General features: G+C 42.7%; 4 protein-coding genes and 1 pseudogene across 12 annotated transcripts in view; 2 read left to right on the forward strand and 3 right to left on the reverse strand.

Annotated features, from left to right (window-relative positions):
* Positions 1–3,787: 3,787 nt before the first annotated feature.
* Positions 3,788–37,378, forward strand: RAB11FIP1 (RAB11 family interacting protein 1). Of its 2 annotated transcripts, XM_072635200.1 has the most exons (6): positions 3,788–4,432; positions 24,029–24,468; positions 26,178–27,063; positions 28,462–30,444; positions 31,267–31,375; positions 36,358–37,378. In XM_072635200.1, exons 1-6 carry the CDS (start codon positions 4,062–4,064, stop codon positions 36,574–36,576), a joined length of 4,008 nt encoding a protein of 1,335 aa, XP_072491301.1. In that variant the 5' UTR covers positions 3,788–4,061; the 3' UTR covers positions 36,577–37,378. The 2 variants fall into 2 exon arrangements, with proteins under 2 accessions (XP_072491301.1, XP_072491302.1); XM_072635201.1 differs by lacking the exon at positions 28,462–30,444 and having other exon boundaries at positions 3,968–4,432.
* Positions 37,379–48,205: 10,827 nt separating this feature from the next.
* BRF2 (BRF2 general transcription factor IIIB subunit) lies at positions 48,206–53,203 on the forward strand. Of its 2 annotated transcripts, none has more exons than XM_072635202.1 (4): positions 48,206–50,196; positions 50,579–50,638; positions 51,134–51,455; positions 51,782–53,203. In XM_072635202.1, the coding sequence occupies exons 1-4, from the start codon at positions 49,824–49,826 to the stop codon at positions 52,500–52,502; spliced, it is 1,476 nt and encodes a 491-aa protein (XP_072491303.1). In that variant the 5' UTR covers positions 48,206–49,823; the 3' UTR covers positions 52,503–53,203. The 2 variants fall into 2 exon arrangements, with proteins under 2 accessions (XP_072491303.1, XP_072491304.1); XM_072635203.1 differs by having other exon boundaries at positions 51,134–51,266.
* ADGRA2 (adhesion G protein-coupled receptor A2) lies at positions 53,109–112,807 on the reverse strand. Of its 6 annotated transcripts, XM_072635199.1 has the most exons (20): positions 112,168–112,292; positions 105,170–105,273; positions 86,622–86,693; positions 72,711–72,782; positions 72,191–72,262; positions 71,712–71,783; positions 70,594–70,757; positions 69,096–69,309; positions 68,600–68,764; positions 66,015–66,213; positions 65,274–65,423; positions 64,949–65,110; positions 64,161–64,385; positions 63,642–63,897; positions 60,024–60,232; positions 57,937–58,064; positions 57,551–57,674; positions 56,781–56,926; positions 56,289–56,378; positions 53,109–56,028 (listed from the first exon to the last, which is right to left on the reverse strand). In XM_072635199.1, exons 3-20 carry the CDS (start codon positions 86,633–86,635, stop codon positions 54,753–54,755), a joined length of 3,738 nt encoding a protein of 1,245 aa, XP_072491300.1. In that variant the 5' UTR covers positions 86,636–86,693; positions 105,170–105,273; positions 112,168–112,292; the 3' UTR covers positions 53,109–54,752. The 6 variants fall into 6 exon arrangements, with proteins under 6 accessions (XP_072491300.1, XP_072491295.1, XP_072491294.1 ...); XM_072635194.1 differs by lacking the exon at positions 105,170–105,273 and having other exon boundaries at positions 63,681–63,897; positions 112,168–112,807; XM_072635193.1 differs by lacking the exon at positions 105,170–105,273 and having other exon boundaries at positions 112,168–112,807.
* A 7,164-nt stretch (positions 112,808–119,971) lies between these two features.
* Positions 119,972–120,504, reverse strand: LOC140527965 (DNA replication complex GINS protein PSF2 pseudogene; annotated as a pseudogene).
* Positions 120,505–139,299: 18,795 nt separating this feature from the next.
* Positions 139,300–143,725, reverse strand: part of PLPBP (pyridoxal phosphate binding protein) — a 15,660-nt gene continuing 11,234 nt past the window's right edge. For both annotated transcript variants that reach the window (XM_072635204.1, XM_072635206.1), the window contains exons 6-8: positions 142,432–142,574; positions 141,717–141,815; positions 139,300–141,490 (exon numbers count right to left, since the gene is read on the reverse strand). In XM_072635204.1, coding sequence (XP_072491305.1) covers positions 141,359–141,490; positions 141,717–141,815; positions 142,432–142,574 — 374 coding nt within the window. In that variant the 3' untranslated portion in view covers positions 139,300–141,358. The remainder of the gene's footprint in view (positions 141,491–141,716; positions 141,816–142,431; positions 142,575–143,725) is intronic.

Here is a 143,725-nt window from a genome sequence, read left to right on the forward strand (position 1 = left end):
GATTAGGCAGGAGAAAATAAGGACTTGGGTAGCCTTGGTAACAAAAGTGAAGGGTTGAAAGGGGAAGTAAGGATAGTAACTTAGAAATGGCTACTTCTTGTTTTTCTATCAACTTCATTTCTGAGTATCTCCTTGCACTCTCTTTAACATTATTGAGTCATCCTTTGTGACAAAGTTTTTAAACTGTTTCAGCAAAATCAACCAACATATCAACCGTATCTTATAGGAGAGTGCACTCACTTTCCGGTTTTTAGCTGCCACTAAAATGTGCTGCTATGACTATTTTGGAAATGCCATTCATACCAAAATTGTCATAATAGCACTTCTGTGGTAGCAAAAATGAACTATTCTTGACAGACAGGAAATAACTGGTTATTGATGTGGGGGCTCATGACAATCAGCTGTGTGCTACCAGACTATCAACTAATTAGATCAAAAGTGGAAATCCACATCAAATTTGAAGAAAAAATAAAGATAAGATGACTGAGAACAAATGCAACAGCTTTAACTAGACCTATTCAAATGAGTAGTTGATATCAAGCCAAAGTATTGACCTGAATCATCATCATTTCCTTGAAAAGTGTAACTGATATAAAGCAGTCACCACAAGGAGGAAAAAAGAACCTGGAAATCACCTTAGTCAGAAAACACTTGATCTTTCTGCAAGTAGAGATATAGCAACCAAAATATCACAGAACAGAATCACAGAAGATTATGATCACTATCACTTTACAAAATAGCAAAACATAAGGGTAGGAAAAATAAGTCTTTGGTTTTAGTATGAGCACTGACTGGGTTACATAGTATCAAGATAAATAGATAAAAGTCACAATAGATGGAAAATGGAATTAATTTGTTTGTATTTTTATAATAAACTCTTTTCATCACCCATGATTTAGACTCTATCATCTTAGTACTGGATGCACTTAGCATATGACTACACTGAAGACCATTCCAAGAACTGTAAGGGAACTTTGGTCATATGTGACTCAAGAATATAGGGCTTTGCTTTGAGATGATAAAATCTTGTAATTGACTGCAGAACCAGAAAAATGGATAACTTAATAGATGTATAAAAGGGAGAAGCTTCTTTCTTCTTTTCCTGCTTTGACTAGACAGTTTTGAGTTGCTTCCTGTATTGACCATAGTCATCATTTCTTATAGCAGAGTAATATTTTTTATATGCAAGTACCACAATTTGTTTATCCTAATTGATGGACATTTATTGTTTCCACTTCTTTTCTACTACAAAAAAAATGCTCTTATAAATGATTTTGTACATATGAGCCTTTTTGTCATTGAATGTCCGGTATGTGATTAACAGTGGAATCTCTGGGTTAAAGATTATGGGGTTTTTTTTGTTGTTGTTTTGTTTTTTGCTTATTTTCTTAGTATAATTCCAAATTGCTTTCCTGAACGATTGGATCAATTCACAGCTCCACCAACAATGCATTACTGTGCCTATCTTTCCACAATTCCTCTAAAACTGAGTGAACTATCTTTTATCACCTTTGCCAATTTGCAGGATTTAAAATCCACCTCTTTCACAGAATGTTCTCCCAGTGATGCTGTATGGTATAAATTCTGGAAAAATACAATCTCTGAAGAATCAGAATAGGTATCCCAAAGTTCAACGGAGAAAAAAATAGTAGGTACAAGTAGGCTGCTGTGTATTTCCAGAATGATTTATTTACAAAACATAGCATGAAGAATCAGACGTAGACAAGTGGGGTAGTTTTGTTACTATTATGTTAAATATATATTAAAAGCCACAAAATATAAATAAGTTCAAAGTTTCATATACATATATTTTCTGTGTATTTCACAAATATTTGTATGTATATTTCATATACATATTCACATATTTTCTGTTCTTTGTATAAATTCACAATTAAAAAATTTAGAAACCATAAAAAAGGATACTTCTCATATATGCAATAGGGAACTAATTTCATTGATGTGGACATTCCCTTTAGTGGTATAGGTTACAACTCATCCATTCCTTCTTATTCTCTTCAACTCTTGCTCCTGAGCCCCTATAAATTCCTTGCAAGAACACATTCAAAATACTGGGGGTCTTCCTTTACATTATATAGATAACAGAGCAACACGGGAACTGTTCCATTTCTTATTCCTTCCTCTTGCTACATGACCAGCAGTGTGGTATGCCAGAAAGAGCAAAAAATTTGGAGTCAAAAGGATCTAGGCTCCTGACTCTGACTGTTATTTACTATTCATGTGACCTTGGGCAAGTTATTGCATCACTCTAGGCCTTGGTTTTCTCCCTGTAAAATGAAAGCACTGGACTTCATAACCTTTAAGGTACTTTCCAACTCTGTTCTTGACTTACAAATACCTTTTCAGACATACATTTAATACCTTTTGTATAATTCATTACAAGTGATATCCTGATACGTTCAGGTACTTTATGTATAAATAATAGAAGAAATGTGCAATTGAAAAGGATGTGGGCAGGTCACGTCATTGGAACAAGAGACATAATGGACAGCGTTGGGGCACCAATGAAATGTAAAAAAAAAGAAAAAAAACTTTGGAAAAAGCCTCTAGAATATTGAGTTGATTCTCCATGGACAAGAATGATATATGATAAAATATGGACTGATTTTGATCTGTACTGATGGAAGGAATTACAGATCCATGAAAACACTAAGCTATATAGCATCTTCTGTGTGTCATTGAAAGCTCAGAATCTTGTCTTCAGTTACATACAAAGGGGACAAATTTGTAACCTCATCTAGGTTGCAAAAATCAATGGTTCTTCCTTCGCCACTGTATGATGGAGGAATGGAAGCAGTCAAAGATCCTAACCTTTCAAGCCTGGTAAATTAGATCGTATCAGACAAGAGATTTAAACCCAACACCTCTGACTCTAGAGACAACTTTACCCACCTCCCTCCCACAATGAACACTGCTTTCCAATTGATTACCCCTGGGGCTTCTTAGTTTATCAAAATGGGTCTGGATTATTTCAGACATCCCTCAAGTTATAATTTGCTGGGTTCTCAAGCCCCTTCCAACCTTAAACCTTATGAGTCTGTGACTGTCTCCCAGAGACCCCAAGTCTGTCACTGTCACACAAAGAAGCAACACATCCTTCCAGACAGTCCTGTGGCTTTAAAAATACCAGGCACACTCCCAGTCTTCCTAGAGATCGTGGGAGATTCTCCAGGCATGACTTCTTCTCCCACTCCCATGCGGTTCTGTAAGATCTTCCTCCTGGGGAATCGATCCCGGAGTGAGGGGTCCAGAGTCGTGGCCCGCCTCCAGCGTGCCTCCGGACTCCCGGGCTGGGAGCGGGGGCATTTCCCTGCGGGCTGCGGCGGTGACAAGCTCGTGGTCACCGAGAGCCACGGGCAGCGGGCTCGGGGAAGCCCCGGTAATGCCGCCCCGGCGGGGGGTCGGCCGAGCGGAAGGCAGGGAAGGCGCGAGGAGACCGGAGCCTGGCCGCGTCTGACTACGGCTGTCAGGGCAAGAGGCTGGCCGAGAACGCCAGAAGCTGAGAACTCCCCACGCGTGTCTACTTCCCTAACTTTACGGTCTGAGTTCCCGGACGGCAGGGCCCGTTTCTTCTATTTCCTTCGTGCGCCCTCCACGAATGAAAACCGCCAACACCGGCACCCGGCAGGCCCCGAATGGAGGTTCTAACTCGCGCTGCCTAGTCCGGGAGAAGTGCCGGACCCGGTGCGCAGGCGGCCCGGGTTCAAATCCTTCCCAATCCAGGGTCTCCCCTCTCAGGAGCCGGGTCGGCCCCTCGGACACTCCGGGCTTGCCGGGGCGAGCCAGCCTCCCTCTTTCCTTCCGCGGACGTGCCCCTCACTCAGCCCGGCCTCCGCCAGCCGGGAGGGGCGTGGTCACTCGGGGCCAAAACAAGTTCCCGGAGGTGCCGCGGCGGGCGCGAGGACAGGTGGGGGGCGGGGCCGCGCGCGGGGGCGGGGCCGGAAGCTTTAAAGAGGCCGCGGGCCGTGACCCCAGAGCCAGAGTCACCGGGAGGCTGCGGTAGGGGCGGCGGCGCCGACATCGCCAGCCACAGCGTCGGCATCATGTCCCTGTCGGCTGGCGGCCGGGGCCTGGGGGCCGCGTGGTCCCCGACGCACGTGCAGGTGACGGTGCTCCAGGCCCGGGGGCTGCGGGCCAAGGGCCCCGGCGGCACGAGCGACGCGTACGCGCTGATCCAGGTGGGCAAGGAGAAGTACGCGACCTCGGTGTCGGAGCGCAGCCTGGGCGCGCCGGTGTGGCGGGAGGAGGCCACCTTCGAGCTGCCGCCGCTGGGGCTGCCCGCCGGGCCCGGCAACGCCGCCACCTTGCAGCTCACCGTGCTGCACCGCGCCCTGCTCGGCCTCGACAAGTTCCTCGGCCGGGCCGAAGTGGACCTCCGCGAGCTGCACCGCGACCAGGGCCGACGGAAAACCCAGTGCGTGCGCGCCGCGCGTCCGGGGGAGGGGCTGCTGCAGGGGGAGGGGCTGGGGGCCGGGAGGCGGGGGAGGGACTGTTGGGGGTGGGGAGGGTCCGCCGAGAAGGCGGGGGCGCCGGGGGAGATGGATGGAGAGGTCATTTAGGGTTGGGAAGGGGGAGGGAAAAGGTGTGGCTGGGGGGGGAGGGAAGGGGCCCCTGAGGGGGAAGGGAAGACATGAAAGTTGGAGGAGGGTTTGGGGAGAATGCGAATTATGGGGGCAGGGGGTAAAGAAATTTTGAAAGGAGAATGAGGTTGGTTTATAGATGGTTATTTCTATCCTTTGGGGTGTTTCTGCAAAAAAGGGGGAAAATCATTTGCGAAAATTGCTGTAGAACAAACTGTATTTTTATTCTTTGTGAAAAAGAGAAACAGAATTGCCTGTTATGACTCGATGGCCAAGTAACATTATAATAACATATTCTATAAATGGTATGGAGGTGACATTTACGCATCATGTTCTCTTCCCTCCATCCCAGCGACAGAATGAGTTGTTGGAGTTCTTATTTATAAAGGGTATCACGTATAGGCTATATCAGTGATTGATTAGTAATTGTGTTGTGGCTTCTGGGTATATGATGCTGAAACTAGGAACTTTGAACTAAGGATGGGCAGAAGTGAATCAGAACTTGTCTTTCCATGGATGAGATAAGGGAACTTGAATCCAGAAACTAGAAATGACTAAAAGGTTAAAGAGCACACATGTCTAGGCAATGCCCTAGATAGGCTGAGTGGGTGGAAAACTGAAGGCAAAGGAAATGGATCTGAAGTAAAAAATACCTGTTGTGGCTAGCAGGATACAGGATAATAAGGGGAGAAAAAAGAACAAATAGATTTAGAAGAAAAATTAGAAATGGTGTGGTGCCTATTAAAGAGACCTTAGCTTCTAGTTATCTTAGATGCAATGTTTTTGGAGAAAAGGCCAGCCATCCCCAAAATTCTCAAATAGGTGATTGTTTGCTTTTGACACTTATCTCTCTCTGGGCTTTTTCTTACTCCCATATCAGAAGTCTAGTAGTGTACTGATATGGGCAGATCTCATCTCCTAGGAAAAAGGTGAAAAATTAGTCAGCATTAAGGTGTGAGGGACAGAATTGGTCACTATTTGGGCTGAATTCATAGTAGGATCAAGCTAGTTGGGGAAGGTATTTTGAAGGAAAGGACAGGATCCTCTGGGTGTTATATAAATGTCATCTAAAGCAGAGGTCAAATAGGCAGCTAGATCTAGTTGCTAGGGTATGGCCAGGACCCGATTAAAATGTAACTGGGAAATATTCACCAAGATAAATACTAATACAGTAAAACAGATATTACATTTTAAGTCAATATGTGACCCACAAGGAAAGAATCCTTGTTATTTATTTATATTTAGGTATTGTTTAGTGGCCTCTGTTTCTATTTGTATTTCATACCACCCATCTTAAGAAGGAATCAAGAGAGCATAGCCTGAATCCCAGGACTTTAGTTCAAATATTGCTTACTATGTGTATGACTTTGGGCAAGTCGTTTTTGTTGTCGTTTTCAGTCCTGACTCTCTGTGCCGTCAATTGGATTTTTTTTCACAAAGATACTGGAGTGATTTGCTTTTTTTTCCCCCTAGCTCATTTTACAATGAGGAAACTGAAGCAAGCAGGGTTAAGTGATTTGTCCAGGATCAGGAAGCTAGTGTCTGAGGCTGGATTTGAACTCAGGAAGATGAGTCTTCTTGACTCCAGCATTTCCTCATTTGTGAAATGAGAGGGTTGGATTAGGTAGCTACCAAGGGCCCTCCCACCTTTAAGTGTTATCATTCAGTTGGATCCTCTAAAGGTCCAGCCTTAGCAAAGAAAGGTGTCAGCTAAAAGGATTAATTCTAAGTTGGGTCTCAAATGATCTTGCATTTCTGATGGGCACAGTATGTAATAGCACTACCCCGGCTGTGTCTGTTCACCCATACTAACAAATTGTACAGACATTACTGAACCCAAGTAAGCCAACGAGTATAGAAGGCTTCTTATAACTAAGCACCACTGATCCTGGCTGCCAGGTCCCTGTGGCAGCTGGTATTTTCAATTCAGCCTTACTTGAAACTACAGAGGGTTGCTTTGTTCTTTGAATTCCTATATACCTGTTTTAGTGTTCTGATAAGAAGTTTTCTCAAATACATAACCTCACCCGGCAGAAAATGCCACAGGTTATGGGCAGCTATGGCGCTACTCTTTCAGACATTCCAGGGGTGGGAATGGACTGCTGGCCAGAAGCACCTGTGCAGTCCGTTTACTTAAGAAATATCCTGGCCAAGTGGATGAAGATCCTTATTTCAGACTTTCCAGAGGCTCATTTAGGGACTGATGCTACTTCCCTCTTGTTTCTCCTTTTTTTAAGTTCTTTGAAAGATAAAAAAATTAAAGAAGAAAAAGGCTTTTTTAGCCTTTTCTAATGTGAAGATTTTTGAAGGAGTGTCTTGCGGGATCAGCTTTTATAAGGTAGATGATGAGCTCTGTCTTTCATTAAAGAAGAGGTGGGGAAATAGTTCTTTCTATCTCTGATAAAACTTTTCAGGCAGGCCCACGTTTTGACCTTCTCTTCAGTATGTTTTCTTCCGGGGATAAGGGAATGCTGGCTTTATACCGGCTGTATGTTACTTAGATGAATTTTTTATACCTTTGAAAGATAAAGTGCTTCTCTGGCTTGGGCAGAGGCCTGGAATCTAAGCTTCCCAGGTCTGGTTACAGTTTTGGCACTGACTCATTCTGGGGTTTTAGACAACTCAGTTTCTGGGTGCCCAGGTTTCCCTGATTATAAATTGGGATGTGGTCGGGCTTAATTGATGTTTATAAGACACTATTAGGTCCTTGGCTTAATGGAACAATTGTATAGATCAGCAAGGTACTGTAGCTGTTTTGTACGTCAGAAATTTCTCTTTTAAAGAGAAATACTTAGTATCTTTTTTTAGTCAAGGTTTGTTTTGCTAACTTTCAGTTTTCCTGGCTCTCTTGGTTATTTGGCTTGATTCTGTGACAACCTAATGCACCAAATTGGACTGAAGGATGGATAATGCTCCTGTATAAATTGATGAAACTGCCAATTTCTCGTCTGTTGGGTGAAACTTTGCACATGTCTGGAACTTTCCAAGTGTCTGTGACAACACACCACTTCTCTGCTACATGTTAATTTTTTGGAATGCATCCTTCCAAAAACCTTTGCAATACTAACAAACACAGATCGGGAGATCTGATAAGCAGTATTTCACTAAGGAACAGCCCAAAGACAGAAGTTGAAGAGAGCAAAAATAGATTGGTTTAGGAAAAGTTTTTTGAACTAATTATATAAGCACTTAGAAGAGCAAAGAAACTCAGATTCCAGTCTATAAAATCTTTTTGTCTTAAACTCCAGGAAAATTACTTTAAAAGTGAGAGCAGTAAGTTGTTATTGGAGACTGACTTAGCATTCATTCAGAAAGGATTTGTTTTATAGATGAATACTTGAAAAAAACCTGTGATGTCATCAGGATGGGCACTCTACCTCTGTCCTTGCCTTCACTTTAATAATGGTTTCATTTGCAATTGTAGCCAAAAATTTGATCACTTGGTAGACAACCTTTTAGTGATGAACCTCTGGGAGTTATACAGACTGGTTCTCCATTGATCAATATTCACGTTCTCTCTGTTGCTTAAGTGAGAACACTTTGCAAACCTTAAAGTGTTATATAAATAAATGCCAGCTGCTATTTTCATCTTTGTATTGAACATAGCAGAGATTGTGCCATGCTGGCATGACTTTTGAGGACTTGAGGATTAATGGAAGTTTTAGAAAAGTTTACTGAAAAAAGGGGAAGAAAAATAAATTTAGGTTCAAACGTTGCAAACTCAGGGTGTCACTTTTATAAATGTGCTAATGTTCCAAATAACTCTTTTCAATCGGTTTTTTTTTTTTAAGCATCGTAAGAAATAGAACTAGCTGGTACCTTTATTGCCTTTATTTATGATAGGGAATTGGTCAAGTTTATAGTAAAAGCTGACATTTAAAAGACAAAGTGAAATTGGCATGCATACTCATATGTTGACATTCAGCATTGAAAAAAGACTTCATTTTAGGGATAGAGCAACTTTCATTTTGGGGCCAGATATTAGGTGGAATTTGACTTGCAGATAGAGCCAGTAAAGACATAAGTTTTTACTGGACCTCTAGATTAAGATGAGTTTTCATAGCAGCCTAGATGCTGGAATATGCTGTCATGGAGACTAATCTATGAAATTTGGTTATTTTTAATGTCACAGAGGCATGTATGTTTAATTTTTGTATCCTATGTCTTTGTGTGGTGTAAAATGACTCAAAGTCCATAAGAAGGGAGGTCAAGTGAAAACCACCAGGTTCATTTTGCCAAAGGAAATTTGTTAGGGAATTAAGTGAATGATGGTGAGCAGTTTTTCTGTTTCTGAGGACAAAACTAATGGAAATGAATTTAAATTGTAACTGAAGGGATTTAAACATTAATCCTAGGGGCTAGACATTAGGAATAATTCACACTGTCAGCGTTTGATAGGATTTAGAACTAGAAGGAAATTTAGGGCTTGTTTAGTCCAATCCCTTCCTGCCTACCCCCCAACTGAAATATTTGTTTGGGAAGCCTGAAATTTGTATCTCTGCCTTTGGTACAGAGTTTCGAGAATCATTTTACTGTGACTCATTTTAAATTTGTTATTTTGGCTGTTTCCCAGGGTGAGTATCATAGATTTAGAGCTCTGAAGTGCTTTAGAGGTCATCTAGTCAGACTATCTCATTAAAAAAAGATTATTGATAGTTTTTGCTTTTATAGCATCTGTATTTCTCAGTATATTTCTCCCCCTCTCCCTCCCAGGGAGTTATCCATTATAGCAAATAATGTACTACATTATATATAATATTCCACACCCATAATTCCTCAACATTGCAAAAATGGGAGGAAGGGGCCTTCCCATTTCTTCTCTGGGTTCAGGCTTGGCCATTATAATTTCAGAGCATTGTTTAGTTTGTTTTGTTGACCTTTCCACTTGGATTGTCATCATGTATATTTTCTTGGTTCCGCATACTTCACTTTATCAGTCCTTACTGTATGAAGTCTTCTCCTGCTTCTCTGTATTCATTACATTTATTACTTCTTATTCAGCAGTAACATCCCATCCCATCCCATCCAAATATCACAACTTGTTTAGCCAGTCTCTAGTTAATAGACCTTTTATTTTCCAAACACCTTTATTTTACAGATGTGGGAATAGGTCCCTTGAGGGGAAATAACTTGTCTAGGGTCACACAGATGGTAGTAGATATTGAGGCCTAGTCCTCAGTTTATGAATGCGGCACTTCCTCCCATACCTCCCACTCTGCTCCTCCTACCTTACCTTTCACTCTGGGAAACAGGAGTTGACTCTGGGTAGTTAAAAAAAAGTTAGGTAGTTATCTGAGTTAGTTCTGCCTGGAGGCACAAAATTAGTTGACCCAAAGAATCTGATTAAAAATGTTAACAATCAGTACATGCTTAACAGGCTTTGTTTGTATGTAATTACTGCATGTCAGCAAATTGGAGTTAATGTTATTGTTTTAAAATTAGGTTCTCTTTTCTCTGCCTACCTTTTTTTCTCTCTAGATCTCCCCTGATAACTCTGAACCTTACTGGAAACCTTACTCTTCTCACTCTTCCAGAGAACCTCCCCTTTCTGTGTTCCAAGGGTAGAGTTCTGAGAGTAGATATGTGACAAACAGCAGAGTGAAATGATTGAGAAGGCCAAATATGCCTGAGAGCAGTTGCTTTGAAAATGAAAGACATTTCTTCACATTTTTTAATGTACTGGCTTACTTGCTTATAATGAATTGATTCATTGTTAAGGTATCCAATCCCTATTGGGAGAGTTGCTACTGCTTCCTTCCCTGCCCCCTTTTTCTCACTTTACAGAGAGGTAAAGAATGACATAATGAAAGCTTGGTATTGAAAGTGAACCAGGTTCCAGCTTTCTTTTCCCAAAATAGCCACAGGAATAATAAAGGGAGCTGCCTATCGCAAAAGTAAACTTTGTCACAGTCACACCTTTGAGTCTGTTGTTGGAATGAATCAGTAGGTGGATACCATCGAAACCATTTTAAAAAGTCTTTGGTGTATTGGTGTAAGTCATTTCTTTGTTTTGTAATAGCATACTGGTGTTTCCGCACTGGTCAGATTCCTGCTGCAGCTCATGAAAATGCTTGGTTTTAAGTGAACCCTGCATTAATAGTATATAACCAAGTATACTTAAGTGTTAATAAAAATAAAGTTTGAGAGGCAAATAGCAATTCATTTGATGGATTTTTTTGGCCAATTTACAAAAGACTTTTATTGTCTTAAAGACTTGAATGTCCATGTTTACAGTTTTTATTTATTTCACTTTGCTTTAGTTTTATGTCCAGATCATTTGCAAAGATTGGTGAAATAATGAACTTTAAAGGAAAGAGAGTTTTATAAGTGTGAACTTTCTTTGTAATTATTTAACTACCACAAAGATCTTTGCAGATAGATTAAAAACAGTGTGTCTGCTAGCCCATACTTAGGATCATAAGATCATCCAGATTCAGAGCTGGAAAGATCACCTAGTTCAACCACTCATTTTAGAAGTGAAGACACAGATCTCAAAAGAGGGGAAGTGATTTGCCCAAGGTCACACAGGTGTGATAACAAGTGTGATTCAAACCCAAGTCCTTTGACTCTGAATCTGTCTACTCCTCTTTTTACTGTTCTTTGCCTTAATTGATAGCACTCCTCTGTTCCTACATCACCAAACTAAACTATAACCAAACTGTGGGCGTTCTGAATTTCAGTCTTACTGTATTGTGGGAAGTGTAATACTTTACCCCCTAATAATTCTTACCTTTCCTATCTCCAGAGACCAATCTGATTCTAGCTCAACGCTGGGAGTGTTAGGAAGTCCTTGCAGTGGTTCTATTCTGGGACCTACCCATGATCACCAAAACTTATATAAATTTCTGGAGCTGAATGTGCTTCCCTTGCTGGACAGTCTTAAAACATTAGGTTGGCCTTTCCTTTCCAGACTTCTGGACACCCAGACTTTCAGATTGAGCCTTGAAGGAACCATCTAGGTCTCTAAGAGATCTGACAGACTGGGAAAGACTAAGAAGGTGGCATCAGGTACCCTGGATATGTCTTGTGTGTGTATGTGTGTGGCAGTGTTCTTCCTTTATTGTGGGCACAGGAGAGATGATAGCTTCCTTGATTGAATTTTTACAAGGATACTTTGTTTTATTTCAGTTCTTTCCAGAGGCTTTATAGCTAAAACTTTTGCTAGCTATCAACTTTCTAGGTCTCTGTGTGGTTTTTGCTATCTATGCTTTTACCTTACATCAAAGGAACAAGTGAAGCCCAGCCTCTAGCTATTGAGAGTAAAGAATTCCTTTCCTGCAGAGTGGAAGCCTGTTGGTAATCTCTTTGGGAGCAGTATGGGGATTTAAGTCTCCTGGGAGTCCCAGTGGGACACACTAAGGAATGAGCCTGTTTTGGCAAATAAAAGAACTTTGGTAATTAAATATGGAGTTATCTTTTCCTGAGGTGGTGGTTTGAAAAGGAAAGCTTTGTTTTTTGAATAATTCTTTTATAAGGCATATGCCTTTTAAAACATGCCATGTTCCCTTAGGAGAACAATGAAAATCTTCTGGCAAGACTGTCTAAGAAGACCTCTCCTTGTTATCATGAAGTTTGGGAGAACCTGAATGATAAAAGCCTTCTTGTTCCCCATGTTACCAAAGGAATTCATCTTAAAATATCAAATTGAGCAGGGTTTTATATCAGTTTTTGATTAAATTTGTCATGCAAGTCACCAATATGACTTCTATGACTTGACTGCTTATTCAGCCCTATATTTTTCCCCTCGATCTGGACCTATAATTTAAGAGATATGGGGAACTTGAAGATTTGGAACCCTCTACTGATGCAGGTCATTGGTAACATAGTCCTAGAGAATTCCCTGAAACACTGAAAAGGTTAAATAATCCTTATTCAGGTTCACATAACCACTATGGCAATAGGCAGGGCTTGACTTTAGGTCTTCCAAACTCACAGGCTGACCCTATATCCACTGTGGAATGCTGCCCCTCTCTGAGTGCTGACATTTTGGGATTTTAAGACCAGCACCCTTAGCAGTCATCTTGTCCTCGTTGTACAGTTTGGGAGATGAAGTCCCAGAGAGGTTAAATAATGTGGGAGAGGCTCATAGATGGTAAGTGGTAGAGCCAGGTCTTCTGTTTTTTTGTGTAACAATTTAATTTTAGAGTAAGTCATTGACTATGTCTGTGCCCTCATTCATCAGACTTTCTTACACATTCCAAATAAAATAAGGTTTAATGCCTCTGGTGTGGGCCAGCATTGGTGTCTGTGGCACAGAGAGGAAATTTTTCTTTAGGATGAGTGCATTCCCTGTCTCTCTACCCTTAGTTGCTGTTTGATTTAAATTGAGGATAAACATTTTATTTCCCCCATTTAAAATTTTCCCAACATTGTAGACTGTCCCACTGGACCCCAGAGTCTCCTTAAGACTGCCTTGAGTGAGTAAACATTCATTCAGTTAGAACCCAATGCATTTAAGGTTGCTGTGCAAGATCTGACTATCCAGTATTAGCATCAGCAATCTCTGGATTTGGAATTGAGTTTCCGTATGCACATCAAGTAAATGTTGACAGGAGCAGTGTGGGCATCCATTGCTGCCACTTGAGACCATGGGTTAAGTAGTTGAGTCTTCCCTTCCCCACATTAGTCTGCTGCCAGAATCTCTCATGAAATGAGGGTCAACATGCCTGTTCTACCTACCTCCTTGGATTGTTGTAAAAGGTCTTTGAAAATAAGTACTATATGAAAATGTACTCAATAGGAAAGTATATGTAGAACCTATAGAGAATTGTATGCGGTCTTGGGGAGGGAGGGGGGTAGTGGGGGGTAGGTGTGGGGGGAATAAAATCTTAATTTTATGGCAGTGATTGTTAAACATTAAAAAATAATAATAAAATAAAATTAAAAAAAAGAAAATAAGTACTATACAAATTTAAGGGGACATTGTTATTGTTATGTGTCTTCATTTAATGGATATTCAGGAAAATCTTAAAGTTTGGAGAGTTTCATTAACTTTAACTTGGGAGGGGCCTTCATTTTACACTCGAGTATGAAAACACTGGCCCGATGTATAGGCTTGACTTCTCTGTTAAATTATGAAGCTTGGAAAGAGCTGCAATCCAAGTATTTTTAAAGCTTCTGGTCTCCAACCTCTTTCCCCATTTAAGTAAACAGTAACACCTGACACCCAGTATTTGTAGAGAATCATGAGCAAACACTGCCTGGTACTGGTAGGTTTTTTTCTTCTTTTTTTTTTGGAGGTACTTTCATGGCAATGTTTATTCTTCATTTCAGAAAAGATCATCTTTTTGTTCCCTGTCAGTCATCTGGAAGCAGTAGAGTAGAGCAGAATACCCCTTCAGTGGTGCTCAGTTGTCCCATTTTGTACCAAGGTCCTTCTATGCTCTGTTCCGAGACAAGATATTACCAAGGAGGCCTGGGTTTGCTCCAATGTACTTGAAATCTAAGGCTCTTAACAAGGCTAGAGATGATGGCCTTCCTTTAGATTGGTGAAGGAAAATACCCTGAAACTCTCTTAAAGCAGACAACACTCCACCTTGCTGTCCTGGTTTCCCCCCCACCCCGGAATGCGGAAAGTGAAACATTCTATGTGCCAAGTAACCATTCACCTTTAAAATAGCATTTTTGAGGGCACCACTAGTTTGGGTCCATATTTAGGAGTTTGACAAGCAGAAGCGCACACTGACTTCCCTGTTGAAGAGTTTAAACCCGTCACCAGGGATTAGTCATTACCTCCTTGAGCAGCCCAGCCCAGTGATTGCTTGGTCTTCTGCGGGCTGATCTTCTCTAAACTGACTGCTAGACCTTTAATGGGCTCTTTGTAAAGCTTCAGCTGGGTTGCCTTGAATCTTTTTGCAGTCTCCTTTTCTCCTCCCTCAGAGCTATACTGCTTTGTCTCCCTCTTCTTTCCCAAGCACCTACAAAGCCTCTGATACTTTTAAAATTAACTTTCATTTTATTTCCCTTTTTTAAAATTAACAAACATTTATATTTTGTCTGTCTCTCTCCCCATTAAGAGAAAAAAGAGGAAAATTCTTCCATTGAAGGGGTTGGCTACTTCCTAATTCCTTGGAAGGTTTCTTGATCAATTTCTTATGGTACCAATTAGTTTGCTCTGCATCTTTCAAAAAATCCCAAATCTGTAAGGAGTTGTAGTGTTTTCAGAACCAAATGACAGTGGTAAATTAAAACAAATTAATATTGTGCTTGAATCCTATTCTCCATGCTCACCATGTGCTTAACACAGTTCCTGGCATATAGTAGATGCTTGATAAATACTTACTGACTAATTGACATCTATTGCTATCGTTTAAATTTTGGAATTTTTTCAGTCAGCTAAAATTCTGCTTTTCTTTTTTCCCTCCTATTGAGAAATCCTGTTACAAATATATATTGTCAAGCAAAACAAATTTTTGCATTGGGAATGTCTGAAAGGATTCACTCATTGCCTTTTTTGTTGTTATCACATATTTAGGTGGCATGAGATTAGATAGGGAGTTAGTTTTAGGAAATGATTACCCTTCCTAAACATCATTAATGAATTTTGTGAAAACACAACTTCAAAATAAATTACCTTAGAAGAAACTGTTGGTCCGCACGGACAGTTTTTTTGGAGTGGGGGGTGTGTAGGGGTGTGAGGAGGGTTTGGAGTCTGAGCTTGTTATTTATTCCCTGTAAGGAATTTACAGTGAAGAAACTTCCTCTGTCCAGTGCAGATCTGTAATTGTTCTGCTATTTACAGTTTGAAGCAGGACTTCTTAGCCTTTTTGTTGATGTTATGAACCCCTTTGGTAATCATTTGTAGCACAGAGAGACACCCCTTCTCAGAACGTTTTTATGTATGTAAAATACATAAGATTATAAAGGAAATAAATTATATTGAAATGTAGTTATCAAAATAATTTTTTAAAAATGTTCACAGATCCTAAATTAAGAACCCTTGTTTTAAAATGTTGCCTGGGACACTGGGCTTACTTGCTCAGGATCATACAAGCAGTATATATATTGGGTGGAATTGGAGCCTAGACCCTTCAGCATCTGAAGGCAGCTCTTTATCCACTTGAAGACGTTGCTTCCCAGAGGCAGTGATAGAAATGAGAAATATGTTTCGTAGCAGCTAGAATTAGATCATAAAACATTAAGAGAGGAGGTGAGGGGACAGACAGATGAAATAAGATGTTCCTGGCTTAGTTTTCAGCTACTAGTGCCCTTTTTCTCAAACTAGCTTGAATACCTTATACTTATTTGCATTTATTCTCCTTAAATTTATGCAGTATGTATTTTTATATCCTTATCTCCCCCATTAGAATGTAAGGTCCTTGAGAACAGGGGTTATGTCATTCATTCTGTTTAAGTTGTTCATCCTGTTTGTTAGTATAGTGCCTGGCATATAGTGTAGTATTCATGCTAGTTGATTATTGATTGATTGCCTGGGCTAGGAACTCTTAGGAGGGGTACCATCCTTGGGCCTGCCTAACAACCATTTTGTGATTGGTTGAATTTACCACTTTTTAACCAATTAAAGGACAGATAGGCCCTTTGGGAAAAAGTGAAGGGGGACAGCCACAGAATGAGGTTACAGTTCATTTCAGCAGGTACCTCTGAATTGCCTACTGTGGGCAATGCACTCTGTTAAATTCTTCTGGTAATAGAAAGACAAACAGTCCTGCTCCCAAGGACCTGTGTTCTACTGGGGGAATAAAATATGTAAGCAGATAAGTAAATACAATATAATTTGAGGAAGGAGTAAGAACTAATAAGTAGAGTGTTCAGGGAAAGCTTCCAAGTGCATATAAATGAGGCTTTGAAGTTAGGGATTCTGCGAGGAAGATGGGAGGAGGGAGTGAATTCTAGGTATGAGGGACTTGAAAGAATCTAGAGTTGTGATTATGTTTGTTGATATGATTATCACAAGATGACATTGGGTGTTAAGTGGTATATGCTTTTATTGACATTTTAAATTTCCTTTCAAGGGAGCTGTAGTAGACCTGCTAAGTCAGTTCCAAAACACTCAGACATGTCATTGTAGCTCTTAGTTTTCTGTGTTCTGCCTTTGTCTTAACCAGATCAGAGAGTACTAGATTTGCTGGCTGTAAATAGATTGTAGTCCCACAAGTGGGGTGGTTTTTAGGGATTAGTGTGTCAGAAATTTATACTTCTTTATTTAATAATGACTTTACAAGTAGTTGACAGTTTTAAGGGGTAACCTATATACACAATGAGTTCATGGGTAAGTAGGGTCCAGATCAGTTGACCAAACATATAAAGCACCTACTTTGTACGAAGTGTTGTCTCAATTTGGGTTGATGGTCTAGGTGCAGGTTGAGGAACTGGCTGGTACATATGATACATCCATAAATGGTGTCATGTGCTCAACACCAAAAAAGTGTATGTACTCTGTATGATCTGAGAAATTTTATTATTGACTTCAAGTCAGGGGAGACTTAACAGATCAGAGGGCGTTTGAGTTGGACTTGAAAGAATCCAGAGATTGAGGAGGAAGCACATTCTAATGAAAGGAATGTAATGGGCTAAGGCTTTAAGGTGGGATCATGGTACATATATTTTGGGGACAGAGTGCAATCAAATTTGGAATAAAGGGTGCATGAGATAAGACTAGAAAGGCAAAGGTACTGCCATGTTGTGGAGGGCTTTGAATGCCAGGCAAAAGAGTTTGAACTTGATTCAGTAGACAGTAGGGAAGATTTTTGAGCATAGAAGGGGTATTATCTTCAGATTCCCTGCTTTAGGAAGATTAATCTGGTGGCATGAAGAGGGAGATCATGGAGTTAGAAAAACATATTAGGAAACTATTGCAAGAGTCCAAGTGGGTGGTAACGAAGGCCTGTACTGGGGTGGTGGCAGGATGATAGAACACGTACAGCTTCGGATTGGTTAGTGCAATCTGCGTTCCAGGTCACAGGTAATGATGGCCAGTAACAAAACTTGTTAAGCTACATATCTTTTTATAGGTTTTTTAATCACACTTTTAATAGATTATAAAATTTCCACTTTGTGTTTCTTCTTAGAATCTGTCAAAAAGCATTTATTAAGTAAGCACCTACTAAGCCCAGCACTAACTAAACACAGGTGAGAACAGTAAAAGACAAAAATGACTCTGCACTTGAGTGTGCATTCTGAGTAGGGGTGGGGATATGTAAATAACTAGGAACATAGGAGATATATCCAGAGTAGATGGGAGGTAATCTAAGAGGAGAATATACTTTTTAATTCTTTTTGTCCGTTAAGGTTAAAACAGTGATTCAGTGTTTCATCATTTTGTCCAGGTGGAATGAATCTTTTTCAGAGCCTGCCTCTCTCTTATCTGTCTAGCTCTTCTGAACTTAACAAACGCTCCCCCAAAAGAACATTTCCATATACAAAGTAGGAGAGAAAAATAAGATTATATGTGGTAATTGTGGATCCCTATTATGTACAGCTTTAAAAAATGGCAAATTTAATGTTACTTTCAAAGCCATCCTGCTTGTCTGTTTTTTCCAGAATGCCTGTGCATTTTAAAAATGCTCCAAGAGGCACTCCCTTATCCTTTCCAACCCACCCCTCCCCTCCAACTGAAAAATAAAAATAAAATAAGTAAAAGCAAAACCTTTATAACCAGTAAGTAGAATTAAGCAAAACAAATTCACAGGCTATGTCTAAAAATGTGTGTGTCTTATTCTGCACCTATGTCCATCACTGCAGTGTTAGCAAGTATGGATAGCATGTTTCATTTTTGGTCCTTTAGAGTCTTGGCTAGTCATTGCATTGATCAGAATTTTTAAATCTTTCAGTGTTTTTCTTTACAATGATGTCAAATTTTGTGCCTGCTTCTGCCCATTTCAGTCTTCATCAGCCCCTCCAGGTCTTTCCAAGTAGCATTCAGAACCCTTTCAAATGTACAGTGCTTACAACTAAATGCCTTGTCACTTTTTTTTCCTGGACAAATGAAATTCTTAACAGACTGATTTCTTCATTTCTCCCCACTTGCCACGTCAGATCGTAAGCTTTTGTGACACAGAAGTTGATTACTATGGAGGTGATTGGTGCTGCAAACAGGGGTATTAAGATTTCAAATGGAGGAAGCAGGCATAAATGAAAGCAAAATAGAGATATGAATATCCCTTTTGAAGGAACAAGGAAAATCCTTAAAGTTTTTAAGCAAAACCAATGGGGCTGCTTTTTCCTTCATTTCAGGGAGTCTCTCACTTGTTGAACAGCACCAGATTTAGTGGGTCCTGCAAGCCCCTCAGTCCTGGGAGAGGGCGGGGAGAGGAGGGAGGAAATGAGTAATCTAAAGCATTTGTGTATTCTAGCAGTTAGTCTAGAACACAAGGTGTTTCTTTAGTTTCACAGAACTATTTTACCTTCGTTGTCAGAAAATGGAAGTAATTATTGTAAATGTCACTCTGATTGTGGTGTCTGAAACCTAGAGACTGCCTGCTTTATTTTCCCAAATTTCCTTTGGAGTGGTTTAAAAAGAAAAAGTGTTTCATCTGCCTAAATGAATTTGAGGCATCCTAGCCAGCCCCTTACAGGAATGATTCCTATTGTCTAATAGACTGGGGCTCTGAGAATTTGTATTTCCCAATAGCTGAAACCACACTGCCCTTGCTCGGCTGCATTTTGACATTTGGCTAGACTGCACAGAGGAAGGATATCTGGTATGCGTTTCGGGAAATTTTGAGAAGCTCCACATCCTAAAGGAAAAATGACAGTCTTTATGTTGCAAATGGACTCATTGCCTGGGAAAAAATGTGAGGTTTCAGTGATACCCCAGGGTGATTGAAGTCTTCCCAGATTGCTAGGCTGTGTCTACAAACATGGTTAGACAACTGGGCAGAAAGGGTCCATACTTCATTTATTCAGTTACCAGTTTCTTCTTATCATAGATTCAGAGTTGGAAAGGATTTAGAGGCCCCACTCATTTTACAGATGGGGGACACTGAGGCTGAGAGCCACTCATCTAGTCCTTTCTAAGGCAGGATGGGAGCTCTGGTCTTCCTGGATCCAAATCCAGGGCTCTGTCTACTGTGCCACCTTTACTGCCTGTACCTTTTGTATGCCCACTTGTCTTCATTCTTCTTCAAGCAGGACAATTTTATGGAGACATGTTTCTGTTTTTAAAGCTGGTGTTTTAGGCTAATTAATTGAAAAAAATTGATTTTTAGCCTCATTTTTTCTCCTACTTTCCAGGCCTTCAAAGATTCTCTCATTAGTCTAAGGAATCTTCTATATGTATTTACATATCTGTTTTTCTGACTATAACTTAAAATATAGGTTGGATTTAATTCTAGATAAAGCAATCGTATTTTGATAAACTAACAAACAACAACAGCCAAACTTGTTTTTACTCTAAGCAGTGGTTTTACTATTCATAAGAGTGTAGTGAATACTTTTTCTTAAATATTTGAAATTGATTGGAATTATTCATGTCTTTTAAAGTCATGGCAAAGATTGTTCTAGTTTCTGGGATTGTTCTGGCATAAGACATTTGAACTACTATGACTGTTGATTTTTTCCCCCTGCCTTTTCATCTTTGTGGACCTGAGACTTAACACTCATAATGTCTTTGTGTAGGTTGTAAGGAGCAAGTTAGTTTCCTTGTGAAGCTGAAGGTTTTTCTAACTTGCGTGATTTTTATCAAGGAAGAAAGAAAGAAAAAGACCTGTGGAAAGAAATTGGCATGGAGGCACTGCCTTGTCCTTTGGACCAGGGAAACAGACCCAACCCTGTTTTCTGAGATAATGGAAGCTTTCTGAATTTACCTGAAAGGATGTAGGAGCACTGACATACACCCACACTCTGTCACCACACTGTTGTTTAGTGTATGCTGAATCTTTCTTATGCATGGAGGAGGGAAGGGATAAGTAGTTTAGTAAATGTAAAAAAACCCCAACTAACCACTTGAGATGGAATAAAATTATTTGTGCAGTTGAAGTCATATCAAAGATTGTTCAGGGGTTGTTCCAGTTTGAGACATTTAGCAAGCATTGCTGCTTGCTGACCTTTGCAAAATTGTGTCTGTGACTAGTGTCATTTATTTGTTTAGTCTTCCCGAAGGATAGTGTGTTAGCTGTTGTTTCAGACTTGTGTTTTATTCAGTCAGAGGGTATATGCCTAATAAAGGTTAGTGATGAGGATAATATCAGTACTAAAAAAATTGTATTCCCACTACCTGTTCTTCTTTCCTGTTTGAAAAACAGTATGCATAGCCTCTTTAAAGGACTGGGCTTTTTGCAGGATTAACTTCCCTATTTGGTTAAGGGTAGCTTTTCACATCCTCAAACTGACTACCTTCTTAGTTGCTCTTGGCAACTTGGGGTCTGGTCCTTAACTGGCACAGGAGTCTGTGAAAGTAAATTAACAAAAACAAGTGATGAGTTTCTCTTCACACTTTGAGAACAGTGATGAAGTTTTTGAAACAAATCTCATCTTGGCACTAAGGAATCATACCAGGGATCTGACCCATCTGGCATTAAGTAATTTTCCCCTGGGGAAGATTCCCAAGTGGGTTGTAAGATGTAAACCAACTTCACTGGTATTGTTACCTTTGGAAAGAAGGCCTGTCCCTTATAGCTGATGAGTGGCATTCTTGGAATGCCTGAAGCAACCCTGCCTCACTGTTGAAACCTTTGAAAAGGCAGGCCTCAGTGGGAGAGAGATGACCTGGGATAGCTCCCTGTGTACTTCAGAAACAGGCTTAGCAGATAGGAATTTGGAATATGTGAGGACTGTATGAGGATGCATGGTTAAGAGACTCCTTCTCAGGAAAGGCAGCACCCTTCCTGTCTCAGACTGCCTGAGTTTCTCTAGCAGGAGCTTGGGTGCTAAGGGAGAAATTGTTTTGTCAGACCTGTTCAGTCATGGGAATATCTCCTTCATTCATAGGTAGCTTCCCTTCGCAGGGAAGCTTGCAGTTGCTATTTAAAAACAAAATCCAAACCACTAATTCATCATTACCAAAGCTACCATTAGGCACAGGATGCTTTGGAGAGAAGAGTTTAAATAGTTCAGCTTGTAACTGAAAGAGATGCAGACTCCCTGGCAGGTGTTGTAGAAATGTGTGAAGAAGATATGAGCTACAAGGTCTGAATCTGGTATAAAGTGTGAAACCCTTAGTGAAAAATCATCGTAATCATAACATTTCAATAGCTTTAAGTATGCATTGTTTGGTGCAGCGGGTAGAAGAGCTCTGAAGTCTAGGAGAGTTGTATTCACATCCTACCTCTGATCCAAATTGGCTATGTGGGGAGAGGCCCCTAACGTGCATTGGAAACAAACACATCTGAAGATTGATGAACCTGCACATTCATGCCATCAGTGGACAATGCGTCTATCTATGCAAGGTGCTTTCCACTACTTGCACATTGATACCATCAGTGGACAATGGGTCTATGTAAGGTGCTCTCCATCGATGAATTTAGACATTTGGATGGGAAACTTTTTAACCAAGGCTCTTTTCAATACATCATCTCATTGTACTCTCAAACCTTCTGTGAAGCAGGCAGAACAGACATTTCTATCCCCATTTTATAGGTGAGGAAACTTAAGCCTCTGAGAGATTGACTTGCTCCAAGTCACACTCCTAATTGGCAGACCCAGTACTTGAACTCCAGATATTTTGACTCTAGGCCAGGGTGCTTTTTGCCAAATTGCACTGTTTCCTGAAGACAACAGCATAATGAAAACGAAGGCTGTGGTGTAAAACCACAGGTTTCCTAAGTGTCCACATGGGTAGCCTACCCCATTTTAAGAAGAACCACAGAAAGATTTCATTTAACTGAACTTAATTATAGACTTATAGAACTTCCCTCCATAAAACACCTTAGAGTTTATTTTATCTAGGGCTTTCCATGAGACTGAGAAGAGTAATTGATTTTGCCCAAGGCAATATTAATTAGAACCCTAGTGTCCTAATATCCAGGCTAAGATTCCCTCTACCTCTTTTAGGTTTTACCTTAAAAAAAAAATCTGGGTCCACATTTTTTTATCCGTCATGAAATGCTTAAATCTGATTCCACCTTTAACCTGAAAAATTTGACAAATTAATAGGTTTTAGCCTTGAGTAGAGAGGATTAGCATTAAAAAAAAATAACTTAGACATAAGGGATAAGACTATTCTGTCTCTAAGGTCTCTTTCAGTTCTAAAATCCTTATAAAATCAAATTTATAATCTGAAGATCATGTAATTCAGCTCCTTCCTTTTTAAATTATGGATACAGCAATCCAGAGGACCCAAGTTACCTTTCCAACATTTTACACAGAGAAGTTTGAGGGCAGAGCCCCAATTAATCCTGCTTTATTGACTCTTAGGCCAGGGCCCCTTCCACTCCACCATGATTGTTTCCTTACAGTTACTTCAAAGAAATTTTATTTTGTGTTCTTATCTCCTCCATTTTGGGTACCATTTTGCCAGAAATGATGGAGGAAAAATATTGTGGGAGATAGTTTAGGGAAGTATCATGGCTTTATTTCCTTCTGGGTCATTGACTACCTCATTAATAATTAAATAAATAAATTTCCATGACAGGTGATAATGCCACTGGCTATATTATCAGTCTAACATGACTTTAGTTTATCTAGTAGTGGGGAAGAAGTGCACTTCCATTGGTGCAGTCTTTCAAAGATAGAAGGTCCCCAGTTGAGGTAGAACCTTAAGGAAAAGTTCTTCCATGCCGAGTTCACTGTGTGGTCAAGGAAGTACGATTGTCTTTAGTGCTGTTTGACAGATAAAATATCGCCTGTATATCTTCAAGTGGTTGTGCATAACATATCAGGTGAAATACTTGTAAAATTAGGTAACATTTGAAATGTGGTCATACTGTTCAGGTTTACTGAGCCAACAGCATTAGGCTAGTAGTGAAATGTAATGAATGTCTTCTGTTGCTGTTCTTTTTATAAATCACTTAGCCTTTTTAAAAAAAATAAATAAACCTTGTTTCAAAACATTCCAAAGCTTCCCTGCAGGGACTATTCTTTCTTCCAACCTCTTCATTTTCCTCTGTGATTTGCATGTAGGTTGTGGCATATCATTTATCAAACAGCTTTTGTTTGACCTCTATGCTCTTCCCTTTACCCTGGCTACATCACAGAACATGAGGATAGATTGGCCAGACTGGTTACTGTTTTTTGTTGATTATGAAGAACAAATATTTATTGAATGCCAGCAGTATAGTTGGTGATTTATTAAACACAGACTTAAACATGTTCTTTGCCCAGTGGATTTCTCAAAATAGAATCCTGCATTCCAGATAATTGGGAACTAGGGGTAAGGGTTGGATGCCAGTACATTTGTAAAAGAGATGGGTGATAACAAGAAGGAGAAGGATGGATGTAGTTCACTTTTGGAAACTGTAAAGTGCTTTGCAAACCATTGAGAGAGTTTAATGTCTTTGGCTCTAAGGGTCACTTCTAATTTTCTTTTATTGTAGGTGGTATACTCTAAAGTCAAAACCAGGGAAGAAAGAGAAAGAGCGAGGGGAGATTGAAGTGGACATCCAGTTTATGAGAAACAACATGACTGCCAGCATGTTTGACCTGTCCGTGAAGGATAAGTCCCGGAATCCATTTGGGAAACTGAGAGACAAAATCAAAGGGAAGCGGCACGAGGAGCCTTCTGACACTGCCTCAGCCATCGTCCCCAGCACGATGCATGGAATAGACAGTGATGATGACTCTCCTACAAAAGACAGGAAGAAGAAATCAAAGATCAAAACGTTGTTTTCTAAGTCTGGTTTGCAGAAAACACCACTTTCCCAGTCCATGTCTGTCCTCCCTACAGCTAAGCCTGAGAGATTGACACTCCACCCAGGAGACTTCCAGTCCCAATGGGAAGATGATATGGAGAATGAATCTTCTCCGCCCTCCAACAGTGAGTCCCATTTCCCCTCTCACAGTGCTTCTTCCCTGTCCATCTCCTTACAAAGGAAGTTTACTCGTAGTAAACTACTAGTTGAGCTAGTATAGAGTAGAGCTAGCCCTGTTCTCTGGAGAGAAGACATCTTCCTTTTACATGTTTTTCTCTAGGGATATTGTTGCTGAGGATGCCTTCTATATTTATTTCTGAGTTTTCTTAGTCATCGTCTGGCTCAGTAATTGGTGGTGTAGTAACATGAGTTCTTGGTACCTTGAGGCTGATAGACGATTGTGATTTTTGTCTCTCTGGGAATGCCCAACATGCATACAGCTCTCAGGCTTTTCACCCCTTTACAAGGTCTTACAAGTTGCTATGACCAGGGGACATTGGTTCTCTGGTGACTAATCCTCTGTTGCTCTGAAGTAGTTGGCTGTTCCTTTGTCAATAGCACAATCTCACCTTGGCCCATCCTTTTTAGTCTGGTAGGACCCAGCAAAACTTTTACTCCACTGATATAAAAGTTTTATGAAACCTCTGGGTCCACATTTTTTATTTATCATGAAATGCATAAATCTGACTTCCCTTAACCTGAAAAATTTGTCAGATTAGCCTTGAGTAGAGCATTCGCATTAAAAAACAACAACTTAGACATAAGGGATCAAACTATTCTATCTGTAAGGTCCCTTTCAGTTCTAAAATCCTATAATTTATAATCTGAAGATCCATGTAGCCTAGCTCCTACCTTTTTCAATTATGGATACAGAAATCTAGAGGCCCATGTGACCTGCCACTTCTTCTGAGTCACCTCTGCCAAGTGAAGACTCACAGGAGGAGGATTTTTACCAGGGGATCAGGTAGAAATTGTGCCAGTTACACAAAGGGTCGTTTTTCTGTCATTCAGTCAATAAACATATATTGTGTGCCTACCATGTACCAAGCATCGATCTAAGCCTTCACTGAAGATACAAAGAGAGGCAAAAAACAGAATCAATTAGAGATAATCAGCAGAGGAAAGGTACTTGAATGAAGGGGGATTAAAATATTACATATATATCTATACACACACACACATATATTTAAAGGTATTTAATAACCACCTGGAACATGGACAGAATAGAAGTTTTTAAAAGTATACCCAACGGACAAAGAGCATTGGCCTCAAACTCGGAAAGGAGGGCTACTGAACCTTAAATAAGAATCCCTGAAGGTCACACAATGATTTAGAAAACCACACATTAATGTTATTTAGATTCTATTGTCTTTTTATTGTGCTAAATATTTCCCAACTACATTTTAATCTGATTTTGGCTTAGAATATAATTTATATACTTTAGGATAGAGACTCAGCCTTTTCTTTGTCATAGACTTCTCCCAAGAATAATGTTTTTAAATGTAGAAAAAATCTAAAGGATTACAGAGGAAAACAATTATATTGAAATACAATGTTCAAAACACATATGTATGCATGTATATATATTGTACATACACACACAAGTTCATGAAACCCTGGGTTGTTAAGAGCCTCATCTTTAGAAGGATAAGAAGTTCAGTTCACTTCTTGCATTCATGTTTTTGAATCCTAGACTTAGATTATTGGTCCTATCCTACTGAAGGACCCATCTGCTATTGCCCATTGATATAACATGATGTAACATGCACTTTCTTTACTTGATTGAGATTTCTGTATTTGTGACATCAAGGCTTCCTTGTTCTTCTTCCCATAGGCATGTCTCACAGGAGAACAGCAAGTGCAGATATCAAGCAGTTAAGTCACCTAAACTTGACCCTTCCTAAGAAAGAAGGATTGTCCTTTTTTGGTGGCCTTCGGTCTAAGAATGACCAGCTCTCCCGATCTAATGTGTGTATCAATGGGAATCACATTTATCTAGAGCAACCGGAGCCCAAACATGAGGCTGTGACAAAGGACAGCACTCCATCTTCCTCCCCATCTCCTCAAGGCTTTAGGAAGAAGCATTTATTTTCATCTACAGAAAATCTGTCTTCCAGACCTTCTAAGGAATTGGGGGAGGCAGGGAGGATGTCTCCGGACTGGCAACTCTCTGGGTCTCTCCCAAAAGATTCTTTGAAATCTCTGACTCTGCCATCCTACAGACCAGTTGTTAGTGGTGATGTGAATATGATCCCTGTGAGTATGGAAACTGAGAAGGAAAGTAAGGAGAACAAGAAGCAGGAGAACAAGAAGTCTTTGCTGTCTTTGGTCACAGGAAAGAAGGATGCTCTGAAGAACAGTGAAGCTGAAAGCAGCACTCCTAGTATCTTGGTAAAGGAGAAGGAAATCATTCCTAAGGAAGCCACAGTAAAGGAAAAAGAGGCAGGACTTGTTGAAATTCCAGTGAAAGACCTTCATGAAAAGCCTGAAGAAGATTTGTCAGCCTCTGTCTCCAGACAGAGCAAATCCCTAAGCCCCACTGAGGAGGTGCCCAGGATGCAGTCTGGAGCAGAGCCTGAACCCGAGCTCAAGCCTGAACCCGAGCTCAAGCCTGAACCCGAGCTCAAGCCCGAGCCCAAGCCCGAGCCCAAGCCTGAGCCTAAGCCCAGGCCACCCGCTCTTTCTGCAAGGGGGCCCCAGACCAAAGCTGTCAAACCCAGGTGAGTCTTGGCTCTGTTCATCCATTCATTGCCTTTACACCTTGCTCTAGTGGCACCAGATTCTTGGTCCCCATTCTCATGACTGTGGTTGCACAAAATCTTATAACTGGCACATCAAGAAAACACTGTTGACTTTGGCTTTTAACTGGACCTGATGCTGGTAAATTTGTGCAACCTACAAATTTAAATAAATGAGTGCCAGCCCCAGTTACCAGACCAGGAGTTGTGTTGTGCCAAGTAAACCTTGGTTAGCAAAGTTAAAACCATCCAAGTGAAGTTTAAACCATAATTTGTGAAATACTAAAAAATATTCCTATATGGGAAAAAAACTCAGAAATCTGGCAGGGTTGGCAATCAGTAGAAAGAGACATTAATAAAAAGATCATTAAGAATGAGGCTGCCTCAATAGAGTTCTTTCTGTTGCTTTTTTGCCTTGTCTTTTCCCCAAGATTTTTTTTTAACCATTAATTTTTATGGACACTAGGAAGGTACGCGGCTAACCTGTATTTGCAGTTCTTGATGCCTAGTCAAAATTTGGGTTGACTTGCCTCATATGAAAGAGAAGAGAATATGGGATCAATCATAACTTGTGTTGTTGCTGTTGTGTGTATAGACCTGTGCTAATTGTGGTCTTTCGCAAACTGGGCATTTTTCTTGAACACTAACACTATTTCTTCCTTGCACTTGGATATAAGAAGGACAAGACCTCAGAAATTCTAGTTTGTTCTGGAGTGTGCCTTGGACTACTTCCTTCCATGTTTGCTTGGTGTTTTGTTCCAAGAAGACGAATCTTGGGACATTTCTGCTTCCTGGCATGACTCACATTCACAGCAAAAGTATTTCTGTATTTTGGGCTATGCATTACTTTTTTTGGGGAGACTCTGCTCACTTTTCTCACACACACACACACACACACACACAGACACACACACACAGACACACACACACACAGACACACACACACCATACTTCTTTTCAGACTCTGTCCTTTTCCCTGTAATCTACCAGCTTTAATGCTTTGAGAATTTTAAATATCTTTTTACTGCTATAATAATTAAGTGACATGACTCTGGATTTATCTTCTTAATGAAACTCTTAAGACGTCTTTTACTCTCTGTCCCACGTCATAGCTGACAAACCCAAGTGTGGTAGGCATGCTTGATAACAAAATATTCCTTTTGTGTTTCAAGCATTGGCGTCAATTCTCCTAGGATGTTTAGATTCTTTTGACTTCTAATATAATCATGATACCAAAAGTATAAAAAATTCCTCTTTGGTACATCGTGTGTGTGTGTGTGTGTGTGTGTGTGTGTGTGTGTGTGTGTGTACGTGTGTATGTGTGTATGTGTATGATCGCATCTGCAACTGACCTGCAGATTTTATTTGTCCTTTTCACAGACTGGGAGTGTCTCCAGAGGCTCAATCCAAAACCAAGCTTCCTCCTTCTCTTTGTGATTCTTCTCTTTTCTTTTCTGCCACCACTTCTGGTTCTAGCCTTGATTCCCTACCTTCTAAAATGGGGCAAGACACAGAGACAGAATCCCCCAAAAGCCTTTCTGTCCTTTCTTCTTTCTCACCTCCCACCATAGATCCTGTTTCTACCTCTACTCCAATTGAAAATTGGCCTTTTTCTCAGGGGAGCCAGGTCAGTTCTGAAGGACCTTCTTTCCTTCTTGCAGTGAAATCTCAAAAAGAGGGTTCAATTCAAGTTTCAAATGCTTCTTTTGGTTCCCCAGAATCACTTGATAAGCATTCTCCATTGCCTGAAGGAAATATAGTTTCTGTAGAAGAGACGGGGGAGATAGATGTAGGAAAGAGTAAGGGGAACAGGGAATCCTCAAGACACTCCCTGGACATACTGGAAGATAAAAATGATAAGCATGTCACAAAAGAACAAAAAGAAAAGATCCCAACATTTCCCCAGATTAGCCAACCAGAGTATCTCTGTCCATCTAAAGAAACCCAACAAAATAGTACTCTCAGTCAAGATAGAAGTGGGAGTGGAAAGCGTTTGATGAAAGGAAGTAAAGAATTTACATCTTCATGTGGGTCATCTTTGGAAGACCAAATCAGTGATAATGGAATGGTTTCTGCGGATGAAAGAGCTGAGTTGCCTCATAAAATGGAAGATTTGGCCACAACATTTGACTCTAAAGTTGGAAAAAGCAACTTAACTGGCCTGCATGATAGAGAGGGCTGCAAGAAGATCAAGAAGCGTGTGTCCTTTTCTGAGGAGCTTTTTCTAGAAGAGGAGGTAGAAAAGGAGAAAAACAAACCTCTAGAGTTGAAGTCTAAAGGTATAGTGGAGGATACATTATCTGACAGAGAACCAGAGGAAATTAAGAAGAAAAAGATGGCAACTGAACCAAACAGTCTTTCTTCACCTCTAAATTCAGGATCGAGGACTATTTTTGGACTCAGTCATGATGAACCAGCTTCCGTGCCTGACATCTTTCTCTCCTCTGTTCCACTTGTCAGTAGTATATTGATGCCTGAGTCTCATGGGAAGCATTCTTCAGAAGATCTAGTGATGGAATCTAGTTCAGAAAAGTCCACTCCATCATTCAGGATTGAGCGATATGAAAATTATAGTGAGAATTATCAGAGCAAAGCCAGTGATCATGAAGGCCTGCTGTCTGACCCCTTGAGAAGTCTTGACTCGGTTTCAGATCTCAGATCTCCAGTTATGGGGGATCTGAACCTGACACTTCCTTCTATTCCAGAAGTAACATCAGATGATGAGACAATAGAACAGTTGGAAGATGTCAGAATGACTCCAAACACAAAGAATTATCTGGAAAAGGAAACACCATTTTTTGGTTCATCAGCTACGTCTTCTGAGGAGGAAAACCTGAGCCTATCAGTGGGACAGAACCCTGATGCAGGGGTATCCTCATTGTTTCAAGAGGAAGAAAATGCCCTCCAAGTGGAAAAACAGGAAGATTTTGTGAACTCTTCCATATTGTCTTCAAAGAAGACCACAGCCCTGGGTGTTTGTGAACTACACCATAGGGAAGGCTTAGGTTTAGATAAAGACATCCCAGTCCTTGAGAGTTTGGAGAAGCAGGAATGGAGGGAAGAGGATAACCATACTGAGGAAAGTAGCAGTCAGAGGTCATCTTCCCAGGGCTCTCCTATTTCGGGTCACTCCCTTTCTGAGAACTTTAATGCAACACACTCTTTCCCTGGCTCTCTACACTCTGACACTTATCACACAAATAGAGCAGAATCTCCCCAAAAAACATCAGCAGAGAGCTTGGCTGCTAAAGTTGAAAATTCCGACACGAGGAAGCAGCTTCTACGGGCGTGGGTTTCGCCCTCAGAGCCGCATCCATTCCCAGCTCAGCCAACTGGTGGAACAACTGTGTCTGCCAAGCACAGGTGAGAGACTGGGAAGATTATCTACATAAGTGTGGGTTACATGATTTTTTCCAGAGACTGAGAGGCCCCCAAACACCAACCTTTTAGAAGACTGACCTATCTTTTGGAGATACCTAGAGGTTTACCTAATAAATGGCAAATATGTGAGCCAGTACAAGGTGTTCTTTTCTTTTTTGGCTTTAGTTGTAATAGTTGTAGGGACCAATTTGTAAAGCTAGGTAGGGTCTGACACCTAAAAGAAGGGTCTTTAAGAATGTACTATGAGCAGGTTCTGAACTATCCCCAGGAACTGCTTCAGATATTTACAAGAATCCTTATTTTTAATAAACATTTTAAATTTCCTTTTTTCTTATTTTTCTGGCCCTTGCTCCAGAGTTTGGATTTTGTTTTTTAAGTATTGGCTGAAGGAGATACTAGTATGGCTGTGATTTTCCTTGCCTAACTGTTGAGGTTCAAGATGCAGAGGGTTTGCATGGTGTTCAGATGATTCCATTGCCTTTGTTTGTAGAAATGTCTCTGTTGAGAGAGGAGAGTCTGTCTCTAACTGACTTCTAGTGTGCATTATTAGAGAAGTGGTCAGTGTGTTTTGGAAAAGTCAAAACACCTGACTTGGATAGCACTTGACTGTGCTTCTACATGATTAGTTTTGATCTGTTTTGCTTCTTCAGGAGCTCTAAGATTGAACCATGTGGGGACTGGAGATAAGGGATCATTGTTTTATGACTTCTTTTATGTGATCTAAGGCCTTTCTGGGTGATGTATCCCTTGTCTGAATAGTCTAAATAAATAAATCCACTTTCCTGCTCCTTCCCTCTTTTTCAGAACTCATCCTGTGAAACCAATGAATACCACAGCAACAAAGACCCCTCCCACCAGTTTGGGAACTGCTACCATCATCAGTGAGAACTTGCTTAATGAGGCCATTGTAAAGGTATGTGTCCCCTAGAGTTCCATAATAGCATGTTAGCTGCTCATATTTCGGGGGTTTCTTATTTTTAGTATAAATGTGCTACTATAGCTCAGCCTTTGTGAACCTTGGCCTATTTTCTGGCTTTTTAAATCTCCCTTCCCCGTTGGAATGATAAGCTCTTTGAGGGCAGGGATCTTTTATTTTTGTTTTTTTGTAGCACCACTGCTTGGCAGAATGCTTGTGTTCAGTGTGTGTGTAGTTTTTATAAGCTGACGGTGTTGTATCCCTTAACCCCTCCAAAGTTACTATTTTGGGGTCCAGTTCTTCTTGCACTTCAATAATGTAGGAAAACAAACCAAAACAATTCTTTTGATGTTTGTAAACAATCAGTTGCTCATCTGCATTTGATAGTTCCTCCTTTAGGTGTTAGGTCCTGTCCTTTTCTGCAGAAAAATATCTTGTCTTGTAACAAAACAAGCATGCTCATTGATTTATTATCACATGAATGAGAAAGACTAATTGTTCATAAAGGATCAGGATTCCCTAAAATAAGCAAAATAACAATTCATGTTTACATAGCATTTTATAGCTTGCAAGATATTTTCCTTACAAAAAAAACCACATTGAGATTGTAGGTATTTCCTATTATTTTGTTTGGAAGGTTGAAACTTAGAGCAGTTAAGTGCTGTGCCCAGAGCCAGGAGTCTCGTAAATGGCAGCTAGGTCATTTGAACCCAGATCTTCTGACTCCAGGTGGATCATTCCTTCCACTGTGGCAGATGTTCTGATAATCTGTAAAGGAGGAAAGGTGGTGGGTATCATAGGTAAATCTACCCTGGAAATGTTTGTAGGTATGTTGGGATTGCTAACTGACATCAGTGCCAACACAAAAAGCTTTGTGGCTAGAAGCTATTTTAAAGGTTTCCTGAGAGCTCATTCATTCTTTCAGCAAACCGTAGAGCTTGTACCATGCAAGGCACTCGGGGAATATATAAACTTGAGACAAGACAAAGTTCTTGACCCCATGTAAACTTCCTTATTTTGGGCATCATGAGTCACTGCCAAAGAGGCTAAATTATCAATATGTATAATTAAAAGTGAGTTAGCACCTTTTTGCCCCTTGTCCTGTTTTCCTTTTCCTTCAAGTCTTGACATAGCTGGTAATCATTGTTCCCCATATCATTCTCCTCAGTTAACATTTACTCTGCATTGATGTGTGTGCTAAGCTGGGCTTAACAAGAACTGGAAGGCAGCCATCACATGTCTGTCCACTGACCTTTGTGGAGGAAAGAACCCTGGACATGGAGTCAGAAGACTTGGGTTTAAATACCAGCTCTTTTCTTTAGTAATGATGTGACTTGGGACAAATTACTGACCCAAGGCTGGGATACATATTATATTCAGTATGGTGGAAGGGGCAGTGGTTTGGGGGTCAAAGGTTCTGCTCCATGTACTGTCTCTGTCACTGTCACCTTGAGCAAGCCATTTTACCTCTGGACTTTAGTGTCCTTATCTGTAAAAGAAGGGACTTGATGACCCTTAAGGTCCCTTTCAGCTCTGGGGCCTGAGATGTGTAAAATGAGGGATTGGATCATTTCTCTTAGGGTTTTTTTCGATTTAAATGCTGTGACTTCCCATATCTCTGCAGCACAAAAAAACCCCAACCCCAAATCAACAACTCTACACAACTAAAAAAACTGCCTTTCCTCTAGGAGAAATATAGTTGAGAATAGAAATAAAATGAGCTTTTTTTAAAAAAAATTGCTCTTGACTTAAATTATGACTGAGCAAGGGCCTGCTGGAAGTCTGTGCTAGACATTCAACAGAACAAAGACATTTCTTACTCCCTAAGATGTGACGCCAGCAACTGGTAAACTGGAGAAGAGACCAGGCGTGAAGGAAGGATTCAGTAATAGAAACTAGGAGAATTCTGTAGCTGCCATTCCTCTTACTGGCTCTTTACTTTGGAATGGAATGCAGTTGGATTCCAGAGTGGAGCACCCAGCTCTCCATCAGTTGGAGATGTTGTTTTAGCCTCTCTTCAATGTGTACTTAATTAGAGTAATGTGCTTTGATGGGTGGAATACTATTAATAATTATAGGCCCTTCTCTCTCTTCCCCCCAGTCTCATCTGCAGAAGAAGATGTAGTAAATGCTATTTCTTCATATCACCACGGGGGATGCTGCTTTTATTTTCTTTCTAAGCTCTGACTTCTTTTTGTTTTAAAAATACTTATTGTATTATACTATATTGTTCATATTCCAAATTAATACAGTATTAATGCTTCCTGGAACCATCCAGTAACTGGTCCGAATTTATAATAAGTGCTTTGTACTTCAGTTCCAAACAATATTTATGTTAATGCCTCTCTTTGGAATGTTGCCATAGCAAGGGGGAGGTTAAGCAAAGGAATTGCATAGCTGGAGTTATTAAGACCTTCTCAACTAAACAAGAAACAGTGGGGTCAGGACAGGGGTTCTTTTCTCTCTGCTAATGTGTTAATGCTTTAGCTCTTTATGATTGAGTATTGGGAGCCCTAACCAGACTGAAAATGCACTTGGTACAAAAAGTGACTTAAAACTTCAATTTGAAAGTAGTAAAACTAAATGAATTCCAAAGCCCTGGAGCATTGGACCCCTGCAGGGTTTGTGTGATGCACTACTTTCTCCCTATACCCTGATTGCTTGCAGAAAAGGGTCTGTTTGGGGAAGCAGGTTTTGGGCTATACATGCCATTAAGGCCTGTATTGTTAGACATGGCAAGTGTGTTCATTTGTTTTACATCACTGCAATTCTTTGTTGCAAAAGAGTCTTCTATCTACTGGGGATGAGGCCCCGGACTTCATTGGGGAAAAGAAGATAGATAAAGCATAGGTCTGTTGTAACAGGAGTTTCTGTCTGCAAGAGATGTGTAAGTGACTTGGGCAGCTAGGTGATACAGTGGATTGAGCACCAGTGCAGGAGTCAGGAGGACCTGAGTTCAAATCTCACCTCAGACACTTGACACTCACTAGCTGTGTGACCTTGGGCAAGTCACTTAACCCCAATTGCCTCATCCTGGGTCATCTCCAGTCATCCTGATGAATATCTGGTCACTGGATTCAGATGGCTCTGGAGGGGAAGTGAGGTTGGTGACCTGCACAGCCCTCCCTCACTCAAAACAAAGTCAAGTGCAAGTCATGTCATTATTTCTCTGATGGCATGGTCTTCTTTGGCAACAAAGGATGAACACACACACATAAGTGACTTAATACCCCAAATTGTCATTGAGCTTTCTTTGCATTCTTTGTTAAGCAGTAAAAGGAGAGAAGTGATTTTGTTCCAGTTTTGAGAGTGTAAATTCTAAGAATCACTTCCCAGCGTCTCTTAATTAACTAATAATTGCTTCATTTGGGGTGATGTGGAAAACCCCTGATGCCTCACTGGCTCTCAACTGCTAATGACTTCACTTCCTACACATCTGAATGGAACTTCCTACTTTCATCACACCCACCTCTGCTCATCCTGTCTTCTGGAGGAGGTAGGGGGTTATAATAGCTACAGTGAGGAAAATGTGGATTCAGATCTCACCTCCAGCTCTTGCTAGCTGTGAGCCCTTATCTATAAACTGGGTATAATAATATCTATTATATGTAGTGAAGATCAAAATGAATAAAGCACTTTGGAAATGTAAATGGACTGTTTAAATGTCAGTTCTTATTTTCTTCCTCCAGTCTAATAAAAGCTGTGCTTTTTTCATTCAAGGATAACCCCTTTCTTGTAGTCTCCCCACCAGGATTTGGAAATCCAGCCTTATTTCCATTTCTTTACCTTACCTAACTACTAAATCCAATCACTTTTTCTCTGATCTCATCTATTCTTTCCAAAGTTACCGATGGCATGATCCTCTTCTCAATGCTCATCCTTCTTTAGCCCTCTGCAGTCTTGATATTGTGTTCTTACCCATTAATGTGGGTGTCCTCTAAGGCTCTGTCCTGGGCAGTCTTCTTCCTCTACGCAGTGTTGTTTCTTTTGGTGATCTCATCAGCTCCCATGGATTTTCATCTCTACGTGGATGAGTCTCAAATCTATTTATCCATCTCCAGTGTCTTTCCTTACCTTCATTCTTACATCATCAACTTCCTGTTGAATATCTCAGATTGTCTCATGGACATCTCAAACTCAGCATATCCAAAACGGAATTCATTATCTTTCCTCCCAAGTACTCTCTTTCCCAGCTCCCCTCACTCAAGTCACCAGTCACTCAAGCCCTAGCCCCAGATATCTTACTGCGCTAACTTTTGTTGTTCCTACTTTTACACTATCTCTTGCATACATCCACTTGTCTCCACTGTTGCCATGCTGGTTCTGTCCCTCAACACCTCATGTCTAGGCTACTGTAATCACCTTCTGGTTTGTTCCTTCGCCTCAAGTTTCTCCTCATTCCAGTCCCTTCTCTGCTCAGTTGTCCAGGTGATCTTCCTAAAGCTCAGGTGTGATCATTTCACCCCTTTACTCTCTCAATAATTACAACCTCTGGTATCAGATTACAGAATTCTTTGTCTTACTTCACAGCCTGGCCCCCTCCTGACTGTCTCGTCTTCTTTCACTTTACCACCTCTGAGTTCCAGTGATACTGGCCCCCCTATTGTTCTTGCACAAGACACTCCACCTTCAAATTCTGTTCTCTTTTTTCCCTTCCCTGTAATGCCCCCTCTTCTTTCCTCTGCCTCTTGGCATCTTTCAAGGTTCAGCACAAATCTTAACCTTGTGTAAAGTCCTTTACCAGTTGCTTTTCCTCTGAGATTAACTCCTATTTGTACTGTATATATACATGTTTATTTACATGTTTTCTCCCCCTTTGGAGGGTGAGCTCCTTGAGGGCTGGGACCTTGTTTTTTGCCCTTCTTTGTAACCTCATAACTAAGTACAGTAGGTGAAACATGGTAAGCACTTCATAAATGATTATTGACTGATAATGCCTTTCCAGTTTGACTTCCTTTTTTTACTTTTCAATTCTAAAGAAATACAAGCCATCTGATCCTGAATTCGCCTATACTCAGTTAACCCATGATGAACTGATCCAGCTGGTCCTGAAGCAGAAGGAAACTATAAACAAGAAGGAGTTTCAGGTTCGTGAACTGGAGGACTACATTGATAACTTGCTCGTCCGCGTCATGGAAGAGACCCCCAACATCCTCCGCTCTCCAGCGCAATTAAAGAATAAGGCAGGGCAGATGTGAGTCATGGCCATAAAGGAATGAAATGGTGGTTTTGTGAGTTTGTTTACACCTCCTTTTGAGGTCATGAACTTTCTGTATGACAACCGGCAAGTAGGATCTGAATCTGAATCCCCAGCTAACTCCTTTGTAAGTACCTGACTGAAGGCAGGTTAATTATGACAGTGAATCTCTTAATGTACATTCCCAGAATTTTATTCAAGACACTCTCCTTTTAAGTGCATCATAAATATTTTATTCATACTAAGGGTGTAGTTACAAGATCTAATCTAGGAGCCAGAGATTCAGAAGGCACAGAAACCATTCATGCATTTTTAGCTCTAGGGTTTTCTAACTTTGATGTTTGGATTTCTTTCCTTCCTTTCACGATGTTGATCTGTGAGCCTTTATGGCATAGAGTGGACTCATTTTCTTGACTTTTATTAGCTTAGGTGTAGCTCCCCTGGCCTTAGATGTTAAATTTCGATACTTTAACATTTTTGATACTGTTTCTTGGGTTTGACTGTAATTGTTCATTTAACCTTGGTAAGGATCATTTAGGGACTACTTTTTTAAAGTGCCTTTTGGATATTCTAAATGAGCTGTTTTTTTTTCTGAACACAAACTCGTGGTCTCACATACTGTGCTTTCACTAGACCTATATGATCTTCTCATTGCAGGCCATGAAATTAAGAGAGAAAATGGAGGAATCTGGTAACACAGCTGTCCTTTTACCCTCTTGCATATGGTCAGGGAGACTCAGTAAAAATTACTGGTATCTTGATAGCAGGTTCCCCCTGGGGAGGAAGATTATAGAATTATAGAAGGGAGATTGAGACAGGTTAAACCCTGAGGAGACACTGACAGGTTAATCCTAGCCCTAAAGTCACATAACGATTAAGAACCAGGATTAAAGTCTAGGTCTTAAATCAAAATCCAGCATTCTTTCTATAACACCACATTGCATACTAAGAGTATATTGATGATTTGGGTGGCCTGTGTATCTTCTGTAAGGTTGTGCTTCTTTAATTCCCACAGTGGCTGCACCCAATTCTTCAATTTCCTCAGTAGTCTTATCTTAAGAAAACAGGGTTTATGGTGGAGCATGCCATACAGGTCCTAGAGGATAGGAAATATAGCTCAGTCTGAGAGGCTTCTCAGAGTAAGAGTACTTCTTGGCCCCACTTCTAGTGAAATCTGACTCGTTTCTAAGGGGTTGAGTAAGTTATGGGCTTAACATATTTAGTAATAATTTTACAAAGGCAAGAGAAATGACCCAGATGGTTGATGCAACATAATCTGCCCATCTGCTTTAGTTTGCTGCCACTCCTTTCTCTTGGTTCCATACCATGGGGATAAAAGGAGGAAAAGTACAACAGGAATTCCTGGTGGGAATTGGAAAAAGCAAGACGGGCATTCATTTCTGCATTTGTAGTTGTTTTGTTACTTTAAAAACATTATTTTTTTATAACTCAAGCACAAAACTAGGTCATTTGGGCTCTTGTGAATAGTGATGCCATTGGGATATTTCTATATTGCGCATCTCAGCTCTAAGGTGTTTCTGTGGCAAGCCGTTTGTGGGCCTTTAGTGTGTCAAGGTAGAGAGACCAAGATAGTCGCTGACTGTAGTAAAGGTTATTCAGTTGGACGTAGATTGAGTGTAAAGCTGCTCCTATTTCAAAGTTCAAAGAGTCCATAGTGCTTGGATTGGTGAACAAGAAGGAAATCTCTACTTTTTATAAGGATTGCTTTTGCTGCAGTATTTGTTGTATCAGAGCACTTTAATCTGAAGGGTGGTACTGTAATTCCATTTCGTGAAATAGATTTTTTTTAAAAGTATGAGTGGGTTTGCCTCTAAAACTATAATTATTTAATGTTCTACAACACCAGAGACCACTAGAGGCTTCTTTTCAGATAACTTGTATTTTGTAGTGATACAAAATATATTTATATACACACACATAAGAACCTGTATCTTCTCTTGATTTATGGAAATGTTTATGTATATAATTTGCTCCTTATTTTGTTTCTTACTTTATATAAAACTCATTTTTTACCATGATGACCCAAGTGTGCTGTAAAACTTGGGAGGCAAGTTTATTTTGCAGGGTTTTTCTTTTTTTTTTTTTCTTTTTTTAAGAAGAAGCTGGTATGGAGACATTCAGTACTCCTCATGATAGATGATTGGTCTGATAAACTTTCTGCTAGGACCTCAAGTGTGTAATGGCAATTAGTATTTGAGTGGGACAACTTCAGAGGAGGGAAATGGACCCAGCTGCTACTTGGGGGATTGAGAAGGAGAAGGAGAATGAAGGTGTTTTTGGTTCAAGTGCCTCTAACTCCCCAACCCTGCTGGAAAAAAACTCATTGTCTAGCATTACCTCACTAAGCAGTAGTTTGGAGATTATCCAGTGGATCTCCTCTCATTTAATTTACATACTGGAAAAGCCTTAACTTTTTTTGAGCCATTAGCAGAGTTTGGCAAGTATATAAAAATTGATTGTAGCCACTTTCAGTGCAGGTCTCAGGGGCTTTTTAAATAAACCAGTAGAAGAATGGGGCCTTGCCTCCAAGCTGTGTTTTAAATGACCACCTAATTGGTATCTGGACAGGGATGTGTTCTACATATCTCAGTGGCAGGAGCTGCTATGTTTGACAGTGCCCTGACTACCTCCTGAAAGGAATCAGTGCCTTCATAAACCCCAAATTCATTTATAGTCAGACTCCTACAGTATCAAACCTCTATCCAGAATATTTCTTATACCGTGTGCTTTTTTAAAATTGGACTTTCCCCTTTTGTTTACTGTTTTATTTTGGTACCCTTTCAGGACACAGTAGAAGGGAGGAAGAGAAAAAAATCTTCCCAGGCTGATGGTGAGAGAGAGAATGATAAAATATGAAAGACAGAAAGGGATGGTAGGAAGAGGGGGGAGAGAGAGAAAGAGAGTCCCAACAGTGGGACTATCCAAAAACTCCGGAACTGTGAAGGAAGGTCCTTGATGCTTCTTAGCCAGTAGGAAGATGCATATTAAAGTTATGGAGGATCTAACTCATTTTCTCAGTCACTGATTAAGTTGATGCTGCCTCCAGGGCTGAAGGATTCCTGGCACTGAACTGAGAAGCTAATCTAGATTATGTGGGATTTATTACTTTGGGTATGGTTTCTCATAGTCTGCTTTAGAGATTGGTGAAATGAAAACAAAATGTTGAAGGATCACCTGGTGTCTTTGGATTATATGTTTATGTTTGATGTTTCCTACATTGTTACTTTGGGAATTTTGGATTTCTTTGACTTTGTTTTAAAGAAGTGAACCTAAAATCTCTGAGAACACTAAATAAAATGATCCTGTTGTAAGACCTGTGTCAGTGGCTTATTGGTGCACCTGCGCTAAAGACGACTTCACACAAAAAATAGCTTCTTGTAGGAATGAATCACCTGTATAGGGAATGAAACCTACCTATCCCTTAGTCTTTTCCTACTCATGATCTCGTAATCTGGCCCTTGGTGAGCTTAGAATTCACAGGAAGAACAAATTTTTTTCTCTCCTCCAGCTATAAGCACTACTATCGTGACTAAAGGCACAGACCTTATTTGATGTGACATGATGGTAGATTCAGATCTGGGAGATAGATCTGTTCCATACCCTTTTTGGGATGAGGAAATTGGGGCCCAGGTCACACGAATAGTAAGCAGAAGTGCAAAGATTTGAATGTAGGCTCTAAGATGCTGAATGAAGTCCTCTGCAGTGGAAAGAGCACTGGATTGAAGGTAAGAGAGACCTGTGTCAGAATCCTGCTTCTGACCTTTACTAGTTGTGTGACCACAGGCAAATCCTTGTACCTCTCTGAGGCCTCAGTTTCCTAATCTGTAAATAGGGACTATATCTGTACTAGTTAACTCACTTGGTCTTTGTGAGGGTCAGCCGAAATACTGTATGTATAAAGTACTTTAGAAACCTTGAATTATTATGTCAATGTCAGCTACTGATTGTTAATGATAATTACCTCAGATATTCCACACTGCTGTGCCTTGGGTTATCTATATAAGCTTGTAGACCTTCTTGACCTCCTTCCCCATCCAAAGGGAGCGTTTTATTTACATCTGTAGCCAAAGGCTAATTCCATTTGATTTTAAAACAATTCGTGTTTCTAGGATTATGAGGACTGCTGATTTTGTTTTTACCAGCCAGAATGAAAGTTGTCTTAGGGACTGTTTAAGCAGCAACCCTGTGCTCAACAGTTGAGAATTCCCAACAAATCTAACGAAAAGGAATCACAGTCTCTCATTGGGGGTAAGCAAACCAGGGAAGGGACTGCTGCTACCAACTGTTGACTTCTTTCTTGGTTGACTTTTTTTTTTTTTTTTGGTAGAGCGTTTCACCTTATTTGTAACTATTCCCAACTAACTTGGGAAACATCCAGGTAAGACTTTCAGATCTACTGGTTGGGGACCCCTGCTATGTATATGATGCCAGAAATTCTTTCCCTTCCTTTGGCAGACAAAAGGGATTAGTGACATACAAAGGGGGATATTCCAAACATTCCCCATTATTATTTTTTCTATAAAAAATATAAAGTAATGTAAAGTAGTTTTTTGGTAGTTTGATTGGAATGGCACTGAATAAGTAAATTAAGCTAGAATTGTTATTTTTATTATATTAGCTCAGCCTCCCTATGAGCAACTGATATTTTTCCAATTATTTAGAGCTGACTTTATGCGTGTGAAAAGTGTTTGGTAATTCGTTCATGTAGTTTCCGGGTTTGTGGCAGGTAGACTCCCAAAGATTTTATATTGTCTACAGTTACTTTAAGTGGAATTTCTCTTTCTGTCTCTTGCTGCTGGACTTTGTTTAGTAATATACATAAATGCTGATGACTTACGTGGGTGTGTCTTATATCCTGCAACTTGCTAAAGGAGGTGTTGAGGGAAAAATAACACAGGATTCAATTACTAACTAAACATACAAATATATATTTATATACAATAAAATATAAATGTATATATTTGTATCGATATGTGCACACATATATAAGATGTGTCTGTACAATGGTAATATAGCTATTGGACTCTCCTGGGAGATGGCTGCTTAAATATCGTAAGAACATAAGCTGTTTGGGGGGCTATTTCCTGAATAGATAAGCCACCTTTCCCTCCTGTGCTTTCCCCTTCATGGGAGATTTCTTCTAGTAAGCCAGGTCAGGAATTCATCATTCATTCTTTTGCCAGTGTTCATTTCCAGGAAGTACCAGAGTTATCCAAAGGACTGAGGATCTCTAGATATCTCAGACTTGCCTCTGAAACTCAGATATTTCTGTCTCAGGAGCAGTGCTTGCTCATCTAATACTGAGAAAGAATAAATACAGAAGAGGCAGCCCCAAATCCAGGATAGGCTTTGGAATGGGCTTTAGCTGCCATGTGCTTTTGTCCACTGGGCAGCCTGGGTGGGGAATCAGGGAAATTGCCCTCTCACCCCTCCTAAGGAGTGACACAAGAAGAGAGTGGGAAACATGGATCTCAAAGATCCACCAAGTCAGAATTCTTCCTGGTTGATGCCCAGTAAAGGGATTATGTCTCCCTCTCAAGGATCTGAGTCAGTAAGGGTAGTTTTGCACATTCAAATTGTAGAGATTGAAATTGTTTGCCATTATCATACAACAAATCAGCTTGTCAGAAGTGGAATTTGAACTCTCAAGTTTAAGGCTCTTGAGACCTGAAGTCTCTCTTGATTTCAAGTCCAGCATTCTTGCCATTACACCAGACTGCCTCTCAATGATTATCCTCAGCCTGAAGAGAGGGGAATAGTTTGTACATACAAAAAAATTGAGTTTTATAGATTGGGAAATACCAGAAAACAGAATTCGGTCAGAATTTAATTTGTCCTGAATCTTGACTATACTAGCTTCACCCTGTCCAGGAATGTGCTGGAGCTAGCTCTTACTAGCACAGCAAGCCAATTGTCAAATTTTCAGTGTGAGCGTGTACACTTTGGGAATTGGCAAACACTACAAATCAGGGCTTGATTTATTGTGTTGGTTGTCTAGATTTAGGAAAGTGATGAGAAAATGTTAATAATGCAAATTAAACTTTAAAGTATGTTGCATTACATTTTTGAAGAGCCAGTTGTTAAACATTTACCAGCACACTCTTGCCCTGTACCCTGACTTCATCATGAGTCTTCAAAGAATCCTTAAGGTGGGGAGGAGTTTGGAGAGTTGGTTTGCTTTGTGTACTGGTGGATTAAGTACTGAACTGGGAGACAGAATACTTGGATTTGAACCCCAGCTCAGACATCTATCTCTCTTATTTAATCTATTTATATTTATTATTTAATCGCTTTATATTTATTAGAAAACCAATAGCTAGCTTATAGGCTTATTGAGGAGAGAGGGCTTTGTGAACTTAAAGTCCTATTTTAGTGAGCTCTTGTTGGTAGTAATGAACAGGGTCTGAAGTACCTTCTCCAGAAGCACATTGTGCTATATAAACCCAGCAGGAATATAGCTGGGTATTCAGTTGTTCATACCTGCCATTTAAGTAGGAGATAAGAATTGGGATGAAGGACTTGACCTTGTTTATTTGCAGCTCCCTTTACTTTTTTGGGAGGAGAAAATCAGGATTAAGTGATTTGACCAGGGTCACACAGTAAGTGTCTGAGGTCAAATTTGACTGACTCCAGGGCCAGTACCCTAATCATTGCCCCACCACCCTTTGCTTTTTAAAAGCATTTCATAGAATGCTACAATTTAGGGACTTTAAAGATTGCCTGATCCAATTCTCTCCTTTTATTTAGATGGGAAAGCTGAAGCCCAGACCAAAGAGAAGTGACTTTGGAGATGTACTCTTTTCTTGGGAGCTTCCAAGATTTTTGATGAATGCTTCTTTGATTAACCTCATGGTCTCTTTCAGCTCTTAGCACTCTTCTCCATACTCTCCATTCCTATCACTAGAATCCTGGCCTTTGGCAATGATGACTTGACTGTCTTTTTATTAGCTATGCTTCATCTAGTCTTTCTCTATTCTACTTCAAAACATCTGTGATTTTTTCAGTGTATTTATGCCCACTATCATCTCAGACTGTCATCATCCCTCCAAATGATGGTGTCATCACAGATAAAACAAAACAACAAGAAACTTCCAGGTGCTACTGATGACCCTCTTGACATTTTGCAAAGCTATTTTTCAAAAGACTGCCATGATCACCCTGATTTTCTATTTCAGTAGAATGTTTCAGGATTTCAAAGTTAGCTCCATTAAACATCGAGGCACTGGGAGAAAACAGGTTACCTACTGTAATGCTGCCCATTTCAGCCAGCCAAAATCATCTCCTTCCTTTTGATCATACCTTCTTCCCCATCACCCACCTTTTATAGGTCATTTTTAAACTATAGATAATTCAGTGGAATTGAATGAAATCTAAAAGCCTTAGTCAAGGGCGCCATCTGCTGCCTCAATCATGTCTCCTCACATAAACACTCCACACTGGGTGACATAGGTTTATAGCCTTCCATTCTATTGGGGGCATGGATATGAAAAGCTGAATATGTGTGATTATGTAGGAGAGAACTGTGAGTTCTCACAGAAGGAGGACAGCTTTCATCAGATGAGATTTCCTTTTCACCAATGCAGACAACAACAACCCATCTGTGACTAGGCAGATATGTCCTAGGAAATTTACTGAGACATACTAACTTGTGCAGGGTCATACAGTTAGTGTTAGTCAAAAAGTACTAAATGTTTGTTAATCAGGCAACAGATACTTAAATAGAAGCAGAATTTGAATCCACATCTTCTTGACTACAAGCCCAGGCTCTACCCACTATACTGTGCTGCCTATATGTATGCCTGTATATGTTCACACAGATATAACCTGGGACATATTTGTCTCTTGGCATCTCTTTTCTGACATTTTCCCAAAAACCTGAGGGAAAAAAGATCTCTTTTCTGCGCAGTCCTGTCACTTGGCACAAATTTGACTGGCAAGGGGATGAGGAAAGGAATAAGACTTTGTATAGTGCCTATCGTGTACCCACCACTTTACAAATATTATGTCATTACAGCAACCCAGAGAGGGAAGTGCTATTATCATTCCCCATTTTACAGTTGAGGAAATGGAGGCAAACAGAAGTTAAGTGAGTTGTTGTCCAGGCTCGCACAGATATTAAGTGTCTGAGGTAAGATTTGAATTCAGGTCTTCCTGACTCCAGGCCCAAAGTCCTACCTGCTGTTCCACCTAACTGCAAGCATGTAGAACATCAAGTACTAGAAGGAAGCTATATTAAAAAGAAAAGGAACCTGCAAAAAAAGTTCAGGTAAAATCTGGTAGCTTCAAGTCCCATAAAACATTTTTTGTAATTCAACAAACATTAAGGACGTATTCTATGCAGAGCACTGTGTTCTGCTCTGGGAGAGATATAGATCATGAACGTATTTCTGTCCTCATGTTGCTTAGTGTAGTAGGTAGATACTACACACAAATAACTAACAGTACAAGTGCTATTTGGAGGAATGAATTAAATATTTTAATGAACACTTATTAAACTCCTACTGTGTACACTGAGAATTCAAAGACAAAAATGAAAACCACCCTTGTCCTCCAGGAGCTCACATTAAGTTGCGCAGGATATAAAATGTATTCAAATTCAAAAGAAAGAAAAAGAGAATTCAGTGACATCTATCTAAAGTTGTGTTGATGCCTTTAATTTTTATAGTTCCAAGCCCTTGAACCCTCCCTTTACAAAGAAAACTAAGCAAAATCAGTTGAGACAATAATGGCATCTGAACACATACATGCCCTTTGCTACGAGTTGTCATTGCCATTTCTGGAAGAGGGGAAACCTCCTTCCCTGACTTCATGAAAACTGAGAGATAGAAAACATTGAAAAAGAATCCCAAGGCAAAAGAACATAAAAGAGAGTGTGTACTCTTATAGACTACAGTGGTGGAAGGGTGTGAGGGTAGATTCCTTCAACAGGAACCTGGATGCTTGGCTGCTAATCATCTTTGAAGTAGACCTTCAGTCATCGAAGATCAATTAGGAGTCCTCTGTGTCACTCCAGCAGGGTTCTAGGGCACACATCTCTTAACAAGGCCTTTCAACCTCAGTTTCCTCATCTGTAAAATGAGGATAATAATACCTATTTCAAGTTGTATCAGGTGAGTTAACATTTAAATAGATAAGTATTATTACTGTTACCATTGTATTGAACATGCCCACTTCTACTAGAGGTAGTCAATTCTGACAAAGGTGCAAATCTGTAATCTCATCCAATTGATTAGGGGTTCCCAGATCACCCCTAATGTATGTAAACCCAAGAGCCATTCCCCCTTCCCAAAATAATTGGTGAATGGATACGAATACACAGTTTTCAAAAGATTAAGTACAAATGATCAAGCATCTGAATGGTAAAAATTTAAGTAATGAGAAATACAAATGAAAATAATTGATATTTTTACATTATACTCAGCCAATGCTCAACTTGGAGTCAGAGCACTTGGGTTTGAGTCCACAATACCTGTGGGCAAGTCAATTAACCTGTCTAGGCCCTGGTTTGGGGTTGGATTGGATGATCTCTAAGGACTTTTAGACCTCTAAATCTATGATTCTATGGAAAAAAGATCAAAATGGTCAATGTCAGAGGGGCAATGGAAGGACAGGCATACTAACACATAACTGGTGGAGATATGAAGGTCCAACTGCTCTGGAAAACAGGAATTATTTGAGAAAAGGTTTGTTTTGCCTGTTTCTCTTTGTTCCAAAGGAGAGTTTTATGTGTGTGTGTGGGGGGGGGGGGGGGGAGTATTGGGAACTGACTAATTTTTTTTAAAGCATTTAAAATATTATTTCAGGCAGAGGAGGTTTTAATTATCAAGGCTGAATCAATATCCAGGATAAGATTATCCTGGAGGAGGTCTGACGTTCTTGGAGAGGAGAACAAGCAGCAGCTTATGGAAAATATAAGGAATGATGAAATTTTAGAACCTCAAGAACAATGAACACAATGGCTAGTCAATCATATAGAAAGTGGAGATAACCAGCAGAGGTTCAGCACTAGCATTAAGGGGGATCAGGAAAGGTTTCTTGTAAGACATAGAACCATAATAACGTAAAAATGATAACTATCCTAAATGGCAGCCAAGCTCAACATTGCTCCATCTTAGGCTAGCACAGTAGATGATTTCCTTTTTTGACAGAAGGGTGGGGTACTATGGTTGCTGGATGGTGCAAAGCTGCCAGATGCAGCCCCTTTGTAGGTGGCTTTTCTTCACTCTTCTTTTTAGTTACAAGGGTTTAGTGGGGTTTGGGGATGAGGAAATGGTAGGAATAATCAGGAAATGGTTATAGTGTTTAAAAAAAGGCATCAATAAAACTTTATTTTCCTTTTGCCCTCATCATTCCCTAGCTTGTATTGTATATTTATTTGTGTATATCTAAGTGGCTTTCCCCCCAGTAACATACACACATACATATAAATACACATAAATACATATTTCCCTCTACACACACACATACATACAACCTACATGTCTAATGTTACTTAAGGGAAGATACTTTGTATTCCTTGAGTTTTTTTGCTTCTCCAGTGCTTAGCACAGAATAGTAGGTTCTTAATAAGTGATCCTTGACTGATATTAACACATAGCGGACATTGAATCCATTATTTGCAGAATTGAATGAACAAGGTAAGTGCATGAGAAAGGTAAAAGTAGTGTTGAGGAAGGGCTGGGAATTTGGCTGGGTCTTGAAAGGCAGAGCAAAATATTTTCTTGGTAGGAAACATGGGAATTCTCTTGAATTCATAGCTTTAGTGCTGACTTGCCTAGTGATTACAGTTTGTATAGGTGGGATTGAAACTTACAAGTTGATAACTCATGATGCCAAGTGGCAGATTAGTCCCATTGCATTCAACCCCCACTTTTTTGAAGCTCACTTGCTTCTATGTGTTGGGACACGTTTTTTTCCTTTGCCTTTGTCCTTGGCTTGCCTCAAAGTCACTAGCACTGGTTCCATTTTTAGGTAGAAATGTTAAAACCTTATTTCAGCACTGGTGTCCTACCTATCTCCTTAAAATATGGTACTCTCTCTAGTTGTCAGGAGTTACATAGGCACTCTAGTTTCCTCCTAATTGACTTTTCAGTTACTGGGCAGGACCCTCAGTGACAAATACTGGTCAACCCCACATAGAGCCCAGCTTCCCCAACTGTAGTTAAGGGCATAATCACTATGAATAATGGATTTGCCTTCCTCAATATCTCTAAAACAACTACTGACCAATTGTCACAGATGGGGAGGGAAGCCCAAGAGCCCTGGGAGTGTGGCAGCACCTCTGGGGTCCTGTGTCCAGCCCAACCCCAGAAGCTATTACCTTGGGGAATGACTCTGGAATTGCTTCTTTGGTTATTGAAACTACAACTATTAAAGACCCAGAAAAGATACCAGTATCACAGCCCTTGGCACTGTCAGATGGTTTAACATCAAAAACTCATGATTTTGTCAATGGAAAGGACATTAAAGAAGATGCATTGCCTTACCTTTGACCCTGCCCCCTAATGACTACTGACCTTTCCCATTTGACTTGTAACTGTGACTTAAATTCATTGTTTCCTCTGTGAAATTGTGAACTCCTTGAGAGAAGGGACTATTCCTAATTTTTTCTTTGTATTCCTAGAGTTTAGCAGTGGGCTGTGCACATAGTACGTGCTGGATAAATGTCTTTTTCATTCATTCATTCATTCATTCATTCAATATATTCATTGGAAACCTGCTTTCAATTTTCCTGTAAAGAAGGGTAGAATCTTTGCTCTGATAAAGCTACCAATCTATCCTGATTCATGTAATCAGAGTAAGAAGGGGCTTCTGGTATCCACTGGTATTCAACAGAGAGGGGATCTTATCTATTGTAGGTATTTTATCCATTGCCTTCTGTGATGACATTCCTAACTATGTCCTTCCAGTCATTCTCATTTCACTTCCCAAAAAAGCCTTTAATTTGCTGACTTTATGTGAGATTTGTTATTATTTCACTGGTTTAAAACTGTACCAACAAACAATCTCTCTTCCTAGGCTCAGATTTAGAGGGGGAAGGGACCTTAGAGGCCAATGAGCCCAGCCCCTTCGTTTTAGGGATGAGAATACTGAAGCAAAGAAAGGTTAAGGCACTTGCCAGTGTCAAACAGCTAGGGAAACGTCTGAGGCAGGATTTGAACAAGTTCTTTCTGACTCCAAGTCCAGTGCCCTGTATAATGTGATGTCACACACACACACACACACACACACACACACACACACACACAGTAAAACGGTGATAAAATACTGCCTAGCTCCAAGGGCTGTAACTATCCCAGCGAGATCAGATATCGCATGCTAAATGCTTTCTATATTATATCCGTGTCAGTTATTACTTTATAAGTTTAACTTTAAAAACCTTTTATAAATGTGGTCTGTAATCATTAGCCTCTTGGTGAACATAACCATAGGCGGCCAGTTACCCAAGTTGCCATCTCTCAACCTAACTGCCTCGGGAGTCTCAGTTACACACCCGGCCCGGTGCAAAGGCAGCTTTTAGATCCGGACAGAGCCCAGAAGCAGACCCTGGTGCTGGGTAAACCTTCGGTGCCTAGCCTGGGCGTCATGGAAGTGCACGGAATTGAAACGAGGACAGTTACTGGAGCATCCACGGATGGTTACAGTTTGCAGGCGGACACAAAGTTTCCTTTGCGGACCGCGCCTTTCCTAAGGATTCACGGCGGGGTTCTCACGGTGAGACTGAAGTGGGGGAGGGGGGACGGTCCAAAGGGAATAAACAATGTAGCAAAATCTCATCTGACCCTCGAAACAAGCCGGTGAATTGCAGCGGAGGTAGGCGAGGTGAGCGCTACAAAGTGACCCCGCTGCTGACTGTCCGGGGCAGGGCTTCCTGACTGCGGCTCCGGCGCTCTTCCCGCCGCATCACCTCACTGGCTCGGAGATGGAACCTGCGCGCCTCGTGACATTTTTGCCGGCACCCATACCTTTAAAGCAGGGGCCCTTCTCCTCCTCCAACCAGGATGTGTTGAGAGAAGTCTCCGCCCTCCCCAATCACTAACCCAAGAAGTTTCTAAGGCTGAAGGGCAGGGCCAGGCTCTTCACCTTCCAGCCACCCCAAGGTCGGCCTGCCCGGCACAGGCAGGAGGAAGTAGGTTTACGCCAACTCTAGCTACAGGCAGCCGGCGATGCTGGCGGAACCCCCTCCTCCTGGCTCCCGTTTCCTTCGGAGGCAGCGCGAGAACGGGCATGCGGGGCGGAAGTGACGTCAGGCCGGGCGGGGAAAGAGGCGGGGCCACGATTGGGAGCGGGAAGGTGCGACGCCTAGAAGCGTCCCCCCAACTGCGGAAGATAGGCGTGGGGAGGCGGTGGGAGAAGGTTTCAAGCCGACGCCAACAGCTCGAGCAGCTGCACCCCGAGCTCGGGTCCTGCTCTCGGAGTGAGGCCGAGCCCGCACCCAAGATGTCGGGTGGGGGCCCCGGCCGCTGCCCCGACTGCGGCTGCGCGGAGCTGGTGGAGGACTCTCACTACGCGCAGAGCCAGCTGGTGTGCGCCGAGTGCGGCTGCGTGGTGTCGGAGGGGCTGCTCACCACCACCTTTGCGGACGAGGGCAACCTCCGAGGTGCCTGCGCCCCGGGACGCCCCCTCCTCTCCGGTCCGGCCCAGCCTTCGGGCGCCTTCTCGGACGAGGCTTCGCAGCCTGGCGCTTCCCCCCCTTCCGGAGCGTTCGCTCCTTAGGTTCCCACCTCGATTCCTCGCCCCTCGCTCGGCCTGGGAGGTGTGCCCGGGAAGCCGGCTTTGTCTTGTCCATCCCCCCTGCAGCGCAGGACTTTTTTAGTGGTTCTTTAGGTGGGGAGGTGGTGGCTTAAGGTGACACCCTTTCCATTAGGTGCATGCAATAAATGCTTGTTAAGAGGACTGAATTGACTTTCCCCTGGCCCTTCTGGGTGGTTCCGCTGAGCAGAGGGTGACTAAACGGCCTCTTCCTGACCCTTGTCTTGCAGAAGTGACATATTCCAGGAGTACAGGGGAGAATGAACGGGTCAGCCGTAGCCAGCAAAGAGGTAAGACCCAACCCTTTACCAGAGATGGGGCTTAAGGTAATAGGATGGCCAGAAAATTTATTTTCATTGGTTCGATCTCTCTGAGAAGGGTAGCGGATAATTGGGAGTGAAAAATAAGAGTGACTTTGGTTCAGCATCAGGGAGGACTCCTGATGTGAGGTAGTTGATTAGCCAGGTTGTGCTGGACATTTAGGTCTCATCCAGGATGGGTTTGAGGTGACCCAAGAGCCCTGAATAGAATCTGACTTAGTTCTGGATCAAAGCACATTGTCTTTTGAGTGTGAGGGGGATGTGATCAATGATCCTTACACCCTAGGAAAAACCTCAATTAAGTCTTTCCCCAGCCTTTAGTGTCTGGGGAGGAAGTAATATGAATTGATAACTGAGTTTTGAAGTTCCATTAACAGGACTTAGACTTTGTAGAAACTACGCATAAGCTCTCCTGATACCCAGCCTTTTAAGCTAGTGTTAACATAGAACTCTGAATTTTCCTAGGGCTTCGACGAGTTCGAGATCTCTGCCGAGTTCTGCAGCTACCTTCAACCTTTGAGGATACTGCGGTGTCCTACTACCAACGAGCATTCCAGCACCCTGGCCTCCATGCTGCTAGACTCCAAAAGAAAGAGGTGTTGGTGGGCTGCTGTGTGCTGGTCACCTGCCGACAACATAATTGGCCCCTGACTATGGGCACTATTTGCACCTTGTTGTATGCCAACTTAGAACTGTTCTCTGGCACATACCTACAGATAGTGAAGGTCCTAGGATTGGATGTTCCTGCCTTGAGCTTAGCAGACCTAGTGAAGACTTACTGTAGCAGGTAGCTGGGGGAGGTGGGGAAGGGGGCCCTCTCCTCACCCCTGCAGAGGGATTGGAAGGAAGGGAACATGGGACACATTTCCTAGAACTAAATCTTGACACTTCTGCTTTTTTTAAACTTTTGACCAAAGCCTGCCAGACAAGGTTTTGTTTGTATTTATTCTTATCTTGCCAGTCTTATTGGTATGTATTGTATCCAATATTGCTGAGGAATGGTGATATTATTCCCTCCTGCCTAGAGCTGGCTTGTTTTCCTTACCTAGGTTATACTAGGAGAAACAGCACCCTCTAGTCACTGAATAAGGCCTTTCTTTTTGGTTCTTACAGCTTCAAACTGTTCCAGACTTCCCCCTCTGTGCCAGTCAAGTTCGTGGAGGACAAAGAGAAGATGGTATCCCGCACATTACAGCTGGTAGAGCTGGCAAGTGAGACATGGCTGGTGACAGGAAGGCACCCAGTGCCTGTCATAACTGCTGCTGCTTACCTAGCCTGGAGATCGCTGCAGCCTGGGGGCCGCTCGACCTGTTCCCTTTCCCGATTCTGCAAGTTGGCAGGTGTTGACCTGCCCCATCCCGCATACCTCCGAGTTCAGGAACTGCTGGCCATACTTCTGCGGATGGCTGGGCAGTTGGCCTGGCTTCGGATATTGAACTTAGATAAGCAGACAGTAGTGAAGCATATTGGGGACTTGCTCCAGCACCGGTGCATTCTCCTCCGCCAGGCTTTTCGGGATGAAGCTGAAGAGGAGGGAGAAGATGAGCAGCAACATGAGGAGGGGGAGGAGGCGAGGAGCAGTGCCTTAGAGACCCTCGAAAAGAAGAGGCCGGCTGGCTCACCCCCGCCTCTGCTCCCTCCCTGCATGCTGAGGCCTCCAAAGCGGCCCTGTCCCCCTCCCACTGATCCCAGCATTACTGGGGATGAGGAGATATCTGACAGTGAGATTGAACAGTATTTGCGTACACCTCGAGAAATCAAAGACTTCCAGAGAGCCCAGGCTTTGAGTCAAGCTGCCCCTGGTGCCCCTGCCCCTTCCAGACTAACTTCTTAACTTGAGGACTTTGAATGCATCCTGGGATCTGGTGGAACTTACACTGTTCCCCTCTAGAGTGGTGTGGCAGGAAGAGTGCAAGATTTAGAAGACTTGTGATTTGAGTTCTGCCCCTGCTTGCAGTGTAACCTCGGGCAAGTTATGTCAAATCAGGTGGTGGAACAAATGATCTCAAGGCCCTCTCTAGCTCTAACATGCTGTGATTTAGCAGTCCTACAACAGAGACCAGTCATGTCCAGGGAAGAGTGTATCATTTACCATAACATGATACAAGCCAGAGAGGCGCTTTGTGTGACTGGCACCATGGCCTCCAAGAGTAGGGATGAATGCGTGGAGGACAGCATTGGAGGCAGTTGGTTGCATTCCTCTGTCGACAGCAGGGTGACTTAGTAGAAATATTCTGACTGTGAGTAGATGTGGCAGATTCTCCTTCTCTTTCTTTGAGATCATACCATTTCATCCTGTCCACAGGTTAAAACATTTTTTGCTAAATGATTAAATGGTCTAACATATTACAGATGAAACCAATGGATCTGAGGGTGAGACAGGACAATTTTACATTTCCCCTTACTCCAAGACACAAAAAGATTGAGGGTGAACTAGAGCTAAGCTCATGGGACTTTGCAAATCTTTAATATATTAAAACAAGAGGCATCTGCTAGAAAACATTCTATCGTATAAAACCCGAGTTTTTAAAAAGACACGTTTTCTTTGGCACTTTTCATTCCCTCCCCTCAATTCCCCTTTTCCCAGCATATTGCAAAAGCTCTCCAGTGCTAAGGCATTGGCAGGGTATGTAAACAGCAGCCAGCGTACGTGGGAGAATAATACAAAGCTTTTTTTCTTTCTTTCTCTAATATAGTCTCTGTGCAGCAAGCGTAAATACCAGAACTCAACCTTAGGGAATAGGATCTCCCTCTTTCGTATGCCCTCCTTATGGACCTTGGGTGACACATACAAGGACAAGAACAGAGAAGCATGAACAGAGTTGGTCTCTTTGCTTCTCAGATCTAAACACTATATCCCTCCCTCCAAAAAATCCTAAAGGACTGAGGGTCAGTTTCTTTAGGAGAAAGCTAACAGCCTAAGGGGTAGAAGAATGAAGGCAAAGAACCAAGCTGTGCAGCATGGGTGGGGGAGGATCTCCACTAAATGCTCTGGGGCCCCAGTGAGAACAGGAAGCTGGTTTGACCTCTGAGGGGCATCTTATAGCCATAGAGCTGGGGTCTGGTAGTTATGACTCCCTGGAGCTCTATCATATGCTTTTATTCAAAAAAAGGAAATTCTTTCACTAGGGCCCTCTGGGGCCAAAGTCCGAGAGTGAGAATTAGCCTTCAAAAAGTGTTTCCAACATTGAACACCCAGCATGGCTCCTCCAGGAGTGTTGCTCTTTGAGTTACAACAGCCAGTTCCTGTTCCTTAGCTTTGGTTCTTTTTGCTTTTTATTCACGTCCTTCCTTCAAATCAGATGGTATGATCAACTTTCCAGTCTAGGGATGGTTTATCTGTAACCCCAGTTGTGTAGTGAAATATTAAGCTTGAATTAGGCACTCTTGGTCAAGGGTAGCACCCCGCTCTTTGGTTGTATTTGGACAAAACAGCCTTCTTGCCCTTTTCCCACTTTCCCTCTTGAAGACCACCCTCCCCATTTACCTTTGCATAGTTGTCTTCCAAAGCAGCAGCCTAGCTGGCAAACCAGTGCCCATTATCTGGCTAATCCCTGGGACTCAGGCTCTGGTCCTAAGAAATGAGGCTTTAGGCCTTTACAGAGAGCTGGGGTGGCCAGATAGCTCACCCTAGACCCTATTCCTCTAACCAGTTAACAGGAAAGACAGTTTGGGTAAGAACAGTGGAACCTTCATCAGCCCACACAAGTTGCCCGGCTTCTGCAGGGGGAGGGTTGCTCCTTGGACTAGGTGGCAAATGGTCTTTTCCTCCTGGACGGTATCAAGGCTCCTGGACAGACACACAAAAGGAGGGTAAGGCTGGGTAGAAGTGAAGCTCCAAAGATTGTCATCCTTTCCAGAATCTTCCTCCAGAAAGGGACAGAAGCCTTTCCCATAAGTAAATTGCCTTTCCCCTACTGGGGAGTAGTGTTTGTGGATTGGCATCTGCCTTACCAGCAAGGGGAGGTAATGCCTTGGGCTGCTACCAGTATGGGGAACCTTTTGAGGTTCAGCCAGAGGACCCCAGCGAGTAGGGTGTGCGTGTGACCATGTTCCCTACTGCTCCCACAGGCCCTTCGCGCTTTTAGACGGTGGTCTCGCTCTTCCAGAGACCCGTCTTCATACCGCCGCCACCTCCAGTCTCGGCGCTCCCCAGGTTGATGTCATATTTCCCGGCCTTCAAGGTTCCGTTCTGGCTAGCGGTGTTGAGCGGGTAGGAGCGGCGCTTGCCCTCCTCCAGCAGCCCCCCGCCGCCCTTGAGGTTGTCCCGGCTGGCACAGCGTCGCTGGCCCGCGCGCCCGGCCTCAGGCCCGGGGGCCCCGCTGGTGTCGCTGCCCTCGGAGGGGCTGAGCGTAGGCTCTCCTTCCCGCGGGTCCAGGCCCGGGCCGGCACCGGGGCTGTTGCGGCTGCTGCCGGGGTAGCTGTCGGATGGGCTGTTGTGCAGACTGCCGCTCTCGCTGGACTGCAGCTCCGACGCCGCCGTCAGCGCCGCCGATCCCCCCCGAAGCGCCTTCAGGCGATGCTTGCCTCCCCCGTCCCCGGCACGGTGGCCCTTGGCTCGGCTCTTGTGCCCCCGGCGCCCGTGATGCACGTTGTTGGGGTGTCGGGGGGCCGGGCCTCGAGGGCCAGTAGCTTCTGGCTCTTCCCCGAGGGCACCCACGCCCACGTCGCAGGTCTGGCTCTGAGCCAGCTGCAGGTTGGTCAGCTTGCAGGGACTAGCATGTTGGACGTGGCCGCTGCTGCCACTGGGGGAGGATTTGAGGGAGGAATGCCCCTCGGCAAAGACTGGAGAGCCGTCCTCTATGATGGTGGACAGGGGCCTGGGCAGTGCCCTAGCGGAAGGAGGGGAAGAGGGACAGCACGCTTGCCAGGAAGCCCGAACATCCCTTCTTCTGGCACAGTGGTGGGAGAAAACAAAGAGACCCAGGGCTACAGCTACCACCCCGTACAAACAGCTGCACACCACTCTGGGCAGCCACTGCTGGGATACTGCCAGAGCACCACAGGCCCACAGTGCCAGATACAAGAAGTGAGTGGTCACCAGTGCCCCGAGCTGGGCCCCTGGGGAATAAATGCCATCTCCATCACTTGGGTTCCCTGGGGAAATCACTGCTCCACCCCCAGCAGACAAGAGGGAACCAGAGTCACTCAGTAGGGGGCCACTGCCTTGAAGCCTGGCGGGACATCGGAGGTCCTCCCCTGGCTCCAGTGAGGCCCTGCTGTGGCTCCCTTTGGGGCCTTGCCCCTGGGGGGCCCGTAAGCTCAGCCCAGCACACAGAAAGTAGATCCAGGTGATCAGCAAGATCAGGGCCACGGGCACGTAGAAAGCTCCCAGACTGGGACGCCACACCAGCCAACAGCTGTGGAAAGATGGGGGATAGTTAGGAGGGTAGGAAGGAGAACAATTTCTGGAGGAAACCTGAATGAACGACTGGGGTTGTTCAAAGAGGAAAGGTGCATGTGCAGGGAGAGGGGTAAGCAAGGAGGGGTCCATAGTCATGGGATCAGGTCAAGTTGCTGAGCGGACCTTGCTGGAAGGCTCTGTCAGTGTGGAAAGAGCGGTAAAGCATTTGACTTTACCACTGGGGCAGGGGAGGGTTGGAACTGGGCGTATACTCACTAGGGATTATGATCCCTGTAATTATGGATATTGACAGCTGCAGTAATGCCACAGATGATGAGTGGGATGCCTCCAGCAATAAGATAGAACCTGATGAAAAGAGATCCAGGTTAAGAAGTGAAGAGGGTGAGAAGCCTCATGGTCAAGGACCTTTGTGGAAATTACTTTTTCTGCCCTGTCCTATTCTCTCCTTAGGTTTCTGGTAGGGTTTCACCTGTAGGTTGAGAGACCTTCACAAACTAAGGCAAAGTTGGTTCTCGACATTCATTTTGCCGAACCAAACGGAAGGTGTACTCCTTGCTGTCTGTTCTTATATCAAGACCTAAGCTCCTCCTGCTTCATCTTTCTCCTGGACTGATCATCCCTGTAAGCGTGTGCTCGATAAATCTGGTTTCTATGTGTTGAATGAACCCTGTCCTCTGTCAACTGACTGCAATGTTGCTTTTTTCATGCCTTGGTTCTCCCAAGCTCTGAAGAATATTTAGGGTTTACCTGAGCATTGGACGTGGAGTGGGTGGGGCTGGCTCCCCTTCCTGGGGGGGTGGAGCCCTCCAAGTCAGCTCCTTGTAGAGAACACGAGCCTTCACACCCATCCAGAGCAGTGTGGACAGTGAAGAGTAGTGCAGGGTGATGCCTACCTACAGTGGGGGAGGAGGGAAGATATTACAACTGGGAAGGAAGTCTGGATGGCTGCTGGCAGAATTGTCCCAGAAGTTCAGCGGCTGCCTGGGAAAATTCCTTTCATTTTGCCTTGATTTCCCTGACTCATTACTTATGGTTCTTCATCTTCCCACAGCAATTTGTCTTTCTCCTCCTCCAGGGTCTCTGAGGTAATATCCTAGCTCTATCCTACCCCATGATTCCTTGGAGGTTCCCACAGTATCCATCCCCTTTCCCCACCATGTTCCCTATGGTTCTCATGCATCTTCTCCCTCCTGGGTTTTCTTCTTACTGGGTCACCCTCACCCTTCAGTTCCCTGTGCCATCCCTCTGTGCCCTGCATAACCCTATATTCCCCATTGCAGTTGCACGTGGTACTGTGACTTCCCACTTGTCATTGCCCTAACCTTCACCTATGTTTTCATTCCTCCTTCCCATAAAGCTGGCAGAGGATCTGGCATCAGGTTCATTAGTATAAGCATCCTCTCTCCTTGGGCAGTCCCCAATACTGTGCATAGACTATCACATTCCTCCCTGAGGGCACCTCTCCCCCAATCCTTCTCCCCGACCCTGAGCACTCCCTTCCCCAATCACAGCCTTACCGCCTGACAAACAATTAGGTAGTTGGTGAGGGTGATGCCGCCTGCAAAGACAGCCGAAGTCATAGCCATGTGGAAGCACAGGTTCAGCAGCATATGCCAGCCCTTTCTCGAGACATGGATGGAGCTGCCATAGATATAGGGCATGCTGCTGGCACCGGCGCTCAGCTGGTGGCATCCCCTAGCCCACCTACTCTGCACTTTGGGGACAGCAGGTCAGGAGGTGGTGGGAAAGGAATGGGAAGCCTCTACCCTTAACCCTCAAAATGATGCCCTCACCATGTTGGAAAGGTCCCCAACCCCTTTCCTTCATTCCCCAGAACTAAGGACATCCCCAGCTTAGGGTAATTCCTTTTCCTGTTTTCCATTTTCCCTCTAAGCACTCCCACCTGTGGTTGAGGATATAGGTGATGATGGTGGAGAAGAGGCAGAGCAGCAGCAGGGCAGTGCAGGGATAGACAACAGGATGCAAAACTGCTCCTGGGCCTCCTGCTTCCCGGGGAAAAGTGCTCAGCTCCTGGGGAGGAGGAGATGGGGAAAAGCAAGGAAGCGAGAGCCCAGGGCTCAGAGGAAGGGGCAGACCCATCTACAGCTTCAGTCAGTCAGTACCCATCTAGGAAGCACCCACTGTGTGCCGGGCACTGTGCTCAGTCAGTACCCATCTAGAAAGCTCCTACTGTGTGCCAGTCACTGTGCTCAGGCAGTACCACCTAGGAAGCACCCACTGTGTGCCAGGCACTGTGCTCAGTGATAGGGACCTAAAGAAAGGCAAAAGGGTAGTTCCTATCCTTGAGTAGTAGCTCATGGCCTAATGTGCGTGTATACCCCCCCAGCTGCCTAAGCCTATCTTCTCAAAACTTCCATCATACTCACTCACCCTCTGATTCTCTCTACCTTTCCTACCTCTAGTAAGCCAGCCTTCCAGCCACAGCTGATCTAGGAGCCTGCTTTATGGTTTTCCAGCAGCCTACCCCTTCTCCTGGTCTTCTGAGAAAACTTCCTCCCCATATGAATAGGATCCACTGCCTGTTCAGCACCTGGTGAAGTGAGGCTGGGAGGTGGGGCTGACAAGCTGTGCTGTCCCTAACTCGGGAGCTGTGCATTGTGTGTTTCACTGTTTTGGCCAAAATACAGACACACCCACAATCATATTCTCCCAGATCTATGCATCTAGGCTTTTCTCCTAAACTCCACTCATGCCTCATCAGCTCTGCCTGCTGGATATTTCTTCTGGGATGTTCTCCAGGCATCTCAAATTGGATATATCTAAAACAGAACTGGGGCAGTGAAGTGGTGCAGTGGATAGAATGCCAGGCCTGAAGTCAGGAAGACCTGAGTTCCACTACAGCCTCAGATATTTCCTAGCTATGTGACTCTGGGCAAATCACCTAATCCTATGTGCCTTAGTTTCCTTATCCGTAAAATGAGCTGGAGAAGGAAATGGCAAACCACTCCAGTGTCTTTGCCAAGAAAACCTCAAATGGAGGTGAATACAACTGATGAAATGATTGAACAAGAGCGATGACAACAAAAAACAACTCCTTTGTCTTCCCTCTTAAGTTTGTCTCTCCTTCAAACTTCTGTTTCTGTCCTCTCAGGCATTTGGGCTTGTAATTTCAGGGTCACATTTTTGGCATTTCACTCTCTCTCAGTCCCTATATCTAATCAGTTGCCTCTACTCATTCCCATCTGTCCCCTTCTCTCTACTCATACAACCTCCTTGAAGCCCTTACCTGGACTACTGTATTAGCTTCTTAATTGATCTCACCAAAGTCCTGGAAGGTAGATGCTATTATGATCCCATTTTACAATTGAGGAAACTGAGGTAGACTGACATTAGATGACTTGCCCCAAATCATGGCTAGTAAGGATCTGAGGCTGGATTTGAACTCAGATCTTCCTGACTCTAGGTCCACTGCTCTTTCCACTGGGTCACAGAGTTGCCCAATCTCATTTTATAGAAAAGGAAACTGAGGTTCACAGAGAGAAAGTGAATTACCCAAAGTCACATAGGTAAAATGTGTCAGAACCAAGACTCTAACCAAAGTCTTCTGACTCCTAAGTCCAGGGGTCTTTTTCACTGCTCCATCACTCCTTCCCAGACATCAGGTATGCATATAACATCTCTCACACCTCGTTTTTGCTCAAGGAGAGGAGAAAGGAAGTGGGACAGTTTTGTTTGAGTTGGAGAAAATGAAAGCAAGGATTTGAAAAAACCTGTCTGTATTGTTGCTGATTCATTATCTCTGGGGATAAGAGCTAAAGTTCTGAGAAAAGTTGGCCATGGGTTTGTCCCATGAAAGATGGAGCCACATGGGGGCAGCTGGAGAGATGAGCCTTAGGTCTATCCAATTCTTTTCCTCTGCCTCTGTTTTCTTGTGGGATCAGGTTTCTTTCCCAGCCCTCCTTCCTTTCTCTCTCTTCTACCTGTCCATCAGTTAGTCTATGTCTCTAACACATAGACATATAGACATACCATGAGCACGGCAATGTTGCCAAGGTGCTGGCAGTACAGGGAGCTGACATTGGACTGGCTAGTGTGGAGCTGGCAGCCCTCAGAACTCCAGCCTCCTGGTCCTCCGGTTCCTTCCATGCTCCATGAAGCTGCCACAGGATCCACCCCTTCAGCCCAGTGCCTTAGGGAGACAGCCACTGGCTCTGTGAGGTTCCCAACACCACAGCCACCTAGGAAGAGAGAGACAGATTGACTGGGGAGGCTAGCATCTTCTACACATAGCTCCTGAGTACCTACTATGTGCAGGGGCTCTGTGCTAGAAAATGGGGAAATGCAAAGAAGTATAAGACACAACCCTTCCCCTTGACAGGCTTATGCTAGTTAAGGGAGAGGTGACACTTCTCCTTCAAAAAGTATTGGTCCAAATCTAGGCCACACTCCTAAAATGTAGTCTCTTTGAAAACAAAATATAGAGATCTCTAGGCATAGATTGAAAAATAATTCTATATAGGTGTCTTTTTTTTTTTTTACATAGATACCTTACTCCATAGATACAAATTGTAGACCCTCTTTATCTGCTGCTGTGAAAAACTCCAGCCCCCTGCGTGATGAGTCTCTTGACCTTTATTTAGCTAAGCTGGTCCTCAGGACCTGCGCACACACTGTAGCCCTGGGCCTGTGCTTGAAGCCTTTTCAGTTTTGCAAGTTCGTGGGCCTGCTAGAACCTGTAAGCTGGCAAGTCTTTCAAAACATCAGTCCCATCTATAACTTGGTGAGGCACAGAGGGACTTTAATGTGTTTTATCCATGTACAACATGACCGTATAAAATTCTCTTTGTGTGTGTATGCATATATATATGTATACATATACACACACATATATACATATATATGTGTGTGTATGTGTGTATATATGTATGTATTTTCTAGGGAAGGATTTTTTTTTTAACATTCCTCAATTCAAATAAAGATTTTTGCTCATCTTTATTGATAGTACTCTATATTACATACATTGCTGTTTTCTCAGAGTGCATTCTCTTGCATTTACTTGTATTCATACCACACATGTGATATGCACATAAAAAGATACATAACAATTCAGGGCAGCAAATGACAAAAGTCAAATAAGAGAGTCAGATAATTGGATAATTATTGCCATAGGAAGCTAGAAAAGGGAGAAATCACTGAGGACTGACATGATGAGGAAAGGCTCCTCAGGGATGTTAGGAAAAATTTTGGTCCTTAAAAAAATAAAAATATCAATAAAAATGAATGAAATAAAAAATTATTTTAAAAATGTAAGAGGAGTTGTAAAGAAGAGAGGGTTTGGAGAGGAAAGATAATGAGTTTTACTTTGGATGTGTTGAGTGGGAGAGACCTACAGGACATCTAGGTTAAGATTTTTAAAAGGAAATTGATGCTGAGAGACTAGAGGTCAAAAGTTTAGGGTAGATCTATAGATCTGAGGAAAAAACCTACATAAGAAGATAATTTAACCCATGGAAGCTGATGAGGTGAACAAGGGAGAAAACAATAGAGGGAGAAGAGGAGAGAGCCCAGGATGGAGTCCTGGGGGACACCCATGGTTAGTGAGCATGCCACCAAAGAAGCAAGAAGTGGGAGCTGAACAGTTAGAAGAACGGTGTCATAGAAACCTAGACAGGAAAGAACATTCAGGAGATGGGACTGCAGAGTGGGCAGGAAGGATGAGGAATGAGGACAGGTCATTAGATTTGGTGTTTGGTAGTTTTGGAGAGGATAGTTTTATATGAATGATGGTACCAGAAGCAGACTGCAACGAGTTTAGAATTGAGTTGGGGGAGAGGAAATGGAGATGCCTAGTGTAGACAACTTTCTCAACAAGTTTAGCTTCCAAGGGGAAGGAGAAATATTGATGATAACCAGTAGGGAAGACTTCCCCAACCACTCCACCCTACAGGGATCTCACAGAATCAGAATATCAGAGGTGAAAGGAAGCTCAAAGGTTATTTATTCTTTCACTTGAGCAAAAACAGATGGTACAACACACCCAACAAGCACTGACTTGAAGGTGGAGGACTCTGTACCTTTGAGGCAAACCATTCCACTTTTCTAACAGGTCTCATTGTTAGAGAGTTTTTGCTAATATTGAAGCAAAATCTGCATTTTTTGCAACTTTTACCCCTTGTTCCTGGTTCTGTCCTCTTGAATTAAGGAAAGCACTTTTAACCCCTTCCATATGACAGCCCTTCAGCTAGCATTTCCCTTCTCTTCTCCCCCCACCCCAGTCTTCTCTCTGGGGTAAACATCCCTAGTTCCTTCTATTCCTTCTTTCGTAGTACAGTTTTGAGGTTTCTCACTAACCTGATCACTGTTCAGTGGGTGCTCTCTGGCTTTATCAGGGCCCTACCTAAAAGGTAATACCCAGAACTGAATACCATATTCCAGATGCAGTCTGACTAGCGTAAGATTCCTTCCTCTTTCCGGATGTTGCTTCTGTTTATGCATTTTCTTCTTTGGTCATTATGCTGTATTGTTGTAGTCCATGGAAACCTCCAGGGTCTTTTCAAATTAAGTATGGTTTGGTCACCTCTCATCCCCCTCCCCCATCTTATACTTGTGCAATTGTATTTTTGAACCCAAGGGCTGAACTTTACACTTACACCTATTAACTTCCACTTTTTTTGATCTGGCTCATTTAGAAGGTTATTGCAATAGTCTAGACAAGAGGTAATGAATGAATGAAGCCTGCTGATCCTGTGGATCCTGATTATGCCATCAGCTATATTCTTTCTCTTTGTGTCATCCATAGATCTGATGAGAGTGCCATGAACGTTGACAAAGTCTTCTCCAACTCCACCACTCCTATTTTCTGGACTTGTTGTGTACTTCCTTTTGATCTTGTCTGATTCTTCATGATTCCATCTGGGGTTTTCTTGCCAAAAATATTGGAGTGGTTTGCCATTTCCTTCTCCAGCTCATTTTATAGATGAAGACACTGTGGCAAACAGTGTTAAGTGACTCGCCTAGGGTCACACGGCTAGTGAGTGTCTGAGGCCAAATCATTTTCCTTAATTAGTTGTTCTTTACTATTATTTAATTACTGTTTTGCTCTACGTTTAATGCATGTGTCCTGTTTTCCCAGTTTAGATAGTGGGCACTCAGTACTTCCTGTAGAATTGTGTGTATAGTGGTGGAGATGGGAATGCAGAAGGTGGAGTTGTGTTTGTGTACGTATTGGGGAAGGGACATTTTCACATGCAGTCCAGAGTCCCACAGCCCCTTCTGGAGCACAACACCTAATCTTGCCCAGGAGCTGCTCCATCTTTACTAAGGAAATTTTTCATCCTTTGCCCGCTTTGGAGAACCTCCCTAGGTTGCTTGTTTCAAGCACCAGGACAATCAGATGCTAGAAGAAAGAAGGCTGGGGGAGCACAGGATGCAAGGTACCCACCAAAAATCTCAGTAACAACCTCATCCCCCTTTGCCAAGCATTCTCACCCCCAAACCCTTGCTCATGTACATCTCATCTCATCTGGAATAGCTAGAAGGCATTACCCACTCCTCTTCACCTCTTAATCTGTCCTTCCAGTCCCAGCTCCCCCATTTCTTCTCTGAGGCCTTCCCTCACCACCACCCACAAGCCCACAATGATCTCACCCTCCTTTGGAGTCTTGGGAAAAGAATTTGGGGTCTTACTGGTTCCGGCAAAGATGACAGGAGTGGCCACCCCACGCCTTTTGCTGGGCCCTGAGGTTCCAGGGCGAGAGGTGTTGCCATGGCTACGGAAGAGGCGGCCATTGCGGAAGACGAGCAATTGCAGGGTGCAGTCTGGAGGAATTGGGGGGGCCAGTGCAGCCGGAGGGGATGAGAACAGGCTGGGGGGCAACTGGATGGAAGCCAGGGCCACACTATTCTGGGGAAGGGATACAGGGGTTCCTCAGAGATACCAAGGTTTCTTGGCTCTTTGGCCTCTTGACTTCATTAGCACCCACAATCCCTTGGGTCTTCCTCCCCACTCTCTCCATAAAAACAAACAGATAAACTCAGCCCTCAGCTCCAGTTTTGGTTCTCGTCAATCATCCACCCCTCTTCCCTTTTCTGGGCCTTATTTCTCCTCAGGATCCCTTATCTCACCCCATCCCCACCTCTACCTCTACCTGAAGCCAGTACCCCTACCTTGATGTGGAAGGTGGACAGGGAGATATTGGGCCGCCCAGTGGTACAGCGGAAACGTAGTTGTTGATCAGGTAGGGTCTCATGCTCAGGCTGGGGATCTAGTCCAGGGGTCCCTGGACGATGCCCTGAGACTGCTGGCTCCCATTTTTGGTAAGCTGTACAGCTAAGGCCCACGTAGCTGTGGGGTTTGATGAGGTGTGCCTCCAGTACCACATTCCTTGAATTCTGGGGATGAAGATCCAATCACCCCATAAGCTGAGATACCTCATGAATCCAAGTTACAGTGAATTGTACTTGCCCCCCTGCTCCAGCAGTCCCAAATGGAATGACCTATCAGAAAGTATTTCCCAGGGGTACTTGTGACACTCCCTCACCTTTTACATTAGGAGGATTCTCCTCAGTCTTCCCTCCTAATTCCAGTTCCTTCTAGGCATGGAGACCACTCCTCCCAACTAGCTTCCTCAATTTCCTTTAAGAGGTTTTCCTTGAGGACTTCAATCCATATTGGTTTGTGTCTCCTCTGAATTTCCTTCGTGAGTGTTAATCTCATCTCCCCTGACTGTACTGTAGACTCATTGAAGCCTGAGACTGCATTTTACACATGTATATCCCCCCACTCCCAAATACGTAGCTGACACAAAGGTACTCAGTCAACACAGTTTGATTGGTTCTCCTCATCCATGGAATGAAAGCATTGAATAAATGCTAATCCTTAAACTCATAATAAAGACTTGAAGAACTGAATTGGTTTCTAAGATTTTAGGATCCTCTTCTGCCCCCTTTGTTACCACAGAGATGTGCTGGGCGTGGGGGCTGAGGGCGACCCCTCCAATACGTTCCAGGGCTCCAATGATGCCGCTGCAGGCCTTGTCCTCTCGCTGGGCCAGCCATAGTAGGTGTTCATCGACAAGCATCAGGTTACTGGCCATGTCGACCATCACCTCCACCAGCTATTGGAGAGGGAAGGTCCCGTGCATTGGATGATGACATTGTAGGGAAATGGTTTGGTGATAAAGGCAGTCTTTGAAGGGTTAGGGAACTGAGGAGACTGGGAAGTCAGGAGGTCTAGGGCAGAACTGGGGCTTATAGGGTGAATCTTTATAGAAATCTTACCTCTTTAATCTGGTCAACATAGCCCAGAAATTTCTGGATCATCTGTGCCACATAGACCACATCCATCATGTCTGTGAAGCCTGCAGCCTCTGCCGTGTAGACACGCAGCTGGTGTGCGAGGGTCAGTGCATTGGAAGCATTTATAGGCATCTGAAGGAGGCATTGGAGTGGGGGAAGGAAGGTCCAGATTCCCCTCCCCCCCAACCTCACCCCACCTTGAACCAGAATAGTGAAGATGGAGAATTGCTCTGCCAGATCCAATCCTCTGCCTAGAAGGCTGTCTTTAATGGGTCATGACTCACAGAGAAAGACTGCAGGGGAGCAGGGCCCCTTCAACCAGCTGTTGCTGATGAAGCAACATCTCACCCCATGTGGTCAGCCCATGGATAACTAGCATTATGGGGCTAGCTCAGTCTCTAACCTCCCTGTACTCTACTCCCACACGCCTGAAGACAGGGAAGAGTCATTAGCCTAGGAGCATGGAGCTGCCAAGAGGTCCTTGGTTGTCCTGTTTCTTTCCTTGATCTTAGTTTCCTAACCCATTCATCTATTCCTTCAGCCTCCACTCCTGACTCTCCAGAGTTTCTCTACCATGTCACAGTATCCTCCTCACTCCTGAAGAGTATTCTACCTCTGGACTTTTCACACTGGACATGCACTCGTCCCCTTCTCCAGGTATCAGGAAAAAAATGGTAGTCCCTGTTCACCCCAATCCCTTCCTTCTCCATTTCATAGCCTTACCAGGACGAAGGTATAGAGCACACGGGTGATATCATTGGTGTAGAGGCAATGGGAATAGTCCCCTGGCTCCCAGCGGCCAGTTCGGTCACAGCGTCGAGAGGCCCTGGTGCCTGGAGTGCCTCCACTCAGAGGCACTGAGGTAAAGGGGTACTGAAGGCAGGACTGGTATGCTGTGATGCCTCCCAACGTTCGAGGCCACCTGGGAGAAAGGGAGCGTTGGGGACTAAGGGATCAGAAGGCCTGACCCTCTTTGTTGTAGTTAATCTCACCCTCACCCTTCTTCCCTCTCCTGTCCCTTAACATACTGCTATTCTGCTCCTGTAGCAACAAAGATGGGAAGTGGGCACACAGTGAAGTAGGAAAAGATACATCCCAACGTCCCTTCCCCTGTCTCCCTGCACAGGGCTCTTTGGAATTCTCCCATTTCTCAGGAGAACAGGAAAGATCAGTGGATTGGAGTCAGAGGACCTGAGTTTAAATCCCACTTCTGTTACTTAATACCTGTTATGACCTCAGGAAACATTTCACCTCCCTGGGCCCTGTTTCCTCATTTGTAAAATGAAGGAGGTTGGACTAGGTTTTTATCAATGATTTAAGCACCACAGTCTGGTAGATTGAAAGTAGAGTTAGGAGATAAGGAAAGAAACTACGTCTTGCTAATATCAGTACTAAACGTAGATGCATCAAGTGGTATGGCATCTAAATTCTTAAAGGAAAAGTTAAGTGAGTTATAGGAGGAAATAGCAAAACTCTACAAGTTGGAGACTTCAACTTTCCTCTCTCAGAAATAGATAAATATAACCACAAAATAAACAAGAAATAAAGAGGTGAACAGAATTTTAGAAAAAAGATATGAAAGACCTCTGGAGAAAACTGAATGGGGATAGAAAAAAAATATGCCCTTTTTGCAGCAGTCCATGGCACCTACACAAAAACTGATCATGTATTAGGGCATAAAAGCATCACAATCAAGTTTAGAAAGGCAGAAATATTAAATGCTTCCTCTTCAGATAATAATGCAATAAAAATTACATTCAATAAAGGGCAGTGGAAAGATAGATTAATTGGCAACTAAATAATCTAATCCCCAAGAATGAGTGGGTCAAAGAATAAATCAGAGAAAAATCAGTAATTTCATTAATGAGAATGACAACAGTGAGACAACATACCAAAATTTATGGGATGCAACCAAAGCTACTGCTTAGTACTCTAAGGGGAAAATTTGTATCGCTAAACTCTTACATCAATAAAGTAGAGAAATAGCAGGTCATTGAATTAAGATGCAATTTAAAAAACTAGAAAGAAACAAATGAAAATGGAGTTAGGAAGAATTGGTTTCAAGTCCCTTCTACCCATATCCTGGCTGTGTGGGTGGCTTTGATAAGTCCCAACCCCTCTATGCTCTAGGGCTCTCTAAGACCATATCAATTACTTTTTTTATATCCCCAGCTCTTAGCACAGAGCCTAGCACATAGTGAGTGCTTAACAAATATTTACTGATTCATTGATTTTGGGCTGCTGTTAGACAGGCATAGGCCATCGGCCTATGGGAATAAGGAAATGATAATCTCATTATGTCCTGCCCTGGCCAGAGTATTGTGTTTGCTTCTAGGCACATTTTAGGAAGGGCACTGGCAATCTGAATGATATCCAGAAGAGTGCAACTAGACTGGTGAAGGTCATTCCATGAAAGAACTAGTCAAAGGAAATGGGGATGTTTGGCTCAGAGAACAGTAGACTCAGGGAGGACATGCAAGTTGTTTTCAAGGATCTGAAAGGATGCCATGTGGAAGAGGAATTAGGTTTGTTCTGGTTGGCTTCAAGAGGCAGGGCTAGGAGCATGGGTAGAAGATATGAAGTAAAAACTCCTTAAATGTGATGCAAAGAAAAATATCCTCAAAATTAGTTAAAAGTAGAACAGATTGCCCAGTGGGGGAAGGGGTCATGGTGGGGGTGGGAGTTGGGTTGCAGATCTTCCTACCCTTGCTGGGTAGATTATACTGGCATGGGTTGGATTTAATGGCCCTGAGCTCTCTTCCAAGCCTGTCATTGTGTGATTTTTTGAGTTCTTTTGGTGTAAGATCGCATTTTAGATTTCTTTCATTTGTACATAGCTTAGAACAATCCTCAAATTTTTATTATAGGATCTTGAGTTCAAAGGAGACTTAGAATTCATCTGGTCTCACCCCTTAATTTTACAGGGTAGGAAACTGAGGCCCAGGGAGGGGAAGTTGCTTACTCAGCTTCATATAGCTAGCAACTATTGAAGCCAGGATTCAAAGTGAGGTTCTTTGAGTTAAAACCCAATACTTTCTCCACTGAAATAAAGATGCATGATGCACTCAGAGTGCTAAGTAAACACTGTTTATGGGACTGATGAAAAATAAAGTCACTTCTCCATAAGAAATAGTAAATTCCAGGGGGAAGATGGAAACATAGTGGGATAGTTTGGAGGTATGACACCATACCTAAATTTCCTCTTGGAGGGGATGGAAGAGGATGAGGTAGAAGGGACCATGCTAAATATATTGGAAATAGATGTATATTTTTTGGGGGGGTAACCCTCTCCAGTTCAGCCCTCAAACCTGAAGTCTCCCCGGTTGTTGGTGACTCTCTCGGCAGGGCAGTAGGAGGCTGAGGTCTCCAGCACTACGATCTCCACCCTCTTGCTGGCGTTGCCTTGGGCAGTAGAGACGGAGCATTCCCATTCACCCGATGCCCACACATGGATATGGGACAGAATTAGCTCACTAAGGAAGCACAGGAATTTGTGGTTATGCTCTCCAATGAAAAGAAATCTCCAGTGCTGCTTCTTCATTTGGGTAGGGGGTCTCTTTACAATTTTGGGACCCTCATTGGCATTATTTCTGTCAACTCTTTTATATCCCTTATGACCTCACTCCCCAAGTCATGGGCTCTCCCAGAACCTTCCCTATATAGGGGCTCAAGACCTGACTGGTCTTCTAGGCATGGTCCTTTCTTTACCTCCCCCTGTTCCTCACATTCTCACCTCTTAGGGGAATGTTGGTGAGCACTTCCCCTTTCTTAATCCCACCCTGGGAGGGGGGGCAATCTTCATACCTGGTGATGAAGGTACAGTCATGGACCAGGCTCTCCTCTAGGATGACACCTGCCTCCTCATCCCCCTCCACAGGTACCCGGTTATGGTACCAGCGGATGCGGGTACTACTGCCCAGGTAACTGGCGGTACACTGGAAGGGAAGCCGATCACCTTGGAACACCACCTGGCGCAGCGAGGGGATCAGGTGGTGAGTGTGCAGCTCCAGGGCACCCGCTGTTGTGGGGGGAGCAGAATCACAGTGAGGCCTATGGGCAGAAGATAGGACTGGAGGGCAAATGGGGAGCTTCAGACCCAAGGGCAGTCGGCAGAAATATGAGCTTGACTCCCTCCACCTGTATCCCATAACCCACTGAGCAGGGAGGAGGAGAGAAAACTGGGCAAAAAATGAGACCAGTAGTGAAGAAAAGCCCAAAAGAGTGCCAGGCAGTCATCAAACAATGATAAAGGCTATTATCTGCCAGGCACTATGCTAAGTGCTATGGATACAAAAAGAAACAAAAACACTGTTCCTGCCTTGAAAGAGCTTACATTCTAATTTGGGATGTATATAGCACTTACTATGTGCCAGGCACTGTGCTGAGCACCATGCAAATACTATCTTATTTGATACTGACAACAACCTTGGGAGGTAGATGCTACTAATATCTCTATTTTACAGTGGAGGAAACTGAGGTAGGCAGAGGCTAAATGACTTGTTTAGGATCACACAACTAGTAACTGTCTGAGGCTGGATCTGAACTTAAGTCTTCCTGACTTCAATATATAAATAACTATTTGTAAAATTATGGGCAGGGCTTGGGAAAAAATGGGAGAATGAGGATAGTCAGAGACACCTGGGACAATGTATAGTATGGTAGAAAGAGAATGGGTTCTAAAGTCAAAGAATCAAAGTTCAAATCCCACCTCTGATGTTTACTACCTGTGTGACCCTGGGTTAGTCATTAACTCTCCCTGGGTCTCAGTTTCCTCAACTGTAAAATGAGTGGGTTGGACCAAGTGGTCATTGAGGTCCTGTCCAGCTTCAGCTCTGTGTTCCTGGCATGTCTCCGGTATTCAGTAAGGGGAGTGTTGGGTGTTTTAAGTTGGATAAAGGATTCTTCAGTCTAGAAAGGACCAAGAAAGGTTATGATTTATGTCTACAAAAATATAAAAGGCACAGATCGGGTGGACAGAAAGGTAGTCACCAAATACTAGATTTTTGAATCTCAAAAAAGGTAGTTTTGTAATTAATGTAAAGAAGTAGTCCTATACATAGTCCACTGTCAGTCAGCTAACAAGCTTTCTCCAAAATGCTTCAAAAAAGACAGAAATAAATTAATGAATGACAGCTCCAGAGTGGGTTATTAATGGAGAGTAGGATGTTTAGGGGTAACCTTGCCCTTGAAGTTGCTATATTTTGAGAGAAATCTTAAGAAATTGAACCTGAGGTATCATAGGAGTTTAGAGCAGGGCTGGAGGATTTCTCTGGCAAGTCAGGAAAGGCTAGGAGTTTCTTACCACAATGGAGTTGGGTATCCTGAAGACCTCGAAGGGACTGGGAATGGAGAGAGCTGGGATAGGCACAGAGTGTCCGCTCAGATAGTTGCACAGAGTGATTACGGGCCCATGGCAGTACCCAGTGTAGGTGGCAGTCACAGGTCAGGAATTCCGTGCCAAAGTCCCTAGGGTTGGTGAGGAATGAAGAGGGAAATCATGGTAGAAGGGGAGGGAAAGGGGAGCTTGAGACTATGATCCACAAAGGCCAACAAGTGAGGAGCTCATAGGGATAGGTGGGTGGGTGGACTTTTGGTCAGCAGGAAGGTAGGAGTGATGTATGTCTGAACCCTCCCTCAAAATATGTGTGGCTGGAAAAGAACAGGAATCAGGAAAAAGTTTGTATGTTCACCAGGGTCAGCCCAAAAAAACTGCAAAGTAGGTGGTATATATGAGAGACATCATGTAGTAGACAGATAGTAACATCACAGGCAGGAACACTCAGGGTTTAAGCCCTGCTTTGAAGCTATACTAGCTATGTAGCACTGAGCAAATTGCTTAAACTCTATAAGATTATAAGTTGCAGAGGTGTCTATAGGCATTGGGAGAGGGAGTTTCTTCACTGGGAACTCTACACCAATGAAATCATTCATCCAGTCTCCATCCCTAGGTAGACCATATCTTCAGGGCTTTATCATTCCTTTTAGCTCATATCTCCTGCCCTGGAAACTTGCCTTCCAGTACCTGCTAACAAAAGCCTGACACATCATCCTGATCATTTGTGAGAGTCTTTGCTCTCAGCTACTTCTCAATTAATTCCTTATGGTGTGGGATGATAATGGCTTCAGGTACCACCACTCTGTCTCAGGGGAATTTGCAGTTTAATAAGGAATCCTTTGGGACCTGAAAAATGAATCTCTAATGATATCATGCTTTAAACAGCATGGCAAGCAGAAATGGGGATACTTTAGGGATGGACCTGACTAAGTTGTCCCACATATATACCCTATGTACTCACTTGGATGGTCCTGATGCCCACGTTTGTGCTATTCCAGTAAAGGAAATGTATTCTCACTTTGTGGACAAAGGAGGGGAGGAAGGATTTCTCTTGGAAGTCAATTGGGCTGAGATAAGATACTTACACAACTTTCAAGGCTGGAAGCTCATCAAACACCCCAGTGGGTAGACTAGAGAAGATATTCCCAGACATGTTTCTATGAGGGAAGAATAGTAGGAATGAGTTGTGAGACCTTGTTAGGTCAAGGAATTCTTATTATTTTCTGTGCCATAGACCCCCTTGGCAGTCTGGTGAAGTCTTTGGACTTCTTGGAATGTTTTTACATGTACAAAATAAAATACATAAGGTTACAAAGGAAACACTGAAATACAGTTATCACAATATTAAAAAGAATTTTCAGGGACCTCAGGTTAAAAAATCCTTGCCTTAGGGATGGGAGTTGAGAAGGGGTGAGATTCCAAAGAACCAAGAGATTCAACTTGTTGGAAGTCCTCTCTTGTTTTATCTTAGTCCCTGTTACATCTTTCATTTGGTCTTTCCCGCTGTTGTCTTGACCATTTCCCCCTCGATCCTCCCCTGCTCCTCTAGCTTTTTCATACTCACAATCGGAGAAGGTTGGAAAGGCCCTGGAAGACTCCAGAAGAAAGACAGCCAATTCGGTTGTTGGAGAGATCTCTGGAGAAACAAATACAGCATTAGGAGGATTTATCAACTTATAGGTGGGTTGGGATGGGGGTGAGGGGCACAGGAAAATAATCATAATAATCCACATACATATGATGCTTTAAGGTTTTGCAAAGGACTTTGCATATGTTATTCTTTTTGAGGGTCACAAGTACCCTCTGAGGTAGGTAGTATTTTCCTGTTGTGTGAATGAGGAAAGTGAGGGTCGAATTAGTGACTTGTCCATGGTCTGTGAGTGTCAGAGGCAGGATTTGAACTCAGACCTTCTTAACCCCAAGTTCAACATTCTGTCCACTTACAGAAGCAAAGGAAGGATTGGGGAGAGAGGCTGGTGCCAGATCTGGGCTTGAGATACTTTTTCTGTACTTTGTGATAGTAAGGGTGTTGAATATCTGGAAGGAAGGCAGGGAAGGGAGGCAGAGAAGTCACGGGCACTCACAAGCGCTTTAGCTCTCCCAGTCCCAGGAAGGCACCAGGATGCACTGTACTGATGAGGTTGTTCTTCAGGTCCCTGGAAGAAGCAGAGGGAGGAAGGAGTCATTATAACCCCACCCCTCATAAGTCTTGACAGGCCTCCCCAAGGCAGGATATTGTTCTCTCTTCCCCTAAAAATATCAGGTTCCCTCATGCATTCTCTAGACTTTTTTTTCTCCTGCTTTTTCCCAGCCCCAAAGCTCCTCTCCATTTCCCACAGGGCAGTCTCCCTTTCTCAGCATTGCCTTCCTCAGTCCCTTTGATCACTGGCCAATCAGAAGTTATAGAACTTAATTTTGGAGAGGAGAAGCCAAAAAGGCAGATAGGGTCAGGGAATGAAGTAGGTTGTTAGTCAGCTAATGGGATTCTTCTCCACTGATGGGAGAAATGGTCCTGGGCTGTTAGATATCTTCATTTATTACCTCCCTTTGACAGATAAGGAAAAAGAGGAACCAATAAGTACCTGGCTCTTAGTCACAAAGCTGATTGTGGGGGCACAGAAGAGACCTTAGGGACTATCTAAAACCACCTCATTTTATAGAGGAGAAAAAGCAGTAAGCTTAGTCAATCAACAAACATTTATTAAGCACCTATTATGTGCCAGCCCTGTGCTAAGTGATACAGAGAAAGGTAAAAGAAAGATCCTGCTCTCAAGGAGTTCACAGTCTAATGGTGGAGACAATGCGCAAACAAGTATAAACAAACTATATACAGGATAAATGAGAAATAATCGACAGAGAGAAGGCATTAGACTTAAGGGATCAGGCAAGGCTTCCTGTAGAAAGTGAGATTTTAGCTGGAACTTGAGGGAAGCCAGGAAACCAATAGGCAAAGATGAGGACAGACAGTACTCCAGATATGGAAGACAGGGAGATGGAACCAAGATGGTGAAGTATTAGGAAGCAGTATGGTGACCTCACTCCACAAATTCCTCCAAATAAATCTAGAAAATGTACCAGATAGAATCCTGATGGGGCTATCCAGAAAAAGTTACAGCGAGTCATTAGTCCAGCCCAGCATTACATAGGGATACATGCAGAGAGGTCTCTGGATACTAGTGGTGGAAGTCAGATCAGGAACACATGACATGTGGAGCACTGTACCTCTCAGGGAGAGGTTGTGCACCAGGACAAGAGGATATTCCAGACTCATATCAGGGTATTACCAGGTATGGACTCATACTGGGGCACTGGACTCAGACAAGGGAGAACTGACAGCTTTGCTACCCAACACCCAATTCCTGATGACTGATTCAAGATAGAGTGAGAAGGGAACTTTCTCAAGGGAGTGGTATTCCTGTGTAGGGAGGTTCTGGGCAGCTTCCAGGAAAAGGAGGAAGTTCAAAATGCAGCAGCAGCAGCAGGGTGAGCAGTCTCAGCTCATGGTCTCACTTCAAGTATCTAGCCCAGCCTGCAGGGGAATAACCAGGCAGGGATCCCAGACCACGGAGGAGACTACACTCAGAGCTGCCACTCTGACCAACAGAGCTGTCCCAGCTGTTGTTAGGAATGGAGTCCAGCAGCCATTTTACTCTTGCATATTCTTGACTCAAACTCAAGTCAGGAACTTGCAAAGCTCAGATTGGGGGTATAGGGGTAGTTCGGCAGCAATCAGATTTTGTTCTGAATCAGACCACTCTGGGAACATCAAAAGGTTGCAGGTACCCAGCCTTATCCCTGAGATCCTGGAATATTACAACACTTAATAGCCCAAAAAAACCAAGTATGGGGAAAGCCAGTGGAAATATCCAGTCATTGATGGAATAACTTGTTCAAAGAACAGAAATGAGGTCAGTATCACTGGATTAAAGAGAACATGGAGTGAGGAGGGAGGAAAGTGTAAAAGGTAAGAAAACTGGAAAGGTAGGTGACTGGTTCAAGGTTCATATAGCTAGTTTGTGGCAGACCTAGATTCAAACCCAAGTCCTTTCACTTTGACTGTGGCCTTAGACTCTGCATTTGAGTGTGAGCTCCTTCAGAACAAAGACTGCTTTTCTTTGTATCCCCAGAGCTTAGCACAGTGCTAGCACATAGTAGGTGCTTAAGAAATCTTAATGCCTGACTGATTTTAATTCCACTGTTCTTTCCATAATACTGTCTCATAGTTACAGAATTTCAAAGTTAGAAGGACTCCAGAGATCATCTAGCCCAACCTTAACCTAAGTAGGAATGAAGACTGTCAGAGTTGAAAGGGACTTTAGAGACCAGTCTATTCCCTTCATTTTTACAGATGAGAAGACTCAGAGATCTGCCTAGGGTCACAGAGTTTCCTCTTTCCAGTTTGCTCCTGACATATCCAAGAGCTTTCAGCATTCTTTTTCTTCTTCCATAATTCTCAGGTGACATAAACATTAAATATTAGGTGAGAGAAAAGGGAACAAATGATTTTGCAATCTCCAAGTTGTATTCAGTCCAGGAAATTTACTCAGAAAGGTCACAGACCAAAGCAGAGAATTTGGATTTAGCATCTGCTGAGGGACATCCTGTTTTCTAAGCTTATATGAGGCTCCAGGGACAGAAATCTTTCCTAGTCTTAAAGTTCTCAGTCTGTGGAAGCACAAAAACCTAGTCATGAAAGAAAAGAGAATGGAACCTTGGGGCATTTAGACCCTGGCTCTTGTGGATGGTGACCAGAACCTCAAACAATTTCACTGTGAATAATCCACTCCCTTTCTGAAAGACTCATCCTCCTTCCAGGAGGCAGACAGAGACCCATGCAGTCCTTAGCAACTAAGGAAGGGTACGGTGCTGAAGGGACAGCTCCCACACCTGCAAGAACCTGCTTGGCATGGGCAGGGCCAAAACTCTCCTCCTCTTTTAGAGCAGACAGAGGTACGCAGCCATTTTTCCTGCAAGAAGGATGGGCAGATGTGACTGTTCATTCTTCACTTGTCCACTTTCCCCTCCCTTTCCTTCTTCTTCTCCTCCACCACGTTCTGGAGGGTAGAGAAAGAATGGGGGTTGGGGGGGTGGGGGAAGAGGTACCAGCTGCCCTGAGCTCACTCAGCTAATATTCTCCTGGCCTCAGCACCTGTTGCTGGCGGCTGTCACTGTGGGCACTATTCATATCCTCTTTGGAGAAAGTCCAGTGTCCTCACTCCCTCTTCGCCACTCAGTTGAATTTATTTCTATTTTCTTCAGTACTCTTCCCTTTTGCTCCCTGTGCCCTCACCCTCTCATCTAGTCAAAACAATTAGGAGGTTTTGATACATTCATTCATTCAATAAGCATTTATTGAGCATTTACTACATGCAGCCGGCACAGTGTTATACACTGAGAAGAATAAAGACATTCACAATTGTTTAGTGCTTTATCATTTATGAAGTGCTTTCTGAAAATGACTTTTCAAAGTAGGTGACATCAGTATTATTTCCTCTATTATACAATTGAGAAAAACTAAGGCTCTTCTCAGAGAGAATAAGTGATTTGTCCAATATCATGGCGCCTCAGTCACATCAACCACAAGTCAACAAGCATTTATTATGTGCCTACTGTGTTCCAGGTACCATACTAAGCACTGGACATAAGATGCATTATGATCAAGGGCTACAGCAGAAGGCAGAAAGACCATGTATTATAGTAGGAAAAGCATTGCTCCAGGAATCAGGAAGTCTAAGTGCAAGCTCAAGCTTTACTAGGTGAGTGCTTGTCCTGGGCAGATCACAACTTCTCTGAGGCTCAGTTTCCTTACCCATGAAGACAGTTTGATAGAACTCCCTGCCTCAGAGGGTTGTGGTGAGTAAAGTTTTATATGAATGTAAATTATTATTCACCAAATGGCAACATTTCCGAATTGGAAGGGACCAGAGAGGATAACTAATCCTAACTGCATCTGAACAAGAATTCCCCTCCACAATATGTCAATCAACAAATATCTATCAAATGCCTACTATGTTCTAGACATTTGACAAGTATTGGAATATAAATAAATAGAATGAAGCAATCCCTACTCACAAGGAACTTGTATTCTAATGAGAAGCCGAGTATGTATACAAAAACAAGTAGAATAAATAGAAAGAAAATAAGTATGAAAATACATTAGTTAAATCAAAAGTAGTTTGAGTGGGAGGACACACATTTAGAAGGATCTACAATGACTTCATATAGCTTGTGGTGTTTGAACTTCATATTGGAGGAAAAGAAGAATTCTATGAGGTGGTGGTGAGGAGAAAGCGTATTCCAGGGATGGGGGGAAAGGCCAGTTTGGCTGGATAGTACCAGTGTGAGTTGGGAAGTGATATTCAAATGAGCCTGAAAAGATATCTTGGGGCCAGTTTGTAAAAGTCTTTCCAAGCTAAAAACCTAGAGACAGTAGGAAACTGTCAGAGTTCATTGAGTGTGAGCAACATGGTCAGATCTGTGCTTAAGGAAAACCACATTGGCATCAGTATCAGACAGTCAACAATTATTAAGTTCCTACTATGTGCCAGTCTCTGTGCTAAGTACTGGAGATACACATATAAATAAAATACCCCCTACCTTCAAGATTTAACTCAGGGGCATGATGGAAAAGTGCAAGAAAGTCCAAAGGCAGTACAACTTGTGGAAAATAGGGAAAAGACTGTGCTGTGGCTTCTCCTTAGATGGATGTTTTGGAGTTCATGGCTTTGCCCTCCAATCAGAGGATCTGATCAGAGGGGCAGAGATTACTGATGAGGCTGATTCAATCTTGTAAGATAATGAGATTTACACAAGACAATGAGATAGTGGAGTGGTGAAAGAAGAGGCAGAGAGCCCAATTAGGAGACTGTTCCAATTCACCTAGTGAAATGATGAGGGATTCAAGTTGTAACTATATGAGGAGAGAACATGAGTCTGACATGAGAGATGCCCTGGAGGTAGAAATGACAAAATCTGGAAATTGTTTGGATATGTGAGATTAGGGTGATATAAGGATAATGCATACCAAAGTTATGAACCTGGGGGGACTGGAAGTATAGTGGTGTCTTTGATAGAAACTGGGAAGCTTGGACTGGGGGAAGGTGGGAACAAAGATCATGAGTTCAGTTCTGGACATGCTGAGCTTGAGATATCTCTGAGACATACAGTTTGAAAGGTCCAGTAAGCAATAAGGACTGCAGGTTTGGAGAGAGACTGGAGCTAGAAATATGGATCTGTGAGTGATCTGTGTAGATATTATAATTAAATCCAAGGGAGCAGATGAGTTTGCAAACAGAGAAAGAGGGTATGGCTAGGGTTTCTTAACCTTTTTTTGTGTCACAGTCATTAGTCAATAAATTTTTATTAAGGACCTACTAGTTGCCAGGCGTTGTGCTAAGTGCTGGGGAAAAAATAATAGTTAAAAAAGGAGCTTAAAGTCTAATGGGGGATAGACCACACAAAAAAGGAAGTTGAAAACAGATGTGTGTGTGCTCCAGAGGATACCTTGCTGGGCATGATGGTTGTGGAGTTGAAACCAAGCAGAGTAACTAATGGTCAATTTAAAAAATCTTTTAAAGACAAACTGCCACTTTGTAGTGACTCCTCCATCTGGTACTAGTGGCCTTGATTTTTTTAACCCAAACAAGAGTCTTTACACTTGGTTGCTTCTACCTTAGTAACATCTCTATTACCCCCTGGTGCAGGCCCTCATCACCTCCTACCTGAACGACTACAGGAATCTCCTGACAGATCTCACTACTTCAAGTTTCTCCCCATTCCAGAGTTCATCTTCTACTCAGCTGTCAAATTGATCTTCATCAAGTACAGATCTGACTAGGTCTCCCCCATACCCTGTTTCAGTAAATTTCAGTGGCTCCCCATTACCTCTGTGATCAAATAGAAAAAAATCCTGTGTTTGACTTTTAAAGCCCTTCCAAACCTGGCCTTTTCCCACCTTTCCAGTTTTCCAGTATATATTACTATGGGCCAACTCCATTGGCCTCCATGCTGTTCTCACAAGACATTCCAGCTTCTAACTGTGGACTTTTTCACTCTTTGGCCCTCATGCCTAGTACTCTCTCCCTCATCATCTTTGCCTCCTGGCTTCCTTCAGGTCTCAGCTAAAATCCCACCTTCAGCAAGAGGCCTTTCCTGATCTTCCCCAATTCATTCTGTACGTATCTTCTTTGAACATTGTTTGCATGTTGTCTCTCTTAGATTGGAAACTCCCAGGGGCAAGGCCCAAGTCTGCCTTTCTTTTTATCACCAGCAACCAACACATTGCAGATGCTTAATAAATACTTGTTAACTCGGCTTTCTTTGACAGGGCTATAAGAGGGAAAGTAGGTACACAGTAGAGTACCATGCTAGCTCAGAGGGGGAGAGAGAGAGAGATCACTTCAGGAGAAAGGGGACTGGTGGAGTGTTCTGTATGTCCAGGATGCCATGGCAGATAGGATGAAAACTGCCTACCTAATCACCCCCTCTATCACACTCCAAGCAGGTTCTGGGCACTGCCCTCTCAGAGTCTCTAGGGAAAATCTCATATCCAGGCAGGGGTTAATGAAATCTACTCTGTCCTATTGGGGGAGGGAGTGGGGAGGAAGCTGGGGTCAGTAGGGGGGAGGCCCTGTTCCTACCAGAGGCATGTTTTGCAGAGTTGCACAGTCACTAAACAGAAATAGCTGGAACGAGCAATAAAATACCCCACCCAGTGCTTCCCATCAGCAGGGCACTCACATAGCCGACCACCACCCCTGCCCTCCTCCTCCTTTGCTGGGACCCAACCCTTTCCCTCTAACCTCATCACTAACCCTGAAAGCTAAGCAGATAGAAGAGAGGGTGGGGGCAGGAAGCAGCCAGCGCCAATCTGCCCCCGGAAGGGAAGGAGTCAAGGGAAGCTCTCAGGAGAAGGGACAGACATGGAGATGCCCACACACACACGGTCCTGGACCAGATCTCTCACATACAGATATGCACAGGATCCATCCATGCACACAGATCCTGGGCACACACACTGCTCTCGGAGTCCAATTCCCCATCTTTCCAAGGGGCAGCCTGGTCTGTCTCCCTCCCTTCTCCACTCCAACATTCCCTGGGGCCCAGGCATTTGCCCCCTGGGCCAGTTGTGCAGTCTCAGACTTTGCAAGGGCCTGGCCTCCCACCCCTCTGTAGGGGGGTAAGGGTGGGGGGAGGACTGGCAGAGGGAAACACATTCCTCATTGTGTCACTTCCCTTCATGGGCTGCCAAGGGGCTGAGGCCGCAGCCCCTTCCCCCTCCGCCCCCCACCCCTTCCCTCTCTGCTAGCCAGTATTTATTCCCATTTCCTCCCCCAGCCCCCACCCTGCCTGCCCAACTGATGCTTTGCAGATGGGGGCTGCCCCTCTGCTTAGTCCCCAGTGCCTCTTCCTGCCTTTGGTTTCCTGCATGCAGCCTTTAGGCATTTGGGGGCCTCTTGGAGCCCAGCGGCCTGGGCTGGGGAACCTCATATTCGGGGGAATGGCAGTGGGGACAGCCCCTTTCTGTGGGGACCATCAAGACCAGTAGCTAAAAGAAGGGGAACTTGTGGCCTGGAAATGGGCTAAGCCCATGGTTCCAGACAGAGCTGCTGCTAGCACCCAGATAATCATCTGGATGCCACCTGCCTGGGACACAGCTGAGTGGTCAGCTGGGCCCTACCAGCTTGGGTAGAGGATTTGCATAGACTCCTAAAATATCAGAGCTGCAAAGACTATTAGAGATCATCTAGTCAAGGGATTCTTGATAAAGTTCAGGATGTTTGTGAACTTACATGAAGGAAAAAATTACATCTTTATTTCAACATGATTGCTTTCCTTTGTAATCTCAAGTCTTTCATTTTATGCATTTGAGAACACTATTCTGAGAAAGAGGTCCATAGACTTCACCAGACAAATCCTTGACACACAAAAAGGTTAAGAATCTCTCATCTAGATCAACCCCCTTATTTTACAGATAAGGAAACTGAGGTCCTCCAGGGAGTAGGAGTAACTTACCCACAGTCATATTCAGTGGTACAGCCGGGCCCAGAACCCAAGTGTCTTGATTCCCAGTTCCTGGTTCTGTGCTTTTCCCCTCCCCACCCCACTCTCTTTTCAGAAAGGTCTCCCTTTCCTCTACTCTCATTCCCTCCCCCTTTACTAACACACACATATGGCTTTCTCTGTATCTTAGATAAGATGGAATGTGTCAGTCAAACTCTTAGGAGTGTACCTCACTTATTAACTGTGACACCACACATCTTATACCTTTACAAAGGGAGCCATAAGCCACAGGCAGAAGGAGCCATCCCTCTGACATTCTAGCCTCAGCTCGTCAGCTCAGATGGGTGGAGTGGCCCAGAGCTGGCTCCCTCGAGCCCCCACAGACCTCCCTGCCTGTGAGTTTGGAAACCAAATTACAGGGTCTGAGGCCACAGAACAGCTTCCGCTGGGGCCCTACAGGACTTCCAGGGTTAATTAGAACGTGGAGACTGGCTGACAATTGGTAAAGAACAGCGCCCTGGGCACCCACGATCTGTATGTCTGGGAACAAATCTTCAGGTGGCAACTGTGAAAGCCAAGTGTCCTGGCTCCTCCTCATGGTCAGGGTCCCTCTCCAGGCTCTCTGTCCTTACAATCCTGGGAACATCTTGCCTTTTCTCAACGCCTCCGTTTTCCCTCCTGATCCCTGTTAGCTTCTCCACGAGGGTTTGGTGGAAGCTTCTTTCCCAAATTCCTCCCTAGTTAATATGGGGGTGGAGGAAGGAGGGAGGCGGGAAAGACAGCAGAAGCATCCTTATATCCCTGCCCCCACCCACAGGCTAATAGAAACCACCTGGTCTGTAAGGAACACTCTCTCCTCCTTCCTTCAGCACTGATTCTGTTTCTAATGAGTGCCCCAGCACCAGCCGCATACCAGCCCTCAGGGCTCATTAATCTCATTAGGCAGCTACAAATCATTATGGGGCCCACCGAGTTACCTTCCCCAAGCCCTTTTCCTCTGGTTAGACACGCGTCTGTGTGCGTGCATCGAGGAGCAGGAGCATATAGGAACATGCTGCAAAGGCACAGAGGGAAACCAGTGACCCAAAGCATTCTTTTCCCTTTCCTTGATTCTCCCAGCTGTGGTCCTTGGGACCCTCAGTGGACTGGGAAAAGTTCCTGGGGGGTCACCGCATTCAGTGTTCATAGAGTTAGAGTTTACAGACCATTTTGTCCAACTTTCTTATATTCCAGATGAAACACTGAAGCGCAGAGAGAAGGGTCTTCCTCAAGGTTACGCAGCTAGCGTCAGAAGCAGGATCTGAACCCAGGGCTTCCTAACTCCAGATTCAGCAAACTATATAAATCACCTATTACTGGGAGCATAGTTTAGTTAAAAGAATCTTGAATTTGGAGTCTGAGGACCTGATATCTTCTCTCAGCTCTTCTATTTTACCACTTGTGTGACACTAAACATTTTATTTCCTTTCTTTGAGCCTCGGTTTTCTTCTCTGTAAAATGAAGAGGTTGGAACAGATGTTCCCTAAAGTCCTTTCCTGCTACAAATTCTCTTAATATTCTCCTGTACACTTCTGGCATAGGGAATCACCACCATTAGGGGTAGTGTGTGGGAGGATATAAAGGAACAGAGAAAAGAATTTTCAGTCTAGCAACAATTTTAATTTCATGTGAAAACTGCCTGAGACTAGACTGGGTAGGTGGATTGTAAATAGGACACATTCCAGGGGAGGAGAGGAGGGAGCAGCCTTCTTTTGCACAGAACCAGGCTGAGCCCTTCTGGGTGGTGGGTGCCAGAGGCTGCATCTGAATTGCTCCTCCTCTTGAATGTTGAGCTCTGACCCAGAGCTCCCCAGATGAGACTTCCTGGCCAGGAATCAACTAAACTCCCCTCCCCTTTTCATATTTTTCCAGTCTCTGTGGTTCCCATCCAAAATCAAAGCCTTTGCCAACAAAACTCTGTAAAAGAAGTATTCTTAAGACGATGGGGGTATTTTTCCCCTCTCCTTTCACAGCACAGACCTCTGGAGATCATCCCAGACATTTTTCCTGTCTTTACACACTCACCTTCTCTCCCACACTCATACGGATGTGAGTTACCCTCCCTTCCCTGCACAGACCAGGACCTGTACAACTAAATAGGAGGCTTAAGGTTGTCCAGTGGGACAGCAGAATAAAAGACCAGAATAAAGGACCAGAATTTGACTTGTGGTAGACTGATGGACAGAGAAAGCTATCAGTTAGGAGCAGCATACTATAACAGGAATATTGTTAGACTTGATGTCAAGAGACCTGAATTTGAATAGAGGGTTTTAACACTTCCAGTTTTCTGACCTGGATCAAATTACTCTGAGACTTAGTTTCCTTACCTGTAGAATGAGGAGATTGGACTAGATCATCTCTAAGGTCTTTCTCAGGGTTAATAGATCATTAATATAATAATTAATTAGCTCATTAATGAGCTAATAGCTCATTAATAAGGCAGCAGACAATCTAGGAAGGAGAGCCCAGGTTTCAGGCACTCTTCTAAAGTTAGGAAGCAGCGACCTAGATTCCTAACTGCTTGCGTAGAGAGAAGTAAAGCCACTTGGTCAGCTTTTGGCAGCCAGAGATAGTTCTAAAATCTCCGCTTTTGTGTCTTCTCATTTTCTCTGTCAAATTATTTTAGGCTTATCATAGTATAAGTCTTAGAGAATGTACCAGTTCATGCACACACTACATTTTAACTGCAGAGATACATTGAATAGATGCTGACTGTAAACCTCCCTCCCCCATAAATATGCCCACATTTTCATACATATACACACCCGAATACTAGACATATACATATTCTCACTATATCCTGATCTGCAAACATAGCCTTTGCTCATGGCACCCAAACTCATTTCAGACTTTTTTTTTCCCCAGCTCCGTCCTCTCTCTCTGTATCCAACTACTTCTGCATTCCAGATTTCAAAGATGTCAGAGGGAACTGATCAGTTTTCCCTGATCCTACCAGGACCTGAGCAGGCATAGTTCTGGGGAAGAATCCATTTGATGTTCTGTGGAGGAGTGATGGGGATAGAGAACAGGTAAGGGAAATGAGAAATTTTGAGCTGGAAGGGATTGTTACTGCCTGGTGTTTGTTTCAGTAGAGTAACAGTTAAAGGCATCTGACTTACAAGTCACATCAATAAAACTTTAAAGATCACCTTTTTGGTTGTTGTTCAATGCTTTTTCACCTCTGTCTGACTGTGACACCATTTGGGGTTTTCTTGGCAAAGACACTGGAGTGGTTTGCCATTTCCTTCTCCAGCTCATTTTACAGATGAGGAAACTGAGGCAAAGAGGATTAAGTGACTTACCCAGGATCATGCAGCTAGGAAGTATCTGAGGCTGGATTTGAACTCATGAAGATGAGTCTTCCTGACTCCAAGACCAGTGATTATCCACGCCACAACCTAGCTGCTCTAAGATCATCTTTGCATTTTAGTAAATATCTGTTGAATTAATTTTATTCTCAAACCCTCATTTTACAGTTGAAGAACTAAGACCCAGGGAGGTGATGGATCTAGGTCACAAGACCAGATTTCTTGAAGTCGTTTTCATATAAGCACTGATTCAGTTCAACAGAACCTACTGTGTTTCAGGCATTGTCTAAGTCAGGGGTGGGGAACCTGAGACCTCAACGCCCTTTGTCAAAGGGCCACACTTGAGGACCTAGAGGTCACGTGTGGCCTCGAGGCTGTAGATTCCCCAACCCTGGTTTAAGTGATGGGGGTACAAAGATTAGAATGAGCTGCTCTTAAGGAACTTACTTTCTACACAGAAAACGCTAATACCGAATAGGGAGTGAACAGGACAAAAAAAGAGATCCAATAAAATATGCAAGGATTATTCGAGATGGAAGGCAACACTAACTGGGGAGTTTGTGAGAGATGAGGGTGGTACCTGATATGAAACTGGAGGATTCTGATAGGTGGGGATGAAAAAAGTGTGAATTCCAAGTGTGGGGCTGGGAGACAGGGGGTCAGGGGGTCAGGATTCCTTGTGCAAATGTACAAAGGCAAGAGAGGGAATGCTGAGGTCAGGGAGCAGCTGGAAATGGGCTGGAAAAGATTCTCAGAGGGGAGGAATTTGAAACAAGACTGGAAAGGTAGGTTGAAATCACATTGTATATTAAAGCAGAAAAGGCTTTTGTTCTCTTTGCTTTTCCTTAACAAATTTCCAGCAATAAATATTTTCCTATTTTCCCTCCCTCTACCCTTTAGGCCATCTGACTTAGGGAATGTCTTTAATACTTTTAAGGACTTGTAATTTTCATCCCTCTGGGATCATTCTCCTTCTACCCATGTAGCCCTGTCTAGGCCTTGTTAGGAAGCCTTCTTGAGTTGTACCAGACAAAAACATCCTTTGAACCATTCTCATCCTTCTACAGGAAGCCCCTCTTAATTGCCCCAACTTCTAGCACTACACCTCCTTAACTACCTTGTCTTTCACCTTTGTTCAGTTTTCAATCATGTTCAACTCTTCATGACCCCATTTGGGGTTTTCTTGGCAAAGATACTGGAGAGGTTTGCCATTTCCTTTTCCAGCTCATTTTACAGCTCATTTGTTTGAGGCAAACAAAGTTAAGTGACTTGCCCAAGGTCATACAGTTAGTGAGACCAGATTTGAACTCAGGAAGATGAGTCTTCCTGACCCCAGGTCTGGTATTCTATCCACATGGCCACCTAGCTTCCCAGTCTTTAGCTACCTTGCATTTATTATCATTAGACTGATCATGTTTTGTCTCCCCAGATAGAATGTAAGCTTCTGGAAAGTAGACATTGTTTTATTCTTTGTATTCGTAACCCTATCACAGCACCAGATATGCTGTAGGTACTTAATAAATGCTTGTTGTTTGATTCATTTCTAGGCAGCCAGAGGGATGAACCTCTCTGGACTTAGCTAGTCTGACAAGAAAGACTGTATTTTGCATATACATATGCAAAGCCTTCACAGCTGGGCAAGACATGCAAGAGTTTGTGTTTTCCTGAAACAGTCCTCAATAACCTATGGCCACTATCACATGATGATAAGGGACAGGAGGGAGAATATGAAATAGAGATTGCCAGAGTTGTAACCAGAATGGGGTATGTGAGCCTTTGCTTCAGAGCACCTACATGGAAGGGAAGCAGGATTTCTTTTTGCAACCATGAAAATGCCTCTGAGTTGTATCTCACAGTCAACCCTGGCTACTTTCCAGGGTCCTGTCACTATGGCACCCCTCCCAAATGACCCTCTTACCCTTGTCGGGGTAAGAGCTGGGTTGTCCCCTCTCCCACCATAATTACATCAGAGGATGGCTTGCCCTCTGCATTGCTACTGGCTTCCCACCACCCACAGATTGGTTTTTGTTTTGGGTTTTTTTTGCCCCAGTTGAACATATCCTAGTTGTAGCTCAGTAGTCACTGAGTCAGGAACCCCAAGTGGGATTTGATTCTGGGTTCCAAAGAATGCCCAGGAAGTACTCTACATGGGCTCATGCTTGCAATAACCAGCAGCTAAGAACTGACCAATCAATAAACATTTATTAAGTTTAAGCTTAAGTTTAACATTTACTAAGTTTTAACATTTATTAAGCAGTGTCTGCTATGTTTCAGGCCCCATGCTAAGCACTGGGATACAACAAGAGGCAAAAGACAGTCCCTGTCCTCAAGGTGTTTATAATGGGGAGGCAACATGCAAACAAAATATATATAAAGCTAGCAGCGTGCAGGATAAATAGAAATTAACAGAAGGAAGGCACTAGAATTAAGAGGGATTGGGGAAGGCCTCCTTTAGAAGGTGGGAGTTCAGTTGGGATGTAAAAGAAGCCAGGGTGGCCAGTGGTCAGACTTTGACTATCATCTGCTAATAGTTCACAGAGTCCAGCAGCCCTTCCTCTCCCATTCACATCATCTCCACTTGCCCCTATCCCCTACCAGGGTAGAAGCCTGGAGAGAGACAAAGTTGAGTTTGCCTCAGACACTTACAGTTTCTCCAGCATGTGAAGTCCAGAGAAAGAACCGTTCCGGAGCCCGGTGAGTTTGTTATTGCTTAGGAGCCTGTGAAGGGTGAAAACCAAATGGGAAGAAAATTCCTGTTACCAGCAGCAAAACTGGACAGACAAACCAACAGACGCACCTCGACTCAAAATTTCCTCGCATGCTTGGTGGACTGGTTCACTTAGGTCTCTCCTTCAGATCACAGAGGGCAAGGAGGCTGCCCTTGGATCCCATCCTTTGTACAGAGACTTCCCAAAGAACCTTCCACTGAGAAAGGAAGCAAAGCAGGGAGAGTGGGGACTAGATTTCTTTGAACTGTACCCCCCCTGGAATGGGAAAGGAAGGATTGGTGGTTCAAGGACTCCCAACACTCTCCTATCCTCTGCCACCATTTGGGTCCCCTACTCAAAGGATATGGGAGTTTTAGTCACGTATATATACCTACCCTTTACCCCTGCCCCAAGCCCAACTTCAGTTGAGGATGAAAATCCATCTCCAAGGGATCAGCTGATAGACTGAAGGCTTTGGGAACAGCTCTAGCTCTAAGCTGGGACTTTCCCAGATTTCTTTGGTTTATTTTTTTCCTCAGTCAAGGAGCAGGGAAGCCCTATTTAGATGGCACTCCCTTCTCCCATCATAATGCTCTCTTCTCCTCATCCTTTCCACTAGCCCCTTTTTAGCCGGATCCTCAAAGCTTCAAGTGGAAAGGCCCTGGGTTCATGAGCAGCACAGTCAGGGGCCCAGCCAAGGGCTTTGGTCACTCCCAGCTAATTGGTCATTAAAGATCTTTAATGAGCTTCTTGGTATCTATCCCCAGTCCAGGGCAGTTCCCCTTTCCTGTGGCCTGAGGAGAGATAGGTCAGAGGAGGGAAAGGTTGGGATCCTGAGTCTCCTAAAAGAAGGCCTTTTTAGGAAGAGATTAGGATAGGACAGTCCTGGAGGAAACTTTGGGCAAGTCTTTTAGCCTTAGAGATCACAGATTTAGAACTTATTTAGTAAAAAGTTTAGTAAAAACTGCATATTTTACAAATGGGGAAACTGAGGTCAGGAAATGTTATGTGACTTGTCCAACATTATACAGGTTGTAAGTGGTTCATCCATGACTCCATTAAGCTATAAAACTTTCTGGTCTTTATTTTCTGTATTTGTAAAATGAAGGGAGTTATACGATATCATTTTTAAGGTAGGATTTCTGAAACATTACGGTGTCATGGACTCCTTTGGCCGTCTAGTGAAGCTTGTGGATTCCATTTGAGAGTAATGTTTCTAATTTCACTTAGATAAAAGACATAAGATTGCAAAGGAGGGGTAGCTAGGCAGTTCAGTGGATAGAGCTCCTGCCCTGGAGTCAGGAGGACCTGAATTCAATTCCAGCCTCAGACAATTACTAGCATTGTGAGTCACTTAACCCTGATTGCCTTAAAAAAACAAGATCATGAAGGAAGCCAACTATATTGAAATAGTTATCAATATATATATTTTTAAATTCTTGGACCCCCGTTAATAACCCCTACTTAAAGGTCTCTTCCAGAGTGTGTGTGTGTGTGTGTGTGTGTGTGTGTATGTGTGTATGTGTGTGTGTGTGCGCGTGTGTGTAGTCAATTCATCAGGGTCAGGAGACTGGAGATAGGGAACCATGGAGAATCTAGAGGAGCCCAGCACATTGCATTTCTATCCTTAAAGGGGACTGCAGGGAGGCAGAGTAGGGATGTGACCTCTAGACTACAAATCAGGAGACTTAGCCACTTGTTAGCCATGTGACCCTGGGCAAGTAATTTCTTTTCTCTAAGCCTCATTTTCCTTCTATGTAAAATGAGGCGGGTGAGTGAGATGGTTTCTGAACTCTCTTCTAGTTTAGCAACTGGATTTGATTTCTATTCATATTAGTGCCTAGCATTCTAGGAACCGACATACACTGCCCACTTTGAACCCCAAGTAGGGTCTGCCGGGGGTGAAGGGGGTGCATTTCATGATAGATCCATCCTATTTCTTTCTCCTCAGTCCTCTATCTAGGGGGTGGGTTGGAAATTGTTAGTTCTTGGAGTCTGGAGCACTTAGGAGTCTTGGAGAGTTAGAATTGATAGTGGGAAGGAGTGCATGAATAAATCAAACATAGGCTATTGGAGTAGGGAGTAATGGACTCCACTCAATCCAGGAAAGGGGATTTGTTCTGTTCTGGCCTTGGGAACTAAACTCCCTCATCTGGAGTTAGCTGCTCCATCCCTAACAATACTGACCTCTCCAGCACAGCCCTCTGTGTGGGCAAGTCAGCTTCTGACCACATTTCTAGCTTTGTTAACCAGCCTAGAACTGGACCCTTGGAAGATTGGAGAAGCAAAGTTCCCAGCCAGAATGTGGTTTTTATGACTGCAAAAAGGAAGCACCCTAGCTCGCTCCCCAAAGCAAATGTCAAAGGGTGACAAACCCTCCACCATTAATGTCAATGAGTAAAGACTATTACTCTCTACTCACTGACATAGCCAATACTTGATTGTCACTAAAGCTCTGTCTAGGGGCGTGCTGGTTAATGTTTAACAACTGGCTCTCCAAGAGAAAAACTATGTTAAAGTTTAATATTCATTGTTAACATTTTTCTCCATCTCTTTCATATGTTTATAAATCAACACATAACAAAGCAAGTCCTGATTTGTAGCACAATCCCTAAGTTACAAATGCTTTTACTCTGAAAAATTTAACAACTGGCTCTTTCAAGCTCATAGGAAATGGTTCCAGGATACCTCTGATTCTATCTACAAGCAAAAATGGAGAATTTATGTAAATATAGATTTAGAACTAGAAGGGACTTTACAGAGCACCTTTGTTTAACCTCCTCACTTTCTAAAGAAGGAAACTGAGACCCAGAGTTGTTAAGTGATTTGCCCAAGGCCACAACATGTCAGAGATGGTATCTGAGGTTGTAAGACTCCAAAACAATTGATCATTCCATTGTACCACAAAGGCCTCTCCTTCTAGATCTGAAGTTCCCAAACTTATTTGACCTACTGCCCCCTTTAAAAAAAATTACACAGGGTTCCCCTGGAAATCTACTTTCTTTAACCCTTTAGTTTTTAAAAAAAAAATTTGCATCATTTCAAAAATATAAAATCATTTTTTAAATAACTCATCTTATACTGAATAATTTATTGTAAACCTTTTGATGATGCAATATTGTAACCATATAGCATTGTATTGTAAACAAGTCATCACATGCACATATTCCTGCAGATGCATGCTGGATTTCCTGACAATGTTAAACATGCTCACCTGCCAACACTTGCTTGTTGAGTCCTGTTGGTGGACTTGACCACTGGTAGGTTATAACTTGCATTTTGTGTGTTTATTTGGAAAATAATGTAATCACTAAGACTTTAACTCTGTTATACAACAGATGAAACATATACAAACGGTTTTTCAAAATTATTTTCTCTTCTTTCCTTATGCTTCCACCAATCCCTTATTTTTATTCAATGTCCCCCAATTGCACCCGAGGCTACTACCAACCCCCTGAATCATTCCAGTGCCCAAGGGTTGGTATCAACCACCTTGGGAAACCTATGGCTTAGATGATTCAAGTCCTAGAATCTGCCATGTTTGCTTTAGTGATTTGGGTATTCTTATTTCCAAGAAGTAGGATTTTGTCTTAAATGGTTGTGAAAGTTAGTTTCAAATCCTTGTGAACAGATTTCCATGTGTGCTTAGCACATAGGAATTGTTAGTTCCAAGTAGTTATTGAAGGAAAGAGAGGTCCATTCTTTACAGAGATTGCTAGGATCTGGTATTATTAGAATGGACAGGGAACCTACCTATACTTCAGTTGGCACTGATGAAGATGGTTGTACCAAAGACTCATAGAATATAAGAAGTACAAGGGACTGTAGGTTCCCTTCTCATTTTACAAAGGAGGAAAGTGAAGTCCAGACAAGGAAAGCTTGAGTGGAGCTCAAGAATGGAGTTAGCTAAGACTGGAATTACATCTAGAACCCCCTGCTTCTTATTGTGTTGCTCTTTCTATGACAGGAAAAACGAGTGAATGCTTTTGACTCCAAGGATGCCTCATGGGTCCAGGGGGAGACTGACAAACACAGAAAGCCATCAGGGTAAGAGGGAGGGAGGGAAGGAGAGAAGGAGCCACAATCCCAGACCTTATGCCACTCTTCCTGGATGCTGTGCCAGCCTCTGCCCAGGCTTCATATCCCTCCAGACACCACCTCAGCCTGGCACAACAGGCTTTTCCAACCGCATCAGGGACTCAAGGGGTCAGGTGGGTTTCCTTCCCAACCACTCTGGCTGTGCCCTGCAGCATCCCAGCCTTTCCAGAGTAAATATTTTTAAGAGTTCTCTTCCCCCAAACCCCTGCTTCACCCTACACCCCCCCACCCACCCAATTCAAGTCCTTCCCAGACATAGGGAAGCCAAATACTGGAGTCCTGGGCACTCAAGAGGAGGGGACGTGGGCAGAGTCCATCACAAAAGGCTGGAGCTCTCTTCTAGTTGCTTGCTTCAATCAGAGAAGGAAAAACTTAGTTACCACTAATGAGATCAGAAACCTAAGCAGCAAGGGGCTGGAGGGTTTTGGGATTTTATTTTATTTTTTTACTAAGACAGAAACTGATTAGGTTCCCTTCACAGCTAGGTGGCACAGTGGATAGAGCATGGGGCCTGGAGTCAGGAAGACCTGAGTTCAAATCTAGTCTCAGATACTTACTAGATGTGTCACAACCTCTGACTGCCTCCGTTTCTCATCTATAAAATGAGGATCATACTAGTCCCTACCTCCTGGGGTTGTTATGAGGATCAAATAAAATATCTGTAAAACACTTTTATAGTACCTGGCACATAGTAGGTGGTTAGTAAGTGTTTTCTTCCTTCCTTTCTTCCAAGGAGGCAATAATGAAATAGTAATTATAAAAAGCTTAGAAGTTATAGCCTAGTCATCCCTCATCAGAGAGAATATTTTTGTAGTCATGAAAGAATCCTAAGGCAGGAGAGAGATACATGTATGATATTCATATGGATAGAAAGATGGCCTCAGGTCATGCATCTCTGCACATGGATGTGGACGTAGACTCTAGCCGCACACAAACAAAGGCATCCACAAATAGACACAGGAACAATACCCCTAATCTGACCCAGCTTCTGATCCAGATTCCATGAAAAATCCAGTAGAAAGAGGGCTAGACTTTAGAGAAAGGAGATCCTGGTCCAACTGTTCACCCCAGTGTTTTACTAGCTGTGTAATCCTGGACAGATCAACTCTTTGCATCTGAGTTTCTTCCTGTATGGCATAGTGAAAAAGGCACAAGGCCAGAAGACCTGAGCTTGAATCCAGGCTTGAATCAGGTCCCGTGCACTTGAGCCTCAGTTTTCTTAGCTATAAAATGGGGACATTTTTAATCTATATCCATGACCTTCCAAGACTGTTGTACGGATCATATCTGACACAGATAATATGCATATCAAATATGCAGACAACACAAAATATTGCCAGTTAGAGTAGCAGTTTCTCATCCTTTAGGCTGGGGTGAGGCTACCCGCATCAGCTTTGAGTGTCTAGGAATGAGGGCACAGGGTGTTGGAATGTGAGCACTCTGAGACCAAGGAGATCATCATCCTTTTCTTTTTGGATCCCCTCATTAAGCCCAGTGCTTTGCATATAGTAAGCATTTAATAACTGCTTCATTCATTCATTCTATATGTACCTCTGCACTAGGTGTGTTCTTACAGAAGGCTTATGATGATCAAATGTAAATGGGATAATATCTATAAAAGTGCTTAGCACAGTGCTTGGCACATAGCAGATGTTTAATCAAAGTCTAGTCCCTTCTCTTCTCTTCCCTGTCATTCCCTCCCCTTCCTTGTCTCTCTGGCTACATATATGGTGAACTGCCTAAAGATTTAATATCAAAAGGTCTGGCAGACCTGAGCCTGTACCATGAGGTCAGGATTAGCTATGTTCTCCTTAGCTCTTCCTTTTCTCTTGGTTCTCTTCAGTGTCAAAGTTTATGGGACCCTGAGACTCTGAGGGGCAGCCAGGTGGCACAGTGGCTAGAGCCCTAGCTCTGGAGTCAGGGGAACCTGAGTTCAAGTTTGGCCTTAGACACTTACTTGCTGTCTGACCCTGAGCAAGTCACTTACTGTTTGCCTTAGTTCCTCTCCTGTAAAATGAGCTGGAGAAGGAAATGACCAACCACTCCGGTATCTTTGCCAAGAAAACCCCCCACAATGGGGTCATAGGATTCCAGGGAGTTGGACATGGCTAAAACAACTCAACCACAACAAGAAACTCTGAAGCTTTGTCTTCAGTGCCAAGTCTTGGACCAAGGGCTTCCTGTGTGAGATCCATAAACCAAGACCTTTCTTACCTAGTTAAAAGAAATTAATAGCTCAGCGCACCTAGAAGGAGCCTTAGTGCTAGCAGTCTCATGGTCAAGATACAGGGGTTGGACAGCGGAAACTTTGGTACATGGAATTCAACGGCCACCAATGCACCTGTGGGCCATTCCTACTCCTGTGATAGTGGGAGCTGCATGTAGAATAGGTAATAAGGGATCTGGCAGAAAATACCTTCTAGCATCCCTCTTCTGGAGCAGCAGATTGTGGATTTTGAGCTAACTGAGTCAAAGGAGAGATAAGAAAGAGTTCTGTCTCAGGAGATCCAAAGGCAGCCAGTGCCTTGAGGAATCTTCACTTCTCTCACCCGCTTTTGACCATTCTCCAGATCTCCCCTGCTGGGTTCAGTTGGCTGATCTGGACAAAAAGGGAGCGTATCCGTATCACCACATTGGAGCAGGGCAGCCAGAAATGATCACTGGCTATATCTGTGTGGACACACCAAAATGGTCTGCACAGAGACACAAGCTAAGTGAACCGATCATGGCCATATAAGGGAGTCAATGATACACTTAGGACTTGCATGCAGATCTTTAGCTTCCAGATCAGAACTTTTCACCTTACAAAGGATGCCTCTCAGACCTTCCACAGCATGAGATTGTTGGTTAGTGTTCATGCTTGCCATGTCTCATGCCCATTCCTAGAAGATGGAGAAAATAAATCACTCAAAAGCATCTCCCCACTATCTGCCAGCTAGACTGCTTGAATTTCACCACTAGCAGATAATTCATGGGAGTTAACGAGCATTCTCCTTTAAGAAACAAATCCACCAGGGAAGTTAACCTCATTCACACTTTTATATGATGAATTTGTTTAGACCCTTTCATCCCCAATACCTATCTGAAACCAGGACATACGGTGCGAGTATTGAAGGGTAAGAGAGAAAGAGGGGAATTTTTGAGTGTCAGTGCACTACTCTTCATTTAGGGCTCTGTTGTTCTGTATGTTTTTGGTTAGGTTCAACCACTTATAATTAAATGTTCTTAGGGCTCATTACTTCATCTCTGCATAGCAATAAGGTATAGAGGAAGGCAGAATTCAATATAGCATTGATACTAATAATAATTATCATTTAAATTGTGTTTTGAGATTTGCAAAGCACGTTATAAATGTTATCTCATTTTATCCTCATGACAGTCCTGGGAGGTAGTTGCTTTTATTATCCATATTTTTAAAATGGAGTAACTGAGGCAGACATTACTGAATATCTGAGGCACATTTCTGAAAGACCCTAACAATAACCATTCCCCACCCCAATAAGGTCATCATCCTAGGCACCAGCAGAGAGTAGAAAGAAAAACAGGAATTAAGTTAAGTGACTTGCCCAGGGTGATCCAGCTAGCAAGAATCAGAGGCAAGATCTGAACTCAGCTCTTCCTCACTCCAGGTCCAGATCTCTAGCCACTGTACCACTTAACTAAGATTAGATGACTGTGAAACACAAGCAGATCTGTTCTTTTATACCTGTCTGTTGTCCTCCTTCCTGTTTCATTTACAAAATTTCTTGGACTTGTCTAGACCTCATGCCAATGCCCCATTGACTTATTTTTTCCTTAATTGCTTTTACTGTTTTGTGTAATGATACTGCCTATAGACTTCTCGATTCCCTCTTTGCAGTGTTTTACACCAGAGATTCTATTCAAAAATCAGGATTACCCTGCCATCACTTTTCCCTGCTTAGCAAGAAGATTGTCTCAATATTGCACAGGGGCAATGAACTCAATAGAAGGAGTGTTTTGATTTAGATAGAAGATATATTGCATTTGGAAAATTACACAATACTCTCAAAAATACCAAATTTCCTACTGTTACAAAAGCTCATCTTTTTAACACCAATATTTACGTAACTTTAAAAAAAATACAAATAACCAGAAATGAGTGCGATGTAATGAGAATGAAAAGCAACAGATGACCACCTCCAGATGATGCCTTTTTGTTTTTAATTTGGAGTAGATTTAGTCCCTAAGGTTCCTTCTTGTTCTAAATCTTTGGTTCTATCATTAACAAGAAGGTGGTCCATTTTTGAACATGGGGTACATCCTCCACAGAGGACTTATGGGAAAACAAAGACAACATACACTCAGGATGAAAAGGTATAATGAGGTTTGGATTTATGTAGATACAGGAAGGTCCGTGCTGATGAGATCATGAATCTTTTAGAACGTAACTGATTTGGATTTTCACCTGTTTGGTCCACCTCTCTATTTGTGTGAATATGTATTAATTATTGACCACCTAAATACAACCAGAGTCTTTTTTATACTTCCCATGTTGAAGGAAGCCACCAACACCTGCACTTCCATCTTCAAATGGACATGCCCATGTTCAGGAGCTTCATTTCCCAGACCCTAAGAGGATCATATCTATTCCAAGGATATGAGTTCCAAGGTCAGAATCTGCCTTCTTCCACCATCTTCTTTCTAAGAGATTTGCATAAGAGGGGAAGGTGATAGGAGATGGTAATTAAGATGTTTGATTTAATATCTTCACTGAAGTTCTCCACTACCATAATGTCTCCTCATGAGGTAGAGATGATCCGGGGTTCTCAATGACTATGCTAGCTGACTACCAGCTCCAGAGAGCTCTGCCAGGTTAGAAAGACTTCAAGTATAGGCTTGACAAAGGACTGTATGTCTACTGCCTGGCAGCGAGCCTACCTAAGTTAGGAGAAGTTTCCCACCAAAGGGCTGATCTGCCTCTGATGAATATTTTTGACCACAACAACTCATGAAAACTGTCTCTTAAGGGACTCTCGATGGTGCTGTAGACAGAGCACAGGGATAGTGTCAGGAAGACCTGAGTTTAAATCTGACCTCAGACATTTACTAGCTATGAGACCCTGGACAAGTCACATAACTTCTGTTTGCCTCAATTTCTTCATCCATTAAGTGGGGATAATAATAGTACCTACCTTCCAGGGTTGTTGTGAGGTTACAATGAGATAATAATTGCAAAGTTCACAGTATCTGGCATGTAATAAGTGCTATGTAAATGTTTATTATCACCATTATTATTCTCACAATCATGTGACTGGAGGGAGGATGAAATAATGGGTACACCAAAGTACAGGACAAAGATTGCTGGTGGGCAGGGAGGCACCCAGGAGAACCCAGGCACACGGACACCTTTCAAACCAGAGGTGGCATGATGTAGGGGAGAAGATACACTTGAACTGAGGAGCCTGAGCTCAAATTCCACCTAATTACTTACTACTTGAGTGACTCAAGGAAAATCACTTAACTTCTCCCAGTCTGTTTCCTAGTCTGTAGTTGTTGCTGTGCTGTTGTTTCAGTCATGTCCAACTCTTTGTGACCCCATTGGGGGTTTTCTTGGCAAAGATACTGAAGTGGTTGCCATTTCCTTCTCCAGCTCATCTTACAGATGAAGAAACTGAGGCAAGCAGGGTTAAATGACTTGCTCAGGGTCACACAGCTAGTAAGTGTTGGAGGCTGTATTTGAACTCAGGAAGATCACTGAACCACCTATGGGAATAATAATTATTGCCCTACCTTCTCACAGGGTTGTGAGGAAAGTACTTTGCCAAACTTCAAGTGATCCAGAAATATGAGTTATTATTTTATTGCATGGAATTAACTTTTGAGACATGTAGTTCTTGTCTCCCTAACTAGACCAAAACTCTCTTGAGGGCCAGAATCTGAGTCATACTGGCTTGTATTCCCCATAGCACCTAGTACTATGTTACTGAACAAAGCGATAGATCAACAAATCTTTATGGATTGAATGAATGGGGGCCAAGGCAGGATCAGGTTCCAGAGAGAAGGGAGAGATATAGGAGAGGTCAAAAAAAAGGGAGGCTTTAAGGCAAAGCCTGACTAACTCCTGTGTAGCCTATGGCTCTCACCAATCACAAAGGCATTATATTCCCATCACTCTCCACCACTATCTCTATCAGTGGAAGAATTGGTCTGACTTCTAGGAAAGAAGACCATCCCCTGCTGAGCTGTACAGTCTGGCAGCAACAGCGATCCCATCCCAGGCATTAACTTGCAGCTGTTCTCCCCCACTGGGTGGATAAGCCATGAAGCTAAAAATGGGGGTGGGAAGAGATGCTGGCCAGACTTCTCTTGAAAAGGGGTATGGTGAGTAGGTAAAGCGTTGGTGAGGGGAATCCCCTATCTGGAGCAAAGATGACCCAAAACGAATGAATAAGAAAAACCTTCTGAAGTCCCTAAATCTTTTTCATCACGATAATGATGATGATGATAAGTGGTATTTAAATACTGTTTTGAAATTTGAAAGGCACTTTACAAATACTATCTCATTTCATCCTCACAATAGCCCTGAGAGATAGGTGCTACTATGATCCCCATTTTACAGATGAGAAACCGAGGCAGCCAGAGGTTTAAGTGACTTTCTTAGAGCCACACAGCTGGTAACTATCTGGGAATGTATTTTAAATCTAGTCTTCCTGACTCCAGGTCTAGCGCTCTATCTACTGTGCCATCTTACAACCGCCACCACCACCATGACCACTACCACCACCATATGTTCCTCTAATGCATTATAAGTTACAGGCTTTTTAAAAAACCATACATTCTATCTTTTAAGTCTCCCAACAACCCTGAAAGGTAGGTGAGTTGTGTAAATACTATCCTCATCTTAGGGATGGAGACTAGACCTTGTGATTTCATTGGTGTAGAGAACTCCCAGATAAGTAAACATGCTTTACCAATGCAGGTTGCCACCTTCTCTGCAATTTATATTCTTCGAAAGCTTCCAAGAACATTTGTGAGGTTAAGTGACTTGCTTAGGGTCACACAGTCAGTATATGTCAGAAGTAGGTCTTGAACCCAGGCCTTCCTGGGTCTGAGGCACACTCTCTCCATTACCCCTCTGTTCCCCAGAATACAGATGAGAAAACGGAAGTAAATCATGGAACTGGGAAACAATCCTATACTTCTACCTCTAAATCCAATATTCTTTGTTCATTTTATGTAATCTCTACTTTTATATTTCAATTCTATAAGCAATTATTAAGCACCTTCTGTGTCCAATTTCTTTTTTTGCCTTCCTCTTTCCCAGGGTAAAGGACTCTGCTTTTCCACTCTGCTTCAATTTCTTCATTTAGAAAGTATGTTAATTTGGGGGGTGGGGTGAATAGGGAAGGTTGGGAAAAGAAAGGGAAAGAATTGGTGACAAGGAGCCAGAACCATAACTAGGGAGGGGTGACTAGCATATTGTCCTGGGGTGCCAAAATTTAAAGGGCACTGACAGTATTATTCCTGCTTCAGCAGGCAAAAACTTAGTGTCTTATTAATAAGAATAACTAGTTAAAACAGGAAGATCCCAGATGGTGCACTTTCTTCTCTATTGGCTGTACTCCAGGTGAGTTCAGCTCAGGCCCAGACTTACCCTGGTGTCTCCAGCTGTGGCCTTTCAGTATCCTTCATCTTCCCCCCTCCCTCCTAACTCAATCTGTCTTAAAAAGCTGGATTGAGGTAATAGTGGTTCAGCAGCTAGAGCAGAAGATTTGGAGTCAGGAAGACCTGGGTTTGAATCCTACCCCAAACATTTACCAGTTGTATGACCTGAGCAAGTCATTTATTCTGCCTCAGTTTCCTCATCAGTAAAATAGGAATAATAATGGCGCATACCTCACAGAATTCTTGTAAGGATCAAATGAGTTAACATAGGTAAAGCTTATTATTATTTTGTACTGTTTGTCCCAGGGCTCATAACTGCTGGTTCCATTTCTGCAAAGACATTTCTCTTTCCTGTTTTAGAAGTTTACTTCATATCTCTACTTTCCCTCAGGGTCCACATGCCCATTGACCCCCTTAGCTCTGACCCCTGATCCCTTCACTTTTTTTCTATAAAGACTTATAAGCAATAGAAGTACCTTTTTTGAACTTTGGCAGTAACTGAGTTTCAGGCTGAATTACTAGGACTTTGGGGGTGTATTTCTTTGTTTATCCTACTGAAGGTGAGAAGTGAGATTAGCTCAACACCTAAAAAATTCACAGTATTGGGGTGGCAACTAATCATCTATCAGTCAGGAAGCCTCCTGACTGGCAGAGAGGAAGTCTGTGATGGAAAGAATAGACAAATTACACCAGCTCAGGCAGCCCAGTTGGGCACATTCCAGTCTGGGTTTGGGGATGTTCTGAAGGAAAGATACCATTCTTCTCTGGAGTCAAAGTTGAGTTGAATGTGACATGATTCCCAGCCTAAGGGAAATGAGGATGGCCAGCCTCTCCTCCTCACCGGTGTTGTTTAGTTTTTTAGTAACATCCAACTCTATGTGACCCCATTATGAGATTTTCTTGGCAGAGATCCTAGGGCGGTTTGCCATTTCCTTCTCCAACTCATTTTACAGATGAGGAAACTGAGGCAAAAGGTGTTAAGTGAATTACCCAGGGTCATATAGTTAGTGAGTATCCAAGCTTGGATTTGAACTCAGGTCTTCCTGACTCCACTGAGTTACTTAGCTGCCTCCTCAGGGGTAAGGAATTTTAATTCTAGTATATCTAAAATATGTTAATTTAATTTAATATTTACCATTTAATCTAGGCTACCTAGTAGATTTCTTATATACTTACATAGTATGATTCCATCTTTGTAAATAAAATCTCTAACAATGCAGGCTGCACCCTTCGCACCCTTCTGTGACTTAGTAGATGGTCTTAAGGTTGAGAAATGCTGCCTGTTGTCTACCTGGTAATGGGCCTCTTCACATTTGACTAAGCTGGGACAGCAGATATACAGTCAATTACTGGGCTTCTAATTATTTTATTCTGGTGCACTATTTTCAAATTTGTATATATGCTTTTCCCGTATAAATAAAGACTAAAAAACATATTCCCGTGGCACTGAGTGTGTGGAGAAGGAGGGAAATAGATGCTGGGAATGGTTTCCTGAAGATGAGTGCAGCAGCAGCAGCACAGGAATGGGGTAGGTAATCAGGAATCTGATGTGGCAAACCACTAAACTCAAGGAGCTAAGTGGTTTCATTGGCCAGCAAGGTCCAGGAGCCTCAGTGCTTTGATCAGAGGTTCAGGTATCAGAGAAGTTAGGAGTACAAGATGAAAGAACCCCCATGGAGTTGAAGGGAATCATGGCCCATTGGGGTGTTGGTGTCCTGGGAAGAGAGGCCCAAGGCCCAAGGCTGGATGCTGGCTTCCTTTGCATTGCCTTCTTCCTCTCCTATGAAACCAAGGCTTATGGGCACCTGGTCTCTGCAGAGGTAATCTATTTTTCAGACTCCATTCACCAGAAAGATCACTATGCCCAGCTTGAAGTCAGAGGAGAAAGAGAAATACAACGGGTGTTTGAAAAGGGCTGTGTGAAGGGAGAGTGGGTGGATTGGATCGTTTCCCATAGAGGTGGACATCAGCTGTGGCCTCAGTAAAGCACATGTGGTCCCAGAATGTGCCCTTTTCTGTGAGAGGCACTCCAGTCTAGTTCACCTTACCCCATATACATTTAGAAATGTGGGCCTGCAATTTTTAAATTTTTTTTGCAGCTTAAAAAAAGGTCTTCACACTCAAAAGGTTGGAAACTCCTTGATGAGAGGACTGAAAAGGGCTCTTCCAGCTCTGATTCAAGTTAGTCGTGAGTACATGCAGTGCTAGATACTGCGTCTACAAAGACATAAAATTGTACCATCCCTCAAGGAACCTTAATATATCGTGTTCCAGGTTAACAAAACTAATATAACAGACTGAATTCCTATTATTAGAGTCACTCTGCATTATAAAGTGGGGGAGTGGTGAAAGACCCCTATTAAAACTCTACTAGCAAAATAGCCTGGGTTCATGTATCACTTTGGCCAAACACTACATTTCCATCTTCTAGCTCAAGCCCACAGTACCATTACACTCTTTCAAACCCCCATCAAGACCTTTTTCTTAGTTACTCAATTTAGCATCACAGAAGATTACTAGATTGAGAAGAAAAAAGCCTGGACTTAATTCTTGGTTCAGTTACTCTCTGTGTGACCCAGCACAAATTACTTCCTCTCTCTAGGCTACAGTTTTCCCATTTAATAAGGGCTGAGCTCCTTCCTTTTCCCTTTTGCAGCATAACCCAGAAAAGTGACTAATGGTGAGAACTTCAGACAAGAACTTCAACCTCAGTGTCTTCATCTGACATTTTCTCAATTCTTTCAAGTTGGAAAACAACTTTATATATGTTATTTCATTTGAGTCTTCCAACTACTCTAGGACATGTAGTCTAGGAGTATTGTTATCACTGTTTTGCAAATGAGAAAACTGAGGCTCAGAGAAGTTAATGACATGCCCAGAGTCACACAGCTCTTAAGGGCCAGAGGAACTATTTGAATTCAGGCCTTCCTGATGCTAAGTCCTGCACTCTGCTTAGACTAGGTCACCTCCTCTGCAAAAAAAGAGAAAATACTAGCTCATACTTACATACATTGTAACCATCCCATAAAGTATTATGATACCCATTTATAGATAAGGGAATTGAGACACAAAGAATGATGCCCAAGAAGTATATTATTTACCCTCATCAGGTTGTGATGAGGATAGAGCTTGTTGTAAAACCCTAAATCCCACTACATAAATTGGATCATTATTATTATTACAGATGAAAGAATTGAGAACATGAAAGTGACTTGCCCAGGATTACCAAGTGGCAGAGTCAGAATTGGAATCATGTGGCACCTATAAGGGGACACGTCCAAATGGAAGGGAGGATGATATTCAAGGCACACTTCATTTTCTTCACAAGTTTTTAGATGGGTGTGGTGTCCCTTGCTGGGCTTTGGGATCTAGTAATGGTGACCACATTTTCAGAACCAAAAAAAAAAAAAAAAAGAGCTGACAATGGGTATTCTTTTCAAAGAGCCTTTTAAAAGTACTTCCTGAAATCAGGACTGTCCTGGAAAATCTAGCCATATGGTCACCACTATTATGAAGGACTCTCTGTGATCCAGGGGCAGATTTGTACATCAGACCCAGCTGCCAGATTGCTAGCCTTTCCAATTCAGGCAAGAAAACCCTCTGTGGCCCTCACCATTACCCCGCTGATCCCGCTCCTCTCCCTCACCTGCCCCTATCCATCTCCAAGGCTCATCTGACTCCCTGCCCCTCCACTGGAGGAGGAGGGAGTCTGGAAGCCTCACCCCATACTAGAAACTGAGGAAGCTAGGAGAAACAGCTGGTCCTGGCTGGTCAGTGGCCAGCAAGCGTGGGGGATTCTGTTAACATATTCCCCAACCCCCACCAAATCCTGAGAGTATGAGAATATTTTTGAATCTGGGGGTGGGGGGGTGGGCAGGAGGGAAGGAAAAGGAGGGGGGAGGAGGGAAGTGAAGGAAAGGAAGGGGGGTCATTGATCCACCCCTCTGTGTCAGAGCTGGAAATAGAACTGAGCAGCTAGTCATGGAGAATGAAAATAAACAGCCCCTCTGTGCAGCCCATTCCTAGCAGTTGCTGGATCTTTCTTCTCGTCCTTCTGATCTGAGGCCCCTGGTGCCCCTTCTATCCCTTCCCACATCTTCCTCTGGCCAGTCCTCTCTTCCTTTCTCCCCTCTGTCATTGCTGGACAGTCCCAGTGAAACACAATTAAGATCCTTCCCTTTAGGGGGCAGGAGGATCCTGGTCTCTGGCTATGTGACCTTAGGAAACTCAACTCCCTTCTTTGTGTCTTAGCTGGTCTCAAGGAAAAGAATTTCTGGCCCCTCTATGTTTCATGGAAGGATTAAATATATAAATCTCAAGGTGGTTGCTTCCTTTCCCCTTACAAAGGGTGGGAAGAATCCTGAAGATGCCCTCTCTACCTCTCACCCCCAATGACATAAAATAAACTTAGAAATTTACCCTCCCCAAATCAGACATAAAATGGTGTTATCACAGCTTATGCTCTGATTAGAATAATTGGGTATTATTATCATTCTCCCAAACATACGTTTGGGAGAATACTCTCCCTCATTCCTTTTCAGATCCTTCCCCAATTATCCCTGACAAACTAAGGAGAAAAGGGGTCAAAAAAGGAAAGCAGACTTAGGGTCCCACAGTGGATATGTCTACACAGAACTCTGAGAAATAGAGAAAGGTCATGAGGTATATCAGAGGAGATGGGATGAGCTATCAGAAAACCTGGCTTTATAGTCCTTCCTTGGCCACCGATTAGCTGGGTGACCTTGGGGAAGTTATGTAACTCATCTGAACTTAGGTGTCTTCCTTTACAAAATAAAATATTGAACCCTCAAGTATCTACCTCAAAAGTCAGAGAGTCAACAGTTCTGTAAGAATCAAACCTTCATAAGAATTGTAAGGGGTTCAAGAATACTCCAAGTGGAAAGTCAGGAGTTACAGCCGAGTCTCTTTGTCTCTAACCATGCCTACCAACTTAAGTCAAGGCCTCCCACCTGGGTATGCCCTCCACTCCAGGTCCTCCCTCAGTCCAGGAAGAGGCTGAGATCCCAGAGCTTTGTGCCGACCTCTCCCGTCACTCCTAATTTATGTGGTGAATCTAGTGATCCCTCCTCAGTCCACTTTTTGCAATAAACAGCTATTTAACACAGAAAAAAAATTAATTGTAAGGGATTTTATTATTTGATGATTTAGCCAGGTAATCCTGTGTACCTAGAGTCTACATTGTAGACAGCCAGATGAATCCAGTGTGTGTGTGTGTGTGTGTGTGTGTGTGTGTGTGTGTGTGTGTAGAATTTTCCCTTCTCTTCCCTTTCTTTCCTTTCTTTTCCTTGTAATTTCAATAGCGTAGGGAAATCTAGTAGGAAATTTTCTCTACCAATGAAGACTGGTACTTGTCTCTTGCCTGGGACACTGTGAGGTTGAGTGACTTGTCCAAGGTTACACAGCTAGGATTTGTCAGCAGCAGGACTTCTGAATCCAGTATTCCCTGACTCTTGGGACAGTTCTCTATACATTTAGCCACAGTATTGGAACAATGGGTAGACTTGGAGTCAGGAAGACTTGAGTCCTAATTACGACTCAGATTATTTATTAGCTGTGTGACTGTGGGCAACTCGCTTAACTTCTCACCCTCAGTTTCCGCATCTATAAAATGGGGATAATCATGGTACCGCTTTCACCAGATCAAATATGTAAAGTACTTTGCTAATCTCAAAGCATTATATAAATGCTAGCCATCATTATTATCATCTTTATAGATCACATTGATTGGAAGAATTTTCTGATCTGCATTCTACTTCCCGTCAGTGAACCCAGGAATCTGGCTCTCAGTCCTGTCTTTGCCTTATGAACACGGATATACAAAAGACTGCCTGTTCCCGGGGCCCCCCTCTACTCCACTCATAAGGGGCACCCTAGGGGAAAAGGTTTTCCTAAACATCCAAAGAATAAACTTAGCTCTTAAGGATTAAAACCTGAGGTGAATGCCCCTGATTTGGGAATCTATAGGGAGGAGTTTAGATTTCCCCTGTCACCCCCTCACTGACCACTTTCCCTAGGCATGGAGCTTTAGGGGCTTTAAAGAGAAGCTACATGATGAGACTCCTCATGTGTCTGGAGATAGCTGGTGGGTGGGTAGAAATAAAAAGCCCTGGTTCCCTGTCATCCCTCTCTGTCTCACTCTGTCTGTCTGTCTGTCTCTCTCTCTGTCTCTCTCTCTCTCCTTCTCCCTCTTTCTCTCTCTCCCCCTTTCTTCCCCTCCCCCTCTCTCTCACAAAAGCTCTCTGTACACAGCCACTTCCTCTGGCTGCTGTCTCTGAGCCCAGACGTTATGAGAACCATATGGGAAAAAGAGGGTGGAAGGGAAGGGGGGGTGGGGGAAGTAAGCACATGGCCCCACCCACCCATCCAGCCTTCATCCTTCTAGACTGACAAGGCTGTGGAAAGTGGGAAACGGGCATACCCTTCCCCAAGTGCCTTTACTGAACTCTAAGAGCCAGAGAACTGGGCCATCCCCACTGATACAAGGGCCTGCTCCCAGGCATGCAGTTCAGAAGCTGGAGGGAGGTCTGTGGGCTGAGGGCCACTTCCCAAAGGCCAGAGGATTAGTGATGTGGTGAACTGGTATCATTCCACAGCTTGCCCTGTACCACTCACAAATACTCTATCCCCCCCCAAAAACCCCTAGGGTAAGGTGCAACAGGATTCCTCCCCCAACTCCCTATGCCATGCATACAACTGATCCAGAGGGTGTATTAAGTACCAGCTGATGAGCTGGATAAATACCCCCAGACTGTGGTGGCTGAGAGGAATCGGGTCTTTCTATCCTAAGGCAATCCAGGACAGGTCTCTTTGATCCAGAATGTCCCTTGTGCAGAAGAACATTAATCCTGCCAAAAAGAAGAAATGGTGTTTCTTATGTACACACACACAAACACACACATACACACACACAAACACACACGTATACAAATTACATGCATATATTATACATGGGAAATGTTCCTCAGTCAGGGACATTAAGTCCTGCCAATAAGGAGATATGGTTACTAATATGTATGTATGTGAATAGCATCCATGTATTATGTATGGAAAATGTTCTTTGGTTAGTGAGACATTAAGTCTTGCCAATAAGGAGATAAAGTTACTCGGGAGCATGTATATGAATGGATGTACACATGAGAGACAAAGTTGGGGGGAGTGCACAATGCCTTCAATGATCCTAACTGACTTTCCTCCCCCCACTTCTTTGCTGTTGCAGAAATCCATCTCTTTAATACCAAAGCTTCCTGGGGAGGCTATGTGCCTGCAAATAATGGAGCTCTATGCTCTCTGTACAATTGATATTAATAACAACTCAAAGGTCAAAGAGAAAATGAGAAAACAGCCAGTTACCAGAAATGGTTTCTGACTGAGGAGGGGTACCCCAATAAAAGCCCATTACCAACAACATGCTTGCCCAGAAAAGAGGGTTGGCTGGTCATGGAGTAGGGTTTAGAAACAAGAGAAAACCGAAGTAATATAGTCTCTGCTACTCTCTGAGACACTTAATAAACCACCATTGACCTCTGACGCCCAGGAAGGGATCTGCTGGCTTATAGTGGTCACTTAATAAATGTTGAGTGTATTGGGAGCTTGCTAGGTAGAGGATACAAGGGGAAACATGGACAAGAATTATTCGGGATAAGGAGATATGGTGGGAAGTATCCACACCTAGGAAATCATGAACCTACCAAATAACTAAATTCTTATAAGGTTAAAATTTCCCTGAGGACAGACTTTTATTTCACTTTGGTATACGTAGCACTTAGCCCAATGCCTAGTACTTAGTAAATGCTTAAGAAATATTTGTGCCTCCCTGTCATACCTCGGTAGAGGCTGGGGTGCTTACATAAAGTTGTGGGATGTTACATATATACATATATGTATATATACATATATGTGGGATCTCACATACATACATTTAGGTGTGAGATATTACATGTAGTTTTTCAATGCATCGATCAGTTTCAGTGTATTTTATTCTCTTATTTCCCTTTTTAGAAAAATAAATTCTTTGTTATAAAGGATGACCCTCTGGAAGGGGAGAGGGAGAGATATATAGGGAAATCTACGCAACGTCAAGACAAAAGACATCAATAAAAATCTATTTTAAAATGTTTGTTAAACAGAATTTTTTAAATCAAAGCTTTGTTCCCCATTCACCCCCAATATTTATAGCATGCACATCATGGTCTTGAGCTTTTCCAATTCAAACAAAATAAGGTGGTAGATCAAAAGTTTTAGAGCCAGTTCATTTTATGAAGAACCAATGACTTGCCTAAGGTCACACTTTAATCCACTGACATAAGGGCTTTTTTTTTTTTTTTTTTTACTATATGATGAGGCTTTTCCTTGGGAGAAAGACATAGGACATCAAATTAGGATATTGTTCCACTGGAGGGGAGTGATTCTTCTAATATCTGCAAGAACCATTGAGGTTCTTCCTCATCTTCCTCAATCTGGGCCTAATCACTTTTCTTCTGGGGCCACCTAATCCCTTTCCAAAAGAAGTTCCCCTGATGTGGAAAGAAGGCAATAAGAGCCTATTTTTAGAACCAAAGTGTGACAACACCATTGTATTTGTGGGGACTAAGGAAAGGAGAGAAGCAGGGGCTACTTGATATCTCACTGATCATCCCTCTTATCTTCAGTGTCTTTCTCTTGCAGACTTTGGTGGCCATTCTCCCTGGGGAGAAGCCTAGAACTTTGTAACTTTGGACAAGAATATCCTTACTCTGGAACTGGCCCTCGCCATGATACCATTGCGGATAGTGGGTGTTGAAATGTTATGGGGTCAAAAAGATGGTGGGGAGTGGAAAGGAAAGTGCAGGGGACAGATGAACAAGGAAGGAAATTCTTTGTTTTGCTGTTCTGCACTTACACAAATAAAAGCTAAGGTGGAGGGGGCTGGGGACAAAGTAGACGAAGGACAAGACAGGGGGAAGATGAACATAAAGAAAAGGGATAAACTGAAATGACAAGCTAAGTAGGGAGAAGATGAGTCCCATTTCAGTAAAGAAAGAAATAGGGTACTCTATGCACAGAGTAACTTTTCAACGAGGCTGGAATCCAGTATTAATCTGACTGGAAGCTCCTCCATGGGAGGGACTTCATGCTCCTAGTTCAATGTCCTAAACAATTAGCCCTACACCATAAATGACTTTGACAAATGAAATAGAGAGAAGTTGTCTACTCAGAGAGCCTGATCCTGGAGAAGAGGAGACTAGGGAGCATGGATGGCTATCTACAAATACATGATGGTCCCAAATGGGGGACACCAGGATCCCCGTCTTTCCCCCCACCCTCCCAGCTGCCTCCCCTCCTGCTAAAATTACTTCCTATTTATTTCTCTGTGTTTTTGTTATTCTATCTCTTTTAAAAAAACGCAAGTTCTCTGAGGCAGAGATGGCTTTATTTTTCACCTTTGTAGTCCAGTTCCTCAAATATAGTAGGTGTTTAATAGATGCTTGTTGAAGAAATGAATGAGTGGCCCCAGAAGGGAGATTTGGGTCTGGTAGAAAGGAATTACAGAGGCAAACTTCAGGGCTTAATATAAGGAATAAACAACCTAACAATTAAAATTGCCCAACAAGGAAATAGGCTGCCTTTACAAGGTAGTCAGCAAGCTTCCTGTCACTCGAACTGTTCAAGCATAGATTAGATGACCACTATATTATGAGGATCTTTCTATCTTCATTAAATTCAATGGAAAGTATCAAGGAGGGGAGGTGGTGGAGCATACTTCTTGCTCTGAAGGGGTTTATGAACTATTGGGGTGTGGGGTACACTGGGAAGGAGACTGAACTAGAAGATTATGGCCACTGCCAACTCAGTATTTTATGATTCATCTCCTTGGTGTGTTATTAAAGAAAGCAATTTGCTTCAAGGTGGACTCATGAGTCCTGTAAAAGTTGAAAAGATGTTAATTCCTGAAGTGATCAGGGACAACTTTGAAGTATGCTGAAAATCTCAGAGGTACAAAGAGCTAGAAACAAATTAGATGCCCATTAATAGAGAAATAGCTTTAAAGAATTGTGGTACATGGTATATGAATGGCATATACATATAATGGAATTGTTCCACTGGAGGGGAGTGATTCTTCTGATATCTGCAAGAACCACTATGCTGTAAGGAGCAGTGATCATGATGAATACAGAGAAGCATGGAAAGACCTACATAAACTGATACAAAGTGAAGTAAGCAGATGCAGGAAAATCATAGATGAAACCAATAACGGAAATGGAAAGAACAAGACAATTAAAAAGGAATGTTGTGAAATGATAAAGACCAAATACAAGAAGACCCTTCCCTCCTCATTTACAGATGTCAAGGTGCATTGGCATGACACATTGCACATAAGCAGATTTATTTTTATGGGTTCATTGGTTTTGCTGAATCTTTTTCTTTTCTTTCTTTTAAAAAAATCTTTGTTGTAAGGATGGCTTGCTGGGAAGGGGAGACAGGGAGATCCAAGGGAAAGTTAGGAGATGTAAAAACAAAAGCTATAAATAAAAATGTTTTTAGGAAAAAAATAACAAAGTGAAGGAGACAGAGAATACCATCTATGGGCATCTAATACAACACTCATTTGTTAAGTGCCTACCATATGCAAGGCACTATGCTAGGCATTGGGGATACAAAGGCAAAATGGGAAACCTCTCCTTCCCTCAAACAGCTCACATTCTACTCATGGGGTACAAGATGTAAGCATACAATATATCCACGGTAATTGGAGGAGGGAGAGAGAGAATAACAAGCGGGAGAATCAGGAAAGCATCCTTTGTAGGAGGGGGTCACATAAGCTGAGCCTGGCCTGCTCTATGTAGAACACTGCCTATGGTCCACAAAGCCATCTAGTAGGCAATAACAAAAAGTGAGACATATTAAGGGAAAAAAAATTCAATCCAAACTGATAGAGTAAGGGAGTCCAGAAGTGAGGGTGAGAAGGATTAAAGTACTGTTTTAAAGGAATCTGATGGAAATTGATAAGAACCTTGAACTCAATATCCTTCTCTTGCCTTGCTACCAGGCTGAAATGGCAGCTTTGTTCAATTTTAGGGAATAGGATAGCTTCAGTGAAAGAGGGAAGCAGAATCTCAAATTTGGCATTTTCTTCCATATCAGGTTCACAATGAAAGTGTTGGAGTTTGAGGGGGTGCAGAAATTAAGAGGCCAGACTGGGGACAGACAGAGCCCTAAACAGAATGTGTTGGTGACTAACACTGACTGAAGGGTCCTTCTTTTTTGGCTCAGGGGATCTTAGATCTGATGGTCCATAGCTCTCTGTCTCTGTCTCTGTCTCTGTCTGTCTGTCTGTCTGTCTGTCTGTCTGTCTCTCTCTCTCTGTCTCTCTGTCTCTCTGTCTCTCTCTCTGTTCCTTCTGGGCTTGGGGGAAAGAAGCCAAAAACTATTTCACCTAAGCAGGTGGGGATATTTGCCTATTCCAGGTTGAATGGGCATAAAGCTCCCAAAGCTCATCCTTGTGTATGGAAACCTCTGCTGAGATGACTAGCCCCTTCTCAGAGCTGCTGCCAATGATGCAATTGTCCTCCATCTGGAAGGACTCTGAAACTTCAAGGGCTTTGGACCCATAAAGGGGGAGGACTCCAAATCAACACCCCTCTTACCCCCCCCCTCAAAAAAACCCCAACTAGTTGTCAAACTTACCAAAGAGAGGTTTGGGGTGGGGAATGTGAGCTTAGAGGCAAATTTCAACCCCATCATTCCATGAGTTTTTTCCCTAGGGACTATCTCACCTCCCCACCTTTACCCTCAAAGTGGAGTCAATGAGAATTAGCTATGGATGGAAAGCATTAGAAGCCAAATCACTTTAGGATGTACAGCGGAATGGCTTTCCCATGTTATTCCTTCCCTCTACTTTCCCAGGGCTTATTCCTGTTAGGAATTCCCAGCACAAACATATACAGACAGGGACCCATAGACAGAGAGATATCAATATACGTGTGACGCATGTTCACCACCACAGATAAAGACACACTTAGAAACACATTCAGATGGACATGTATATAATAGGAGCACAAAAGAGAACGCAGAGGGATGCCAGCTCCTGTCTCTCCCCCTCAGGGAGGCAAATATACATACTCAAGGGCATCTTGGCTGAACAGTCACAGATGGCAGGCATTTTTCTTGTCCAGAAATGAGCAGACTGGGAAATACCCTGCCCTGACTTAAACCTCAAATCTCTGGTACCCAGAATCACCAGGTCCTGTTAGCAGTGGAGCACTGCTCTCTCCACAAGTTTCTGCCAAATGGTTGAGCTGCAAGGAAATAGGGCAGAGCAAAGCAGTCCCCTATACACATACACATACACATACACACACACACACACACACACACACACACACGGTGTCATAGGCTGACCAGTTGTGTCCTGTCAGGAAGCAAACCATCCCTAAACTCACCCAATCAGAGAGATGTTACTGTATTGTTCTAAATACAATCTGAGCCAGTTATAAGCCAACCTCCAACTCTGAGGAAAAAGGAAGGTGGGAAAGTGGGTGATTGTTGGGGCAGACAAGAGAAGGGAAAGGGCTTAGTTGATTCTGTGACAGGCCACAGGAAGGGTTGGACCTACATTTCATGGTTCTTGCTCAGAGACTTCCAGTGAATGATCTGCTTAGGAAATTGAGAGTATTGGTGTGTTCCCTAAGTTTCTTATTGATTTTCAGTGACCTCAGATTCAATTATTGGGAGTTAAGTCTGCAGCAATGAAGGGACTTCATGACATCCTTTCTGTAAAACCATCAGCCAGATTTCTAAAGAGAAAACTAGGGCTACATTCAACGAAGAAAGTTTTCCCCACAATCTCTTCTGTGTAGAAGCTACTAAAGAAATACTCAAGGCTTATCTATTAAGCCCAGAGGACAGGAGAGGGGGGAAGGGTGTAGTTAAGGACTTTAATGTGTATATGGATGGATGATGTCTGGATGGAGATGTGTGTGTGTGTATGTGTGTGTGTGTGTGTTTGTGTCTATAGTCATGCTCTGCATATTTAGGTTCTGTGTAAGTCAATTTATTGCCTGGGGGAGGTAAGAGGAAATAGGAATAGTTCAAACATTTATTTGAACTAAGAACATTCAGATCTTTAAAGGACAAGATGAAGCTTAAGGAGGTGGTTTTTTTCCCTATTCCCCTCTTCCCCTCATTTCTCTTAAACTAGGTAGAACCCTTCCCAGGTAGGGAATCCAAATCTCTGATCATTCCTGTCCAGAGCTCCCCTGGTCAGGGCAGGGGGAGGGAGTTCTCTGGGATAGGGGGTGGGGGGGCGTAGGGAACCATCAACCAAATCAGCCATCATCTCCTTCGGGAACATGACCCGTTCCCAAGTCCAAAGCTGCCAACCTAGTACGCAGGGAAAGGAGATGGGGGAATGTCCTAACTTTAACTGATATTGGTGAGCAAGAGCGACATGTCTCTCCCATCCCGAGGCATTCATTTTGGTTTTGGCTAAGCGCCTGGGCCCCCTCTCCAACCCCTAGAGGCCGATGAACAGCACCTCTCTGACCACTCTCCCTCCGAGTCCAGTGGTCACAGAGAACACCTTTCCCCTTCCCAATCCCTCACTCAGCACCCACGGCAGCCTGCCTCCGGGCACAATACAGAGAGGTGAACTGCACGCCGTCTTCTCAGGCTGCCAGCCCGTCCCGTCAGAACCGCGCAGCAATGGATGGGACCGGACGGGATGGGACGCGACGGGCTGAGGCAGAGGCGGCGGTACTTACAGAGTAACGGTGCCATTGGGCAAGAGGCCAGGCTCGGGCGGCTCCGGGAGGTCCCCACCACTGCACACCACTCTCCTTCGAGCCGGGTTGGGGGCGCCGCCGCTCAGTCCTTTGGGCCGCTCTCCCGCGCACTTGCAGCTGCGGATGGGCACCGGGCAGCCCCGGGCACCCCCCGGCTCCAGGACCAGGAGCAGCAGCAGCAGCAGCACCGCGGCCGCCCCTCGCATCCTGCGGCCCCCGGCGCCCATCAGCCCATGGTCCCTCGCGGGGACGGACAGCTCTGGCACCGGGGTACAGGGAGAGGCGGGAGCGGACTCGGGCTAGGGGGGCGGGATTAGCTGGGGCCGGGGGCGCCCATGGGCCGGGCGGGGAGCCCTAGGCGGAGCAGAGCCCGGGGGTCCCCGCCGCCGCGCCCACGGGGCATGTCCGGCGCGCCCCGGAGGGGAGGACGCGGCTGTCAGAGGGGCTCGGGCTCGGGCTGGCCCCACCGGAGCGGCCGCTGCGCCCTGCTCTCCCCGCCGGGCTGATCCCCTGGGCGGCACTCGTCCGCTGCGCACTCCGCTGGGCTCTAGCGGATGGGGCTGGGCTCTTGCCGCCGCCGCAGCCGCCGCCGCCGCCGCTCCGTGCCATGGATGGAGGCAGCCCCGGCGCCTCTCCCACCGCCGCCGCCGCCTCCTGCCCCAGCCCCAGCCCCCTCCTTCCTCCCTCGCTCGCTCCCTCCCCTGCACTGGCCGACCCATCCGCAAGGCCCTAGCGCCTCCCGGATACCCTTGGCCGGCCACTGCGCTCTGAACTTTGGACGCGGCTCCTCCAGACCATCGCCTTGGCACGTTCTGAGCTTCTTCCTGGGTTTTTGTCCCTTCGCTCCTCCAGGTTCGAGTTTGTGAAGATGCCCTAAGGGCGACGCAGACTGGCGGGACCGAACCGACCGCTCCAGCTCTCAAGCTCCCGAAGTGGTGACAGTCCTAGAACCCCAGCATCAGAAGAGCCTCCAAGCTCACTTAGGCCACCTGGGACCTAGAAGGGGAAGACATCTCCTCCACAATATCCCTGACAATGTTATCAGCTGTCCTCTCCTGGAGAAGCTCCTCGGATGCTGAGCTCGGGGGATGCCAATCGGTGCCCTGAGCCCTGGAGAATGCGACTACACCTTTTGACCAGCCTTGGGATTAGTGCCTGTCTTTTCTCCCTGGTCATTGATGTTGTACCCTCTTCCCAGATAGCTAGAGCCACCTGATACTTCTCACCAACTATCTAATTCTCTTCCGGAGCCATTCTGAACTTAAAGCAAGGACATTTATTTATAAGGAAAACCTTGAAGTTGTTTTAGCCATCCCAAATGCGGAGCCAAAGGTGGAGGTGCTTTGCTACTGACAGATACATATAAGAAAGAGGATGGCAGGTCAGGAAAGGGAAGGGTGATATAGCCTTGACTCCTTCACGTAGCTTTTGTTCTGATGAATTGAAATTGATTTTCATGACGGTTAGAGTGGAGCTCAGGAATGTCTAACCCTAAATCAGAGAGTTTTCTGGCCCAAAAGACTGACATTCAGTTCCAGACAGAGGGACTTAAAAGAAAAATCTTAATCTAACTCAGAGATACTCTTCCTTTTGGTGTGATCACTTGTAGTCTCTGTCACTTTTGCCACCAAAGAACTCCATCTTGCCCTTAGAGAGAGGCTTTCCAGTCTCTAGTAATCCAGAACTGAGATGGTCTGCAAAAAAAGGAAGCCTAGAAGTCTGTATCCAAGACTGACACTTAGTAGTGGCTAGGATCCCAGCAGGATGGTGCTAGAAGGAGAGCGGAGAAGTCAAGGAGAGAGACAGACAGACGTAGAGAGAGACAGAGACAGAGACAGAGAGAAAGAGAGAGACACACAGACAGACAGACAGGGCGGGGAGGACTGGGTGTAGCAGAGATACAGTGATGGCCAAATACAGGCCCAGAAAAGAGCAGAATCTATCAGGGAGCAGACCTTAAGAGAACAGTATAATGATATTAATGGAAGAAATCTGTAGAATCTGAAACATGTGTTCCCTTTCTACATGTGTGACTACCTACATGTTCCTTATGTGTGTTTACTAGTGACACATGTGACCCAGATTTATCCAGTAAATGTTATATTACCATTTTTCTTAGTTTACTCTTACTATTCATTAAAATAACTTTGCTTTGAACTAATTGTATCTTCTAGGTAATAAGTAAAAGAAAATATACCACTGGTAGCTTGTGAGTTATGGCTTTGAAGAGATGTGGACGTATATAGTGCCTTAAACCAAGGGTGATTGTTCCACAGTGAGAGGGGGCTGTCTCCTGAGGAACACATAGATAAAACCAAGGGTTTAATCATGGGGAAGGAAAAAGGATGGACCCCATTCACAAGTGGATGACTCTCAAGCTTCGGAAACATGCCTTAGTCCAGCTCTTTTGGCCTGAGGCCTCAGGTAATTCTTAGTCAGACCAAGAACCTAATCCTTTCTGGTCCTAGACCAGCAAATGGCTAATCTCCTTCACGGGACTCTGCCTTGGCTGGTTTTAGGTTTCTCAACTTCCTGAGCCCTGGGGTTAGCTTTCTGATAAATTGAAAAACCTTTGGTTATATATACCTTTGGTCCATGAGGAATCTTCAGCTATGTGGGTAGGAATAGGCAAGGTAACTGGTGTCTTCCTGTACATACCCAGGTCATTACTCGTTTATACAACACTGACATTATTAATTATCAGAAAGGGCCTCTAGCTCACTGGGTGCATCTTCTTTAGAGGATTTTACAGAAAGAGATAGATTATAATGGTGCAGGAGGGGGTATACCCACATTGAGGGATCCTGGATCCATTGAACTATTGAAAGAATATGTAGTTAAATGATACATCACCCAGATCCCTAATTCCATCAAAAAAGTTCTTCACTGATCTTCTCACAAATACTGACCACATTTCTACACACTCCATCTATTATATTCTTGCTTCCCCTCAGAATCTTTTTTTTCCTTCCCAGTGCCCCAAGCTTGGTCCTGCTCAGTTTCTGGCCTCTTTGGCCTTGCCTATTGGTTTGTTTAAAAATCCATAGCACGTTCTCAGCCAATCAGGGATGGCCACAGTAATACCTGGCTGGGCCCTGGCACTGTGCCCACATGCCCACATGTGGTCACTATGTATATAACTAAAGTATGCAAGCCCCCAAGATTACTACTATCCCATCACCAGTCTCACTCCCAAGAATTCCCTAGTATACACCAGAGACTCTTTTAGTGTGTGTGGATGTGGGTGGAGAGCTTTTGCAGCTTAGGTCCCCTTTAGTTTGGGGAACTTTTCTGTTCTGGGGGTGGAGAGCATAGGGAGAAGAAAAGAAGAACTATCTGGATTAGTCTCCTTTCCTTCTCTCCCTCCCAACCCCCTCAAATCTAACTCTCTCCAGTCTGATACAAAAAGCACACACTATATTCTGGGAAAAACCTCCTACTCTTTGCACAGCACTGCTGGGGGGCAGACTGGCCTGTTCTCCATTACTGCCTTTTACTGGCTTCCATACTAAGACACAGATCGGCTCCCCCTGGGGGGTTCCCCCTCCTTGTCTTCTCTTGACTCATTGCAAGCTCTATGATTCTTCTTTATTTTCTCTCTTTCCCTGCCTCCAGAAGACTGTTGCCATTGCAGGCACAGGCTCATTGAGTTTCCTAAAATAAATAAATACCAACTGCAAATGGAGGAATAGAGAAGAGGGATAGACTCCCCACCACTGCAGGGGCCCTCCTCCCCTGGCTAATAGAGACTGTAGCTGCCAGGAGAAATGGAATTCTTTCAGAAAAAGGTCCTCTGGGTTTCCCTCATCTGTGACAAGGAGAGGGAACAGATGCCCCAGTTTTTGTGGAGAATGACTGCCTCTCTGGAGCTAGTAGGTGAGAGAAAGGAAGTTCTTTGGGGTGTCTGAGAAGGGGCAGCACAGTTGTAGCATTCTGTACTAGACTCAGGAAGTCCTGATTGAGTCAGGCCTCTGATATGTGAAGGAGCAATTCCCTTCACTTCTTTAAGACTCAGTGTTTTTGTTGTGTTGTTTCAGTCACGTCTGCCTCTTCACCGAAACCATTTGGGGTTTTTTTTTTTTTTTTTTTTTGGCAAGGATACTGGAGTGGTTTGAGATTTCCTTCTCCAACTCATTTGACAGATGAGGAAACTGAGGCAAGTAGGGTAACTGACTTACCCAGGGTCACACAACCAGTAAATGTCTGAGGTTGGTTTTGAATTCAGTCTTCCTGACTCCAGGCTCTGTGCTCTACCTACAGTGCCTTCTAGTTGCCCGGAAGAATCAGTATCCTCACCTGTAAAATGGAGGTGATAGTTCCTGTACTATGTGCTTTCTTGTTGGAATCTGCAAATCTTTATGCATTAACTAATATTGTTAACGATTTTCTTCAAGTGGAGATGATCTTTCTCTGCTCTGGTTTCTTTTTGTGCCTTGCCTTTGCTCTCTTCCTGAGAGGCCAGCTGGGATAAATGATCCCAGTTTACCAAAGGAATTGGGAAACCCCGACTTGCTGAAAGGGGAAGTGGATTGGTTAACATACCCCCTAGGATTTAAAAAAAAGACAAGCTCCAGGCAAAATTGTGAAACAGGGGAAGGTTATACATCCCAATGCTCTCAGTCCTCTCTTGGCTGCCTCAAGGTCAGCCTCCCCTTCCTGCCTTCGGTATCTAAACTTAGACCAATGATAAGTGTTCAAGTTCTCATTCCCATGAGAATGGAAGTTCCTTGAGGGGAGGGATTGTTTCACTTTTGTCTTTGTATGTTTAGCCCTTAGCTTGGTGCCTGCCAAGTATAGTAAGTGTTTGATGGATTGATTGTTTCATGGGGAACCTTGGCCTTGAGGCCACATGTGGCCCTCTAGGTTCTCAAGGGTGGCCCTCTGACCAACTTTGGGTCCTTGAGAACCTAGAGGGCCACATGTGGTTTCTAAGCCACAGGTTCCCCACCCCTGCCCTAGGATATAGTAGAAAGAGGGCTTGCAGAAGTGTGGGAGGGAGGTCCTGGATTTGAAATCCAATTCTACTATATTTCAGTTTTGCGACATTGGCTAAATCACTTCATCTCTGTGAGCCTCAATTTTCCCATCTGTCAAATGGTGAGCATTCACTGCCTCACAGGGTTGTGATAAAATCACTTTATAAACCTTAAAGCATTAGAATCCTAAGAAATTGTTGAGTCCCAGCCTCAGCTCCTCAAGGCCAGGGTCTTTTAAGCCAAGTCTCTAATTGCCTATCAAAACTAAGGGGCCCTGCATCTGAAAACATTCCACTGAGGTCCCAGACTTAGACTTTTTGTCTTCATGTCTGAACGGACAAGAACTTGTCTCGCTTTAAGGAAATCTGTTTTTAAAAATCCAAGCCTAGCAAAAAAAAAAAAAAAAAAAAAAGGATGGCACAGTAGAAAAAACATGGGTTTAGAGTCACAGCATCTGAATTCATTCGTTCAATAAACACTTAGTAAGTGCCTACTATGTGTCAGGTACACATCAAGGAACATACAATCTAATGGGGGAGATGACATGCAAACAAAAATATACAAAGCAAGTGGTATACAGAATAAAGAGGAAATATCGGGGGAAGGCACTAGAATTAAGAAGGGTTGGGGAAGGCTTCCTGTAGAAAGTGGGGTTTTAGTTAGGACTTAAAGTCAAGGAAGGCAGTAGACAGACCAGGAAGAGAGAAAAAATATCCAGAGCTGAGAGTGTCTTGTTCCTGTAAACAGACAGGACGTCAGTGTCCCTGGTTTGAGGTGTATGTATCCAACTTCTCTTATTTACTCTTTGTGTAACCTCAAGTCATTCTTTAGATCTCCGTTTCCTGCTCTGTAACACCAGGAGGTTGGACCAGCTTACTGATGTCCTATGATTGAAATAGAGAACAAGTGGCTAGTAGAGGGAGGGGGTGTGATTATTTAATTTATTAAAGGACTCTGTAGCAGTTTCCTTCGAATGCCTAGCTACCAGTATAACAAATAGAAAATATGATCCAGTTTATAGAGATTCAATTGACACAGAGCTCTTCACAGGAAAAGAAATAGTTTCCAGACTTTTTTTTTTTTGACCATGTATACCATCAGAAAAATAAACAAAAATCTGAGCACACATTCTTTATAAGGGTACATATATTTATTTATAAATTGTTTTGTATTACTGTACTAATGGTTATATGCATCATAAGATTTATAAAATTAGAAAATTTTTTAAAAGATTAGATACCTGATGTTAGGGTCAATAGGGAATCACTGGAATTTACTGAACAGGAAGAAAGCAAACAAGCATTTATTAAGCACCTACTATGTGCCAAGCCAAACACTGTCCTAAGTGCTTTACAAATATTATCTGATTTGACCCTCACAACCACCCTCAGAGCTAGGTGGTATTATTATCTCCTTTTTACAGTTGAGGAAACTGAGGCAGGCAGAGGTTATGTCATTTGCTCAGGGTCACACAGCTGGTAAATATCTGAGACTGGACTTGACCTGAGGTCTTCTTGACTCTAGGCCTAGCACGTAGCTGATGTAGTTATGACATCTGTCTTTTCCTATTCCAGTCCTCTCTCTTATTTTTTTGTTAGTAATAAGATTCTCACCTTCTGTCTGTGATCAGGTAAATTATACTTGTCCTATAATCATTGGATAGTTTTGGTATCTCTGTTTCCCGAGTGATTAAACTAAATGTTTCCCAATTCTTCATCTCATATTCATATTGCTGAGGCTTACTGTATTCTCTGTTTGCTCCAGTTTCCTATAGCTTATAACATTCAAAATAAGCAACTGCTATCTCAGAACTTAGGGAATTGTTTCTCTTAGAACTCTGAGAAGACCTATGCCTCAGACGAGTGAATTGTCACTTTCCTGTACTGGTGGTCTACTGGAAAGCTATGCATATATATAAGCCTCATCAAAGTCTTAACACAGTTTAGCATTTCCACTAATTAGCCATTTCCCATTTCATCTCTTTGACCAATTTTCTTTCCAGTGGCTGCTTTCCTGGCAACGATCAAATTATTTAATGCTGTCACTTCCCAAAGAGTCAGCCCCTGCTGCTCTGGGAGACACCACTGTAACCATTTCACCAGTGGAAGATGCCAATGACACAATTTCTCCAGACCATGTGGAACCCACATTCGTTAACTCTTCCAGTTTGTCAACAAATCAGGAGACTCCCAGTGAGAATGACTAGAAGCTAGCCTTGCCCCATTCACCCTGAGCTCCCATAATGTCCCCCAGAAACAGGCAGCGAAGAGCTATGCTCTGGGATGGTAATGGTGATGGTGGTGGGAGGCTCCATGACACTTTTCTAAAAAATTCTAAATCATACTCTTATTACTGCATTATTGGTATGTTATGAAAGCTTAGACATTCAATGGAAAAGTAATATTCTGCTGGTAAAGGATAAATCCAAAAAATTCTGACTAGTTACTTCTGCTGCCCTGCCATTCTTCTCAGCATGATAGGTTCTGTTCAGGAGATCAAAGAAATCTACCACATAGAATAACTTATTTTGTCATAGAGTCTGCTTGAGATAGATATGGGGCCAAACGACATCCTCTGAAATTGATGGAGGTCTAATGATTAATATCAATTCCAAACTCATTGCTTCTTTTACCGAAAGAAGAAGGACACTACTGCTTGCCCCCTTGTTATCTCCATGTACTTTTCATGTTCTGAGAACTATGGAAGCAGGAGAAGTTCATTCCTGAAAAGTTGGCAGCTCTCTTTTTGGGGGTACACACTCGCCTTTGCAAAAGGTAAAGGGTGTCTTTTAACTATAACACTTTCCTCTAAAAGTCATGAAGTTGAGCCCTCTTGAAGGGATGGAGGTTTGTGTAGAGTTGGCACATGTAATTTTGAACTTGCGTAAGGAATGGCTAGTGGTGTTGATTTCTATTACAGTCAGGTTACTCAACTTGTTAAGTGTTTCCTGCTATTTGATGAAACTGTCTATAGTTTAGCTATTAGAGTGCCTTAATGTATCCTTAATCAGGGTCTGGATTTCATGTGCCTCAGGTTATCTGAGGCGTGATTTAGCAATACTTAGGTAAGTTCCATGTAGTGAGAGCTGGGCATCAGGGGTAATGTCTCTGTCTTTTGCTCATAATGCCATATCTCCTCCAATTTTTCAAAATCTGGGAGGTATCATTCAATGCTTCTGTCTCTGTTTTAGGTTAATTGCTTACCAAATAGCACTTCCATGGATAAACCAGGATGAAAAGGTCCCAGCTCCCCTCTGATGAGGTAGATATTGTCCAAACTGAAATTGGGTATGATAGTGATTTTCTTTCTTGGCCAGAAACTCCACCTCACTTGATTCCATGGGTTTGGGGTCATCCCATCTACCACTCACCCATCTCAGAGGCCCCATTGCACTTCCATTCATTTATAAAGAAGAATAATGTTTGTTCATCTTTCCCTGTAAAATCAGTTGAGGTGGTTGACTCCTACTATGTAGGACTCTGGACAAGTCACAACTTCTGCCTGTTTCCTCCACTACAAAATGGGGATAATAATAGTACCTACATCCCAGGGTTATTGTAAGAATCAAATGTGTAACACATGTAAAGTACTTTGCAAAACTTAAAATGCTATATGAACACTAGCTATTATTATTATATTATCTTTCCCCCATCAATTCTGGTGGCAAGTTTACTCTGTCCCAAAGGTGAACTACTGTAACCCAAAGTGGCCTGTTGCTACCAGCCAGGCCAGCCCTTTAAAGGATTGGATTCCTATCCCAGAGAGGTCAGATTATGTAATGATAAAAGGGGAAATGGAAGTGAGTGGAGGAGACCTTCCTGACTTGTGAGAAAGGTGGACCCTACGCAAAATTTAGTACTAGCGCATGCCTTCCAAGCCTTTCTCTTTCTTATGGCCCACTCTTTAAACTTATACTGTTCATTCAGCTGCTTTCTCCTGGCCCAACTGTTGTCCTGGGCTCTGGGGATATTCTCCATGGACACTGTACATCCATGGTTGCATGGGCATATCCACTTTCAGCTTTTGGAATAGCTGAAAAGCAACTCATAAATTCATACTAAGGTGTTAATAATTGATATAAACCTTAACATCCTTCCCCCCTGAGAATACATATTTATTGTTTGGTGTTTTTGTAAATCTTTGATTTTAATGGTTTTGATTCCTGCCAGAATCACAGTATCTAGTTGAAAGGGACCTCAGAGACTCTCAAATTCAACCCTAAAACATAGGTCTGACCCTGTCATCCCCTGTTTGTGAAGTTCTAAGGGTAAAATACAGATTCCTCTCTTTTGCATTTAAAGTCCTGCAAAGCCTGACTCCAGCCTATCTTCCAGACTTATTATATATTTTTTTCCTTTATATACTAATAGTTCCAGACAAAATTTGCCTTTCTTTGTATCCACTGTGCTTAACACATAGTAAGAGCTTCATAAATACTTGCTAACTCACCAGTTGACTGTTGTGTATGTACGATGTTTCATCTCCCACCTTCATGCCTTTGTACAGACTTTCTTCAGTGCCTCCTTGGCCTCAGTCTCTTAGAATCCTGAGCTTCCTCCAAAGCTCAGCTTAAGCATTTTCTCCTACTTTTCTTGATCCTCTCAGTTGGATCTTCCAACTCTCCCCATGACTTTGTATGGAATAAACATGCACACACATATGTGTATATATGTACATGCACACACAAATTTACTTATATATGTGTAGTGTGGGTACCTCTATGTGTATCTCATGGGGCAGGAGGGGCAAGAATAGACATCTTTAGCATCTTCTCCCTTTACCCTTCTTCAAGGAAAACTTTGATTCCGAGAAGGAGGAGAAGCATGAAATTAAGGCCAGATCCTGGTCCCTTGCTCTCCTCAGAAAGATGGGATACAAAGCTAGAGTTATATCTATCTGCTCCCTTAAACATTATTCATCTAGGGCACATAATTTTTCAGTTCAAGTTAAACTCCTGATCTCTATTTTTTTTTAAACAAGGAAACCTTTATATCCAAGTTTTCTATTCAAGGTTTGACCTCCTTTCCACCAAATACCATTTCTATAATGGACACACACATATAGTCAATAGCAAAGAACCTACTTTATCCAAGTCTATAGCAAAACAGAAATTAGAGAAAGTGCATGTAGGAGAATATATAGCAGACAATGAAAGAGAAAGAATTCTACCAGGAGCAAGGTAACTCAGCTTGACCATGACAGAGGGTCACAGATTGCAGGCAAAGGGGAAATTGTCTGAAGTCTCTACTGTATCAAGTTGTGGATAGAGACATAATAGAAACTTGTAGTCCCTCTCATGTTGGCTTAGCATGATGCTAAGTGCTGGGGAAACAAAGTCATCAAATAAGCATTTATTAAGTGCCTTTTATGTACATCATGTGCTAAGCATGGGGATGCAGAGAAAAGCAAAAAAAGAGTCTGCTATTAACAAGCTCAAAGTTTATTCTCAGAAGAGTTTACCAGACTGACAAAGGGGTCCATGCACAAAAAAAGAAAGAGATGACAAAGCCCTTATTTAGACACATAAGCACACAGAGAAAGTTAACTAAAGATTCAAGACAAGGTTGGATAAAGTAAGTAAATACTATTAAACTCCAATGGACAGAGAAAGCACTTCAAGTTGGAGGAGTCAAGGAAGACTTCATGAAGGTGCTAGGATTTGAGTTCAGGTTTCAAGGAAAGAGAGGAAAGAAACAAAGGGAATAGACATTGTAGACAGAGACTATAATCAATAATGGGCTGAACAGATGCACAAGGCATGCTACAGAGACACTAAGATTAGGGGATGGACAGTCTATGGTGAGGAGTCATCAGAGAAACGAGGCTGGCAAGGCAGAACCTAGAATTCTAGAACTGGAAGGAATAAAATGAAGGGACATAGAGCTCTTAGAGGTGAAACAGACTTTGTCTAGAGCAGGGATGAGGAACCTGTGGCTTCGAGGCCACATGTGGCCCTCTAGGTCCTCAAATGTGGACCAAACTGAATCCAAACTCCACAGAACAAATCCCCTTAATAAAAGGATTTGTTCTGTAAAACTTGGACTCACTCGAAAGGCTGCACCTGAGGACCTAGACGGTCCAGACAAATGCCCTAGTGTTGTGTTGTAATGAAAGCTCAGAGAAATTTTCCCAACTCCACATAGCAGTAGAGCCTAGATCCCTCAGACCTTTACACCCTTTTCTAGTCTTTCATATGTCTTAGTTTGGTTTTCCCAGCAGGTTTCTAATCTTCTTCAGGGCAGAGATCATGTGTTTCTCTTCTTTGTCATCACACAAAGCACTAAGCTACTTAATAGATTACCTGCTGACTTGAGTGGATTTGATAGGCTTGAAAGCTCATTGGTTTTGCAGCCAGGGCACCCAGGATTAAATCCTGGTTCTCTTATTTATTACCTATGTCACTTTGGACAAGTCCCTTTACCTCTTTTAAGTTTCTGGTCTCTTTATCTAAAATGAAGGCTATAGACAAAACTATCTGGAAGGTCCCTTCTGTTTCTCTACCTATGGCTATGCAGGAATGGAAGGAGAATAAGTATGAGAAGACATGGTCAGATTTCAAGCAGTGGGGTAGGGACCAATATGATGGCTTGGGGCTAGGTGAGAGCAGGTTTAGATTGTTGAAGCAACTGAAAGAGAATATGAAGAATGAAGAAGACTTTTTGTAGATTTCTGTATGCTTCCCCTGTCTTTTTGCTATTTCTGGGGTGATACTAATTGCAATCTTCTGCTGTGCTCCTCAAGAGTGTTTTATAAATGAGTTTGTATTTGAAATCACTGTTGCCCTTAGCAACAGTGATCGCCATGTCTCTCTGTTTCGCAAGGAGAACAAATGTTTTCTGGCCAAGACTGTTTTTGTGCTCTTTTGGCCTTCTCATTGTGATGGATGTTTTAAATCATTTAAACTTTTGTAGAAAATGATAGTTATGAATGCTAATATCTGCACATTTTTTATTTCCCATTTTTCAACATGGAAAGCATAGTTGAATAGACTAGGCTGTGGTTGTTGAAGTTAGAGTCCTCATCTTTATCCTTTCTTCTACTTTGTTGATTTTAGTGGATATTCTGACTACACACAGAAGCTGATTCTTATATGACATACATCTATAATCAGTCATTTTCAGTCTGTTAAGATATACCCAGTCATTTTTTTTGATGATTTTGTTTAGTGCTCAGCATACCCATAATCTTCTAACTTTCATGAGAAAGTATTCATGATCTATAGGCACAATCTATGTCATAATAGCTAGTTTAGAGCTCAGGGCAAACATCCTAAAACACTCCTGGGGCAACCAGTACAAAAGCCACACTCAAAACTCATACGTTAGACCCTAAGGAGAGAGACACTGTGGGACCTTACCCCTTTGGGAGCTTGGAGACAGTAACCCTGCTTCTGAGAGGCTTGGCTTGCTATCAATGTGAGAACAGGACAGGGCCAGGTGATTAGGTGAGCTCCCTTAGCTTCTAGCTCCTGGGAGTATGGGGAGTATCCCCTATTTTAACTAATTATTTTTGCAAACCAGGCACTAAGCTCAACTATTTCTAATTACTAGAGTATAAGTATCATCAATGCCCTCTAAATTTTGACTCCCTGGAGCAAAGCCACCCTCGCCATGCCATAGTTTCACTCTGGAGCATGAGACTCCCGAGTTGTCCATGAGCTACTGTTGGTTTCTTTCTAAAATATGAGACATATTTTCTAGCATGTTTTTTTCTATCCTCTCCTGCACTCACCTTTTCATTTATTGGTGCTACCGCATATCCAAATGTACATTGGTGTGGCTTGGACAATCTGGTCAAGATCGTCTGTTTCTTCATCCTCTGGAATAGGTTTTGGGAAGTCAGTAGTAGTTCTCTTCATGGTGGTCTATTGCTTATGTTCTTCTGGAGCCCTGCAAGATGAGTTAACTAAGTATTCTGAAGAATATTACTTCTTGTTACCGTTGGGTACACAACGAAGTCAACCCTCCCCTTCCCCATTCCTTTGTTTGCCTCTCCCAGGAGAACTTAGGCTTGACTTCAACGTGACTTGAATTTCCTTTTGTTTTCTTTATTGATTTATACGGGAATGGAAATTTGGTGTGGTTCAGCTCATATCTTCCAATAGTATGTCAATTCATTGGTTTGGATAAAGCTCTCACATTTGGAGTACTCACAGTTAAATTCATATTTATAGTGTAAAAGCTATACTGTTCTTCTCTTCTGGTCTCTTTACTGCCATCCACCACTGTGAAAGCAGAAAGACTGAGAGTCATCTAAAGAATTTTATTTACTTGATTTCTCATTGTCAAATAATTCATCACATAGTGGCTTCCCACCCTTGTCCTCCCCAGCTTACTGGGTTATGTTGGTTAGTTTCTGTGTCTTCCTCCACTTACACTTTTTAATTGATAAATTTTGGGTTGCCATGTCATATGAAACCTGGTGTACTCACGATGGAATCCCCCTCAGTGTGTATACTCAAATACTTGAGTAATATAGCATAAAACAGTAATTTAACCAATAACATATGAAAAGTTACCCCTTAGTAGTTCTCTATTTGTTAAAAGAAAGCCGAGGGTTCTGTTTTAGAAGTGAGTGCCAGCATTCTCCAAGGATTTTTCATATGAGTATTTCTGATTAAAGTTGTCTGCATTTGTGTGGCGGTAATGATAGCCATAGTCATTTGTATACATTTGGTCCTACATCCTATTTTGTTCATTCTGTGCCATTTCATCCTGGTCTTTTCATGCTCCTTTGAATTGTTCAGATTATTTTTTTCTTACAGTTCAATAATTAATATTTCATTATTTTAAAAAAGCAATTTGTTTAGCTTTTTCAGTTATTGGTTTGTTTTCATCCTTTTGTTATTACGTACAGTACCGCTCTGAATTCATTCACTCGGATAAGTCTTTTATTTCCAATGACCTCTGTGGGCAGTAGTAGTCCAGTAGAAGGATCACTGTGTCAGAGTGTATGAAAAATGTTGTAACTTCTCTTGCCTAATTCCAAATTCGTTTTTCCAAACAATCAAAGCAATTCACAGCTCTACTAGCAGTGAATGTGTGGCTGTTTTCCTGAATTCAAACCAATCTAAAGTGTAACTTAGAGTAGTGTAAGATGTGTGTGTGTGTATGTGTGTGTGTGAAAGAGAGAGAGAGAGAGAGAGAGAGAGAGAGAGCAAAAGACCCAGTCTTTTGAGTCTCCTCAACTTACTAGACATATTTCTAGGATTCAAGACGTAGGTCTCAGAGACCTTCCAGCAGTGCTAAGGTTTTATCCCTTTCAGACACTGTATTCACAGCTTATAAATGGTGTGAAAATCCACTGTAGCTCACAGACTGAGTGATGTATTACTAGAGTGTACAGGGTGATTCATCCTCGCCCGTAAGGACGCCATGAGAAGAGAAATGCCATGTCTGTCTTTAGCAGGTACCAGAGGAGTGACTCGCCTGAGACATATACATTCTCAATGCTATTATACTCTATGTAACCTGCTTTTCTCACATCACACTATGTGTCAAGTCAGGGGTGGAGTGGGTTGAGGTGGGGAGGCGATAGCTACTGTTCTCAGCCATTCAATAAATTCCTTTCATTTGAGCTGTGTCTTATGACTATCTATTGAAGGTAAGTATATTGTGTATGGCTTGTGAGTTATTATTTTAAGGGTGAAAAAACCACAGAGTACCTTGAAACTTGGATAGTTATCACCCAGGGAGACCCAACTTGCAATTGTAAGCTAGTGGGGTAGCCAACAGGGAAGTCCCCAGGGGGTGACTTGGGTTGAAAAGAACTCTGTAGGTTCATATCTAAAACTCGTGTCCCTACCAATGAGCTTACTTTTAATAGTCAGCCAGTAGAGACACAATTAGCTCAAAGCAAAGGTATTTACTAAGATGGCATAAAAACAGTAGCTACACACATCCTCCTCCCATAAATATGAGGTATACATTCTCACAAATACCCAGACTGTGGGAAAATGTACAGTCCAGAATTCCCCTACCAGGGAATCCTGCATCTCCCCCATAACCATGGGGTGTTCTTTTAATACCAAAGGAGAGGTCAAAGAGCTCCAGATTGATTATAGGTGGTAGTTTAATCAATTTGGATTACTTCTATTTGGGGCAGTATGAAGGATCCCTACCAAGATATCAATCATCCTTGATCTGGGGCAGTAGCCAGACCAATCAGTGAATCCCCTCTAAAGAACCCCCCCTCCCCTGAAAATCCCCATGGTAATTATAGAAAACAGACAAAGGCAGGAGGAGCTAGAGAGCGCATCACTGCTGAGTGATCACTGTTTTTGGTTTTCTGCTTAGTAATGAGCTTGGGAGTTAAGCCAATGTTATGCCCAAACAAAAGTTTGTGTATGGATCATGTATCAGTCAAATATGGGTCACAATAGCCTTATTCTGGCTTTCATAGGTCATGGTTTTGATTCACTGTCTAAAATATAATTCAGGATCTAAGTTATGATTGCAAACAGTTATTTTAAGGCCTATAGGAACCCATAGACACAAACTTAGAGAATAATGATAAATGAGGCACATGTGGCCAAAGAAACTTGCTTCTTGTGGTGTCTTCATGCTATTTCTGCCTTCCCTCCCCCCCCAATCAAATTTCATCATCTCTGCTGGCAAGTTAATTAGTTGGGCTCCCTGGCTCTGCTTCTCTCCATGACTTGACTCCTGACTTCCAGAGCTAGTGCTCCCTGGAATCCTAGTTAGTCAGCTCTCTTCTCTTCTGCCAGAGGTCTCACCCCTTTACATTTCTTCTTTCCTTGAATGCTGACTCTTTGTGTCTGCGTCTTTCTGGAAACTCTTCCCTGCTGGATGCTACATCTGCCGGATGAATACCTCTGACACCGTGGCCAATGACAGAGGAAAAAGAGAAAATCACCTATTCCCCTGCCACTCTCTGGTGAAATGCAGGACAAGGCTGTACTGGAGCAAATTCAAACCACTTTCAAGAGTCAATTGTTAAATTTTGAGTGTGAGCATTTATACCTCTGAAATTGGTAGATGCTACAAGTCAGGGTGTGATTACCTTTTAAGGGTCATCCAAATTGTGACCATTCTGCTCAACTCATGTTTGACTATCATTTCAATTTGATCAGGAAACTTTTTCATAGTTTGTGAAAACTTGACATTTTATCATCACCTTTTGCATTTTTTATTTAAGTCTCAGTTTCCTCATCTGTAGAATGGGGATAGTACCTCTAGTGCCTATCCTATATTTGTTCTGAGAATTAAATGATAAGATGTATGCAAGGTTCTTTTTAAACCTTAAAGGGCTATATAAATGCCAGCTGTCATTTTAAGGAATTGACATAAATAATAATTTTTTATATACTGTTATAATGTAGAGGTAGCATAATGAAGAGGGAAGAACACTTGAATTACACTCTGGAGACAGTTTTATAGGGGCTTACTAAAGGCTTGTTCCATTTCCTCTGAGACAAAATTATTTATGTTATCTATTTCCTATTTTGTTAATTCTGGCATTTTAGGTTTTTGGATGTTCATCTCTTTAGTTTACAGTTTCATTTTTGTTGCCATATCATCTGGTAGGTTTCTAGTCATTTCATTTCTTTTCCATTTGTTGTGAATGATATCTCCCTTTTATTCTTTTTAAGTTTTTTAACTCCTTTAAAATTTTTGCTTAGACATTTTATTAAAAACAACAGTGAAAATGGATACAAGCAACTCTACTTTCCCAGTAATTGTTCATACTTAAATTAATTAGTTTCAGTTCACAAAGTATAACAATTTTTCAGTTATTCTAAGGCCCCATCAGCCTTCTTTATTTATCCTTTTATTTTTTTACTCACATTTCCTTTCTGTGTCATATCTGTGAATCTTATTGGTATCATGGTATTCCAATTACATTAGTGTTTTTTAATTCACATTATTTACAATAATTTATACATTATATACAATAACAATTCACAATAATTTATATTATTAATCCATATTTTTATTCCCCTTTTATTGGGTTGCTTCCACTCTCCCCCCACCTCCAACTCCCTGCCAATAATATATCATACTGCCCTGGAAATCTTTGAACAGGTCATAGAATCATTGATCATAGATATACAGTTAGAAGATACATTTAAGGTCTCCAAGTATCCAGTCTCCTCACTATCCAGATGAAAACTGAAGTCCTAGAGAGGTTGTGATTTGCCCAAGGTCACCCATGACCTCTGACTCAACCATTAATTAATGTGTATTGATTTCTCAACAGCTTTGCTAGCAAGGAGTTCTGCCACTTTTAATTATCTTCCCTCCTTTAATTTTTTCTTTTCTTAATTTAGTTTTGTGTTCACTTTTAGTAAAGTAAGCTGACATAAAAAACCCAATTCTTTGTTTATATGGGCAATTTTTAAAAAATTCAATTATATGTAGCTCATATTTGACTTTCAAAACTTTCTCTTTTGTACTTATTTCAGGACTAATTTGCTTATTTTTCTATGTTTCAAATTTCATAATCAAATTATCAGGCTTCTCTTTTGTTAATATGAGGGCTCAGGAACATAAATTGCCCACTAGGGAATGTTCAGCTGCATTTCATAAATTTTCATATGTTTTGTGATACCCCAATGAAGTGCTACTTCAGTATCTCATTTTGGAGTGGAAATGATCTTGGATCCTCAAATGATGTGATAGAGAGAGAAACATGCAAACAGACAGACAGAACCTTGAAGACAGATCTTGGTGCCATGTGGGATCTGGCTGTATCATGCTCTTTACCTTTCAGGGCTTGTAATTCTAAAGATTGCTAAGAGTGGACCTCCCTTAGGTAAGATCATTCCCTTTCTCCTGGTTTGAGCTGAGATCTTATCTTGCTTTCATCTAAAGAGTTAATTTACACTTGTGTTTTCTTTAATATATTCTAATCTGTAGAACTTCTCCAATTTCTGCTTGCTGTTTGGTTTGAATAAGTGGGTTTACTCATTATTGCTACTCATGGTGGTCTTTTGTGTAATTAGTGTTTAGTGGTAAGGGGGTGCTCTGGAAAATATAAACTCATATATCCTTATGAGCAATCAAAGGAATGGTTTTTCTTCTGAAACTGTAAACATTATACACCTAGACTAGAAATATATGAGGGCTGGCACACAGATTTAATTCTAGAGATTTTCCAGCCTTCTGTGGTTCTGGATACTTCTTGCCCTCCTACTGGAGTGCTGCTGGTTCTGGGGTAGCCCTGCTGTGAACCTCTGCAAAGGTGGGCCAGACTTTTGAATATATCTACCCATGACACCCATGAGGCAATCTATATATTTAGATTGCAGATATACACATATGTTATATATAAATATTAACTTAGGTGTTGATTCTCTGACTGTGAGTTTCTTTCCCAGCGATCAATGAATGAACATACCCTTGCAAGAACTGAACCATATTAATCTTGATAGCAACCCTATAAATGAAACTAGAAGACGTTAGGAAGTTGCAATTAAATGGAAGGGTGACATTTTCCTTAAAGAAGGTTTTCCATTCCCCAACTGATAAATGGTCAAAGGATATGAACAGGCAATTTTCAGAGGAAGAAATTAAAGATATCTATACTCATATGAAAAAATGCTCTAAATCACTTTTGATTAGAGAGATGCAAATCAAAACAACTCACCACATCACACCTATCAGATTGGCTAACATGACAGAACAGGAAGATGATAAATGTTGGAGAGGATGTGGGAGAGTTGGAACACTAATTCGTTGTTGGTGGAGCTGTGAGCTGATTCAACTATTCTGGAGAGCAATTTGGAACTATACCCAAAGGGCTACAAAAATATGCATACCCTTTGATCCAGCAATATCACTTCTAGGATTATATCCCCAAGAGATCATAAAAATGGGAAAGGGTCCCACATGTACAAAAATATTTATAGCAGCACTCTTTGTGGTGGCCGCAAAATCAAGGGGATGCCCATCAATTGGGGAATGGCTGAATAAATTATGGTATATGAATCTAATGGAATACTATTGCGCTATAAGAAATGATGAACAGGAAGACTTCAGAGAGGCCTGGAAAGACTTACATGATCTGATGCTGAGTGAAAGGAGCAGAACCAGGAGAACTTTGTGCACAGCAATGACCACAGTGTGCGAGAGTTTTTTCTGGTAGACTTGGAACTTCTTAGCAATTCAAGGACTTGAAAAAAATTCCCAATGATCTTCTAAAGCAAAATGCCTTCCACATCCAGAGAAAGAACTATGGAATTCAATTGCAGAATGTAGGAGATCATTTTTTTGTGTGTGTATTATATTTTGGTTTGTTATATGATTTCTCCCATTCAATTTAATTCTTCTACACAGCATGACTATAGTGAAAATGTATTCAATAAGAATGTTTGTGTAGAACCTATATAAAATTGTATGCTGTCTCAGGGAGGGAGGGGGGAAGGAAAAAGAATAATCTAAGTTATATGGTAGTGATTGTAGAACACTGAAAATAAATAAAATTAATTAATAAAAAAATAAATAATAAATAAAAGAATATGAAAAAAGGTTTTCCTTAAATTAGAGAAAAAAAGAATTGGAGGAGTTTGTTTTATTATGCATCCAAAAGCAACAGGAAACACCATTTTTATGGTATATTTGGTCACCTTATTTTTGTAGCGCTCAAATAAAAGTTTTCAAGAACTTGAAAGTAATTGCCACTTCCGCATCACTATCTTTCATGATAGGTGAAGAAATAGAAAAATTAAATGAAGAACTCAAGAAGAGCTTCTAAATTAAATCAACATGTATTAGCATACCTAGAGCTTTCAGTTAACAGTTGAATATATACTTTGGGATTAATTGATGGGAAAATATGAAAAAGAGATGCACAGATGGGCAGATATTGATATATATTTTTGTAGGGAGTGCCTGAATTGATAGGATTACAGATCCATTTGTGTGTTTAGACATTCTCATTATCATGATTATGTTAGTCATTCTATGCCATTCATTATTTAAACTATTATACTGATCTTTACTCAGTATCTTTGTATCTTTGTATATTTTGTATCTTTGGTTTAATTGTAATTTCCTAAATATAATTTTTATGTTGTGGTTTATAAAGGGTATAAATGACAGGAAATAAATTACAAAGGCTTTGTATAGCTTTGCCTTTCTCCTTTTGTTTATGAATTATTTGTGTATTTGGAAATCTGGCAACATATATATTCTCTAACATTCTCATTCAGAAGATCTCAAAGGGCTACCAAATTCAGTCTTTCTAATAGTTTTCATCTATAATTTCCTTCTTATTTGCTTTCCTGTTGGATTTTTCAAGTCCTTTCAGAATAAGGCTAGTCATTTAAAATTAGTGTCATACTCTCTATGTCTTTTTTCATTTCAGTTAACTTTTCCTTTATGAACTTGGTTTCTGTATCATTTGCTGCATGTATATTTAAAAATAATGTTTTCCATTACAGGATGTCTTAATAATAATCTTTCCTGTGTGTCTCTCTTAACAGTGTTTATGTTTGTTATCTTATGCAAAATCATGATTTCAACATCTATTTTTTGAATTCAACTACATACAATAGATTTTTATTCCAGCCTTTCAGGTTGGATCTGTAAGAGTCTATGTCAGGGGTTATTAATCTGGAGTGTATGGATAGAGTTGATGGAATTCATGAACTTATATGAGAAAAAAATGACATCTTTCTTTTCACTAACCTCTAACTGAAATTTAGAATTGCCTTCAGTTATGAATGTGAGAAAAAGAATATTCTGAGAAAGAATACATAAGTTTCTTCAGGCTATCAAAAGGATCCATGACCAAAAAAAGTTGAACAACTCCTCCTCTATGTGTGAGTATGTTTCTTGTAAGTAGCAAATTATTGGTTTTTCCTACAATTGGCTTCCTTTTTATTGGTGAATTCAGCCCATTAACATTATTACCATTGCCTTTCCTTCATTAGAGCCTATAATATGGGTTTTTTTTTACTAGTAACATTTTGCTCAAGAAGTTTTTTAATTGCCAAATCTTATTTATTCATTCATTCAAAAAGTATTTATTAGGCACTAATTACGCACCAGGAACTGTGCTAGGAACTGGAGACACAAAGACAAAAATGAAACATCTCTTATCCTCAAGGACCTTACATTCTATGAAGAAAGAAACTATGTACATACATACATACATACATATATATATATATATATATATGTAAATACAAATTACACAAAGTAAATATTAGGTAATTTAAGGGAGGAAGGCACTAGCCATTAGGGGAATCAGGTAGGATGGAGCCTTGAAAGAGGTTAAAGATCCTAAAAGCGAGTTGAGGAGTGAGTGCGTTTTAGGCATGGAAGGCTGTGTCTACTCAACACAGTGACAATATACCATACATCTTTTATGCCAAGGATATTTAAATTAATACTTGAAAGACCTCTGCTTTCATTCAGGTTGGTGTTCAGTTCATGGACAATGATTACAACTCTTTTTCAACTTATCAGATGGTCTTTGAGAGTTGTTGTGGTTGAAAAATTCATTATCTAGGAGAGCTTATGTTCCACTGGCACACAATCCCAGTATATCATATGATTGATTCATGTTGACATTGCAATATACTAAGACCTCCTTTCCTCCCAGTCTTTTTTATAACATTTGAAAAGATAATTGATGTTGCTGGCACAAATATAATGACAAAAGTGAGGAGAGAAGAGAAGAAGGGGGAGGAGAGGAGAGGAGAGGAGAGTCTTTGGATCATAAATTTAAAGTTGGAAGAAACCTTAAGGATTATTTAGTCTAACTCTCTCATTTTATAGATGAAGAAATGAGGTCCAAAGTGGTAAAATTACATGTCTAAAGTCATACAGGTAGGAAGTGGTAGAGCCAGGATTTGGAATCAAATTCTCTGACTCCAAATCCAATCTTTTTTTTAAAAAAAATTATTGATACTTTTTTAGACTGCTGTTACTTTGTAATAACTCTTCTTCCTAATCACTGCCCATATCTAACAGTGTATCAAGTCAAGTCAACAAGTATTCATTAAGCACTTACTGTATGCCAAACACAGTTCTAAGTTCTGGGGATACAAAAAAAAAAAAAGGTAAAAGACAGTCCCCTCTCTCAAGAAGCTCACAGTCAATGAGGTGACAACATGCAGACAACTGTGGACAGACAAAAGATACACAGGATAAAATGGAGATAATGTTGGAAGGAAGTCACCAGCATTGAGGGAAGCCAGGAAAGGCTTCTTGCAGAAGATGGGATTTTTGTGTCTCATTCCACACCTGGCATCCAGCATTTCTCTGTCCAGAGGAGGGAGAGACATTTCATCATCAGTTTTTTGCAAATGCAAAAGTTTACCCCAAAGTTCACAAAATGTAATCTCTTTCATTATAGGTAGAGAGAAGAAAAGAGATAAACTGATTGGAGGGAGAGACCAAAATAGAGACTGGCAGAAGCAGAGGGAGAGACAGGGGAATTGCTGGGATTGGATACTAGTGTGAGATCAGGCTAAGAAAGAGGCCTTGAAATGAGGGACTGGCAGAATAGCCTCCTTAGATTTAAGGGATTCTTTTATTTTTGTCCTCCCCAGCTACCCCCAGCACCTGGCATCTAGTAGGTACTTAAATATCTAGACTTGTTGATGAATTGATTCCCATTGATTCCCTGAAACCAGGGACATTCTCCTTTGAGTAATTAGCAGGAGGCATGGAAGCTTTGAGAAAGGCCCTGCTAGTCTAGGGATATTAGTGATGGGTTCCAGACCCCAAAAGGGACCTCTCTGCCAGGAGACCCTCTAAGAAGTCCCAAAAATCAAGGGCCAGGAGTGGCAGCGTCTCAGCCTGGTCTGCACTGCAGCTGGAGATCCCTCCCCAGCCCACAGCCCAGGGGCCAGTGTTGGCAGGGACTCTCTCCGTGCAACTCTCTGGCTTTTTCTACCCAACACATTGAAACCATCAGTGCTGAGGCCCCCTGACTTTAGCCTTCCCAGCTCCTCAGGCTATACTTTTCCAGAACACTCCTGCCTGCCTTCAAACCCTCACTGGCCAGCTCTGTTGGGTCGGGCACAGTGGGGGCCCTGTTTCTCACTCCTGCCTCCTGTAGAGGCAAGCTCAGATCTTTGTAATTTTGCTCCCCATGTTGGAACACCTCCCCAGGAACCCAGCCAGCCACATCCCACTCCTGTCTCTTTCTCCTCGGTCTTCCAAGGGGAATTTCAGTTGAAGCTATGAAAATAGGGAATCCTTGGGGGCCACAATGTTGAGCCGTCTCATCAAAGTAGTCAATACTCGTCCATGCTTGGTGTTCTGAGGCAGCCTATTCAAAAGCAAACCCTGAATTCCTCTTGCTGGCAGCCAATAAAAATCTTGCTTCAGCAACAGTTTCCTCTGCTGAAATCAGATATCCAAGTAATAAACAAGTCCCAAAGGCAGGAAAACCTACTTCACTCTCTCTTCTGATTAGTTTTTCTTTTCTACTTCATTTTTAAGCAAATTTCCTTCTGAAGTATGGGGTGCCTTCCCCTAGAAACATAAGTACAGAGATTACTCCTAAGCAGCCCCCTTTCCTAACCTCCAAATTACTCCAGCCCCTTTCCTTTTACCCTTATACCCCTCCCCCCACCTCTTTACCTTTTCCCAGGTCTCAACCATGGGGCTGGGTGGGGCCCATTTCCCCCTATTTTGAGACCTGACTTGGGTCAAAGCCAGGTCAAGACTCAGAATTAGGGGTTTATCAGTCCAAGGCTCTTTGTAGACTGGGTCCTCTGACCACTAGAGACAAAAGTTCCAGGTCAGCTCTAGTCTAGATCTGCCATCCCTGTTCTTGGTAGGGGTGGTGACTGGAGATGAGGAGATAGAAATACAGGGGGAGAATTTCCCCAAAGAAGATAGTCCTGATAAATCACTACTTGGTCCTGGCTGCTTCCAGTCACCCTTGGAGGACAGACAGCTGGAAAGCTTCAAGATAGATAGAGGCCCCTTGGAATTCCTCAGCAAGAACAAGAGACAATAAACAAGCAGGCCCCAAAAAGTCGGTGCTGAGACTCTGTTTCAGGGCAGTACTAGGGCCCACAAGACCAGCAGAGAAGGGGAGCCTGAAGTAGTGTCTCATGGGACCAGCTGTAAATGGGGCCCAGCACCCCCTACCTCCATGCCAGCCCCTCCTCTTCCTCCTTCCTCCTCCCTCCTCTCCCCTCCTTCCTCTCTTTGTCACGTCCTAGGGTAAATGATTCCCCATATGTGCCCCGCTGTCAAGGATACTCCCTCCCTAACTCGCTGACATCTCCCCTCTTTCCCCCTAAATAGGTTTTTAAGTGACTTTGTCCTCAGAAGATGCGATTCCGTTTGTTTTTCCTTCTGACATTATCTCTCTGGAGAGTTTCTGGTTGGGAGAATTATGTTGAGGCTGCAGATTGCAAGAGAATTGTTCCTAATAGGGAACAGACAGACAAGACACCTTTCATGTCCAGCCAAGTTTTTCTTTCTTTTTCCCCACCCCCTCCCCCACTTCTCATCTTCCCTTCTTGGCTTCCACGTTGGCCCTCATTTGAGCTTGTTTCTTCAGGACATCTGGTGAATAAGGTCACACATTGATTTTATTTTGGAGATTGGCAGCTGGGTCAAGCACAACCCCAAAGGCTTTTCAGAGAGGCTCACAGCCTTTGTCTCAGAGCCCAAGGTGAGGGCTCGTCTGTCCTGATGACTTGTAGGATAGGTGATATTGGTGGTAGGGAGCTTGAGTGAGCCCATCCTGATAACAAGAGAACAGAGCAAAGCAGACTTTGTTTACATAGGCTATCAGTGTTATAGATTTAGAGGCAGAAGGGACCTTAGGGGTCATCCAATTCAACTGACTCATTTTACAGAGAGAAAACTGAAGTACAGAGATGTTACTATGTGACTTTCTCAGGTCACATAGCTGGTAAGTGGGATTCAAACTCAGATCTTCCTGACTTCAAGCCCAGTACCCAAAGATACCATACTGTCTCTTAAACTAGGTCCTCTGAAACTTGCTTTGATTTGCATTTATACTGACCTCAAAGTTTGAGCCTCAATCTTTAAAAGAAATTAAAAAAAAAAAAAGAATCCTAAGTGGGCATGATGGTGTATGTCTACAATCCTTGGTACTGAGGAGGCTAAGACTGGTTGATCACTTGAGTTTGGGAGTCCTGGGTTTTAGTGGGATTAAAGCTCGTCTAACTTTGGCAGCAATATGGCAGGCGTCTGAGACCAGGCCACCCAATAGGGGGATACCAGCTCAGCTTGAAAATAGAGCAGATCAAAGCCTTCGTGCTGATCAGCAGTGGGATGGGGCCTGTCAGTGGCCCCCTAGGCTGGGCAAAATTGGTAAACCCAGTTTCAAAAAAACCCAAAAAACCCTAGACATCCAGAATGTCAGAAGGAACTTAAAAGATTTTCTATTCCAGGGGTGGGGAACCTGTGGCCTCAAGGCACATTTCTTATCTTTTTTTTTTTTTTAGCAGAAACTGAAGCTTATGACTAGCAGTTAGGCCTCAAACCCTCAATTTTGGACTCCCTAGTTCACCATTCTTTCCACTCTATCACAATTCCTCCTGAAGTTATCAAATCTCCCTTTTCTCAGTCAATTTAGTTTATACTTTTCCAACTTACAAAAAAAATAGTTCTGGAATTTTGATTCTTGGGAATATGGTAATAGTAACAGGGAAGGAAAAATGAGTTATGGGCCCTAGTGCCCTAAAAGTAACAACTGACCCACAACCCACCAGTGGTGCCAAGTGGGTAGAAAAACTCTTTCCCCCCAACCTCCCCTTTCCCCCTTCCACTCCCGCCAGTTTCTCGAAGAGCAATAAAACATTTGGTGGACTGTTTAGAATTCTTTGTACTTAGTCAGGAGGCTGATATCACAGCTTACACCCATAAGCAGTCAAGATAGTCATAGTTCCCGAAGAGAATCATTTCCTATTGCTCCATTTATTGAATCCTGCCCTTGTTTAAGTGGTGGGGGAGGGGAAACTGTTGGGGGAACGTCTTCCTTCCAAGCTTCATGAGGAATAGCACGTTGGCTTCTGCAGAAGAGTCTTAGATACTGACTAGCTTTCCAAGATGTCCTTGATTCCATTTCACCCCTGTACCCCAAAGTGTCTCTAGCTTTTGGGAAACAGCTGTCACTCCAGTCCCTATAGGGAAAGGAGGGATAGAATTCTGTCCATTACCCTAAGGCACCGAGGTGGCACAGTGGATATTGCACTGGTCCTGGAATCAGGAAGACCTGAGTTCAAATGCAACCCCAGACACTTACTAGCTGGGTGACTCTGGGCCAGTCACTTAACTTTGTTTGCCTCAGTTTCTTCTTCTGTAACGAGCTGGAAAAGACAAACCATTCCAGTATCTTTGCCAAGAAAACCCCAAATAGGGTCATGAAGAGTCACCACTTAACACAATTAGCTCTAGGACCCAAGAGATATTCCTAGGGGGAACTGGAGTCAGATGACCTGAGTTTGAGTCCTACTTATAGTACTTATTAACTGTGACCATGGACAAGTGGCTCCTGAACCTCAGATATCTCTTCTTTAAGTAAGAATAATAACACTTTACCTACCACACAGACTGCAATGAGCATCAAATTACATAGTATTTGTAAAATACTTTGTAAGCCTTGCTTTGTCATTTCAGAAAATGACCATAGATTTCGAGCTGAGTTTACTTTAATGTGTAGACTTCAAGTTAAAACCTGCAAATCTGGATTAAAAGCATACCTATTAGGAAATGGGGGGGTGGGGCGGGGCTATCCCCCAAGTAGAAGACAAGTGTATTAAGTGTCTGAGGATGAAATGCAAACCACCTGTCTGAATAGAGAACACTCTCTTTTCCCAAAGCTTATTTGTGTAAAACCCAAGAGCAATTTAATAGTTATTTTTCAGTGTATACCTATTTTTTCTTAACTTTCAAAGAGATCTACATCTTGTGAGATACTGTGACCTTCCCCTTCAAATCTATCACCTGGTCACCAACCTTCTGATGATGTACTTCTCTGTACTTAGCCAGGCAGGTCCATGGACAACAGACAGTGTTTCCAGTCTTGTCCAGTTTGGGAGGACCTACTGGATCTCATGTTTCATTGGAATAGCCAAGAACCTACTGTCACGTCCATAATGATAAGGCATGGGAAGACTTTATTTGAATCAATAAGGCACATGTAAAAAATGCTTGGGAAACTGTAAAAGTGATACAAACATAAGGTTTATTAAGGTTTTTCCTTTTTCGGAGGAAATCACTTGAATATTAAGAGGCAAAAAGACATCTTGGGAGGCAAGGTTGGCTAAAAATACAGAATTAAAAGGAACTTTAGCTTAACACACAGAGGAGGGACACATAAGTTTTATCTGAGGAAAGGAGGACAGCAGGAAAGCATGCCAGACCTTTTGATTCTGACATCAGAGAGGACAACCCCTCCCTCGTAAAACAGGGCTGGGCTAGGTGGACGAAGGATATGACCGAAGGACAATTCTCATGCTCTTCAAATCAGTAGCCCTCCGGGTAGGCAGGTGCCCACTTTCACTCACCAAACCTGGGGGATGTTCTAGACTCAGACTTAGGGGCAGAACCTGCTGGCTTCCCAGGCTCATGTTTCCTTTTCCCTCAAGGTATCTCACAGCTATTCTGCTCCTTTTGGCTTATCCCTGGGTCCCAGGGACACTGCTACCGCCTCCCCAAAAGCCTCAAGCAAAGACAAGAGGACTGCAACTTCCAAACAGCCTCTTGGGCTGTTCAGGCCCCTGAACTTTGCAGGGTTAGGAAATGTCGCCATCTAGAGGCGTGTTTCAGGGACTACAGGATGGCATCTGTTTAAAGCATCAGTCATCTCAATAATTTCTGAGTATCTCCTTGTTCTCCTCTGGATCGATAATCCCTTTTTTGTCCACTGCTGAAATTTGGCTGATTTCAAAGGAAGCTCATTTCTAAAATGGAATGAAGCCAGCTAAGCCACTCTCTATCATTTCAAGGCACCTGGTACACGCATTCATTATACCAGAGTATAGAAAAAATAATCTTTTTAATTACTTTGTAATTGGCACAGATGGCATAATTCAAACTCATGTTTTTATTTGACAGACTATGAACCATCACACTGTGGCTTTAAAAGTGCAGAAATAATACTGGCTTAAGAATTTTTTAAAATTACATTCGTATAATATTCTCAAGGTTAACTCATAAAATTAAATCCAGGGACTGAATAAATTAAGGAAAAAGCTAATTTAAAGGAGGAAATTCCCAACACACACACACACTAAAATCTTTTTCCATTGATTTGTAATAGTGCATTTTGGCCATTTTCATGCTCATGAAAGCCTTGTTCTACTTTGCTAGCAAACAGGAAAATTCACAAAACTATTACTTCAAAATATGGTAGAGTGGCTATGAACTTGGCTGCTGGAGTACTCTGTAAGGAGGAATCCTCAAGGTCAGTCCTATTTGAAGCTACTGTCCTGGTCTGGATTTGAAGGGCTCTGTCCACTTTTGGAAAACCACCATTATTCACTATTAAATCTCACTACCAGAAACAAAGAAGCAGACCACAAACTAAAAAATTCATGTTGTCACCTGCCTGGGGGAGGGCTGTCTTCCGTACGAGGGCAGGAGGTGAGATGTAGTTAAGAACAAATCCTTTTTCAGGACCAAAACAACAGAAAGGCCAATCACATACCAATTCTTCAGCGGCAGCCTTTTCGGGTGGGGAGCACAATGTGAGCCATGAAATTGCCTGTTACAGTTATTCTTCAATAAAGAAAACGAACATCATCTTTGGGAATTATCTATGAAGGGGGAGAGAAGATGAGAGGCACTGATCCTATCTCAGGGCAGATATAGTGGCTGCTCTGGAGGGTCTCCATCTCTATTAAAAGTAGATGAAGCCCCAGTGAACAGGGACTTTCACAACAGTAAGTATAGGCTTCGGTGAACACATTTCAACTTGGAAAAGGCATTCATGATTAGTTAGTACTTCTGGATAGGATCAAGGGTTAATTCTGATTTGGTACTTTTCCGGATGAAATGCCATGACAATTCTAAGTCAATGATCTAAATGGGTCTATGGTGTCAAAGATGCCAAGTAAAGATGATTTCCACCAACACAATAATTAGCAGAGCTCTATGGCCCAGGTTTTAACAAAAAGCACTGCTGTGCCACAATATGGAATATGAACATTAAAATTTGGGTTAGTGCATAGTTAAAGTTTTCCACACCCGGGCCTAGTGGAGGCCTGCTGCTGTTCCATTCTTGGTTCAATGCTCTTGGGCCACCTCCACTGTGGCCTTTATGCTTGCTGTGGCCTTGTCGATAGCTGGTTTCTTTGAGTAATCCCGTTCTCCAAAAATAGTACTTCCTATACGGACATTTGTGGACCCCACTTCAATCTGGAAAGAAATGGAAAAAGCTGACACTGAATCCTGAATGACGACAAATGATGCCCAGGGTATACTTTTCAATCTATATCTTATGTACACAAGGAGGCAAAGAATAATTACAGGGTACTATCTTGTTACAACTGGGGCTCCTTAGAGGTTTCTGCCACCTAATCCTGTCCTCTTGCCTTTGGCAATGCCGCCGAGGCAGATACAGGCAGAGCAGACAGAAGCTTACCGCATGCTGGAAATCCATGGACATGCCCATACTCAGTTCCACCTGGTCAATGGGGATGTTGAGCTTTTCACATAGCTCCTTCCGCAAAGACAACAGAGCCTGGTAGAACAGCCAAAAAGTGGGAAGAGTCAGGTGAAAGAAGTCTTCTCTGAAGTCATCTGAAGGGGGCTGCATTTAGACTTCTGTCAAGAGGTTATTTAGCTCCTTTGGTTCAGGAAGACCTCAGTTCTTGGAAGTTCCACTGGAATGTTTTCTGGTAAACTTTGCTTACTTCATGAAAAGTTTTTAACAAAATAGAAACCAAAGGCTCATTCTTCTCAAAATATATATTCCACTCGAATGAAGAAACGCCTATAGGGCATTTCTTTGAGAAGCTACTCCTCCCCTTTTCCCTAGGTGAGGCTGCCATGTGTTTGACTTTAGAGGATGTTTTGACTTGGCACAGATTTGGCTAGCCTTTGAAATCTGTCATTATAGCAAGCTCTTTAGCAACTCCATAGAAGCCTGTAGAATGTCAGAGCCAGAATGGATCCCAGAGATTATCTAATCCCACACCTCTGCCCTACAGATTAAGGAAGCAATATTTAAAGAAAGGAAGAGCCTCCCTCAAGAACACTTGACTGGTGGGTGCCAAAGCCCAGATTACAGCTCAGGGTCCAGTGTGCCATCCCCCAACATCAATGCTTCCAGGGCTGGTGCCTGCCTGCCACTGTACCTGGAAGTCTGGGTTGGGTCCTTGACTGAGGTCATATCCAAAACTTCCAATGGTCATTAGACCCACGAACTCCAGGCCGGGACACTTGGAATTAATGTGTTCCACTGTGGCCACTGCCTCTGAAGGTGGGAGCCCATGTTTACCTTCATGGAAAGAAAGATGCACATCCATGAAGCTCTAAAGTAGTAGGAGATGCCTTCATTTCCAACCTCCACCCCTCCAAAAACACAAACAAAACACATGGTCCTTGGGGAAATGCTCTTCTCTTTAAGTACTCTCAATGAACGCACAGCACAGCCTTTAAACTTACAGGCAAGTGACTGTCTGGAATAGGGCTGTCCTTCTAGGACTGTACGCGATTTCTTGGACAGAACATTTCATGAGTTGAATTTCCTCTCCTACAGTGAAGAAATCCCAAGAAGCCTTTGTTGGGGACATTGGTGAGAGTTACCATGCTGTATCATAAGAGGAGTTACTGAGTTAGATTGCTCTATATCTGTGCTGTGGAGTTTCTGAAAGTTTTATTAATATTACAGTTCCTAGGATCATAGATTTAGAACTGGCAAGGACCTTAGCAATCAGTCAGGCTAACCCCCTCACTTTACACATGAGAAAACTCAGGCCAAGGAGAAAGACAAGGTTACACAAATAGCAAGTAACAGAACCAGTTAATATAAAGAATACTAAGTATGTGTTTATTAATAATAAATTTGTTTCTATGTATTACAAAGTAGCCTTATTTACTGATCTGAGGGGCCATAATCCACAGGTTCCATCACTTACTAAATAGAGTATCTGGTCTCACATGATCTCTGAACACCATCAAATTTCTGCCAATCATTAAGAAATGGTATGACTACAAACTGTATCTGTAGCTAGGTATAGAGTTGTCCATATGGAGTAGGCAGCAGAATTGCAGTTTGTGGATGTGAATAAAGTGGGGAAGAAAAATATCCAAACTTTGTTATCTCCTGTAAGTTAAGGAAACAGAACTACTAGTGAACAGTAGCTTTATGATGGCTGTGAACAAAGAGTTGCTTATAAAATTAGTGTGGAAAATAATCATCATCATCATGTATTCAATCCCAGAACCTTCAACTACAGAACATCAAAGAAACTTGCTGATAAAATCTACATTGATTTTTCTGTATATGTTGAAGTAGTACTGAAGATGAGAATTTATTTAAAAATTTAATTTAATTTAGAAATAAAATTTCCATTCCCCTTCTGGACTGTTGGCTTTGGTGAGGCATTCTCAACAAGCCCAAATCATCCCTATTCCCCCTCAGTTACT

This window comes from Notamacropus eugenii, chromosome 1, assembly GCF_028372415.1.
Source record: "Notamacropus eugenii isolate mMacEug1 chromosome 1, mMacEug1.pri_v2, whole genome shotgun sequence".
NCBI lineage: Eukaryota > Metazoa > Chordata > Mammalia > Diprotodontia > Macropodidae > Notamacropus > Notamacropus eugenii.

Coding starts and splice junctions, on each gene's coding strand:
- ADGRA2 (XM_072635193.1), bottom strand. CDS start 112,415: ATGGGCGCCGGGGGCCGCAGGATGCGAGGGGCGGCCGCGGTGCTGCTG. Junction 70,758..71,711: donor CTTCCAGCCTTGAAAGTTGT/GTAAGTATCTTA, acceptor CACCAACCCTAG/GGACTTTGGCACGGAATTCC. Junction 66,214..68,599: donor AACAACCGGGGAGACTTCAG/GTTTGAGGGCTG, acceptor CCTTTCTCCCAG/GTGGCCTCGAACGTTGGGAG.
- BRF2 (XM_072635202.1), top strand. CDS start 49,824: ATGCGGGGCGGAAGTGACGTCAGGCCGGGCGGGGAAAGAGGCGGGGCC. Junction 50,639..51,133: donor CAGCCGTAGCCAGCAAAGAG/GTAAGACCCAAC, acceptor GAATTTTCCTAG/GGCTTCGACGAGTTCGAGAT. Junction 51,456..51,781: donor GTGAAGACTTACTGTAGCAG/GTAGCTGGGGGA, acceptor TGGTTCTTACAG/CTTCAAACTGTTCCAGACTT.
- RAB11FIP1 (XM_072635200.1), top strand. CDS start 4,062: ATGTCCCTGTCGGCTGGCGGCCGGGGCCTGGGGGCCGCGTGGTCCCCG. Junction 24,469..26,177: donor ATCTTCTCCGCCCTCCAACA/GTGAGTCCCATT, acceptor TTCTTCCCATAG/GCATGTCTCACAGGAGAACA. Junction 30,445..31,266: donor ACTGTGTCTGCCAAGCACAG/GTGAGAGACTGG, acceptor CCTCTTTTTCAG/AACTCATCCTGTGAAACCAA.